This window comes from Neofelis nebulosa, chromosome 15 (assembly GCF_028018385.1).
Source record: "Neofelis nebulosa isolate mNeoNeb1 chromosome 15, mNeoNeb1.pri, whole genome shotgun sequence".
Taxonomy (NCBI): domain Eukaryota; kingdom Metazoa; phylum Chordata; class Mammalia; order Carnivora; family Felidae; genus Neofelis; species Neofelis nebulosa.
This window is the reverse complement of record NC_080796.1, coordinates 20,056,765-20,199,786: the sequence shown is the minus strand read 5'-3', so window position 1 is coordinate 20,199,786 and position 143,022 is coordinate 20,056,765. Positions and strand designations below refer to the sequence as shown.

At 41.5% G+C, this 143,022-nt stretch overlaps 5 protein-coding genes across 14 annotated transcripts; all 5 read right to left on the bottom strand.

Annotated features, from left to right (window-relative positions):
- Positions 1-3,183: 3,183 nt before the first annotated feature.
- LOC131495440 (dimethylaniline monooxygenase [N-oxide-forming] 4) lies at positions 3,184-26,301 on the bottom strand. 3 transcript variants are annotated; one of them, XM_058700364.1, is made up of 10 exons: positions 26,037-26,301; positions 24,110-24,249; positions 21,936-22,073; positions 18,785-18,973; positions 17,522-17,684; positions 13,072-13,214; positions 11,413-11,612; positions 9,719-10,071; positions 7,495-7,564; positions 3,184-5,591 (listed from the first exon to the last, which is right to left on the bottom strand). In XM_058700364.1, the coding sequence occupies exons 3-10, from the start codon at positions 22,065-22,067 to the stop codon at positions 5,192-5,194; spliced, it is 1,650 nt and encodes a 549-aa protein (XP_058556347.1). In that variant the 5' UTR covers positions 22,068-22,073; positions 24,110-24,249; positions 26,037-26,301; the 3' UTR covers positions 3,184-5,191. The 3 variants fall into 3 exon arrangements, 2 of the variants coding, with proteins under 2 accessions (XP_058556347.1, XP_058556348.1); XM_058700365.1 differs by having other exon boundaries at positions 24,110-24,245; XR_009253947.1 differs by lacking the exon at positions 3,184-5,591 and adding an exon at positions 8,075-8,251 and having other exon boundaries at positions 26,037-26,298.
- Positions 26,302-35,994: 9,693 nt separating this feature from the next.
- Positions 35,995-66,663, bottom strand: FMO1 (flavin containing dimethylaniline monoxygenase 1). Of its 3 annotated transcripts, XM_058700317.1 has the most exons (9): positions 66,549-66,651; positions 60,527-60,663; positions 51,528-51,716; positions 48,116-48,278; positions 43,080-43,222; positions 40,652-40,851; positions 39,450-39,805; positions 38,858-38,930; positions 35,995-36,359 (listed from the first exon to the last, which is right to left on the bottom strand). In XM_058700317.1, the coding sequence occupies exons 2-9, from the start codon at positions 60,656-60,658 to the stop codon at positions 36,017-36,019; spliced, it is 1,599 nt and encodes a 532-aa protein (XP_058556300.1). In that variant the 5' UTR covers positions 60,659-60,663; positions 66,549-66,651; the 3' UTR covers positions 35,995-36,016. The 3 variants fall into 3 exon arrangements, 2 of the variants coding, with proteins under 2 accessions (XP_058556300.1, XP_058556301.1); XM_058700318.1 differs by lacking the exon at positions 51,528-51,716 and having other exon boundaries at positions 66,549-66,655; XR_009253926.1 differs by lacking the exon at positions 39,450-39,805 and having other exon boundaries at positions 36,309-36,359; positions 66,549-66,663.
- A 6,182-nt stretch (positions 66,664-72,845) lies between these two features.
- On the bottom strand, positions 72,846-103,364 carry LOC131495338 (dimethylaniline monooxygenase [N-oxide-forming] 2). 5 transcript variants are annotated; one of them, XM_058700199.1, is made up of 9 exons: positions 103,252-103,364; positions 102,762-103,010; positions 88,599-88,787; positions 86,129-86,291; positions 83,731-83,873; positions 83,204-83,409; positions 78,891-79,246; positions 76,306-76,378; positions 72,846-75,291 (listed from the first exon to the last, which is right to left on the bottom strand). In XM_058700199.1, the coding sequence occupies exons 2-9, from the start codon at positions 102,891-102,893 to the stop codon at positions 74,943-74,945; spliced, it is 1,611 nt and encodes a 536-aa protein (XP_058556182.1). In that variant the 5' UTR covers positions 102,894-103,010; positions 103,252-103,364; the 3' UTR covers positions 72,846-74,942. The 5 variants fall into 5 exon arrangements, with proteins under 5 accessions (XP_058556182.1, XP_058556183.1, XP_058556181.1 ...); XM_058700200.1 differs by having other exon boundaries at positions 102,762-102,899; positions 103,252-103,359; XM_058700198.1 differs by lacking the exon at positions 103,252-103,364 and having other exon boundaries at positions 102,762-103,245.
- An 11,771-nt stretch (positions 103,365-115,135) lies between these two features.
- Positions 115,136-116,024, bottom strand: LOC131495661 (large ribosomal subunit protein eL8). The gene has a single exon (XM_058700695.1). The coding sequence runs from the start codon at positions 115,987-115,989 to the stop codon at positions 115,189-115,191; it is 801 nt and encodes a 266-aa protein (XP_058556678.1). The 5' UTR covers positions 115,990-116,024; the 3' UTR covers positions 115,136-115,188.
- An 8,081-nt stretch (positions 116,025-124,105) lies between these two features.
- LOC131495603 (putative dimethylaniline monooxygenase [N-oxide-forming] 6) lies at positions 124,106-142,154 on the bottom strand. Of its 2 annotated transcripts, XM_058700596.1 has the most exons (9): positions 142,033-142,154; positions 141,474-141,714; positions 136,347-136,535; positions 135,068-135,230; positions 133,770-133,912; positions 131,680-131,879; positions 128,850-129,205; positions 126,785-126,857; positions 124,106-125,152 (listed from the first exon to the last, which is right to left on the bottom strand). In XM_058700596.1, the coding sequence occupies exons 2-9, from the start codon at positions 141,603-141,605 to the stop codon at positions 124,810-124,812; spliced, it is 1,599 nt and encodes a 532-aa protein (XP_058556579.1). In that variant the 5' UTR covers positions 141,606-141,714; positions 142,033-142,154; the 3' UTR covers positions 124,106-124,809. The 2 variants fall into 2 exon arrangements, with proteins under 2 accessions (XP_058556579.1, XP_058556581.1); XM_058700598.1 differs by lacking the exons at positions 141,474-141,714; positions 142,033-142,154 and adding an exon at positions 137,175-137,272.
- Between the last annotated feature and the right edge of the window lie 868 nt (positions 142,155-143,022).

Here is a 143,022-nt window from a genome sequence, read left to right as displayed (position 1 = left end):
TTTCCGACTCCAGCTAGTATTCTTATTATCATGATTCTAAATTCTGGTTCAGACATCTTGCTTGTATCTATTGGTTAAGTCCCTGGCTGTCGTTTCTTTCTGCTCTTTTTTGGGGGGTGAATTCCTTCATTTTGTCATTTTGAAGGGAGGAAAGGAATTAATGAGGTAAAAAAATTAAAATTAAAAAATTAAATTAAAAAATATTAAAATTTAAAAAATTAAACACACACAGACACACACACACACAATAGAGTAAATGATGCTAGATCTTAGGTGTGTTTTGGTCTGGGTGTTGAAAGGGATTTGATAGATTAGAGAAAAAAGGGGAATAAAAAAACAAAAAGAAAAAAAGGAAATCTTTTGAAAATTTGAAAAAATGAATGCAGTGAAGTAGAATAAAATGAAATGATGGAAGCAAAATAGAATTTGAAAAAATTTACACAAAAGTAAAAAATATGGTAGAAAAAAATTCAAGAAAAATATTTTTAATAAAAATGAAAATAATAAAAAATTTTCTCTTTCTGTATTCAAGAAAAAGAAAAGAAACGAAAAAGAGAAAAGAAGAAAAAAAAAGAAAATTGAATAGATGGACTGGCGAACATACCGAAATACAACTGAAATTACTTCAATTTCCCCCAGAAGTCAAACTATGAAGCACTTTATAGTCCATAAAGTAAGCAGGCGGAGAAACTTGTGTTCCTGAAGAGCGAGGTTGGCCCAGGTGGCGGGGCTTAGTGTAACGGCTCCGTTCTCCACTAGATGGCGCTGCTTAGCTTACTGGGGTAGGTTGTGCCGCTTGTAGGTACGTATGCGCATGCGCAGGAGTGGTGAAAATGGTGTCGCCCAGATACCTGGTCTCTAGTATGGAACTCCCTTCTCCGGGATTAGTTTAGCAATCGTGCACCTGTCCTTTGTCTTCGGCTTCTGTCCACTCCCCGCTTTTACACCATCTGCAACCGAGCCCCAGGCAGCACCTCCCTCCTGAGTTGTATCTCAGATGCGGCTGTTTTTCCCGACCCCTTACTTCTGAGGGACTGCGGCTTTGACCCGTTCTGCTCCTCTGCGGGAGGGTCTCACCGAGCGGTGGCCGGGTGCCGGCTGCACCCAGGAACGTTTGCTGGTTGCTGCTGCCGATGCCCAGATACTGCAGCCGGGGGCCAGCCCGCCCCAGAGAAAGTTCGCGCGATCGTGTAGCAGCGGCGTTTCAGGGATTATGGAAAATCACCACACACATCTGGCACCGGGCTCCGCCCCCAGCGACCTCGTTCCAGCACCAGCGAATGTGGCCATTCTCCGGGGTCCGCCGGGGTCTTTGCCTGTGCAGGGGCCACGCCGCCTCTACCAGCTGTCCTCCCAGCGGGGGAACCGCCTCTCCCGTGTGGCCCGAAGCCCCCCGGACCCCACTCTGCTCCTGGGGATTCGCCCTTCCCACCCGAACGCCGCCAGGTATGGAGCTGCGGAGTTTCAGCCTCTGCTCCCCCTGTTTATACTCTTAAGGGAATTTAAACCCTCTCCTTTCTCCTTTCTCCCTTTTTAGTTCAGTCCCTGTGGGTGTTTCCACTTTTCCACTTTCTCTCCAGCTGCTTTTGGGGGGGGTGCTTTTCCCATATTCTCCCCCCTGTCTCCATCCTCTCTCCGCACACAAAAGTGGCTCCTTGCCCTATGTGGCTTCTCTCTCCCCCAGTTCACCTCTCCGCGCCGTGTACCTGCTGAGTTCTGTGGTTCAGGTGGTGCAGACTGTTGTGTTAACCTCAGATCAGTTTTCTAGGTGTGCAGGATGGTTTAGTGTTGATCTGGCTGTATTTCATCAAAAAATTTTCATTTAAATGTTTGTTTATTTTTGAGAGAGAGAGACGGAGCACAAATGGGGGAGGGGCAGAGAGAGAGAGAAACCCCAAATCTGAAGCAGGCTCCAGGCTCCGTGCCTGGATGGTCCGATGTGGGGCATGAACTCATGAACCATGAGATCATGACCTGAGCCGAAGTAGGATGCGTAACCAACTGCCCCTGCAGTGGCCTTTTCATGATACTTTTTTTTTTTTTTCGGGAACTAGGGTCATGGCATGTGATAAGTAGAATATTCAGAAGTCTATTCAAGGTTCAGGGAGGGAATGTCCAGCTTGGAATGTCATCCATAAGCAAATCAAGGTGGTAAGGGGTGAATTGGAGGAGTTATCTCTCAAGGCAACTCAATCTCAAGGCCTTAGGGTTGCATATGTTTGGATTCAAATCTCTGTTCTGTCTCTCCCTTGCTCTGTGAATCGGGGCAAATTACTTCTCGGAGTTTGCTTTCTCATCTAAAAATTAATACATGGAAAAATAAATCGCCACATTACATGTAATGATATAATAAAGACATCTCAGTTCTGCTTTCTCCTTCAAGAACTTGGGCATAGATAAATATGACATTGCTCTTGTTGGTCAGCTTTGAAGATTTGGAATTAGGTGTCCTTCTACTAGGTGATGTTGTTAGTAAAAATCCAGACATATCAACAAGTTATGTCAGGGGCTCCACTCCTAATGATTGAGAATGATTCCTCCTTTGCTGACCTTTCCCTCTGCATTCTGGGGGGGAGGCACCAGAGTGGGGTGTGTGTGGTGATGACGGCAGCCATGATGGTGGCAAGGGGCCTCAGTGATTTGGTGGGGGTCACGAAGACAAAAGAGTGATCTTAGCTGGAAAGTGCTACCAGGGGATTCGTGGAGAGCAAAGGCCATGCTTTCTGATTAGGCAAGAGGGAAAGGAGCCCGGCAACAGGTTTCAAATCCTTTAAGTCAGAGAATTGAAAATGTCCTCGGGCTCATCAGCTATTGATAGTTAATTTACTGGGTAGCTAACATCCTGTATTGTCTCACTGTTTGCTTTTAAGGTGGATGCCATTATTTCCTTTCTCCTCGTTTTCCAGATGAGGATACTGAGGCTTAGCCAGGCTAAATCACTTGGCCAAGCCCTCACAGCTCATGGCAGAACTGGGATTATAATCCAAGTCAGAGAGAGTGCTTTCAACCAGGACACATGGTTGCCAGTTATTGTATAGCCATATTGACTCTATTTGCCATATAGATTTCTTGCTGTTGGTGAACTGTTCTTGTTCGTTTGCATGGCTGAGGGAACCTGAGGATGTTTATCATGTTGGCAGGAGAAAGAATCTGGGTAGGAGAACACAGACAAGAAACGTCAGCTGGTGAGGCAACTGGTAAGCCATCAAATATTTATTTAGCAATATTTTGGATCAGGCAGTGTTTTAGCTGAACAAGACACAACTCCCCTCAGTAACTTCTCATTTGTTAGGAGCCAGACACAAAAAGAATGTTACAGTTGATCCTTAAACAACGCAGCACTGCCCAGTAAAACATCTGTATAACTTCTCATTCCCCCCAAAATCTAACTCTACTAGTACGCTAATCACCTACTGTTGACCGGAAGCCATCCTGATAACATAAAGTCAATCAACATATATTTTGTGTGTTATTTGTATGATAGACTGTATTCCTATAAAGTAATAGAGAAAAGAAAATGTTATGAAGAAAATCGTAAGGAAGAGAAAACATACTTATAGGACTGTACTGTATTTATTGAAAACAATTTGCATATAAGTAGACCCATGCAGTTCAAACCTGCATTGTTCAAGGGTCCACTGTACAGGACAGTAAGAAAAGGGCAACGACAAAGCAGTACCTGAAGGGCAGTCGTTACAAATTGGAGGTAACTCTGCTTTAAGGATCCAGGGAAGGCTTCACAGAGGGAGATAATCGATCTCTCTCTCGAAAGAGAGTTGGGGTGGATTCGAGTTCCCAGTGGAGGCAATGCCTTGTGCCAAAGAGAGGAGGTATGGCGCAGCTGACGGTTCTGTAGTGTTGGATGGTAGGTCCAGAGTGGAGTGGGGGAAGCTGTAGGACAGGACTCTGGCGACCTGGGCAAATGCGGTCAGATCACGAAGGGTCTCCTCTTCCAGGTTCAGTAATTTGGACGATTATCTCTAATCAGAGGAGAAATTTTGAAGGACAGTAAACAGTCTGCACTGGATCCTTTCTGTCTGCCCTTCCGTATGTGCTCTCCATTGTCTTTGCTCTGTCTGCACTTTAGGAGGCCGACTTCCGTGGGTGACATCAGTCGGTATGTTAGTTTCCTAGGATTGCCACCACAAAATACCACAAACCAGGTGGCTTGTCCATTCACCGTTCTGGAGGCTGGAAGTCTGGAACCCAGGTGTTAGCAGGATTGATTTCCTCGGGAGGTTCTGGGGGAGAGTCTGTTCATGCTTCTCTCCTAGCTTCCGGCGTTTGGGCCATCCTCAGCTTGTGGATGCATCACTCCGACCTCTGCTCGTCTTCACACAACATTTTCTCCCGTGTCTCTGTTGGTGTGTCTTATCGTCATTGATAAGGACACCAATCATATTGCATTTAGCTCACCCTACTTCAGTGTGATCTCATCTTAAATTGATTACATTCACAAAGATCCTATTTTCAAACAAGGTATAGGTACCAGGGGTTAGGACTTGCATATAACTTTTTGAGGGGCACGATTCAATCCACAATAGTTGGTAACCTTGCCCTTTGAGTTTTGGCTGGGTTAGGCCATTGGGGAGCATGGGCAGGGGGTCAGAGGGAGGGAAGAAAATAAACTTAGGGAACTTATTCCCAAGCTTTGCACTTTTGGGTCACCATGGACTGCCTTCATCTGTCAGCTGAAGGCCGTAACTCTTGAGGTGTAGCCCTCTCCACAAAAAAGTCTCTTTGTCTCATTTATAATTGTTTTCTCCCCTTGCCTCATTAGGCCTCAGAATGGTAAAAACATCTCATTGTTACTAGTCTGGGAGTATTTCATTATCCCTATGATTTCCTTACAGTCTGCCCAAACCCAAATCTCTATATTAAAATTTCCACCAAATTAACTAATTTGAGTGTCATCTTATGCCAATCAGCATTTTTATGGAAACAATGACAATATTTTTATTTTACATAATTGCTTAGGTAGCAGAGTAGAGTATGGATTGGAAAGGGAGGCAAGAAAGGAGGCACTGAGACTAGAGAGGAAGGCAGTAAGTATAATAATTCAGGTAAGAGATGACTGGACTTGAACTTGAAAGATAGTGGTTATGATGGAGAGGAGAGGAGGGATGCACAAATATTTGGAGATAGAATTAATATGGCTCGGGACAACCCTTGTAACCAATCAGATTCATCCTCACCAGATACTGGTAAGAGGAAATTCTTGCACCAACTTCAGAAAAAGTGAAGATTTACAGATCAGCAGAAGAGAGGCAAGTAGGATAGGTACCCCCCAAACTTTTAAATAATGTGACATGGAGCCAGGCTTGGTGGAATCAGGAACGATTCGAGTTTTTAAGGGTTTCAGTGTCCTGTCCCATTGGGTCAGGATGGCATTTCTGGCTCCATCCCATTTCCCAGGTCCCTTTAGGCGGTACTGGTAAGGAGTACACGGTCCAAAGAAAACTTCCCAAGCGAGTCTGGGATCCTTGAGGAACAGAAATGGGACACTGGGCTTGGTGCCTATGCATGCGGCAATGTCATCCATATAGGTGATGTACTCAAGTTTGTCTTTACTGATGTCTTTCATCACATCCCTGCAGGGGAAAAAGATGGATCATTTTTCAGTTTCAAGTTATAAGTCACCCTTCCTCCTGCCATTTTGTTTCTTTTTATCACAGTCAAGCCATGTTTGGGAATGTTTTTCTATGTTGCAAAGCAAAAAAAAAAAATAAGAATTTATCTACAGAAGGTATTTGGGAAGGTAATTTTGTTAAAGGAGATGGTAAAAGGAGGCAATTGGAAGAGCAGTTCTAGATAATGTTTTAGGTTCTTGAATTTGATATAAGGGTAGAATCTCATCCAGTCTCAATACAGCACTTATTGAACGAATGAACATGATCAGAAAGCATCACATATATGGCCACCTAAATTATTGTTATTGACATTAATTGTGAGTTGAGAGAGCCATACATGGGGCCCTGAACATGACACAGATGTGGGTATCATGTATATGAAAGCTTTATTCCTACCTATTTCTGTGGTTAGTAAACTTTCATGATGTCCTAATGACATTCATTCATTCATTCCTTCAGTAAATATCACATGAGGCATCATGCTAGCTGCCAGGAATCTAACAATGAATAAAACAAAGTCTGTGTTGTCAAGAAGCTTACCTTCTAGTGAGGAAACTAACAGGCTATAAAAACCCTCAGCCAAGCAGATATATAATAAATCAGGTGGTAATAGGTATTATGAAGAGATATAAAGGAGGGGGGGAATGCAATGAAGGGATTGAGTAGGCCGCCATATTTATACAGTGTTGTCAGAGAAGGCTTCTCTTAGGAGGCGGTATTTGACAGAGTGAGCCTGTAGGTATGGGGGGAGGGGAGGGGAGAACATTCCAGGCAGAGGTTAGAGTAAGTGCAAAGGTTCTGAGGAGGCTAGGTTTGGGGTGTTTGAGGACCAGGGAGGAGGCTGCCTCGGACTGGAGCAGTATGGGTGAGGTGGGAGGACAGTAGGCAGTGAGGGCACAGAGATAGCTGGTTGCTCTGGAGCACTGGGGAGCCCCAGGGAAGTTTCTGGGAGTGAAATGGGAAGCAATTAGAGGGTTTTGACCAGAAGGACAATGTGGTGCTCCTCACTTCTGCCACAGTGTCAAGACTTGACATTCTCTGTATAAGAGCAGAGAGGAGGCCGGGAGACCAGATAAGTGGTGACAGCCAGTGTCCTAGTGAGAGGTGACAGTGGCCTGGTCTGGGGTGGCTGTGGGGGTAGCTAGAAGGGTCTGGATTTCTACCTTTTGTTCGAAGGTAGGAGCTGACAGTATTTGCTGATGTGCGGTATGGAGAGAAAAAGAGGAGAAAAGGATCACTCAGGGGTTCTGGCTGATCACCCAGAGTGAGTAGCCAGTGACTGAGAAGGGGAAGAAAAGTCTCAGAGCAGCCCGGGTGCAGGATGAGTGGGCAGGTGTTAGAGGGCTAGAGTTCATTCTTAGCTGTATTAAATTTGAGATATCTAAGTGGTATCCAAGTGGAGATATCTAGAGGGACTTGGATTAGGAGTTGGAATTCGAGGGAGAGACTTAGCAGTCATGACTATGTGATGGAATTGAGAGCCACAGGCCTGGGTGAGGCCGCCTAGGTGTGGGTGTTTGTAGAAGTGAGAAAGGATCTGAGGATTAAGGTTGGGGTTCACCAATATTTAGGAGCGAGGAAGAGGTGACCAGGAATTGCAGAGAAAGAGCAGCCTAAGAGACACAAGAACAAAGACACAAGGGGGTTCTGGGGGCCAAGTGAGCTCAAGGTTGCCACCTGTTGGGGCCCTGGCTCTGTATTCTGCTGAGAGGAGCTGGTACCCCCACCTAACACATCTGAGACCACACATCTAGTTGGCGGAACAGTTGGGATTAAAAGCATATTCTTCTGGCTCCGATGCAGGTTTGTGGGTACGGAAATACATTGGTAGGTTTTCCCAAAGAAGCTGCATGTCATGTCATACCTTTCTATGAGCTGCTCCTTTTTCGTAGCCTCAGCCATCAATTTTGGAGACGGGGGTATCTTACAGAGTCCTGTGAGAAACATTGGAAAGAACATTAACGTCACATGTGCCTTTTCCTTTGCGTTCTCTTCTCCCTCGTTTCTGGCCCCCACTGCTCTATCCTTAGGACGTGTAATAGTCAAAGCTTAGACTGGAACTAGAGGTAATTTCTGGAAGCATAATGCCCCTCCAAACCCACTTAACCAGGGTTCGTGGCATTCTACTGCCAGAATTATGAGGACGGACGCCCCTGTCACCCAGCCCTCAGCCTGCGCTGACCCATCGGCCATCGGTACCTGCTCCAGCTCATTTACCTGCTTGCACATTACATATATTCATATATACTGTTTGTATTGTATTGTTTGTATACCTCTGTTTGTATGTGTGCGTTAAAGCTATTCGTGGGTTAAGTGTTAACTACTTAAAATGACCTTGTTTTTATAGCCCTGCTTTGACATGTCTTCACTCCTGTTGTACCGGAAGCCTCGCGCGTGGAAGCGCCTGGTGGTCCCTCAGCCTCACAGAGAGACTAGGCTCTGACCTCTTGAGTGGTTGTGGGCATGTGTTCCTTCTCGGTCTCTCTCCTAGACGGTCTCAGCTCTTGGACTCTGCTCGTCCGACCGGAGCCAAGTGCTGGCCCCAGGGTGGGGGGTTAGTATCTGCTTGAGATAGGTCTGACTTAGCCCCGTCGTGTGCTTGCCACTAGAGTCACTTTACCCTGTAAAAAGCGGGCAAGACTTTACCTAGTGGTTCTCAGATTGCATCTGGAGGCTCTCTGGAGAAGCATGCAATCCCTCCTGTGGCGTCATCTAATTGAGTTTTGTTTTGTCAGCTCTATCATTCTGGTGAGCATTTTTGAGCTCATTACAAAACATTAAAAAAACCTCAAAACACCACATACTTAAGAGTCTTCTGAGGTTTTAATATAACCAGATAATGTTGTGAAAGCACTTTAATTGGCCTTAAAGAAAGAAATATTTGTGATCATTTAATGAAAATGTGCAGAATCTGAGGTCTATTACATTTGTAGAGGGTGAATGAAGTCGACACAACTTAGTACTGTGTTATATACTGTTGATAAATTACTGGTGATTGTTTTTATTCATTAATGACACAATTCTGCTAAAGAACACCTGGTTGGCTCAATTGTGATTGCTGTTTATAGTTAAAAAATCAGGGGCACCTGGGTGGCTCAGTCAGTTAAGCATCCGACTTTGGCTCAGGTCATGATCTTGCACTTTGTGAGTTTGAGCCCCGCGTCGGGCTCTGTGCTGACAGCTCAGAGCCTGGAGCCTGCTTCGGATTCTGTGTCTCCTCCTCTCTCTGCCCCTCCCCTGCTCACGCTCTGTCTCTCCCCCTCTCAAAATAAAATAAAATAAACATTAAAAAAAATAAAAAAATCATGCAAATGCAATTCTTTAAAATGCTTACTAATCTAAAACCTGCCCTACTTTGGAGAGGTATGATAGTAACAGCAAGAGTAAGAATGCCAGTTATCAATTAGTAGAGTTCACTGTGTGCCAGGTACCATGATAAGTGGTCGGCAGACATTATCCATCTCACAAAACTGTTGTGAAAGAGGTTTTATTATCCCCATTTTACAGACGAAGGGGCTGAGATTCAGAGAGGTCCTCACAAAGATAGTGAGTTTTAGAGTCGGGATCAGACCCTGGTAACCCCGACTCCATCATCTGTGCTCTTACTGTGAAAACTGACAGCAGTTAGTGTCCAGTGTCTAAAATATTTTTTTATAGGCATTCCTCAAAGGTTACCATCTCCTCAGAACTCAACTTTATTCACAGTCTGCATTATTCCAGCAACTTCCTTTGGAAGGGATATAGAGTTCTACTTCTAGAAATAAATAGAAAGATTTAGAAGTAAATAAGCTAGAGTAGAACAGAATAAGGATCCCAAAGCTTCCAACAATTTCAGTTAATCTGAGAAACATGATTATATGTTGCTGTGCAAATTAATCCCATCCACACAACCAAAACCTTTTTTCCACCGTCACGTTAGTGACATAAGCACACCCATGACAATATTACTCATATATGAAATTAAATATTTCCTAAACTTGAAATATCTTATGGTACATTAGCTCACATCTGTTCCATTTTGGCTGAATCACAAGACACTAACTGGAAACTCAGTTGATCACGTAGGGCTTTAAATAGAGTCAAGGTACCTTTGAATACTCTTGTGGCCCAACGTGCCTGGAGCTCTGTGCCTGATAAGATGGATCCTTTAAGGCTGATGAGGCCAATGATAGCTAACGTTGCCCTCTCCAGGTTTGAAGGAAAGACCTGCTTATACAGGAATATCTTCTTTGTACAAAGGCTTTTGAGAGGCTCTTCAAGGAAGGGAAAAGAAAATGTGTATCCTGTTGTAAAGATCACAACGTCGAGGTTTTCCTCCACTGTTCCGTCTTCAAAGACAGCAGAGGTTTCCGTGAACTCCTTCACGCTGGTTTTCATAGTGACCGTCCCACAGAGGATACAGATTGGCAGTTCATCATTCACAATGAATTTTGGTTTTCTCCTTTGACACAGAAGAGAAAATTATTCATTGTAGTTGTATCTGTGAGACGCTTGAGCAAATTATGTATTTGGTCAGCTCAGGGGAATTATCTGCCAAGCCAAGGGAGTGAATTGACCAATGTCTAGTTCAAAGTTGTCTACCCAACTTACTTTTTCAATAACATCTTTTGTTTTTCTGCTTCCAGTAGAAGGCATGTGGAAAATGGCTAAACCTATTCTTTCCTGCCTGGGGTTTAAAATTCTCTGTCTCTTGAAATTCATTTCTGGAGCAATGCTTTTCTAGAAGAATTAGGACCGAGTATACAGCAATCCATTTAAGAATCAGGTCTCACATCACCCAGGCCTCAAAGGATTGACGTTAGACAAAGAGGAAATTAGCAAGAAACTTTTTGGATAAAAATAAAAAAATCTGAACCAAGTTATGCAGAAAAATATTTTTTATTACAAACATCATTCCATCTAATCATGGCAGGTATAATGTCTTTATAAAATTGACATATCAAATCATCCACTGCTGTTAATTTTCTTTGTAAGTTGAGAGCTGTCTTACGAAAAAAAAAAATATTTGGGTCAAGCATAAAATAGAAGTCACATTTAATGACCTTACATTCATTTCAAAAGTTTTCTTTTCCTTGCCATGTGCAGCTTCATACAGATGTATGTTATATTAAAATGTTTAATTTTAGGAACTCCTATTGGAAATTCATCCTCTAATCATTCAGACAGAGAATCATTAGCAAGAGCTGGCCATCTGTACTCAAGATGCTGCAAATATTCCATTTGTAGATGGTGCCCATTTCAAGACTCCTCAAAGCCAATTTTAACGTCCTGACTTTCAAGCTAACATCCTGACTTTTCAAGAAATGAAAAGTTTTTATCTTTCATTATATTCTAGCCTCATGAATTACTACTTTTGTTACCAGACAGAGAATATTCCTATTTGTGGTACCTGATGGACATTGTCTTAAGGAACTAAGCCCAGAGCAGAATAAATAAAGGCAGCATAATAATTACTGAAGATTTGAGTTCTGAATAAAGTAGAATTAAAAATTATTGATTGTTCTTTAAAAATATGTTTATTTAGAGAGAGAGAGAGAGAGAGAGAGCGAGCACGTGCATGCACCTGAGTGAGTGGGGGAGGGGCATAGAGAGAGAGGGAGAGACAGAATCCCAAGCAGGCTCCATGCTGTCAGTGGAGAGCCTGACTGGAGGCTTGATCTCATGACCTTGGGATCATGACCTAAGCCGAAATCAAGAGTTGGACACTTAACGGACTGAGCCACCCAGGTGCCCTCAAATTATCGGTTCAATAATTTTCCCATTAAATAAAAAATTTAAGTACCCCTTTGTAATACTTAATCCATAATTCTCATGGTTAAATCTTTTATTCATTTGCCTCTCTTGAATCCAGTTTAGTACACACGAGGGCAGAACTTGCGCCATAAAATTAAGGTATCTTCTTGTAATCACCATATTATAGGGGTAACCCCCATTTGAACAGCGGTGGATAACCCAGGCACCAGTTCTAGTACTGAGAAGTACCTAAAAAGTAAGGAAGGATACATATACGTACATCATTTTGTAGCATGTTTGCTTGATGTGCTTCAAATGTTCTTACAACATCTGTCCTTTTTAAAGAAGTTTTTATCTTAATCCCAGTTAATTAACATCCAGAGTTATATTAGTTTCAGGTGTACAATATAGTAACTCAACCCCTGCACACATCACCCGGTGCTCATCGCGCCAAGTGCACTTTTAGTCCCCATCACCTATTTCGCCCATCCCCCCACCTCCCTCCCTTCTGGTGCTCTCAGCTTGTTCTCTGTGGGTAAGAGTGCGTTTCTTGGTTTGCCTCTTTCTCCCTTTGCTCATTTGTTTCTTAAAGTCCACACGTGAGTGAAATCATAGGGTATTTGTCTTTCTCTGACTTATTTCACTTAGCGTTATACTCTCTGGCTCCATCCATGTTGTTGCAAATGGCAAGATTTCCTTCATAGCTTCTGTTTTTAACTGGTGAGTTTGTACATAGAACTACAAATGACTGTTTCTGTTGTTTTCGTTTTTATAAGTCACTTTTTCCTGATCTATATATGTTAAGTATTTTTATCATGTTCACTATAAAAATTATAGTGCTAGTAGATATGTGCACTGTTGACCTGGCGACCTTTTACATACAAATAATACAGAATGTAAAGTGGAGTTTTGGGAAAGCAATTTTAACTGAGTTCAATAAAAATCTTAAAAATCTCTTTCCCGGGGCGCCTGGGTGGCTCAGTCGGTTGAGCGTCCGACTTCAGCTCAGGTCACGATCTCACGGTCCGTGAGTTCGAGCCCCGCCTCGGGCTCTGGGCTGATGGCTCAGAGCCTGGAGCCTGCTTCCGGTTCTGTGTCTCCCTCTCTCTCTGCCCCTCCCCCATTCATGCTCTGTCTCTCTGTCTCAAAAATAAATAAACATTAAAAAAAAATTAAAAAAAAATCTCTTTCCCAAATCTAATAATGTCCTATAATATATGTTATAGGTGGAGCAGATTTCTAACTTGCAAATCTATGCTTGGACTTTCTAAAGTCATTCTGCACACTTTGTGGGCAAAGTGAAGGCTGTTTTTATCTGGAAACAAATTCTAAATGTGACTCCTAATAGAAAATTTGGACATGTTCAGAAAATAACTTCCATTTTCTATTTTTATATGGGGGTTTCGCCAGAATTATGAAGAGAGAGTGTAAAAACAGATCAGTGGTCTGGGTGGAGTAATTTATTCATTTGGTCTTGTTCCTGAAACAGTGCCTCTGAAAAAATGCCTCGTGGTCTGGCATCCACACAGTGTCCTTGACCCCTGTTGGAGATGTTTCAATGCTGTTATGTGTGGATTTTTTTTTTTTTTTCACTCACGTTGGGTCCACATGACTTAGCAATCGGCCAATGTGCTTTATAGTCTTGTATCCCTCTCTCCAGCCACCAGAAATGATGATGGGGTGGGGGTGTGGATTCACCCTTGTGTACCTGAGCTGCCGTTCGACTGAGTTCCACTGCCACGTCCCCTCCAGTGTTCCCAAGACCGATCACTAACACGCGTTTGCCTTGAAAGCCTTCTGGGCTCTTATACTCCTGACTGTGCAGGATCTGGCCTTTAAATTTATGAATACCTGAGGGGAGGGAGGGATCAGAAAATCAGAAGCATCTAAAGTTTTATAACTCCCTAGTATGCAGGCATAGGGTCTGTAGGAAAAGGAAAGTTCCAGAAGTATGTCAGCCTTTTGCTCCTGCTGCTAATTGCAGGACATAGAAGCCACGTATCATTTTCTTCTCCCATTGGATTCTCTGAGCCTGGATATAGCTTTAGTACAACCTGCAGGAGATTTAAAAATACGGGAAAATTTAAATTCCACATGAGTGCTCCTTTTTAAAGCAATTACTTGGGGAAATCAAGGTCACTGCAGACCATAAGAAACATCTCATGCACGACCCTGAACATCCTGAGCAAGAAGCAGAAAATGGTTTGTGTATAGAACATATTTACAAGTGAATTTTAATTCAATTATAATTTTCCACAAAAGAAATTTTGTGGCAAGTTCTCTTATACATAATGATTTTTGTGGCTTAGGCTTGCTACTTTATGCTTATTTTACTTTACTCTTTATTATAGGCTTAATGCTTTATTATACCGTATGCTTATTTATACTCTATTCTTGCATTATTTACATTTGTGTTACTGACTGTTTTTTCAAGTTCCGAACACCGTTGATACAAGTATCACTCTTATGGTATTTGTATACATGAGAAGGACTCATGTATCCAAAGATTTCTTCTCTTGATTTATTTTTGGTAATTATCTCCTTGGCACGTATGAAAGACATAAGCCATGGATTCATAAAAATGAAGAGTGGTCGCAACAGCGGAAGTAGAGGTATTTCCAGCGGTGGCTGCAGAAATGGACATTATGAGGTGGCAGAGGAAACAAGAGTGATGGGGACAGTGACCATCAGTGAGATGAAACTCTGATGAAGAATCTGGAAGGAAACCCTGCAGTTTAGAGAGTTTAAAAGCTTCTCATTCCAATACTTCAAGTACATTTGAAATTTTAATATAAAAAAATGAAACTGTCTCCTAGAATGTATCAATCTTCTTCTTCTTTTTTTTTTTTTTAAATTTTTTTAACGTTTATTTATTTTCGAGACAGAGAGAGACAGAGCATGAATGGGGGAGGGGCAGAGAGAGAGGGAGACACAGAATGGGAAGCAGGCTCCAGGCTCTGAGCCATCAGCCCAGAGCCGACGCGGGGCTCGAACTCATGGACCGTGAGATCGTGACCTGAGCTGAAGTCAGATGCTTAACCGACTGAGCCACCCAGGCGCCCCAACTCCGGTTCAATCTTCTATCACAGTGATTGACTGATTCATTTACTCAGTAACATTTATTTATTTATTTATTAAAAACAACTTTTTTTTTTTAATGTTTATTTTTGAGAGACAGAGACAGAGACAGAGCGTGAGTGGGGGAGGAACAGAGAGAGGGGAGACACAGAATCCAAAGCAGGCTCCAGATTCCGAGCCCTCAGCCCAGAGGCGGATGCAGGGCTCTCCAGCTCACGAACTGTGAGATCGTGACCTGAGCTGAAATCAAGAATTAACAGACTGAGCCACCCAGGAGCCCCATGATGCCAATTTTTGTTTCAGCAGGCTTCGTGCCCAGGGTGGAGTCCAACGCGGGGCTTGAACTCATGACCCTGAGATCAAGACCTGAGCTGAGATCAATAGATACTTAACCGACTGAGCCACCCAGGTGCCCCTGATGCCAACTGAAAGGAACTTTGCATGAGACAGGCATCTATCTGCCCAGGCAATGAGACCCTAAAGACAGTCTGTGTGGAGATGACTGGGGGAGGAGCTGGGGTTCAAGGAGCTGTGCGTGGTCAGCGAGAGGGTGCGGCCCATGCTAAGGGGCTGCACTGAGAGATCCCCCTTCATGGAATGTCCCTCTGAAGCAGAACCAAGAAAGCACCCTGCAAAGTGTCAGTCTTAGGCACGTCTGCGGCCAGAGAAAACTAGCGCCTGCTTGGTGCCAGTCAAGAAAGCCCTCCCTGCCCCCTGTGACTCTAATTCCGGAAGGGTCTAGGGTTAGAGACTGTAGCTGGTGGGTGACGGGTTTGGCAAGAGGAGGCACTGGGAGAGGAAGGGGGAAAGCCATGGGTGCCTCCTGTTCCCACTGAGCGTCCAGCCCAAAGCAGGCTCCAGCCGGGGGAGGGGAAGCCCCACCGTTACATGTGGTTGCAAGTTTTGACTATTCCAGGAGGCAAGATGTTTTCGTTAGGAAAATGAGAATTTTCTTGGGTGATTTTAAAGCGATGAGAGGGCTTGCCATGATCTGACAGAAAAGCGGTGGGAATGGCCTGAGATTGCGCGGCGGGGGAGAGGAAGGGCAAGCCCCACAGAGCAGGCCTGCTCTGAGAGACAAAGAGACACGGAGAGAGAGAGAGAGAGAGAGAGACAGAAACAGAGATAGAGCGTGAGCGGGGGAGGGGCAGAGAGAGAGGGAGACACAGAATCAGAAGCAGGCTCCAGGCTCTGAGCTGTCAGCACAGAGCCCGATGCGGGGCTCGAACCCACGAACCTGAGCTGGTCAGATGCTTACCTGGCTAAGCCATCCGGGTGCCCTGAACTCATTTAATTCTTAAACCACTCTCTAAATGGAATCACTGGGTTAAGTTTGCCCAGTGCTGGCACGTGGTCCGGGCTACCAGACTTTAGACCTTTGCTCCTAGGGGCACCCGGGTGGCTCAGTCAATTAAATGTCTGACTCTTGATCTCTGCTCAGGTTTTGATCTCAGGGTTATGAGTTAAAGCCCCATGTTGGGCTGGGCATGAAGAACTTTGTTCATAACTATTATGTTAAATGCCACTTATCACCAAGGGCCAATGTCCCGGGGGAACTGTAGCAGACCAGGACTCTTTGGAAACCTGAAAGCATGCCTACTCACCAAGATACCCCATGCTAGGAACACAGAGGACATTGGCATATTTGGCCTGGTGTCCTCCTGTGACAAATCCTTCTGAAGTCTGGTCTTAAACTAAGACCTCCTCAGGAGGAGTCTCTGACATCTGTATATGTGGATTTCTTCCTTCTTTATAATCTGGGTTTTATGGCAAAAGAGAAGGGCACACGGCTATTTCTACTGCAGTCAGCCACATCTCCTGCCCCAGAGATCATTAAAGTATGCAGAAATGTTTGCTCTTGTATTGATCCCAAACTCTCCTGTCATTCTCCTTTGTGTTTGCCCAGTCTCTTTCCTTCGGACCAGCTCTCCCAGATTACGTACATTATACTGCCGCAAGGATCCTCGCCTCTCAGCTCTTGGTTGATCTTTTGCAACAGCATCTTTTAGTCAGAGTCTAAGTACAACTGAGGGCGAGCCAACCCAAACCTGACAAGATACTGTATTCCAAAACATAGTATCACATCTTGTAAAACATCTCCCCATAGAAACATTGCTATAACAGGCGGTTCTGTATTTCTTTACTGCTGTGCCATTGTGGATTGAGCCCCCAGGCTAGCTGCAAGCTGGACCATCATTTACAATATTGCTTCTTTGCAATAGTATGCATTGAGGTCTCCCGCTGGGTCTTTAAGACATTTTTTTGAATACGATATTTTGTTAATTTGATTACGAGATTACGTTTATAAGGTTTACATTTCATTTTCTTCATTGGCCCAGGTTTGCAAGCTTTATTCTTCATAGTCTTCCTTGAAAGCTTTCTTTCTTTCTTTCTTTCTTTCTTTCTTTCTTTCTTTCTTTCTTTCTTTCTTTCTTTCTCAAATATATATATTTAAAGTTTATTTATTTATTTTTAAAGAGAGAGCATGGGAGGGGCAGAGAGAGGACAGGGGGGAGAGAAGCCCAAGCAGGCCTCACACTGTCAGTGCAGAGCCTGATGCGGGGGTTGAACTCACAAACCGTGAGATCATGACCTGAGCCAAAGTTGGACGCTTAACCAGCTGAGCCACCCAGGTGCCCCAACTGCTATGTTTCTTAAAAACAAATCTGTCAAGTTTCTTTATGCTCTCACTTTGTTTGTTTGTTTGTTTATTAATTAAGTTATTGATTTGCAGTTTACTCCTGACTCAAATGACCTGTAATTCAATGACAGAATTCAAAAGCTTGGCTTTTTTTTTTTTTTTATGACACATCTGATAGGGTTATGTGATCACTGAACTTGACTCAGATCAGGCACGATAAAGCTTAAATAATAACAACAGCATTTATATTAATAAGTAAGTAATAAGGCCTGACACCTCCATAGCTTCCTACCTTTCCAAGTTATTTTGTACACACTTTTTCTGAGGTTGAGCATCAAGTCACTTATAATCATCATGAATTATTTCCAATGGCAAATAAACAACTTTCTTCTAGAATAACCCAGCAGAGTAGGCACGATCTCGGGTAGAAGTGACTCACCAGGAAAGGACTCCAGAGGCAAGTGAGGATTCAGGAAATGTCCAGTGCAAACCATGACAGCATCAAAGACACCTCGGTCCCGCTTTCCCTCTGTCTCTGTGACAACATCCCACTGACCAGTTTCAGAGAAGTCTGGACGCTTCGTGACACTGCATACTGTGGTCTGAAAGTAAAAGACACGCACTCACTTAAAAAAAATGTTTTTTTTTAATGTTTATTTATTTTTGAGAGAGAGGCAGAGACAGAGAGAGACAGAGCACGAGTGGGGGAGAGACAGAGAGAGAGGGAGACACAGACTCCGAAGCAGGCTCCAGGCTCCGAGCCGTCAGCACAGAGCCCGACGCGGGGCTCGAACTCACACACGTGAGATCATGACCTGAGCCGAAGTCGGACGCCTAACTGGCTGAGCCACCCAGGCACCCCCAAACACTCACTTTCTATCAATCACCTTTGGACTTCATGTAATGACTGGTATGGTAACCATGTTTGTTACTTCCAGCGGGCTGAGTGAGTCTCAGGACAGGAGGTCTGTCAATATTGGTTTATCTCCCTCCTAAAGAAATGAAGCAACTTGGGGCACCTGGGTGGCTCAGTTGATTGGGTGTCTTACTCTTGGTTTCGGTTCCTGTCATGATCTCATGGTTTGTGAGATCAAGCCCGGTCTCGGGCTCTGTGCTGACAGTGTGGAGACTGTTCTCTCCTCATTTGTGCTCTCACGCGCGCTCTCTCTAAATAAATAAATGTTAAAAAAAAAAAAAAAAAGAAAAGAAGTAACTTATACAAAGTCTCAAAACTAGTCATAGAGAGCATGACCCAAAACATCTGAATGACTTCACTGGAAGGAAGAAACATTCAGTTTTTACTCCCGGTGAGAAGGAGGTGAGTTACAACACTGAATGACTTGGGAAAACACAGGAAGATGAATTTTGGCTCATTATAATTTCTGTGGTCCAGATTCCTAGTCACTTCTTCCCAGTGGGTTTCATGGGCAAAATTTATTTTTCCTTTCCTCTCAAAAAGAAAAACATTCTAAATTTCATCCGGAATAAGAATTTGGATTCAGGAGAGGAACCAGGATATTCAGTATTTTAATGCCTTATTTGAGTAAAACATGAGAAGCAGGAGAAGTGAGGAGTCTTTATTATCTGCCTTGTTCATATAGAGATAAAATCAGGAATGAATTTACTTAAATATCCCATTTCCATTAGATTGCCGAATGAGCAGCCCCCATTCATTAACCTTCCGTGACCCAAGGTGTCTTACCCTAAGCCGAATGTATTTCAGAAGGTCAAAGTGCTCAACAAATTCTTGGAGATAGTCCCAAAATTTTCCTTGGTTCATGTAGTTTGGATAATCTTCTTGGAAGGGGAAGTCGCTGTAACATGACATCTCTTTGCAGACGTTTGTCACTAATGACCTGTAGACCCTGGTCATCCCATCTTTAGAAGTTTCCTGTGGTGAGAGCACAGTTAGCTTGATGGGGTGGGGGAGTCAGGAGGAAGAGAAAAGAGATTGTTAGCAGTCAGTGTTCCACTCACCATTCCAAAGAATTCCATGGAAATGCAGCACTGGGTCTCTATGCTATAGTTATCAGAAATCGTTGTTGGGATTGGACTTATTAAACATAGTATCTTTATCAAACTACAAAGAAGTTAACAAAATTTAACAGGGTTCTCCAAGACTAACAATGCCATTAAGCGATTCCATGAACATGGGGCCTATGGTCTCCCTTGCTTATTTTTTTCCCCTTCTTTGCCATCCTCACTCCCTCAACTCATGCCCTAGACCCCTTTCTCTTGACTTTACTCAGAGAACTCCTCACTGATTTTTGTATTTATTGTCTATGTATATTTTCAATCACTCTCTCTTTATTGGCTCCTTCCCATCAGCACTTAAAATACTGAAGACTCTAATTTTTAAAAACAGAACAACACTCCCTTTCAACCTATATCTATTCCCTTTCCAGCCTTGTCTCTCTGTGTCCTATATCAACCTTCATGAAAAAAATCATCACATACTGGGCAGCCTCTGTTTTCTCATCGACTCTTCAACTCACTGTTGTCTTGTCGCAACCTCACACACTCAAAAAACGTACCAACAAAACAAAAACATGCATATTAAAAGCACAGATGGGGGCACCTGGGTGGCATAGTTGGTTGAGCATCTGACTCTTGGTTTCACCTCAGGTCATAATGCCAGGGTCACGGGATGGAGCCTCACATCGGCCTCCGTGCCGGGCATGGAGCCTGCTTAGGATTCTCTCTCTCTCCCTCTCTCCCTCTCTCTTCCCCTGCCCCTTCCCCAGCTTGCATGCTCTATCAATCTCTCTCTCTCTCTCTCTAAAAAATAAGGCCTCAATGAACTTCTGATGGCTGAAGCTAATCTCTATTTCTCTTTTAAGTATCTTTCTTAGCTGTCAATATCCATAAGACACCGTCTCTAAGGTAGCTGTTCCGGCTGCATAGCACCCTGCACTCCCAACACAGCCCTGATCACACTGCACTGTAACAATGTGTTTTACTGTTTTTGTTCCCTACTAGACTGTAAGGAGGGCAGGGTCCTTGTCTATTTTGTCCCCATCCTGGTAGAGGGACATTATAAGCACAGGTACTCAGGTACTTGGTGAATGGATGAACATTAACACTATCACTGCATTTTTGAAAAAGAAATAGTATATATATGACTGAAAGAAATTACATTGAAATTTATTATTATTATTATTATTTTAATTTGAGTATAGTTGACACACAGTGTTACATTAGTTTCAGTTGTACAACATACATAGAAATTTTAATAGTGCAGGTATATAATTCTCATGGGTATTGATATTATATTTAATTTGTACTTTTCTTTTTGTTTAACTCAGTATTATTTTCTAAAATTTATCTATATTACTTAATTTTTTTGAGAGAGAGAGAGAAAGAGAGAGCGTGTGTGTGCACGCATGCACACACAAATGGGGTGGGCCAGAGGGAGAAAGAATCTCAAGCAGGCTCCACACTCAGCACGGAGCCCAATGCGGGGCTCGATCTCACGACTGAGATCACGACCTGAGCGGAAATCAAGAGTCGGACGCTTAACTGACTGAGCCACCCGGGCTCCCCTATCTATCTTACTTTAGGGGAAGAAAACCAAACAAACTGTGGGGTCAAATAGCAGAAGGGACACAAACCAGGCCCAGTGTTTTCTGTCCACATTGACATTTGGCTCCATTTGGTTCCATCAGGCTCACGGTACAACAAAAGAAACTTTTCTCCCCTAGTACACTATAATCACAGGGCTGTGACCATTTCCGCTTACATACATTTGCTCATTCTGTTTTCTTCACCATCTGTCGATGAATGGCAAATGCCACCTCCTCCATGAAGGCTTCCCTCATTCATACCAGTTTGCAGTACTCTCCTCCATGCTGAGCTCCCACTGAATGTTGCTCTTCTCTTCCCCCCAAGGCCTCCTATCTTCTGACATTTTATACCTCACTGCTGGGACAGATCCCTAGGTCCCTGCCGAAGACCCTGTGATGCCCAGGACCAGCCAGAGGCAGGTGGTATTGAGCCACTTCCAGCCCCTACTTCTGTTGCTCAAGTCACCTAGCAGCTGGCCTAACCCTAAGCATAACCCCCCCAGGATGCACACCCCTGTCCCTGGAAGGACTGATCAGCATCTCGACCTTTTTTACTCTGATGCTGCTGTGAAAGCTACCCACCCCCAACTCTTCAAGGTCCGGATTCTTGCCTCACTCTTACCAGTTCTCTTCCCAAAGACCCGAACAATGCCTGGGGGCTGGGGCTTTGCTCCCTGAGGCCAACCTCCGTCCTTCTAAAAGTGTCATTGCTCCATATTCACCAATGCCATTCAGTTTAACCTATGTGACACTTTGTTCCTTTGCCTCAGAATGTCCCTGGTCCAGAAACCACTGTAACTTCCAACACTATGTTTGTGTAGCGGACTTAACTCTTCCTTCTTCCCTCCTCCAACTGTCCCTGCCCTGCCCTGCCCTGCTAAGTCTCCGGGTTCATCACCTGTCGGACTGCATCCTGCACAGTATTGGCACCTTACGTGCACAATCCCGTGTTGTTGTAGTGAGCTGCTTTCTTTTTTTGTTTTAACGTTCATTTATTTATTTTGAAAGAGAAAGAGAGAGAGAGAGAGAGAGAATCCCAAGAGGCTCTGTGCTAAATGTCAACAAGAGCCTGACACGGGGCTCGATCTCACAAACTGTGAGATCATGACCTGAGCCAAAATCAAGAGTCAGCCAGCTTAACTGATCGAGCCACCCAGGCTGCCCACCCCCACCCAGTGAGCTGCTTTCTTATGTGGTCCCCAAGATAGGCTGAAGTCACCATGCCTGAGCAGGGACAAAGCCAACAGCCGGATTATGATTGATAGAGGTGGGAGGGTACGAGCTACGCACAGTAAACTTCCATAGTCCCCCGATGTCATTACTTCTCTCAAAGCAGGTGGGCTCCAGATCCTCATCCAAGCAGCACTTGATGGAGGACAGGCCGCTCACACCCGCCCCAATCACTGCGACTCGCCTGGCCATGGCACCCTGTTGGAAGAAGGGTGGCCTGAGCGTCCTCCTGTGACAAAGCTGGAAGGAGCCTCCTGTTGTAGCATTCAACTTTCATGGTGGCATAAACACCCTCTTGTCATCTTTGAGCTGGGGCAGACTCACATTGTGGTTAAACATGAGGGCTTTGAAATGGGACTGTTCTGGTTTAACTCTTCGTGTCACTTACTAGCAGTGTGACCTCGGGCTAGCTTTTTTTTTTTTTTTTGTCTCCGGGCCTCGGTGTTCTCTTTAGTACAGTGGGGACGGAAATAATAATAATAGCTCTTAAATATTTGTATGGAATTAAATGATTGATATGTCGGAAGGATTGTAGAAGTCTGTTTCCTACATAGTAAGTGCTCACTTAAATTTAGTTCTTATTATTAACTAGTATAGTCAGGACCTTGATGCCCTTGGGACTTTAGATCCCCTCAGTATGAAAAGGACCCTCTGCTTCCACTTTATCTCTCTGGACCCGAGGAATTGCGGCTAGCGAAAAAGATTAGTTTTTATTCATAGCCTCTAGAGTCCTGAAGAACAGCTGGTCATGGGTCATCCCCTACCATGCAATGGTGATATTACATGAATTGACTGGGGGGTTCTTAACCTCGCACAGAGGCAAGACTGGCTGACCATAATGCAGAACAAAGTCCCCAAGGAGAGCTACATGGGGCATTCTGGATGAGGTCTTCTGGACATGGGGATGTCCGTGGCAGTCAGTAGAGACTGGAGGAGGTAAGTGTCATAGGGATTGAGAACCAGTTTTTCCTGGTACTACAATTTGGGCTTCTGTCAACACCAACGTAGCTTTTGCTTTGACAGATGGGCGAACCACTCAGTTGATTCCAGCAAATCAGACATGTCATGCTGAGGCCCTTAACACGTCAGGTGGATTCAGTAGCCAGTGCTGCCTTTCCCTCAGCGCCCCCCGGCCAGTCCCACACACACACAGAGTAGTCGAGACGTCAAAGTATTTGTTTTATAAAAATATATATATGTATAATTGATTTGGCTTTGCCTTTGAAGACATGGTATTTTTTTGAGGGGAGGTCTTGCTGTGTAACCCTTACGTGATTTTTGTAGCGTGATGCCGCTTATTCTAGTGCTATTTGCCTTGGGGAACCAAGAGAAAAAATATTTATTGAGACCTGAGTGCCAGTAAATGAGAAAACAAAGAGCATCATCGTGTGACATGATTTGTGGCCACACTGCTAGTAAGGGGCTGAGTCTGCAGCGACTCTAGATCTCTGACTCTGAAGTTGGATGTGCACATCTCCTTGGTCTGAGAGGCTAAGGTGTCCTGTGGTTCCCATTAGAAAGCCTCTTCCCTCACCTGTGCTCAGGTTTGCTGTCACATTTTTGTGATGGACTTGGGGGAATGTGTCGTATGCCTTTGCAGCTTGCCTTCTAGATCAAATCAGAGTCCCCGGGGCACAGAGTCAAAGTGTATTTATCTCCTTTACAGGGGGCAGAGGAAGACTTCTGAGCCCTTCAGACCCTCGAACTCACCTGGTCCTGGAGCAGATCCAGGGACTTGCAAGGAGATACAGAGGGATTTCTTAGGGCTGTTGCCAAATCTTACTTGCCAACCTGCCCTTTGTAGGGTTGAGACCTCCATGTCTGGCTTTCATTATTTACGACAAAACTGACACTTCTTCCCCTTAGACTCTTGGTTGACTTGGGAGTCTCTATTGAATTGAAAGAGCTAGGTAGGCTGCAATCAGAATGGACTTAGAGGCAGCAGAACTAGTTTGAACCCTGTGTCTGCAACTGATTGGCCATGTGACTCCAAACAACCTACTTGAACACCTTAAGATTTATTGCTTATAAAATAAAAAAAAGAGCTATGTAGAATTGTTTGAGTTTTAAACAAAGCGACATTACTCACACAAAAGTGCCCAGCACCAAATATTTATCAGTGTTCATTCCCTACCTCCCTAATTATCTCCCTCACTTCCTCTCTTTTCCCTAGAAAAGACAGCTCACACAGACAAAAGCAATCAGCGAGTTTGGAAATAAGGAGGCATACATACCTGTAGTTTCCTTTGGGGTGAGGAGTAGGATTTTCAGACAGCTTTCAAACAGAAGTAAATGGCCTCTGCCAATGAGAACACTGGAATTTCTAGACCACTAGGTAGAAGGCCGAAGTCGGTAGATCTCAACTGTGTTCTGTCTTTGCAATCAAAACACAAAAGAAATGGTTGCTGATTGAACTGGCAAAGTGCAAAACGTGCTCCAGTGAACAGGCGAGCAGCAAATGAATCCATTCTGTTGAATGGTTGGAAGCACCCGGGTACCTCGAAGTGCAGTTAGAGAGCCAGGGGTGGGGACCCAAAGATGATGAAGGCCCAGTGACTAAATAATGGTAATAAGAAAAGACCCCGTAACAGGAGACGCTGCCACATGGAGAGATGTGGACACACATGACATCATGTGGTGCGTTCCTGGAACGGTTGTGTGCTCCAGGTACCAACGTTTGCAGGCCCTGTTGGGTTGTTTGGCTACACAACACAGGAACACAGAGCAACAATGTCTCTGTTGGTTAGAGACACAGAGTGGGCTGTGTTTTTCCAGGGCAAAACACCTTGTCCTTTATAGAGCCACTTAAGAAACTGTACAGGCAGCAAAAACAAATTAGGAATTTACACCTCTTGGAATTACACAACACTTGCAGATTATGAATTTCTGAGTGGGGGCAGCCATTTAAAAAATATGCTTCAAATAAAAAAGTTGAAATAAAAAAAAGGGGGGGGGCGCCTGGGTGGCCCAGTTGGTTAGCGTCTGGCTCTTGATTTTGGCTCAGGTCATGACCCCAGGGTCGTGGGATCCAGCCTCGCATTGGGCTCTTTGCTGGGCAAGGAGCCTGGTTAAGATCCTCTCTCTCTCCCTCTGCCCCCTCTCCTCCCGCATGCACACCCACATACTCTGTCTCGTTTTATCGCTCTCAAAATAAATACATAAATATAAAAAGTATGCTTCGAGTCAATGAGGGGAGTTGGTGAGTGAACTAGAAATAGGAAGATCTGGGTTCTGGTTCTGCCTCTGGCTCTGACCGGCCGCAGGAACTTAAAATTCTTTATTTCCCCGTGAGATTGTTCCTACATTTGTAAAACAGAGGGTTCTAGTAGTTTTCCCTTTGTCCTCTTCCAGCCCAAGATAATTGTTTTTATGTCCGAATGCCAAGTAATTGGTACCAAAATAGGTGTGATTTGAAAGGGAGGAGAGATTCCGCAGGCATGAAGGGCAGGGGGAGTGGTGGGACATAAGGTGTGTGTATGCTCTCTCTGAACTATAAAGTGTGTTATGACTGTGAGGTCCTCTGTAGCTCAAAGGTTGCTTCTAATCGGAGTTCTTTGGTAAATGAGCCCTAATCTATTGAACTGGACTTTTGAACGACACGAAAACCCCATCCCAGACCTGCCAGACCAGAAAATGTAGGAATCATTTCTGAAATATGGAGAGACTTGGGTGATCTGCAAATCATGCGATCGATCATGATTCATTTGGGTTTGGAATTTGATCTGTTTATATTTCTTATTATCACTCACCAATGCTATAGTATTTCCTAACACCTGTGGAGTATTTTATGTTTCCCAATGCTTGGCACTCCTATGTCATCCGTAAAATGACATCAGAGGGGAGAACAGAATTATAGAAAGTCCTGGGATGCTGTTATTCTCACTGACAGCTTTCTTTCAGATGGTTGCTCCCGACAACGTAACTTTGTTTCCTTACAACAGCTCCTTTGCTTTCTGACTTTCTCCTTAATTCTGTTGCTTTCACCCTGATCAAGAGGCTCCTGAAGAAGACATTCATCCTTAAGGAAGGCACTCAGCAAGGGGAATATTCATCCTCTGCAAAAGAGGTTTCTGGAAACATTTCCCCATTTAAAAAAAAGAAAAGAAAAGAAAAGAAAAGAAAAGAAGACAATGACAATGAAGAATAGCCCAGCACACTTACCTTATTGGCACAGAGCAGATACTCTGACAACTTATTTCTCAAAGCAAATAGACAAGATAGTGCTTGCCTTAAAAAAAAAAAAAATTCGAATCTCAAACTCTTTGTTCTAAAAGAAAAACAACATCACAGGAATGCAGACTTTGATTAAGTTCTCTGTTTCCAGTCTTGCTGGGGACAGCAGAGAGTATCGTCCTCACTGAGGATGAAAAGTTGTGTGGGACAAGGGCTTGCTACTTCTGTGATATGAGGGGAGGGCTAAATGACGAGTTAGATTACTGGCTCTGGATTCGAAGAACATACACGACCTCTGCCCCCCTCCCTCCCAAACGTCACACTTCCGGCAAAGCCCGAAACTTAAAGCACGTGGTAAGCGGCTGCTTTTCTCACAGTAGCCTTTAGAGGGCGCCAGAGTCACCGCCAACATCACAGCCCTGCGTGAAACAGGCATTCTGCTTGCTAGATTCTTCTGTGTCATTTAGTCCCCGGAGCCATCCTAGGAGCCGTCCAAACGACAAAGTCATTTCGGTGACTGTCACCTCGCCAAGTTCTTTCATGTCTGCAGGTCTCTAACCCGAGAAATATGATTTTAAAATCCAGAACTTGTAAGGAATTTAAATATTGTCATCCTTTCAGAAAGGGTCAGCCGAGAAAGCTGGTAAAATGAGTTTGAGAAAGCACAAAATTAGTTTTAGATCTTAGCCTGGGGCACAATGAAAACAATAATTCCAGAAGCAGGAACAGAATACTAAATAGGCACCATCTTTTTGTTTTTCTTTTTTCTTTTTTTTCCTTCTCCATTGAGTGCTTGGAAGCTAGCATAAAAGGCCATCTTGAGTTCGCTGAACCCGTTTCTGGACCCCGAGCTCAAATGCAAATGCCCACAGGGGTCAAGAAGGTAACTCAGAGGAGGAAAGAGGGCCAGGTAAGACTGATCGGCAAGCACATTTCCTGTCTGTTAGGTTCAGGTAAATGGTGCTTTTTGAAAGCATGAGTCCGAAATTGCATTTTTAGGCTTTTTTCAATAGAAAACGAAAAATCCAGATTTTTACATGATATCTTCTGTTGGCCACAAGTTAATTTTTCCTTTTTAAAAATATTAAGCTTATAGAATAGTTGAAAGAACAATTTTGTTAATGAAGACCAATATATCCTTTCCCCCCGCCCAAACGTGTCCATGCGTGCACATGCGTGCGCGTGCACACACACACACACACACACACACACGAGTGTAGTCTTTAAACATCAGGATGCCATCAGGATATTTTAGCATATATCTCACGAGAATATGGGCATTTGCCCACACAATCACATTACCATTACCACATCTAAGAAAATCAATATAAGTTCAGTGATATTATCCAACACATCCAGTCTACTTTCAAATTTCTCCCGTTGTCTCCAAAACGTTCTTATCCAATGGCATGCTGAGGCTGGCTTGTACAGTGACAATATGTGCATCTCTTCCAACTTCAAGTTCAGTGATATCACAAGTTCAGTTCAGTGATATCACAGTAGCTTGACATTGGTGGTATTGGGAATATTTATACCATGGAAATTGGCAATTACTAGAAGTCTGAGATCCTCCCTACCCCTGGCTAGTTGTTAAAATTTAATGACACACCATTCTTCCTTTTTTTTTTTTTAACTTAACAGCATATGTATATATATATATACACACACACACACACACATATATATATACACACACACATATATATATACATATATATATACACACACATATATATATATACACACACACACGCACACACACAAATTCTACATATATTTGATGAAGGTAATTTGGCGAGTGTGGATGTATGCAATATGCTTATGAAGCCATCACTGCAATCAAGATAATAAACATGCACATCACTTTCATTAAGTTTCCTCACACCCTTTCATTTGTTTGTTTTTGGTAAGAATACTTGATGTAAGATCTACCCTTTTAACATTTTTTTATGTGCACTGTTCGTATTTTAACTGTAGGCACTGTGTTGAACAGCAGACTGTCAGAATTTATTTATCTTGCTGAACTGAAAGTTTATATATATTGAACAACTCCCCATTTTCTCCTGTCCCCAGTCTCTGACAACCACCATTCCACTCTTTGCTTTTTTGAGTTTAACTATTTTGAAGAAGAATCATATGATTTTTTGGTGACTGGCTTATTTCACCTACCATAATGTCCTCTCCAGGTTCATCCATGTTGTCACATATGGCAGGATTTTCTTTTCTTCTTTTCTCTTTTCTTTCTCTTTTTAACACTGAATATTCTGTTGTATGTGTATAGAACATTTTAGGTATTCATCTGTCAAGATCCTGATTTCAATTCTTTTGGATAAATATCCAGGAGTGGGATCGCTACTTTTCATTTTTTGAGGACCCTGCATACCACTTTCCATAGCAGGTGCCCCATTTTATTTTCCCACCGACAGTGTACAAGGGTATTAGTTTCTTCACATCCTCATCAAACCTGTTACTTTTATTGTTTTTGATAATAGCCATCCTATCAGGTATGAGGCGATATCTCATTGTGTTCTTGATTTGCATTTCCCTGAGGATTAGTGATGTTGAGCACCTCACCTTTTTATGTATCGGTTGGCCATTTGTATGTCTTTTTTAGAGACATTCAAATACATTGCCCATTTTTAAATAGGATTATTTGCTTTGTTTTGTTTTAATTGTAGAAGTCTCATATATTTTGGATATTAACCCCTTATGGGGAATATGGTTTACAAATCTTCTTCCCATTCTGTAGGTTGTCTTTTCATTCTGTTAATTGGTTTCTTTGCTGTGAAGAAGGTTTTTAGTTTGATGAAGTCCCACTTGTCTATTTTTGTTTTCATTTTCTGTGCCTTTGGTGTCATGTCCAAGTGATCACTGCCAAGACCATTGTCAAGAGGCTTTTCCTGGGGTGCCTGGATGACTCAATTGGTTAAGCATCTGACTCTTGATTTTGGCTCAGGTCATGATCTCAAGGTTTGTGAGTTCAAGCTCCACATGGGGGCTCTGAGCTGACAGCATGGACCTTGCTTGGGATTCTCTCTCTCTTTCCCTCTGCTCCTCCCCTGCTCATCCTCTCTCTCTCTCTTTCCCTCTCCCTCTCTCTCTTTCTCTCTCCCTCTCTCCCCTCCCCCCCCCCCCCCACCAAATCAATCAATCAATAAATCAATCAATAAAAAAGAGAGGTTTTTTCCCTATGTTATCTTTTAGGGGTTTTATATTTTCAGTCTTATGTTTAAGTCTTTTTTTTTTTTTTAATGTTTAAGTCTTTAATCCATTTTAAGTTGATTTTGTGTGTGCGGTGTAAGGTAAGGGTCTGATTTCATTCCTTTGTATGTGGATAGCCAATTTTCCCAGCACCATTGTGTGCTCTTGGCAGCCCTGTTGAAGATTAATTTCCGGGCTCACGATTCTGCTCTGTTGGTCTATATGTCTGTCTTTATGCCAGTACTCTCTTGTTTTAAGTGCTGTAGTTTTGTTTCTTAGTTCTAACAGAGTTTTTGTTTTCGCTTGTTGGAATCTTTAGTGTTTTCTATATGTAAGATCATGTCATTTGCAAACGTATTATTTTATTTCTTTCCAGTTTGGCTGCTTTTTATTTCTTTTTGGTGCCTAGCTGCTGTGGCTAGGACTGCCAGTACTATGTTGAATGTAAGTGGTAATAGTGAACATTCTTGCCTTGTTCCTGATCTTAAAGGCAATGTTCTCAGTTTTTCACCATTGAGTATGATGTCAGCTATGGGCTTGTCGTATGTGGCCTTTATTATATTAAGAGAAATTCCTTCTGTACCTAGTTTGTTGAGAGTTTTAATCACGAACGTGTGTTGAATTTTGTCAAATGCTCTCTGCATCTACAGAGATGACCATACGACTTTTATCCTTCATTTTGTTAATATGGTGTATCACTTTACCTCATTTCCATACGTTGAACTATATACCACTCTTTACAGTTATATTTTTTCCTGATTAAACAGCCAATCAAAGTTTACAAGTTGCATTTGCCTGTTAGGCCTCTTTAGTTTGTCCTATTCTGTAGCGGTCTTCCAGCCTCCAAAGGGCCCAATTGAAGATGGGCCAATATTATCTAGTTTGCTACCACAGAAACTATTTTTCTGAAATAGCATTTTAATTAGTCTCCTTACTTTCATTTGCTCCCCTATAATCTATTCTCCAGAAAGAAATCTATTCTTTTAAAATCATAAATTAGATCATGTCACTCTAATACACAGAAGCATTTGCTGAATGTGTGGTCAGGGAGGGTTTTCAAAAAACAGGAATATTATACCATATTTATATATTGTGAAGGATGGTCCAGGAGAGCGAGAGAAAGATCAGCAACTTGGGAGAGAAATTGGACAAATTATGGGAGAGGTCTTCTTGGGTAAGTACAAAAGGATGAAATCGAGAACACTAGCCGGAATTGCCCGTCAGAGCATAGGTAGTCACCCTTGGTGACAGGAAAGAGAGTTTATGGGCACAGTGGCAGGTGGATTAGGAAGTTGGTGGCAGGGAGATCTGATGACGTTCCCCTCGAATTGTTACTGTTTTCTCGTCTGACAGTGAACCGAGAAGGAAGTGGTAGAGATTGGGGGTGAGAGGAGATGATATAAAATAGTCATCCAGGAGATCAGATTGGGGAGTGAAGGAATTAGGGAAATCTAGCAGGATGTGGGGGCAGTCGTGTAGGGTTGAACTGAAGAGTGATCCATTAGGTACTACTGAGTGTTCTTCCTCCATCTAAGGTCAAGTGCTCAAGCAGAAGTTTGAAGTAGGTAGAGAGTTGGATTTTGACCAGAATTGCAGTTCTGCCATGCAAATATGAATGAATGAGAGGGGGCAATGAGTTGAGAGCACACACAAATGTGACACCATAGAATCACGAAGTCGAAGCTGGATGATGAAGGAAATGAGAAAATGAGGGGAGATGGAAAGTGAAAGATGGCAGGATGTTTGGATCGGAAGTCCCAGCAGTTTGAAGAGAATATTGTATTAGTAGGGGTTGGCTGGCAGACCATGACATGATTGGCAGAGAACGGGATGTTTGTAATTCAGACTGTGGACAGCTGCTCTTGCTGAGAGTGACAAAGCCAAGGCCTGCCCTGGCTAGTACAATAGCCACTTGCCATCTATAGCTGTTGAAGCTGAGACTTAAATGAACATTAAATAAAATTAAAAATGTAATTCCTTATTGGCACTAGCTGCCTTTCAAGTTTTTAACAGCCACGTGAGGCCAGCGGCTACCATATTGGAGAGTGAAGGTGAAACATTTCTGTGATGGTGGAAAGTTCTTCTCTTGGACAGCACTGGTCTAGAGTGTGAACATAGTAGTGGGTGGCTGAGATAGGTGGAGGGTGTGATCGTTAGAGGTAACCGGGTTAAGGAATAGAGAGAATGTGACCGGGAAGGATCGTACACTTGATTTTGAAATCACTGAGAAGTATGAGAAAAGTAAGGGTGAAGAAAGAGACACTGAGTCAGAGATCTGTTCACGCTTCCACGCAGCTCTGAGCCTGAGGATGCTGGCTCCTCCCCCAGCTCCAGGTGTGGGTCGTTTGGTCAAAGGAGAATCCTGTCCCCGATGCGATGCAGGCCATGAGGACTTGAGACACGAGGAGAGGAGAGTCTCCTGCTGGAGACTTCAGGATACATACCTATTAGTACTGTAAATGGGAAGCTGACCTAACAGGCTCCTACGCACAGTGGAACGAATAAGACAACATTTTATTTCTCTGTCATGTGACAATCAGACCACTCTAGGCTGGTAAGGCAGCTTTGTTGCCTGGGTCGTGCAGGGAACCTTGTTGCTTCTATGTTGTTACTTAGTCATCTCTGAGGAGTATGGTTGAAGCTGGTTTGCTTCGTGCTCCATTTCCATGGTACCCTCTTGCAGAAAGGAGTGAGGAAGTCCTCAGAGTAAGCAGTTCCCTTGCAAGTAAAGCAGGGATAAATGACACACATCGTTTCGTTTCCATTCACATTCCGTTTGCAAGCACTTGATCACATGGCCACACTAGCTGCGAGGAAGGCAAGGTGGGCATATGACCTGGAAGAGGAGGGAAGCAGACTCTGTGGATACGAGTTGCTGTCTGCCATTGTCTGCTTCTGGAAGAATTCTGGAAGCACTTCTCTCCTTTTCTACAGGCGGTAGTCTGGAATTGCAGCCACCATCCCCTTATCGTGCTGAGGATGATGCTGGCCTAGGGATAAGAGTAGATCAGGGAACCATGGAGAGATGGCATTGAAACTCCTGGATTCAGTCCACCCCGAAGCCCATCTCACTGCTGGACTCCGATTACATGAGCCACAGATTTTCCTTGTTGTGTCAGTTTCAGTTGAGTTTCTGTTTCTTACAGTTGGGATGTTCCACAAATTATGTAACCATTCTGCTACTCTCAGTGCAGTGTCTTTTTGCCGTTGTTGTGAAAATGAGATAACCGTCTTCACGTACGTATCTTTGAACGCACGACTGTTTCTACAGGATGGATTCTGAGATGTGCAATTGCTGTCCCAAGGGATATGCACATTTAAAACTTTGGTAAATACTGCCAAGGTGCCTCAAAATGCACTTAATGACATTCTCATTCCACAATCACCATCCTCCTCCTCTGATGTCTTGCAACATCTCCCTTTGCCTTCTTCTATGTCCTGACTTTATAAAGACCATTTACAGAAGAGCATGTGGGGACATGCGTTCTCTCCCCTGATGACATTTGCACTCATCTTCCTTCCACAGCCACATGTTGCCCCTGCTGTTTCTGGCCGGAGCTCTAATTCCAGCCACTCTCTTTATAAAGGCTGCTTGCACTTTCATGGAAACAGATGCCGCAAATAACAACATCGCATATTTAAATAGCATAAATTTTACTTTGTAGGGAAATTTGATCAACTGTCTTATCCTAATGAAACAAGTTGATCACCTCATGTTTTCCCTTTTAGCTTAAACTTGTCAGGTTTGCTTTCAAATGTCTAGTCGAGTTCTTTTTTGTAGAGAAAGAACTAAGTGCAGACTTTTTAAAAATCAAAATGTTCTGGAGTTAGGCTATTTACTTTATTAAAACATTTTTAAATGTTTATTTCTTTTTTTTTCTTTTTGAGAGAGGGAAAGAGCGAGCGAGTGAGCCAGCAGGGGAGGAACAGAGAGAGAGGGAGACACAGAATCTGAAGCAGGCTCCAGACTCTGAGCTATCAGTGCAGAGCCCGATGCGGGGCTCAAACCCACAGCAGTGAGAGCCACCCAGGTGCCCCTGAAGTTAGACTTAAATAATGTAAATTATTCTTAAATAATGTATCCTATCTTACTAAGGACAGGACAACCCTGAAGGGTGTTGTTTTTTTGTTGTCTACGGCTTCCGTGGGAATCTTCCTAAATTGGGAGAGTATTCAATGGAACATTTTTTCGTTATGTTTCTATTTTAAGGGTTTTGTACCCAATTCCAAAGTGTGTGGGAGGTTTTTTCCCTACATTGCAATGCAATTCTTGGACACCAGTTGGGTATCCTACAACTGAACTCAATTCTGGTCCTTCCTACCTGGAGACAGCATCTGATTGCACAGGTTAGGGGCTCAGTCCTACGAGGTGCCCCTCTACTTGAGTTGCCAGCCCAGGGTGTCACCCATGCTTCTGATGACCAGCTATAGATGGAGGTTCTGTGACCCCTCCTTCGGTTTGATTAATTTGCTACAGTGGCTCACAGGACTCAGAGAAACATTTTTCTTGCTAGATGATCAGGTTATTATAAGAGGATATAACTCAGGAAAAACTAGATGGGAAGAGATGCATAGGACAAGATATGTGGGAAGGAGGGGCGCCTGAGTGGCTCAGTCAGTTGAACATCCAACTCTTTAATTTTTTTAAGTTTTTAAAAACTTATTTTGAGAGAGAGAGGACATGGGGTAGGGGCAGAGAGAGAGGGAGAGAGACTTCTAAGGAGGCTCTGTGCTGACATAGTGAAGAGCCCAATGCGGGGCTCAAACTCACAAACCATGAGATCATGACCTGAGCTGAAATCAAGAGTCAGACCTTTAACCGACTGAGCCACCCAGGCGCCTCAAGCATCTGACTTTTTTTAAAAGACATTTTAATTTTATTTAATTAATTAATTTATTTTCAGAGAGAGCAGAGTGTGGATGGAAGAGGGACAGAGAGGGAGACACAATCCAAAGCAGACTCCAGGCTCTGAGCTATCAGCACAGATCCCGAGGCAGGGCTCAAACCCATGAGCTGTGAGATCATGACCTGAGCTGAAGTCAGATACTCAACCGACTGAGCCACCCAGGCTCCTCAAGCATCTGGCTCTTGATTTTGGCTTAGGTCATCATCTCATGGTTTGTGAGTTTGAGCCCTCATGGTTTGTGAGTTTCAGCCCGATGCAGAGCCTGCTTGGGGTTCTCTCTCTCTCTCTCTCTCTCTCTATCTCTATCTCTCTCTCTCTCTGTCTCTCTCTCTCCCCCTACCCCACTTGTGTGCTCTCTCTCTCTCTCTCTCTCTCTCTCTTTCACAATAGATAAATAAAGACATTGGGAAGGGGTGTAGAGCTTCACGTATTCTCTGAGGACATCACTTCCCCCCAACTTCTCTGTGTTCACCAATCTGGAAGCTCTCTGAACCCCATGGTTTTGGTGTTTTATGGAAATTTCATTTCATGGAGGCTGGCTCCTTGTACTGGTGGAGGGGGTATTTTTCTGTGGGGTAGATCTGATCTGTATGGTCACTGTGCCAGCTGGAGCACCCCATTTTGTTGTATAGGGCATTTTAGGGGAATAAGCACTTACAAGCAGGAACATCCCTTTACTTTTATTAAGAAATTATCTTTCAACATAGTGATTCGATGATTACATACGTTGCAAAATGCTCACCATAAACGTAGTTACAGTTATGTCTGTCAGCATACAAAGTTGTTATAATATTACTGACTACAGTCCCCATCCTGTACTTTTTACCCTCATGACCTACTTATTTTATAACTGGAGGTTTGTGCCTCTTAATCCCCTTCTCCTATTTTGTCCCTTCCTCCAACCCCGTGTCCCTGTGGCAACCACCTGTATTTATGAGTGAGTCTGTTTCTGGATTTTGTTGCTGTTTTGTTTGTTCTTTATTTTGTTTTTTAGATTCTATATATAAGTGAAATCGTATGGTATTTGTTTTTCTCTACCTTCTTTACATTCTTTTAGAAACATTCCAGTGAGTTTACTGAACCCCCAATTCTTTTATGGTCTTTATGAATAGACACCTCATCCCCTTATCTCTTTCCCCCTACCTTTACCCCAACTTGTAAAAAAGAGGTTAAAAGACCACTTGAAACAATCAGTTTTGTTGTTTTTTTCCCTTTCTTTTTATTTTTAATCATCTGATATCACAAGAGGATTATTTTAGTACAACCAAATCTTTTATGAAGTAGGGAGTTTTAGTTGAGGCCCGTGAAAATAGTTTATATGAGAAAGATATAGGAAGGCTCAGAGGGCTGTCTTTTTTTTTTTTTTTTTTTTAATTTTTTTTTCAACGTTTTTTATTTATTTTTGGGACAGAGAGAGACAGAGCATGAACGGGGGAGGGTCAGAGAGAGAGGGAGACACAGAATCGGAAACAGGCTCCAGGCTCCGAGCCATCAGCCCAGAGCCTGACGCGGGGCTCGAACTCACGGACCGCGAGATCGTGACCTGGCTGAAGTCGGACGCTTAACCGACTGCGCCACCCAGGCGCCCCCAGAGGGCTGTCTTTAATAGCTCTCTCTTGTAAAATGAACCTGGAACCTTCCAGCAGCCTTCAAAGGCACAGAAATCTTGGTTATCTGCCTCTAGCACTGGAAGTAGGTGGAGCCGCGAGACACCCAGGAAGACCGGCAGGAGGGGACAGGAAGTGGCTTTCACCACTTGCACATGGCTTATGACTGTGAATGCAATGTTGTGTCAATGGCAGAACAGAGCACTGTAAATCTACAGTGTGCATCTGACGAGCCATTTGGGTAATCTTTTATTTATAGGAAAATTAGGAAAATGGCCATAAGCAAAGCCAGAAGGCTTAAGAGTTTAAGTAAGCTTGCAAAGGGAGATGGGGATTCTTGTACACTTCGAGTTTTGGTGACTTTGAATGTTCGATCCCACTGGGTCAAGATGGCATTTCTGGCTCCTTCCCATTTCCCCGGGCCGGTCAAGCGGAACTGGTATGGTGTGGATGGGCCGAAGAAGATGGTCAAGCCCAGGCGTGGGTCCGTCAGGAGCATAGAGAATAGGTTGGGTTTTGCATTGATGTAGGTCAGGAGTTCATCTATGTATGTGATATAATCTGCTTGTAAAGCTTTGCAGTAACACAAGCCAAACCTTTATAAAAGGAAAATGGGGGATAAAGAGAAAGACACAAAGATAAAATAATGATAACCCAGAGCAAGTCAACGTGCCAAAAGTAAACAATGATGCTAGAAAATTTGAAATGTTCTCTTTTGGTTTTCTTTTTTATTTGAGAGAGAGACAGAGACAGAGACAGAGAGAGAGAGGAGCCGGGGAGAGGGGCAGAGGGGGGGAGAGAGAGAGAATCCCAAGCAGGCTCCATGCTCAGCACAGAGCCCGATGTGGGGCTCGATGCTATGAACCTGGGATCATGACCTGAGCCGAAATCACGAGTCAGATCTCAACTGATTGAGCCACCTAGGCACCCCTGAAATGGTTTTTGTATTATTCTCTCCAAGCCCATAGCTGTCTAATGGTCTCATTGCATTTTTTTTTTTAATACAAGATGAGCTCCTTGACAAGATACTCTATGCATATGGTGCTCCAAATGCTTAAAATGCATCTAGTATTTCTCTGCTTCTTTTGTCAAATATTTAGGAATTTCTAGAAAAAAATTTATTTACATAATTTCACTATTCCTAAATTTTTCTAAAACTCAGTTATTGCTAGATTTATATAATGTAAAGTCCACAAGAATCAATAAGGTGGAATTTCCTGTAATGCTGGTGTTGGTCCTAAAATCACCAGCTGACCTGTGTGACAAGAAGCTTTTCCACTGTGCAGCTCTAATTAATTATCTATGTTATAGCACAATTCCATAATGGAGATCAAATCACATTCCAGGTTGAGGGTGAAAAAGAGGCATCTAAAATGTTTTTTGTTATTTTGGGATTTAGCACTTTGACAAGGATAGCTCAACATGAAGTTTGGAAATATATTTAAATTAGACAAGTGATAAAAATAATAAAAAAATAAAAATTATTTTTTAATGTTTGTTTATTTTTGAGAGAGACAGAGGCAGACCATGACTGGGGGAGGAGCAGAAAGAGAGGAAGACACAGATTCCAAAGCAGGTTCTAGGCTCTGAGCCATCAGCACAGAGCCTAAAGCAGGGCTCAAACCCATAGACCATGAGTTGAAGTTGGACACTCAACCGACTGAGCCACCCATGTGCCCCAGTGATAAAAATGTTTAAATGCAGTGATTTATTTATTATTATTTTTTTAAAATTGTTTAATGTTTATTTATTTTTGAGACAGAGAGAGACAGAGCATGAACGGGGGAGGGTCAGAGAGAGAGGGAGACACAGAATCTGAAACAGGCTCCAGGCTCTGAGCCATCAGCACAGAGCCTGACGCGGGGCTTGAATTCACGAATCGCGAGATCATGACCCGAGCTGAAGTTGGACGCTTAACCGACTGAGCCACCCAGGCGCCCCTAAATGCAGTGATTTAAAAACTTTCTTTTGGTATCAGAAAGCATTTTTCAAGTGATAATTTATATTAAAGCCCAAAACAGACTAACAGTAAACAAAACCAGAGATGTTTTAGTTGGGTTAGGAGTGAGGATGAGAGTCGGTGGGGGGGGGTGGGCAACACTCCTTTCTTTTCTGCTGCTTCCCTTCTGTAATCCCTGGTCCTTGAGTGTGAGCCAGAGAGCAGAGAACAAGTGGAAACTTCTCTAGGGAACAGGGTCAACAAACTTATTCTGGCAAAAGGTCAGATGGTAAGTACTTTAGGCTTTGAGGGCCATGTTATGGTCTCTATCTCAACAACTCAAAAGCAGCTACATGTAAATATGTACATGAATGAGTGTGGTTAGGTTCTCATGAAATTTTATGTATGGCTACTGTGATTTAAATTTCATATGAGGCACCTAGGTGGCTCAGTTGGTTAAGCGTCTGACTTCGGCTCGGGTCATGATCTCATGGTTCGTGAGTTCAAGCCCCATGTGGGGCATTGTGCTGGTGGTTCAGAGCCTGGAGCCTGCTTTGGATTCTGTGTCTCCCTCTCTCTCTGCCCCTCCCCTGCTCATGCTCACTCTCTCTCAAAAAATAAGTAAACAAAAAAATTTTAAAACAATAAATTTCATAATTTCCACATATCACAAAATATTCTTTTATTCCAACTCTTAAAAAACATAAAAGTTCAAGTGGTTGGCAGATTTGACCTGCAGGACATAGTTTGCAGAATCCTGACTAGAGTAGAATCTAAATAAAACAATAGAGTTGAATACAGATTGGTTGAATGAATGAATAAACAGACCCTTCTAGCATCAGAGGGGATAAACACAACTCTTTGCCTGCTGATTATGAAAAAGGCGTGGAATAATGTATCTGGTAGATGGGAGTTAATTGTATTTGGTTTAGAATCCAGACTCCATGTGGCGCTAGATAATTATGGTCTGAAGTGACGATTTTGGGACCTTTAAACTTTTCAGTTCCCCTTCTCCCCACTCTCCTTAACAGGCTATGCTAGTTTTTTCCCCCCCTCTAAATCTCAGGCGCTGCCTCATGTCTCTCTGCTATTGTTTTACCAATTTGAGTCATGATTCAAATGACTCAAATGATTCAAATAACTAAGTTAACTCACCCACTGGGTTTGTTTTCTTTTCTTGCATTGACTTCCTCAATCATGACACTTTGCGGTGGTAACTTATTTATACCTGTGAAACAAACAAAAAAGGCAATTTAACTTCAGGCCTGCTTGCTTAGCGGGTGAAGATGCTTTATTACTGCTTATCTTTATTCCTGGTACCCAGCGACTCATCTGTTCTCCTCCCAAAAATATTAGCTGCCTACAGGGTTGATGGTAAGTTTTTGGTAATAATGCTACCAGCTGAAAAGTTATAAGCATCTGGTCATCCCACTAGTTATCTGATACAACATAACCTCAGAACTGAATTCTGTCACTTGACTGAAGTTTTATACTTTAATTGAACCGGTTAATTCACTGAAAACAACAGACAGACACAACTTGTATTTTTTTGACCCCTGATTTATCTTTTGTGCTGGTAATGGCTCAAATTCATTCTGATAGTGTAATTCCATGAAGAATAGAATGAATCCTGCTTTTAAAGATTCTGTTGTTTGAGATAGGAGCTGGGGACACTCTCAAAATTTCTAGTATCCAAAATAACATAGTAAACAGAAAACATATGCCCTGAAATTTCTCATGCACGTACCTTTTAGGACTCGAACAACCCATCGTGCTTGGGTCTCTCCAGTGGGTATGATGGAGCCCAAGGGTTTGATGAGGCCAATAACAGCCAGGGTTGGCTTTGGCAGATGTGCAGGGAAGATGTACTTGTACAGTGATGCCTGGCCATTTTCGACTTTCACTACGGACTCATCAAGGAAGGGGAAAGCAAAGGTGTATCCAGTGGCAAAGACAATGATATCAATGGGCTCTTCCTTTGGGGTGTTGTTAAATACGACAGAGTTTTCCTTCACCTCTTTTATGCTTGGCTTGATGAGCACTTTCCCAGTGATGATACGGCCTGGGAGTTCATCATTTAGCACAGGCTCTCTCAGCTGTGTCCTAAAGAGAAACATGGGCAGGGAAGAGATGTGCCGGTGACCAGTGTGGCTGGCCCTTCCACCTCCTTCCCTTCCCTTCCTCATTCTGGGACTCTCCCCTTGGCCAGGCAGGAGGTGCCAGTCTTGGGAGAAGTGGCACTCGGTAGGGAGCTGTGTGCCCTCAGTGGTGGCTTGGGTACACCTGATCCACGTTGGTCCAGAGTGGAACCTGGAGGAAGATCAGATGAGATCTCTGGGCTACGATGCCAACCCCGGGAATGGAGTATCCTTGTACTGACTCAATGAGAAAGTAAAACCGTCTGTTCTTCTTAATGGGATAAATTGTAGGCTGTAACTCAGATACAGACTGAGTTAAGTACAGACTGAGGTCAAGGTCGTCTTGACAAGGGCAAGAAGGCACTGCTGCTGGAGAGATGGGCAGGGACCACTACAACATTTGATTCTTCCCACACAGGGAAACAAGCCAAGCGTGTTGCTTCTACCAAAAGAGTCGTAGACAAGTCATTGTCTTTCGAGCGCTGCAGCTGAGGGCCACGTAACCTGCCTAGGTCATAGAGCTCACTTATCACTACATGAGCTTGGGCAAGTGGCTGAACTTTGCCAAGCCTCGGTTCGCCCACAGTAAAAAGAAGATTAAGTAAGACTTTAAAAAAGGGTTGTTGACAAGATGCAATACCTAGTTTCACTTACCAAGAACTCAAAATAGCTAGCTATTAGGAAATACACTGGGATGAAGTTTTCCTTCACGTTCGGTCGATATGATGTGCTGTTGCCTGGTTTGGCTGTGCCAGTGGAGGCACAGAGCCTCCTCCTTCCTCACAGCCCTCAGCAGATACCCTCCGTTTACCTGTCTTCCGGTACCAAGCCGTAATTTGCATGATGGAACCAGCTGTTCATCTTTCTCGCCAGCAGCCAGTTCACAATTGGAGTTGGGAGAGAATTTCTGAACATGTTCTGAAACCGAGTCGTGAACACCATGTCCCACGGGTACCCTGAGTCGAAGACTCGACTGATCACCCACGCCCCGCCGGTGGTGCTGAGGAACACCTGGAAGCAGTCAAAGAAGCCACTCAGTTTGACACAGTGAGCCCGGCTGGCTTCGCCAGAGAGTCAAGAGGTCTCATCATTGGAATAGCGCCCGAAAGTCTCCCTCCCTCACAATACATCCTCCACAAGATGGTTTTGGCTCCTCCGGCTCCCGTGGTAAAGTTATTCATTTGAGATAACGGTTTGGGCACTTAGATTATTAAAGTGCCTTCGAACATATAACTGAGCACTTATTATCTGCGAGACACAGTGCCAGACACCTCAGTGAGTGAGCTACTGTGGCAACCCAGGGCGAGCTCAAAGTCTCGCGTGAAAAAGCAGCGAGCGGGTGGGTACAGTTTTGCATGCTGGTAATTGTAGGTCATAAGAACAAGGTGTGGCAGCAGGTGAATCTTGTCTATAAAGAGTTTCAATAGAAACCACTGTTTGAACTGACAATACATTTCAGTAACACAGTTGGTTTTGGTGAATTCCTTAAAAAACACTTTTTTTTTTTTAACAGGTTAGCTGTTTGAGTTCACCAGCTGACTGAGTTGGAAATTTCCACATGACAAGAGAGATAGAAATAATATGAATGGAAATAGAATATGCTACCCACATGTCTCCCGTGGGGGTCGGAGTGGATGGGACTGTGTTAATTTTTATTTCAGGACCTCCTTTCTCTTCTCTCAGGATGTCTCCACCAAACTGCGAAGTCTCTCCAAATCAATCAACCAATCAATCAGTTTTTTGAAAGCTCCCGAAGGGAATATCAAAATCACATTCCCAATCCTTTTCCTTCATAGCTATTTTTGCTCTTGCAATTATTATTTCTAAAGATTTTATTTTTAAGTAATCTCTATGTACAACATGCATCGTGAGCCTACAACCCCAAGATCAAGAGTTGCATGCTCTACTGATTGAGCTGGCCAGGCACTCCTCACTCTTGCATTCATTCATTTATTTATTTATTTATAGAGCAAGAACGAGAGAGAGAGTGCACAACCCAAGCGTGAGCACAAGCGGTAGAGGGGCAGAGGAAGAGGGAGGGAAAAAGAGAGAATCCTAAGCAGGGTCTGCACTGTCAGTGTTAAGCCCGACATGGGGCTTGAACTCACAAACCATGAGATCGTGACCTGAGTTGAAATCAAGAGTCGGACACTTAACCGATTGAGCCATCCAGGTATCCATGACCTAATTATTTATACTTATTTAGTTGGCATCTGTGTCCGCCTCAACTCTATGCTCCATTATGGCAGAAATCTTGCTTTTTTTTTTTTTTTTTTTGAGAGAGAGGGCTCAAGTGAGTGAGGGGCAGAGAGAGAGGAAAAGAGAGAGGGAGAGAGGGAGGGAGAGAGAGAGAGAGAGAGAGAGAGAGAGAGAGAGAAGTGGGACTCACACTCACCCGATGCGGGACTCAAACTCAGGAACCTTGAGATCATGACCTGAGCCAAAGTCAGATGTTTAATTGACTGAGCCACCCAGGTGTTTTTATTGTATTTTCCCGTGATTCCCCCTGTGCCTGGCACAACGTTTGGCACATCAGAAACCAACAACTAATATGTATTTGTTTTTAACAAGTGCCAGCTGAGGAACGTTAATTACAATTATTACATAAACTTTACTAGGGAGAGATCACTGTGTTGGGGCAACATAGCTGGGGAGGTACAAGTGGATTGTAATAAAGGGGAAAAGAGCAGTGAAGGGAGGGGTGTGGTATGAGCAAAGGGGAAAAACACAGGAATTGGAAAAGGCTCAGAGTAGTGGGAGATAAAGTTGAAATGGCACATTTGAACCAGATTAAGGAGAACTCTATAAAGCAGGGCTAATCCATCTGCAATTTATTATTATCATTATTTTCGCTTTTGTTGCTTTTATTTTATTTTACTTTATTATTTTCGTGAAAAGAGTTTCCCCGTACATTTTGGCAGGATTGAGGAGCCAGAATAGCTTTTCTAGCTTCTGTTGTTTCACAAAGTGATTAAGCATGGCCTGTGCTTTCTCAGATCTGCCTCCTCTGCTAACAGCACAGAGACTCTCTCTCCCTCTCTCTCTCTGCCCCTCCCCTGCTCGCTCTCTCTCTCAAATAAATAAATAAACACACAAACGTTAAAAAAATAAAATTAAAAAATCTGTTTTTTTTGTATGTGTGTGTATTTTAGGCATTTTTATTTCTTTCATCTTTTGTCACTGTTTGGCTGAGGCATGCATCTTAAGCTACAGTTTTCCATTAGGTAACATCAGGGTACCTTTTCTGCCAGGTGGCTGGCCTCCACAGCAATGTCTGTGCCTGAATTCCCCATTCCAATCACAAGGACTCTCTTGTCCTTAAATATATTTGGGTATTTATACTGTCGGCTGTGAAAGTACTGGCCTTTAAAGGTATTTATACCTATAGAAAAAAAAGTCAAATGAAGAATTTTATAGGATCAGTAAACGAAACATATGTATTGCTCCATTAATAATATCCCTTTGATTGGGGCGCCTGGGTGGCTCAGTCGGTTGAGCATTTGACTTTGGCTCAGGTCACGATCTCACTGTTCGTGGGTTCAAGCCCCACGTTAGGCTCTGTGCTGACCGCTCAGAGCCTGGAGCCTCCTTCAGATTCTGTGTCTCCCTCTCTTTCTGCCCCTCCCCTACTCGTGCTCTGTCTCTGCCTCTCTCTCAAAAATAAATAAATGTAGGGGCGCCTGGGTGGCGCAGTCGGTTAAGCGTCCGACTTCAGCCAGGTCACGATCTTGCGGTCCGTGAGTTCGAGCCCCGCGTCGGGCTCTGGGCTGATGGCTCGGAGCCTGGAGCCTGTTTCCGATTCTGTGTCTCCCTCTCTCTCTGCCCCTCCCCCGTTCATGCTCTGTCTCTCTCTGTCCCAAAAATAAAATAAAATAAAAAAATAAATAAATAAATAAATAAATGTAAAAAAAAAAAAAAAATATCCTTTTGATGGATTATTTTGGTTGTTTTTAATAGCATGCTCAATTTTAAGAAAATCCAAAATGTGAATACATGACTTTGTAAGACACAGAAATGAGTGATTATTTATTTAATGGAGGTACTTATTCCATCTCACTAGATAGGCCTCTGGGTTTATTTGCTACTAAGTTGAAATATCATGGCATAAAGATTAATTAAGCCATTATTACCAATTTTATTTATTTATTTAATTTTTTTTTTTAATTTATTTTTAAGACAGAGAGAGACAGAGCATGAGCAGGGGAGGGGCAGAGAGAGGAGACACAGAATCCAAAGCAGGCTCCAGGCTCTAAGCCGTCAGCACAGAGCCTGACATGGGGCTTGAACTCCCGAATTGTGAGATCATGACCTGAGCTGAAGTCAGAGGCTTAACTCAACCAACCCAGGCGCCCCTATTTATTTTTTTAATTTAATTTTTAATTTTTTTAAATTTACATCCAAATTAGTTAGCATATAGTGCAACAGTGATTTCAGGAGTACATTCCTTAGTGCCCCTGACCCATTTAGCCCATCCCCCATCCCACAACCCCTCCAGTAACCCTCTGTTTGTTCTCCATATTTATGAGTCTCTTCTGTCTTGTCCCCCTCCCTGTTTTTGTATTATTTTTGTTTCCCTTCCCTTATGTTCATCTGTTTTGTCTCTGAAAGTCCTCATATGAGTGAAGTCATATGACTTTTGTCTTTCTCTGACTGACTAATTTCACTTAGCATAATCCCCTCCAGTTCCATCCACGTAGTTGCAAATGGCAAGATTTCATTCTTTTTGATTGATTGCCGAGGAATCCTCCATTGTGTGTGTGTGTGTGTGTGTGTGTGTGTGTGTGTGTGTGTATACCACATCCTCTTTATCCATTCATCCATCGATGGACATTTGGGCTCTTTCCATACTTTGGGTATTGTTGATAGTGCTGCTATAAACATGGGGGTGCATGTGTCCCTTCGAAACAGCACACCTGTATCCCGTGGATAAATGCCTAGCAGTGCCATTGCTGGGTCGTAGGGTAGTTCTATTTTTAGTTTTTTGAGGAACCTCCATACTGTTTTCCAGAGTGGCTGCACCAGCTTGCATTCCCAAGCCATCATTACCAATTTTAAAGTTGATGGAAATCAGCGATAGAATTAGTTTGTTCCATTTACTAATATTTGACTATCTAGAGCTTCTCCCAAGCAAGGAGCAAGAGCAGAGAAATTAAAGGGAACTATGAGTCAGCACCTCCACTCTTTTCAGCAAACTGTTTTTGGCATTTATGTGCTTGGACCTGGGCTGAGTTGATATTAGAGAAATAAGATAAACAAAATGTGGTTCCTATTCGAAAAGATCCATGTTGGCTGGGGAAGTTCACCGATAGCTCACCTTGGTGACCGACTATAATGCAGACTGAGTTTGCTGAGGCAGCAAGAGTTGGCTCTGGGAAAAAGGGATCATGTTCGCCACGCTGGGGTTAGCTCTACTGTTCTAATCAGAAAGGATATCTCAGGCAGTTGATGCCAAATGTCTCACTGAAACATTAAATGTGAATGGAGAGTTTTGGAAAATACTCTCAGGGTTGCATAATACAAAAAGTTAAGAGGTGCTGTACAAAGAACCTTTTTTTTTTTCCCAGGAAAAGTGATAAGACACCTAGATTCTCAGGGGATAAATATCGATGCTTGTGGCAAATAGCCTCATCAAGGTTTGGTTCACCCTTAGTTCACCTTGCAACATTAGAAATCTGACATGAATCTCAGTTAAAACCCACCACAATCCCGAGCACTTAGAATTTAATAATCGTGCAGCCAAGTTCAAATATTAATTCAGACAGGACTCATCACAGATCAGAGAATGGCTGACAAGGGAGAACTAGGCAAGTTTAAGGAGAATCATAGAATTATTATCCCTGGATGTTAAACTACCTTAGATTTTTCTCCAGATCAGGGTCTTTTGGATGAGAAATGAACAAAAATGAGACTGTATCTGAGTCACCTATCACACTAATATTCCCCCCCCCCCCCCCCCCTTATCACAGGAGGATAGAGCAGGCACTTTTCTTAGGTGAATGTGGTTGTGTTAGTAAACACACCAGAGTGTATATATCTGAATGATTGATTACAAGTAGTTATTTTGGGAGGTTGTACATTTATTCTGTGATACCTATTATTTTTACTAAGACTTTTTGGAACATCTTTGGAATTGACTCCAGACAATGTGCCTCCAAGGGTGCCTCAGTGACTCAGTCTGTTGAGCGTCTGACTCTTGATTTTGGCTCAGGTCATGATCTCATGGTTTGCGGGATCAAGTCCCACGTCAGGTTCTGCGCTGATGGCGTGGAGCCTGCTTGGGATTCTCTGTCTCTCGCTGCCCCTTCCCTGCTTGTGCTCTCACTCTCTCTCAAAACAAACAAACAAACAAACAAACAAACAAACAAACAAGAACAATGTACCTCCAGACACATGTTTTCAAATGTCTTCAGTAAATCTGAATTTTTCTAATAGTTAATGATGACCCCAGGAATTACGTACAGACTAAGTAAGTCTGTTGTGAGGCAGAGAGAGAGTTTGTGAGATTTCGAGGACTCTTTTTCAAATCTAAAGTCACAAAACCTTGGAACTCAAAAGCTCCTTAATGGTTACCTACCCAGGGATTTCAAATGGCCAATTGGTAGTAGCCGGTGAGATATTGAAAAGGTCTGCAAGTCCCATAGAGCTCTGTTTGCTTGATTTGTGGTGTATGCTGTTGGATAAGGTGGTCAATTTATGGGCAAAACCCCAGAGGCTTAGAAAGGTTAACCGGAAGGCCCAAGGTTGTATAGCTTGTTAGCTGTGTAGCCTAGAATCTGTACCTCCTGGGTCTCAAGCCCATCCTATTCAAATTGAGGACACTGGTTCAGCTGCTTTCTGGGTACACCTTATCCTAATCTGACCTGACTTGAATGCCGTCTGGAGGGCAGACCCAGCACCAATGGATGTACGTGAGTTGTTGTAAAATAAACATTTGTATCATTTGCAGGTCATGTGTAGACTGTGATTCCTCTGCTGGACTCCTATAAAACTCTTTTCATTCCTTCCAGACAGGCTACATGTTGTCATATCCACCCCTGTATTTTTAGCACTTTGTGTAATTTGGCGCTATTGGTGCCAAATAAATTCAGCGTATTCTCTTTGTCACGGAACTTTCTGGATTCTTAGGGTGATCTAGTACCAGGCACTCCCTCCTAGGAGTTTGGAGGGGCTTGCCTACTTAGGGATTTTCTCTGTGGACAAGAGCCGAGAAAGGATTGGGTTGTCTTGTGGGGTGGCTACTGATCCTCTCTCAGGGATGTTGGGGAATAGTTCCTTATATCGTGGACTTGGGGCTTTTTGATTCAAGATTCAATTCCACGGCAGTTTTCAGGATGTGCTTCGTCCTAACTTGGCTGGACTTGCATGAGCTCTTGGGGCATGGGAAGTGTGTGAGTTTATTGTAAGACGAGACTTGAGGTCGTTCCAAGTCATATTTAGATGATGAAGAGAAAAATTTCCTAAAGTTTTAACTTCTTGAAAACTTACTGTGGATAAAATAAACCAAATCATTGTGTTTTTTATTCCCTCTGCATTGTAATCCAATGGAAATTTGACATAGATTAACATGAATCATGTTTGCAAAAACCAGATAAGGAAACTGGGACTCAAAGATGACTTAACTTGCCTTCTAAGATTCTTTTCTCTGTTGACTACTGACCCAGTGCTATAAACGTCTGATCTAGGGGGGTGGGAGGGAGGGTAGGGTGGGTGATGGGTATTGAGGAGGGCACCTTTTGGGATGAGCACTGGGTGTTGTATGGAAACCAATTTGACAGTAAATTTCATATATTAAAAAAAAAATAAAAATAAATAAATAAAATAAATAAAAAAAAACCCCAAACATCTGATCTAGCTAAACCTCTATGGAACAAACGAACAAAAATCACACTACTTTTTTTAAAAATTTATTCACTGATCGACCTTTGTGGCCTCTAAACTCAGCTTTGGTTGCGTGCTACTGCTGAGGCTAACAACTTTGTAAGCATCCAGTGTCTTAAAAGACTTTCTGAGTGTTGCCCATCGCTTAAGGAGGGACATTGAACCCCAGTGAAGCATAAAACTGCTTGCAAGTAATTTGTTCCCCTCCTTGGCACTTATAAATTGTTTGGAACAAATGAAAGTCAAAAACTGGCCAGAAATGCTGGTTAGAAAAGATCCCCGTTACCTTACAACTTTAACTCTTTAATGGAAGAACCATAGAAATTCATTCCCGGACCAAGCCAGTATCGGGATGGCTCCCACGAGACGAATTAAGGTCAGGTTCAGAAAACCGTACCTGGGAAAGAGTCCAGTGGCAAATATGGGTCAGTAAGAAAACCAGTGCAGACCATGACGGCATCAAAGATGGCAGACCCTTGCTTTCCTTCATGCTGAGTGACCACCTCCCATTGGCCAGTGACAGTAAAATCTGGGCATTTTGTTACACTGCAGACTTTAGTCTGAAAAAAAGAGTCATAGTCACAATTAATTGTTGTCAAGCTGCTAGTAAGGGCTTGCTGGCCGACATACCAGTTGACATTTCAAATGTTCTAGAGCATAGGCTAAACATAATCAATAAGCATAAACTTAGAAATAGAATCAAGTTATCAGATTAACCATAATTTTCTGGATGGATGTATTCTTTTTAAAAAATATTTATTTTTGAGAGAGACAGAGATTGAGAGAGGGAGAGAGAGAGAGGGAGAGAATATGAGTGGGGGAGGGGCAGAGAGAAAGGGGCACAGAGGACCCAAAGCGGGCTCCACCCTGACAGCAGAGAGCTGGATGTGGGGCTTGAATTCACCAACCGTGAGATCACCGCCTGAGCTGAAGTTGGATGCTCAACTGACTGAACCACTCAGGCACCCCTGGATGGATGTATTCTAAGAGTTGTACAGGGTTACTTAAGAGAAGTGATGCGATCCAAAAATTTTGAGTGATTTGTTCAAATTTTCATAGTAAGTGATAGAACCAAGCATCGCGGTCTTCTGAAGTCTTTTTCATTTTTTTTTTTCTGTTACGTCTATCTCTCATAAAGCTGTGCTTTAATAAAAACATGGATGATATAAATTGGAAATATGAATTTGGTCCCAAGTATCTTACCTTATGAAAGGTCCTGTAGAATATGTTGTTGACGTTTTCCCAGATCTTGATAGCTATTGATAAGTACTAACTTGATGGCCTGAATGTTCTGGGAGTGGTCCACATGTCAGTCTATTTTTTGTTTCAATAGAGTATGTATATGTTTATGTATGCTAGGTTCTGATTCAGAAAATATATAAAATAAATTTACAAGACAAATTTATTAATTTACTTATTTATTTATAGTTTATTTATTTTGAGAGACTCAGAGAGAGACAGTGTGCGCAGGGGAGGAGCAGAAAGAGAGGGAGAGAGAATCCCAAGCAAGCTCCGTGCTGTCTGTGCAGAGCCCGATGTGGGGCTTGATTTCACAAACCATAAGGTCATGATCTGAGCCGAAATCAAGAGTCAGATGCTTAACCACCTTAGCCACCCAGCGGCCCCCCAAGTCAAGTTTAAAAGCATAAATGCTCCACTGGCCAAGAGACTTTGCTACTTTTCTTTCGTTTTAAGTTTTCAGAGAAGACAGGTGTCTCAAGTCTTACCTCATGGGTTCACAATTTGGTTTATAATATTTGAAGTGCTTATTGGATTTCAACATTTGTATTAGTAACTCTTCCTTTTTTTAAATATAAATTTTCAGTTAATTAAAAATTAATTTCAAAGTAGAATTTACTTTCAACTTAAAAATAAGAAATGTTTATAATTAAAAACTTGGAATGCACAGAGAGGAAAGAAATCTCTTATAAACAGCTGCTTGTGTGTACTCTCTTAAAACTTTGGTGAACATCTAGCTCTAAAGTTTTTCAAGGTGGGCCTGGGTGGCTCACCCAGTCAAGTCAGCATCCAACTTCGGCTCAGGTCATGATCTCGCAGTTCGTGAGTTCGAACCCTGCGTCAGGCTCTGGGCTGACAGCTCAGAGCCTGGGGCGTGCTTTGGATTCTGTGTCTCCCTGTCTCTCTGCCCCTCCTTTTCTTGTACTCTCTCTCTCTCTCTTAAAAATAAATAATAAAACATTAAAATTTTTTTTTCAATTATTTTAAAGCAGGCTGGGAGCAGCACCTAGTAAAGAAAATGCTTCAAATTCAGGACTCTGATGCATTAAAACTACTTCTGTGGATTATGCCCATTCACTATGATACTGTTTCAATTTTACTGTGTCCCTTGAAAGATATGGGAGTGGGGTAAAATACTCTTGAGAAGTTTTTTAAAAATTTTTATCCAGTTTTTTTTAGATATAATTGGCATATAACATTGTATAAGTTTAAGGTATACGACATAATGATCTGATATATGTATATACTGCAAAATAATTATAATAAACAATAAGTTTAGCTCACATCCATCACCTCACATAGTTATTATTTTTTGTCTTGTGATGACAACTCGTAAGATCTACTCTCTTAGCAACTTACAAATATACAACACAATAGAGTTAACTATATTCAGCATGCTGTGCATTATATTCCTGGAACGGATTTACCTTACAACTGGAAGTCTGTACCTTTAGAGAACCTTAACCCATTTCCCCAGTCCCTACTCTTCACCCCTGGTAACCACCAATCTGTTCTGTTTATATGAGTTGATTTTTTTTTTTTTTTTAGATTTCACATACAAGTGAGATCCTACAGTCTGTGTCTTTGTCTGACTTATTTCACTTAGTATAATACCCTATAGGTCCACCCATGATGTTGCAAATGGCAAGATTTCCTTCTTTTTTTATGGCTGAATAACATTCCAGTATGTGTGTATGTGTGTGCCACATTTTCCTTATGCGTTCTTTATGCATGTGCCCATCGATGGACACTTAGGTTGTTTCCATGTCTTGACTTATTGAAAATAATGCTGCAGTGAACATGATGGTGTAGATATCTCTTCAAGATAATGGTTTCATTTTTATCAGTGCTTTTAAGGTTGTGAATATGAATCTTATTTGCTACTAGTGTTGGTCATTCATGTTGTTTTCAATTCCCTAGGAATTCCTTACTATCCCCATCTGTAGTAGGGAGAGGGGAAGACAGGAGAAAGAAAACATGTGGATTTTTCATGTTTCTTGGAGAGGGGAAAAAAAGAAGATATATTTGTCCCCATCCTTCTACCTTCTTCCTGTCTCTGTTCTTGGAAATGGGAAGGGAGGTGGTAAGGCCTCTATAAAGAACAATATTCAAAGATCTTTCTATTCCCAAGGATATCTAGAAAAGATTTCCTTCAGATCGTGGGGTTCTCTTATGTGTGGGCCCCTGCGCATGCTTATTCCTATAGAGGGATAGTCCAGAGGAGAGTGCTTAGGTATGGGTAGAAGTCATCAGTGTCACTATGTGCATTTGTTTCGAGCTGAGAATGTGGCCTGATATTTTCAGGTCCCTTTGGGTACTTGGGTGAAATTATTGCAAAGTAAAATTTATTCATGTGAATCCTTACTGAAAGTATCCATTTCCACCTCCAGATTTACTTAAGGCGGCGGGGGTGGGTGGGTATGAGTACAAGGGGAAAAGGAATCCAGCCAGCTGTCAACAATCTTGCCAGTTCATGATCTCATCTGCAGAGCCAAGGGCTAGGCTATGGAGAGAAATAGGAAATTGGTAGGAAATACTTCCTGACTACTAACTCATGTTTTGTGTCTTACCTTGAACTGAATGTGTTTCAGAAGGTTGAACCGGTTTGCATACATTTTGAGATATTCCAGGAATTGAGAATTTGGCACATAGTTTGGATAATCTTCTGGGAAAGGAAAGTCTGAGTAACAAGACATCTCCTTGCAGCTGTTGGAAACCACAGACCTGTAGAGGCTGGCTCTTCCTTCTTCAACATGTTCCTGTACAAACGGTACACGCACATGAGTGTTTGCATTCGTGCATGTGTGTGCACACGCATGAAATGGATATTGATTTTTAGACATTTCAAATATTGACAAAGATTAAGGTTACCCTTTATCTTTTTATTTCCCTTTCTTTCTTTCTTTCTTTCTTTCTTTCTTTCTTTCTTTCTTTCTTTCTCTCTTTCTTTCTTTCTCTTTCTTTTTCTTTCTTTCTTTCTTTCTTTCTTTCTTTCTTTCTTTCTTTCTTTCTTTCTTTCTTTCTTTCTTTCTTTCTTTTCTTTTCTTTTCTTTTCTTTTCTTTTCTTTTTTCTTTAATTTAAAGCATGGAGCTTGAACTCATGACCCTGAGATCAGGACCTGAGCTGAGATCGAGAGTAGGATGCTTAGCCAACTGAGCCACCCAGGCACTCCAAGATTACCATTTCTTTTTTTGTTTGTTTTTAAGTTTATGTATTTATTTTGAGATGGGAAGAGGGGCAGAGAGAGAGGAGAGAGGGAGAGACAGAATCTCAAGCAGGTTCTGTACTGTCAACACAGAGCCTGAGGTGGGGCTGGAACTCATGAACCATGAGATCAGGACCTGAGCCGAAATTGAGGGTCGGTCGCTTAACCGACTGAGCCCTCCCAGGAGTCCGCCAAGGTAACCCTTCCTAATGGGATTTGTTACCCTGCACTTGAGATAGGGTGAACACTGAATACTTAATTTTATGATCAGAATTACTATTTCATTCACTACATGTTAACAAATAAACCCAGGACGAACTCCCTTGTCCAGATTGGTATAGCATCACTTCAAAATGTAGGAAAATATGGAAATAGACCAGAGCCAGGAAGTACTATCTGGATGATGGACAATTGATAGGTAGTTTGGTTTCCCAGGGTATTGTTGAAAGAATCACGGAGAAGAGGGTTCAGGTTATTGAAGGACTCTGCATCTAAAGTTAAGGAATTTGCATTTTATAGGAAGGTTATGGCAGTCTTCTGAGTTTTTATGTGGAAGTGATTCATATTAAATTTTGGAAAGATAATTCCAGTTCCAGAAAAGAAATAGGAAGTCTAGAAAAGAAGGAAGGAGGCCAGTGAAGAGCCTAAAACACAAATCCACTTGATTGCTAATGGCAGCCCGAGCAGAGGCAATGGCGGTTGCCACAGAGAGGCGAGATTTGTGAGGTAGCAGTAAGTCAGAATGCACGGCATAGGGAAGCTGTTTGGATTTAGGACTTGGGAGAAGAAACACGTCAAAGGTTTTCAGAATGGACAACTGTGCACTTAGTGAAACGCTACTTTCCCACTCCTAGTTTTGACATGAATAACTAGCACATGTCAGTGTCTCAGACAACTACAACCAGGTTGTGTAATAAGCACTTTTGGTATATTTAGTCTTCAATATACATTGCCTCTGTGTTTTGAATGTATTATGGAGGACTGTTCTGATTTTAATGGGAATGTGGTCCTTAGTATTTTAATATTATTTACCATTTTGGATATCTACAGTTCTTTTTTTTTTTTTTGTCCTCTGTGAAGCAAAAATTATTTTGTGGGAACAAGTGGAAAGACGAATGTAAGCCTCACCTATGGAGAAGGACTCACTTCGTTCCCTCAAAGGGAAAGGTATAGTGAGCACAGAGAATAAACTTATAAACATGTCTTTGTGGCTTGAATTAATGTTACTGATCTCATCAACTAAGGAGCAAGCTGTATCTTGTTTGTCTGGGGCCTCACCTCTGCCAGTCTCATTTATACAGCGTAAATCTAGAAACCTGGAATCTAAAGACTTCTGAGAAAGATGACTATTTAAATCCTGATCTTTAATTCTGCAGGCAGATCTAAAGCACTGTTACTCAAAGACGTATCGCTCGGCGAGCAATATGGAACTGGATTCTTTGTTAATCCTCTATGACAAGTACAGGAATTGAGAGTAAGCATCTGGAAACTTTACTAGCAATACTTCACCATTGCTCAATATCCAAGCACGTGGACTTCTATGTGTTGAATGGGACTTAGATCAGTCTCAGTGTTGTCTTAACTCGTGTGATGAGTGGCCTGGGGTTCGAACTGTGTGCTAGTCATGGATCACTGATGTTTTAAGGTTAGTTTGAAAACTGTTAGCCAGAAGTGCATAAAATTTGTCATTATTTTCTTTCATTGAAAGATAACTGGGGGCACCTGGGTGGCTCAGTTGGTTAAGTGCCCGACTCTTGATTTTGGCTCAGGTCATGATCTCATGGCTTGTGAGAGCCTGCTTGGGATTCTCTGTCTCTTCCTCTTCTCCCCCTCTCTCTTCCTCTCTCAAAATAAATAAATAAATATTAAAAAAAAAAAAAAGAATCACCTGGGGAATCTTACTTGCATGTAGATGCTGATTCAGTAGGTCTGGGTGAACTTGAGATTCTGTATTTCTCACAAATTCCCCTGCAGATGCTGTTGGGCACAGACCATACTTTGAGTAACAACACTTTGGAGCAGTCCTACCAAAGTGGAATTTGGTGGAGGCCACTTATACTCTTTAAAATTTTCTGGGAGTCATATTTAAAAAGGTAGAAAGAGCCAGGTGAAATTAATTTTAACAGTACATTTTATTTAACTCAACATATGTCAAATTCTATACTTTCAACACATAATCACTATAAATATTACTAATGAAGTAGATTACATTCTTTTACTCATAGCAAGTCTTTCAAATATCAGTGTATATTTTATATTTTATTTATTTGTTTAAAAATTTATTTTTCTCTTCTTAAAGAATTCGTTTAAAAGATTTGTTTTATTTTTAGAGAGAGAGAGAGCATGAGCAGGGGAGAGAGGCCATGGGAGGGAGAGGGAGAGAGAGAGAGAGAGAGACAGAGAGAGAGAGAGAGAGAGAGAACCACAAGCAGGCTCCAAGCTCAGTGTGGAGCTCTCTATGCAGGACTCATTCCCACGACCCTGGGATCATGACCTGAGCTAAAATCAAGAGTCAGATGCTCAACTCACCTGAGCCGCCCAGGTGCCCCTTAGTGTATATTTTATACTTCTCAATTCAAATGCCAAATTTTTATTGGAAAAAGGGGATTCACATACCCAAACTGTTAGCAAATATGCTTAAAAACACTCCAGTAACTGAACTGAGTATTGGTTTTAAAATTAAAATTAATTACAATTAAGTGAAATAAAAAATTCAAGTTTTTAGTGAACCACTTCCAATATGAACCAATTTCATAGTTACATACAGGCAGTGGCTACTTTATTGAATAGTAGAGCTTTAAAGTTGAAGCCAGCTATTAGAACAAAATTTAGTGTTGGTTTTATTTAATTAAAAGTGATGCTTCCTCTGGGTTACAGGAAAAAAAAGAGAATAGCAACAGCTATAAAGAGATGTAATGTGGAGCAGTGAGAGCAAACAGCAGGGGAAGAAGCTATAGTATAATAAGAGAAACATCAGTTATGAATGTTTTGGGGTCAATTAGGCCAAAGCTCCCTCACTTTTCTCTAGCATCTGAAAACATCACATAGTGAATCATACTTGGTTAATACTGGCAATTTCTAGTTAACAATAATAAAAGGGTAAGTTAGGAATATATACTGTTTTAATAGGGGAAGAGATGTGCATAATACATGTTGTAAAGATTTCCATAAAAATGGCTCAAAAATTTTTTCCGTAGGTTGGAATGGCACATTTAAACAGCAGAGAGTAATGGGGCTCAGTGGAGTCGCATAAGCCAGGAACCATGTATTAATGGGACCTTAGAACAGATGAACAAAGAAATATAAATAGAAAAAAATGCTGTTTTGTAAAACTCTGGGAGATAATTGTAAAGGCAGGGAGAAGAGAGTCTTCCCGGAAAACCTGAGGCCTATCTTGAAACAATGTATCACAGATGTTAGCCAAGGAGGCTCTATAGTTTAGAGGGAAACAGCCCTTAGGGCGGAATCCAAGACCAACTCTTTGGTCTTTTCTTTCTTCCCACTGATTGTTCCTCCTAGAAAGATACAGAGAGTACTTCTGTATGCGGCTCCTGCCACCTGCCCTCCTGTGTTTGCCCCAGTGATTCCCAGGTCCTGTTGGGACCTCCAGCTGTAGACACTCTTGGCATTGTCCCTGTGTGGGTCTGCCAATTGCCCTGGTGCTCCAAGTCACGTGCCTCACGAATTGGTGGGGCCATGTAGGGGAAAGATTTTTGTTTTGAAGGGAAAAGTGGGAGGGGAGGAAGGATGGACGGGGACAGAGAGCAAAGGCTAAGAGCATGCACTGAGCGGTTCTGGCTTCCCGGTCTACTTTGGTCCTGCAATGTAATGACTGGAAAGGTCACAGTCATCTGCTAAGACACTTGGGTGGGACTCCCTGAACCGTCCAGAATTTACATGCTCTCATTCTTGAGCCAGACTCTGGAAATGCATGAAGTACAGTTCTCGACAGCACAGACCCAGACCCAGACTGCATAGGTTCATCTTCAAGCTCTACAGTTTTATCTGGGTAATCTTGGGAATTTTCTTTTTTAAAGTTTATTTATTTTTGAGAAAGAGAGAGAGAAAGACAGAAAGAGAGAGAAAGCACGCACAGAAGCAGGGGAGGGGCAGAGAGAGATGGAGAAAGAGAATCCTAAGCAGGCTCCCCACTGTCAGTGCAGAACGGGGAGGAGTGGGGGGGGGGGGCTCAAACTGAAACTCCCAAACCTTGAGATCATGACCTATGCTGAAATCGAGTCAGTTTCCTCAGCTATAAATAGGAATTATAATAATAGCGTATATCCCCTAGGATAAACTGAAACGATAGCTGTAATGTGTTTAGGATAGTGTCTGCTAAGCTCTCAATAAATGTTAACTGTTACTCATATTATTCCTTCATGATTATTATGGAGATTTACTTTCTGAAGCTTTGTGTCCTTCAGAGAGGATAATAGGTGATGGGAAGAAAGCTTTGACAGTTCAGATGTCTCTCCTGTCTCATATTAAAAATAAATGTAAAATGATAATAAAAGTCACTCCCAAATAGAGACATTCTCTCTGTACAGGACATTCATACGTCTTGCTTTCCAAGAACAATTACTGCCTTCTTTTCCTCTCCTTTGAGCAGCCAGAATCCGTTTTTCTTTGTCTCCTCCTCTCCCTAGCGAGAGTTGGAGTCTCACTGGAGGCCAGAGCATCATTCTGGGAGGGTTAGTAGGCCCTGGAATATGTTTCAGGGATGTGAAGGATGAAGCCGAATGTGTTTCTACCAGTATAGTATAATTTCCTCTAGATAATGTCAGTGTGGTTCTATAGGAAGGCTATCCCTTAAGATCCCTTCCTATACTAAAATTCTCTGAGTAAAATTCATTTTGAGTGATGGGACAATTCCTCACATTTTATTTCAATGTTACTTTATAATTGAAGTAATCAACCTATGGTGTTACTGCCCTAAGCCTCCCTTCCGTCTTAGGAGCCTAAGAGAATTGGTTGTAAGATAAACTTTCCATAAATCTCGCTTGCCCCCACTTGAGTTAGTGGACAGAAGTGGGCTCTTTACCAACGTATCCCAATTATTACCAATTTATTTCTCATTAAAGATCACCACCTCTCTCCCACCCCAAGGAATGATGCCATTTCTTTTCCATTGCAACCTTTGTTTCCTCTTTGCTTGAGGCTATGGTAGCTGGAAGAGGCCAGAGTCATGGGTGTCTGAGTGTCAAATTAAGCACAGTGGTTTCTAATCTCTATAATCTTTGGGGGTGTCTCCCTATTTGGAAATGGAGGCAGTCTCCATATGTGTTTTCTTGGGTTTCTGCAGATGGCTTGTCCATTTTTGCCCGGTGATCCCCGATGCCCAGAAGGGGTACTAAGGATCCCCTATGGGCTTTCTGGTAAGCACAGCCCTTGGTTGAGCACTTTATTTGTTTCATTTTAAAATTTTATTATTTATTTATTTATTTATTTATTTATTTATTTATTTATTCATTCATATTTTAGAGAGACAGAGCAGGGGAGAGGGGCAGAGGAAGAGAGACAAAGAATCCCAAGCAGGCTCCATGCTAAGCGTGGAGCCTGACATGGGGCTCAGTCCCACGACCCTGGGATCCTGACCTGAGCGGAAATCAAGAGTCCAGCACCCTGGAGCAGACACTTTAATCTGCAAGTTTTGAGTTGGCCACTTGCTTTGAGTGCAGAGACAGAGACACCCTGTAACCAAGCCTGTGTGCAGATGTGCACGTGCACTGAGGTAGGAGGAGAGTGGGATGCCTCTAGAAAGACTCAGAAGGCTCATAGCATGTTGGAGCTGAAAGGTTCCTTTAAGGGCACCTTAGTTTAGGGATTTTCTCTCAGGCTTTCGAGAAATCTCAAGGTGGTACAGTTATCTCAAGAGGCCACTGTGTCAAGAGAGGGCTGCTGAATGAAGGTGGGGTGGTTTTCCTGGCTCCCAGTCCCTGAGCTTTTATCTATATTTCAAATTGGTTCTGTGTTCTCATTGAAGACAGAAAGCAGTGGGGCTGGAAGGACTTGTTACTTGGGCTACTTCTGCTGTATTATCCTCTTTGCCATCCTTTCGGTGCCCTATCATGTGCTTCGAGATAGGTTTCCCTGACCTCTATTTTTCTTACTTCCCTCCTCCCTTCCCCACTCCCACTCCTTTATCCTCCACAGAGGCCGTATTTTCCTGATGGAATCGAGGCCTCTCCACCTTTCCGAGGCAAACCCTTCTGCTGGACCTACAACGACACTCCTTCCCTTGTCTGTAGGATCTTGTTCTAGTTTGGGCTCAAGTAATCAATAGTTCCCCCCCCCCCCCCCCCCACCTCCCCTGTCCAGGTAGCTTCTCTTTGCCTGTAAACATGTCTGGGTCTTCCCATCATGCCAACATAAGCAAATCGATACACTAATAAAAAGTACCTCCTTTATTGCGTTCCTCATTATCGATTGCTTTCTAAATAATACCTTGCCAGAAAATTCAGCCACCCTCATCCCCTCCCATTATTTCTTATGCATGCCACGTACACCAATGAGCTATTTTTATTTTCCAAGCCTGCTCAGTACCTTTTCTTTACTGGTTTCCTCCCTGTAATCTCCCACTCAGTCTCGTCTGCCTGTTGCAATCTTTCCATCGCACACCGTCTCCCCCATGAAGACTTCCCTGACTTTCCTCCAGTGGATACAATCCTGACCTCATTTAAATACCCACAGCACTGTGTCTAATTTGTAGGATCCTACTCTCTTCTCATTACCCTGGCAGCAGCCTGGGGGTTTGATGTATTATTCTTATTTCTGTGTCCCCCACGGTGCTCATGCATAGGTGTTTGACCTGCCCAAGTCACACGACCAGTTGGGCACAGCTGGATCTGGAACTCATTTCTTTTGATTCTTAGATCAGTGATTTTTACATGTGAATAATTAAGTGTCTGTGACCTATATAAAGTGCATTTTTTTTTTTTTTTTTTTGTCCAGCATCCTCAGGTCTCTGGGCTTTTTTTTTTTTTCTTTCTGGACTCACCTTTGCTTTGACTGAAATTCTGCTATCTATCCTTTTAACTGGGAACTTTCATCTTGCAAGCCAACTCCCAGCTGTGATAGATTAATCCTATTTATCTGGAGTATGTGTTAAGAAGGATTCTGAGGCTTATCAGGGGAAGTGTATCATGCTTGACTAGCAAGGTCTTCAGTGGGCACAGGAGGGGAGAGGTACAGCAGGGGTGTTAGGTTTCTGTTGTCCTAATGGGAAGTATGCACTTTGAAACATGGGAACAGATGTGCTCTTTCACTTAGTGCCTTCGGAGGAGGTTTCTATGTATCGACGGTCACATTTCAACACCTGCAGTTCTTTATGTGGGCCAAGCGGACCTATGCTAGGAGAACTGCAACTAACCGGCAGCCTTGGCCTCTGGGGCGCTTTGCTCATAGAGTTAGGAAATCCTTTATTTCAGTTCCAAATTCCATTCTTCTAGGGTAGAGGAGTGCCGCATCTTTCTCTTAGCCCCTTATGGTCTCTGAGGCCCGGATGTCTGACACCTTGCTCCTTTTCACTATTCCCGACAGCTTTCTCATCAGCATGTTTAAAGCTCTAGAGAAGGAGGGCCAGGAGGAGGCTTGGGAACTCTAATGCAAATGCTTCCCTGCCCAGCCACAGGACTCAAAGGGTTTCAGTGGCCCCAGCAATGCCCCTGCGATCCTCTTTGGCCCAGGCCAGTCAAGGGTGGGCTGTAGAGTCCCCTCTTCTCCTTCCTCACCCCGTTCTCCTCTCCAGTCTGGATGGTAGCCCTGCTGAGACTTGAGGATATTACTTTCTTTGCCTCAGGGAAAAAAGGCTCCTAACTCACATTCTTTACTTCTGGTTGTTCTTGGCATAGATTGGCATTGCTTGGACAGCAGCACCTTGAGTGTAGAACTCATCATCCAGCGAGCCCTGTGCCGTTTCACGTCAGGGGCAGCAGGACTGGGGAAAAAAGAAGGTGAGCAGTTCTGCCCAGCAGGTGGAGGCCAGCATCCCTGCGCTGCTGGGTTCATATGCTTGCCCCAAACTCTACAGCCTCTGGCCTCACTTCACACCCCCCCGGCTCCTGCTCCCCTTGTTCCGGGCTTTCCTGGCTGTCCCAGCCACTCCATTCTCTCCCACCCTTTGTGGGCATCTTCCTTCCTCTTGGCTTTAGATAAAGTTTGTAGGGTTGCTTCCACACTCCCCACCCAAGCTCAGGCTGTGTCCTGCTTCTTTCTTTTAACAATTTCATTAACCCTCCTGGCCCCTGTTCAGCAGATGCTTCTAACTCATCCCCCCGCCCCAGAGCAGCCTTGGGAGAAATGCTTTCACACCCTCGAGCCTTATCCATTAGACACATCGCACAGCTGCTGAGACCCCTACTTACGGTGAACCTCCACAGCCCCCCGAGGTCGTCACTCCTCTCAAAGCATGTGGGCTCCAGGCCTTCCTCCAGGCAGCACTTGATGGAGGCCAGGCCACTGACCCCGGCTCCCACAATCGCAACTCGCTTGGCCATGTTCCCTGGTGCAGGGGAAAGCAAAACTGAGCCTTTTATTCACAAGTGAAAGCCCCACCCCAGCTTGGCTGCTCTAGCCAACCAGGAAAAAGAACCGGGGAGGTTAAGAAATTTGCTCCATTTGATCCCTCTGTGGCTGGCCTCTGGTGTTGTGAGTGCAAAAAGAGCAATGTTCAGGTCCCCGGTTTAACCCTGTGCTCGTAAGTCCCTGCGCCTACACTCGGAGCTCGTGCCTGATGTTAGCACATTTGTTGCCAAGACTGTGGCTTCTGGCATAGTGGCTGAAATTAGACCCTCTCGTGGAGAGTTTTGCATTCAGGATGGGGCTGCTGCCTCCGGCCTCCCTTCATGGGTCCCAGAATGGCATAGAGTAGTAGAACAGAAAGAATCACCTGGTCAAACATGTCTTGTTTTTTAAGTTTATGTATTTATTTTGAGAGAGAGAGAGAGAGAGAGAGAGCGAGCATGCAAGCGTGAGCACACAAGCAGGGAAGGGAGAGAGAGAGAGAATCCCAAGTGTCAGTGCAGAGCCTGATGTGGGGCTCGATCTCACAATTTGTGAGATCATGACCTGAGCTGAAATCGATAGTTGGAAGCTTAACTGACTGGCCACCCAGGTGCCCCTAACATGTTTTTTAAATAAACATGAAACTGGAGGTCAGATTAGCGTCGTGGCATGAGACAAGGCCACATGGCAGTGGTGGAGCGGAGTTGGGACTGGAAGCCAAGACCTGTGGCCGCTGCAGGTGCCACGGCAGCCCTGGGAGAGTCCCAGCCCCTGGCATACCGCAGGGTCCCAGCTCGGTTGCCCATCCTTCTCCTATCTGTGGCCAGTGGATGGCTGCCAGTGGAAGGGTGAGGGTGCGAGGCTTTGTGTGGACATTCATCCCTCCTCTCCCCTTCAGATACTGATGCAGCTCAGGGAACATGGCCCTGTCCCCACTGGCACAAACAGAGGGTCATCTGTCCCCAGGCCATGCAAGAATGCTGAGAGGCGATATAGTGTATTGGTTAAGCAACCAGGCTCTAGACCAGATTGCCTGGGTTAAAGCTCAGTTCTGCCAGTCACTGCCGTGTGATCTTGGGCAAGTTATTTAACCCCTCTGTGCATCATAAAAATTGAGGAAATAGTGGTAGTTTCCTTGTAGTGTTTGGTGAGAATCAAGGGAGTCAACACGTCAGATGATTTAGAACTGTTCCTGGCATGTAACAAATGCTTAATAAATATAAGCTATTATAATTATAAAACCATCTCCCAAAATTGGTGTCCTCCTCTGCCTTTCCCATTAGTAAGTTTCTGCTCTTTTAATTCCTATACGTTTTGGCCAGTTCATCCACATTTAACAGTGAATCATGTGATTTAGAATTGTTCCCTAATACATTTTTGTGACAATTGTATCTCCTCACGTTAGTGAGTTTTGAAAGCGCATGGGTCCCAGAGTCAATGTAAGAAGTGCCCCCGAAGGCATTGTTTTCCTGAACGTTTGCTATTTTCTCATTGCACAGATGAGCTTTTTCCACAAAACTGGATATACATCTTTTGTTTTTGAGAGAAATAGCTCAACTATAGAGACTTCATCTGCTTTGCTCTCTGCTGGGGCCTCTGCAGCCAGGGAAGTCCTTGGAACAGAATACAACGGGTGCTCAATAAATAGTTCTAGAATGAAATGGAAAGGCCCATTTATTTTCAGGTTTTAATGAAAAGTTTCTTCCCCGAAGCTACTAGCTCTGATTTACTGGGAGAGAGCTGGTAGGTCCCCTTTAGGGGAAGTCACGCTCTAGATCCTAATGGATACCATAGAAACACAACCTCATACAATTTCCCCTGCCTTGCGTCCTAGAGAAATAAAATGACCCTACATTTAGAGAGACAGCTGATGTAATGAAATGAATATGGGTGTTGGGACCAGACACATCTATTTCAAATCCCTGCTCTATCAGCTTGGCGCATAGGAAAATATCCCCTCTGGGCCTCACTTTCCTCATTTGTAAAATGGGACATCGTGCTCTTCATTTTTGTGGGACATAGTAGACATTCAATGAAGAATATCCACTTTTTTAAAAATAGATTTTATTTTATTTTATTTTATTTTTTTCTTTTTCAAGTTTTTATTTAAATTCATTAGTTAACATACAGTGTATTATTAGTTTCAGGTGGTGAATTTAGTGATCCATCACTTACAACACCCAGTGCTCATCACAAGTGCCCTCCTTAATCCTGATCACCTATTTAACCCATCCCTCACCAACCTCCTCTCTGATTAAACCCATCCCCCACCCACCAGATTTTATTTTTTTATTTGAGAGAGGGAGAGTGCATGTGCACACAAGCAGGGCGGGGGGGGGGGAGGGTGGATGGGGCAGAGGGAGAGAGAGAGAATCTGAGGCAGGCTCCATGCTTGGCACGGAGCCTGATATGGGGGACTTGATCCCATGAAATGTGAGATCATGACCTGAGCCAAAATCAAGAGTCGGATGCTCAACCAACTGAGCCACTCAGGGAGCCCCAAGAGTATTATGGGAAAAATGACTCTCAGAATGAAGAGAGGAATTGCATATATCACTATGATATCTGCAGCTGTGTGCAGAAGCATGCTGGCTCTGTAAAGACAGCAGGTCTGATTATAACGGGATACTCATGCCCAGAGCAGGGGACCAGGAAACAAAGCAGTTTCCTTTTGGAAGGAGAGAGGGCAGAGCCATTTGCAGTAGCTGGATTGAGAAGGAAGGTGGGGGAAATCTCCCTAGCATGGCTCCACTGAGACTAGAGGTCAGCAGGTGGAGATCGAACTTCTCCGGAGAGAGGCTAGTCAGTGTATATTCTGCCATGTTTCCAGGGTGGTGTCCCATGGAGGAAAAATGGGCTTCTGGTATGGCAAGAACCAGTGTGTATGTTTCCTTGACTAGGATGTTGTAGCTTCAGGTACATGTTGCTGAATGAAAGCACCAAACTGGTTCTATAAGAAGAAAAGGCACCCGTCACGTTGTATGTCAATTATATTTCAATAATAAATTTTGGAAGGAGAAGAAAGAGGAGAAGGAGGAGGGGAAAGAAGGAGAAGGAGGAGAAATGCATCCACTCCAGCTGTTAGCCTGGTCAGAGGGAGGGCCAGCCAGGGACCTGGCTCCCTGTGAGGTAACTGTGGAGACCTTGGGCAAGGAAATCAACTGCCTTGGGCTCACTTTGCAAAAAAGGATAACCATATCAACTGTTACTCCAAGGGCCTGACCCAGTACTGTAAACATTTGCCCCTAAGCATTTGAAGGATCGTTGCAAACAGGATTAGATTTATGGGAAATGGTGGAACTGAAGACATTACATGAAGGCAAATTTTAGTTCCATATAAGCACTTTACAGCATTTCAGGCTCTGATATTTGTGCAGGGTCTGTAAGATTATTTTTTGAAATATTGTAAGTAGGAGAGCAGTAGGTAATGTAGAGGGTGGAATCAAATGCCCTTTAGGATTCTGTTAACTCAGATTCCACGATTCATTCATGGATTAGTCTAGCTGTCAAACACTCAATGAGGGGCTTCTCTGATCCGAAGCCCTGGGCGAGGTATTGGGAGTACGAAAGATGAATAAGGTGTGATGCCTTCTTTAGAGTAGCTATCCCTCTGGCGGGGAAGTCAGGATGATAAATAGATCATTGCAGTATTCTGTGTCACGCGCTAAGACAGAGTCGTGTCTTATGTATGCCTTGCAATAAGAGCATGAAGGAAGAGGCTCATACTGTGACTTTGGGGTGATAGGAAAGCAATACTGAAGAATACTAGTTGCTTCAGGTTTTGAAGTTTGAAAAGAACGCCAGTGGGCAGAAGAGGGAAGGAAATGAGCTCTAGAGACAGGGAGCAGCAAAAGTAGCCGCCAGCGACGGTCGATGGACGCCTCTACGACTGCCCAGCTCCCCAGTGAGCTTGAAACTTACAGGAAATAGCATGTTCCCCACAAGAGGAGACTATCACGGTGTTGATTCACTGGATCAGGTCTGTTAATCTTCTCTCTGCTCAAGGTTATATGTTTGCCTCAAGTGGGGCATTTCCTTTGACTCGTTTCTTATTTTCCCTTTCTCTCTCTCTCTCTCTTTTTTAAAAGTTTATTTATTTATTTTGAGAGAGAGAGAATGAGTGTGGGAGGGGCAGAGAGAGAGAGGGAGAGAGAGAATCTCAAGCAGGCTCCACACCATCAGTACAGAACGTGACATGGGGCTTGAACTCACAAACCCTGAGATCATGACCTGAGCCGAAGTCGGACGCTTAACTGACTGAGCCACCCAGGTGCCCCCCTTTGTCTTATTTTCTGTAGTGAGTGGCACACTTGGTCTGTACTAGTAGTTGCATAAACACTTGGCAATGAGTTGACTTCCTGGTGGGTAAAATGAATGAATTCACCACAGTATATCCTTTTTTTAAAAAAAAAATTAACTGAGCGAATATTTACTGGGAGCTAATATCAGAACAGGAGGCTGGACCTGCCATTCCCCAAATGGTGTGCAGAGGTGCTGTGAATGATTTTATTTTATTTTATTTTTTTTATTTTATTTTTTTTAAATTTTTTTAAAGTTTATTTATTTTTGAGACAGAGAGAGACAGAGCATGAACGGGGGAGGGGCAGAGAGAGAGGGAGACACAGAATCGGAAACAGGCTCCAGGCTCTGAGCCATCAGCCCAGAGCCTGACGCGGGGCTCGAACTCACGGACTGCAAGATCGTGACCTGAGCCGAAGTCGGACACTTAACCGACTGAGCCACCCAGGCGCCCCGTGAATGATTTTAAAATATCCAGGAAAACACAAGTATGTTGAATTCTGAGCAAAGCTGATGGGTAGTTGATAGTTTTAATATCAGTTAGGGCTGTGTTATGTTAGATGATGTCATATTTTTGCAAAGCTGGGTTTTCGGCAGTTGCAATGTTAAAAAAGCAAGTACTACCCAGAAAGTGCTTGGATACCAGCACTGAGGGCACAATGATACAATATCCTTTTCTTAATGTTTATTTTATTTTTGAGAGAGAGAGAGAGAGAACGTGCGTGCAAGTGCGCATGAGCAGGGGAGGGGAAGAAAGAGCCAGGGACAGAGGATCCGAAGCTGGCTCTGTGCTGACAGCAGACAGCCCCATGTAGGGCTCAAACAGCGCGATGTGGGGCTCAAACTCACAAAGCATGAGATCATGACGTAAGCTGAAGTCCAACCCTTAACCGACTGAGCCATCCATGTGCCCCATGATATAATGTCCTTAAGTGGGCTATGCATTTCAAGACTAAGAAGAGACAGTAGATTTAGCTGGATGGATGGCAGTTGGGGGAGGGGTGAAGGTGCCTACTTGGCCCCTGGGAACAAATGAGCACAAGCTGGTAAGAAACTGAGGTCAGAGCAGGGCCGTGCTTTGTGATTCGTGTCTTCCGGCAGCTGTTCCTCGCCTGCTCAAGCCCATTCCTAACCACATAAGAAAATTCTGCTAGGATTTAAATTTATCTTGTCAGTTACAAGGCCACAGAGTTTCCCTAGGCTGGAGGAGAAATGAAGAAGTAATGAAGGACTGAGACTCAGTTTCACCGTCTGTAAATCAGAAGACATTAAACTGGGTATCTATGAAAGATTTCCAAAACCTTTGAGAGTTATAGTGAATTCATCTGGGAGTGGGGTTAACAAGAGATATCTGACCATAGAAACTCAAGAAAATTTGTTACAATGCATAGAATGGAGCACTTTTAACAACGGGAAAAGGACAACTCAGATGCCAAAGGGGGGTTACTTATCTTTCCCAACTTGTGCCAAATGGGAGGTAATTCTGTCCTGAAGCACAATAACAAAACAGAAAAAATCTGGGTCCCACCTCCCTAATTCAAAGAAATCAGAGATTATATCTGGTTACTTACTTTATGTAGTTACTTTAGTGTACCTGGAATTCCCATGGTCCCCACCATAGTTTGGACTCTGGAGCCAGTAGGAATTGAAATGGATGAGCACAAGCCAATGTTGTCCTAGCAGGCCCTGGCTCCGGATGAACTGGGTCTAAGAGATAAGGGATGTTATGCAGAATTTGGGACCTAAGGTTAGTCTTTGCTTACATTTTAACTTGATTAATGGTACAATCATGCTAAGAGAAAAACATTGCCTGGTGGGTGATATGCCCTTTAGACTCACACTTGACCCTGCAGAATAGAAATTAACTTAGTGAGTCACAGCGGCATCTTAACTGTTCATCAACTTCGCTCTTCAAAGGGAGAAAATAAGACAATCATGTCAATAGCTGCTATACCAAAGGTTTTGATCCATTTAACATTGTTTTTATTTATTTATTTTTTTTAATGTTTATTTATTTTCGAGAGAGAGGGAGCAAGTAGGAGAGGGGCAGAGAGAGAGAGAGAGAGAGAGAGAGAGAGAGAACCCCAAGCAGGCTCTGTGCTGTCAGCACAGAGCCCAATGAGGGAATGTTGAACCCACAAACCATGTGATCATGACCTGAGCCGAAACCAAGAGCCAGACGCTTAGCTGACAGCCACTTGGGTGCTCTTCACATTATTATTTTTAAACATCACCCACATTGTTAAATTCATTTTTAAAAGACTTTTTAAGTACAGATGATTGCCCAGACATTTGGGAAATGTAACAAACATCTGGGTAGATCATGACTTTTGGAGTCACAAGTCCTGGGTTTGAGTACTCTCTTCACCAGTTATTACAAGAATAATCTTGGGAAAATTATATAACTTTTTAAAGCTTCAGCTTATTCAATTAAAATAAACATAATAATACCTAACTCAGATGGTTGTGGTGGGGATTAGATGGGATAATCCACGCAGAGATTTTTTTACATAGTAAACACTGAGTGGCTGCAATGAAGGTGATAACGATGTCATTGGCAGGACAGATAAGGTGTCTTGATTATTGACTTGTGGTATTGAAATGACTCCCACAGGCACAGAGAGTAAACGTCAGGACAGATTGGTAAGATTGAAGCAGGGGGAAGGTTCTGGAAGAATAAATCTTTTTCTTGATTTTCATTATGGTATAACCACACCCTTCAGCTCTGTATCAAGACGGCCTTGTGTATCACCCAGTCTGTTGCTGGCTCATTAGGCTTACCCTTTACCTTGCTTCTGGTGAAAGACTTGGCATGGAGACAGCACTGTTAGCTGTGTGGAGTTCAGCTGCCTTCCTGCAGCTATGAGGACAATATTTGAATCATTTCAAAGCTTAGTTTTTACCCAGAAAGGGAGCCCTCAAAAGTAGTATTAGTTCAAGCATGTTTTTAAAAACCAGAGTATCTTTGACGTCAAGTTAGGGACACCTTGAGAACTAGGGCCACAATTAGTGTCCCAAACCCCAGTACTTAGGCATTTACCTCCCCCCCACCCCCGCAAAGTTTAGTTAAATTCGAGTTAACTAACATATAGTGTAATGTTGGTTTCAGGAGTAGAATTTAGTGATTCATCCCTCATATGTAACACCCATCATAACAAGTGCCCTCCTTAATACCCATCACCCATTTAGCCCATCCCCCTCCCACCCCTCTCCATCAATCCTCGGTTTGTTCTCTATTTTTAAGAGTCTCTTATGGTTTGCTTCCCTCTCTCCCCGCCCCTTCTCATATGTTCGTCTGTTTTGTTTCCCAAATTTCACATTTGAGTGAAATCATATTTGTCTAGCTCCATCCGCATCATTCACAATGGCAAGATTTCATTCTTTTTAAAAAAAAAATGTTTATTCACTTTTGAGGGAGGAGGGGGAGAAGGGGCAGATAGAGGGGGACAGAGGATCCAAAGCGAGCTCTGTGCCGACAGCAGAAAGAGCAAGGCAGGGCTTGAACTCATGAACTATGAGATCATGACCTGAGTTGAAGTCAGATGCTTCACCAACTGAGCCATCCAGGTGCCCGAAGATTTCACTCTGTTTGATGGCTGAGTAATATTTCATTGGATATATACACCACATCTTCTTTATCCGCTCATCAGTTGATGGACACTTGGCGTAGGCACTTACCTTGATATGTTCATGCATCTTTGGCACACGCCTGGTAGGTCACTAGGCCTTACCAGGCATGCTGCTGACGTAAGTAGAAACAAAGAACTTAAAACGTTGCTTGAGCCTAAACATGATCATTGATCAGATCATCTCATTTTTCTTAATTAGCAAGAGACTTGTAGTAATTAAAAATGAGAAGAGTGGCTTTCAGTGACACCTTTACTTTCTGCTATTTTTAGGGCTTATTGTAAATTAGCTGTGCTTGAGGCCATGGAATGGAGAAAGCTATCCAGGCCCTTTTTGAGCCCCAGGAAGCCAGACTGGTAGACAATCATGCTTTTTCGGAAATATTTTGGACTTTCTGCCTTCTGGGTGCATGGTAGGATAGAACTTCTTGGTCTCTTGGTCTCTTGGCTGGGAACACGTGACTAGTTCTGGTCGGTGAAATGTGGGCCAAAGTAACATATGTCCTTTCTGGGCTCAGAGCTGTTAATTGCCAGTGTAAGACCAGAGAGCACTTTCTTTTTCTTCGCGGTGGCTATAGCTACTTTCAGACTTTCAACCAGGCTGTTCCATTAGCCTGGATGCCTGAGTGACTCTGATGAGCAGAGCCTAGCCTCCAGTGGATACATAACGTGAAAGAGGAAGGATCTTTGTCTTATTTCAAGGTTTTGAGCTTTGGGGATTGGTTGTTAGTGCACCATACCTGGCTTCTATTGATGGATGCACTAGAATGATGTTTCTGGCTCCTTCACTGTATTTCTAAATTATCTTCTGAAGTCTCCCCACCCTCCCTCCCCCACCCTGCTCTGATGCAGAGCGGAGTTGAAAGAGAGTGTAGAATTTACTTAGCTTTAGTAAATTAGACCCACCCAGTGCAATTTTTTTCTTTCTCCCTAAAAATTAAAGACAGCCACAAGTCCCTACCCCTCAGCTCTCCCACTCCCCCAGAAGAAAGCATCAAGAGGCTCCACAGGTGCCTTTCTTGATGGTGATTGATTGATTGGTTGATTGATACTCCTAAGAGTGGGTAACTCCCTAAGTCCCTTTCACATTGAGGTTGTTCTTTTTCTTTTTGTGAGAACACACCTGCAGACTAGTAGTACTGAAAGGGCAGGTGGAGAGGGTACCATGCCTACTGAAGGTCAAATATTTTACTTGGAATGGGTCCTTTCTCTGCCAACAGTGGTGAATCAGTGACTAGTCTTGTTGCTTTTGGGTTTTTTTTTTTTCCTCTACTCAGAGTCCCCCTTAAAATTTGTGACTGGTTTAGTGGTCACAAACTCCTTTAGTTTTTTCTTTTTCTTTCTTTCTTTTCTTTCTTTATTTATTTATTTTTTTGGTCTGGGAAACTCTTTCTCTCTCTCTCTATTCTGAATGACAGCTTTGCTGGATAAAGAATTACTGGCTACACATTTTTCCCATTCACCACATTGAATATTCCTGCCATTCCTTTCTTGCCTGCCAAGTTTCTGTGGACAGATCTGCAGTGAACCTGATCTGTCTTCCCTTGTAGGTTAAGGACTATTTTCCCTTGCTGCTTTCAGGATTCTTTCCTTGTCTGTGTATTTCATGAATGTGATTAGGGTATGCCTTGGTGATGGTTGGGTTTTGTTGACTTTCATGGGAGTTCTCTCTGCTTCTTGGATTTTGATGTCTGTGTCCTTTCCCAGATTAGGAAAGTTTTAGTGATAATTTGTTTGAATAAACCTTCTGCCCCCTTTTCTCTCTCTCCATCTTCTGGGACTCCTATGATACAAACGTTATTCCATTTAACAAGTTGCCGAGTTCCCTAAGTCTGCCTTCATGGTCCATTACCTTTATTTTCTTCTTCATTTCAGCTTCAGTATTTTCCATAATTTTATCTTCTATGTCACTGATTCACTCCTCTGTTTTATCCCTCGTCATTTTTATGGCCTCCTTATGGGTTTGCATTTTCAGTTATAGCATTTTTAATTTCAGCCTGACTAGATTTTAGTTCTTTTATCTCTGAAGAGAGGGATTCTCTAGTGTCTTCTATGCTTTTCTCAAGCCCAGTGAATCCTTATAATCATTATTTTAAGTTATAGTTCAGACATCTTATATCTGTATAGGTTAAATCTCTGGACATGAGATCTATTTCCTGTTCTTTCTTTCGGGGTGAATTTTCCATCTCATCATTTTGTCTAGGAAAAAAATAAGGGAAGAAAACAAAAACAAAACAAAACAAACAAACACAAAAAAACAAAGAAAAAAACAAGGAAAAAAAATTTAAAAAACCCAAAAACTAGATCCTGGCTGTGTTTTGGTCTGCTTTTTAAAACAATCCATATTGCCCCCCTCCCCCCCCCCAACCACCCAAAAGCAAGGTGGAGTCCCAGGAGTGACAGTATGGACTGAGGATCCCCTGGGTCACAAGAAGAATGGGTGGCTCCAACATGCCGCACTGTTTATTATAGATAAATAAAATGAAATGAAATGAAAACAAACAAAAAATTTAAAAATATATATATAAATAAAAATTAAAATAATAATAAATAAGGAATAGAAAAGAATAAGAAAATAAGTGAAAAAAATAAAATAAAGAATATAAGTAAAAAGGAAGTGAGATCCTATTTCCCCTAGAGCGGAAGCTTGCAGCACTCTATGATCAGTAGACTTGGTGTGAGCGAGTTGTTTGTGTTGGTCTTCTGGGGGAGGGGAATGCTGGGCTCATTCTCCTGCTGTCGTGTTCAGTGGAAATACACCTTCAGGGCACAGGGTGGGTGAGGCTTGGTGTAGGTAGCTTAGGCCTCCACTAGGTGGTGCTGATTTGCTCCTCGAAGACTTCCAGCGCTGATGGGTGGGATGAATATGGCGGCGCCACCATCTTTAGCTCCGGAGCTGAAAGTTTGTGCCCCCCACTCTTTGGGGGAACCCTCACAGAAGAGCAATCAGTCACCCCTCTTGCGTCCCTGGTTTCTGTCAGGACCCTGCATTCACCCTGCCTGTGTCCGAGCTTCTTTAATCGCAGGCGTGTGACTGAGTTTCAAAACTCCAAATTTTAGGAACTTTTGCGGCCTGGACCGGTGCTGTTCCTCTGGGGGAGGGTCTTGCCATACTCGTGCAACAGCACGAGTGTTTGCCAGCCCGTGCTAGGAGAGCGATCACATGATCATGCAGTGGTTCAGAGTTTATAGCGAAGTGGAGCAGAAAGCTGGCACCCTGGCTCACTGCCCTCAGCCAGAGACCCTGCTCCTGTGCCTGGGAACAGCGCAGCATGTTGGAGCCGCCCATTCTTCTTGCGACCCAGGGGATCCTCAGTCCATACTGTCACTCCTGGGACTCCGCCTTGCTTTGCCACCCGAGTACCTTTAAGTCAGGCACGTCCCATGGGAGCGGACTTCTAAAGACTCAGATTTTGTGCCCTGCTGCTTATAATACTTTGTGGTAGTCTCCATGAGCAGGGCTCCCTCCCCGCTGGTGTACCCACAGTTGTATCTCCCCTGAGTCAACACTCAGCACTTCCTGCCTTCTGAAAGGTGGTGGCTTTTCTACTTGTAGACCACCAGTTTTTGTTCTCTCAGACATCTGATTGATTTCTTGGGTGTTCAGCATGCTTTGATAACTATCTAGCTATGTTAGAGGGATGAACCAAGCTTAGGGTCCCTCTATTTCTCTGCCATCTTACTTCCTCCTCCAAGAATCTGCACTTCTGGAAGCTCCCTGAGATAGTCTGTGGGTTGTAGTTTGGAACAAACTATCCTAGGTGGTTTGTCTGGGATAGTTTCCTGTTTCAGGGTATATAGAGGCAGAAGAATAAACTTGGATGAGTCTTCCTTAGTGAATCTCAGACTCTGGAAATGAACTATTTATGTTTTTAAAAAGATTTCAGAATATTTGGAAAGATTTCAAGAGATCATCCTCTTTCTAGAATTTTCAAGGTTATGCATTTAATAATAATTTTGTCCTAATGGAGCTATTTTCCCCACTGATTCAGTATCAACCTGACACTTGTTTCTCAATTTGTTCCACTGTAAAAGTAGGGTAATAACCATAGTTACTTCCCTGGTAGTGGTAATGATGAATGAAGCAAGTTATGAAAAATAATTGGGACGACAAAGAAATTGGCAAACTTTCTCCCTAAAGGGCCAGATAGTCAAAAAATTTTAGGCTTTGTGAGTCCTACTGTTTCTATCACAGCTGCTCAACTCCGCCATTGTAGCTTGCAAGCGGCCACAGACCGTCAATGTATGTTGTGACTGTGTTCCAATAAAACTTTATTTATAGAAATAGGTAGTACACTGGATTTAACCTACAGGAAGTAGTTCACCTTCTCTTGCTATACAAGATTGATAAATTCTATTATTATTATTAATGATATAAAGGCTTGCAAATAATCTTTAATAATTAGCAAAATAATCAGTTTTTAATCAAGAAGTACACATACCATCTGGAATTTTTTCAAAGGAAACTGCTTATAGGAGCAATGAAAACAAATGTTGCATTTAAATGGTGGTGTTATTTCAATGGACTCTAAAGAAATAAAGCTTCCACTGATAGTGATTGTCATTACATTGCTCTAGGCACTTCAGAAACAAATCCAGGCCCAAGTAAAGAACAGTGTCCACGAAGGCTTTGGAAAAGTAAGAGGAGACATTTGTCTAAATCTCTAATCTCTGACCTTTTCCCTCTTCAGAAGGCCTTGGTCTGGGTTTAGGGCATAGTTTATCTCCCAAAGCACACTTCATGGAAAGAATGGCTGTAGTGGACAGATAAACTGGATGTTTATTATGTTGCTCAAAGCTTACTGACATTGAATTGCTTGTGTCTTTTTTTAGATTTCAGTTCCAAGAAAATGTGTCTCCTAAAAAACTGGTATGCTTCCTTTCATCAGATGACGGAGATTACATATTGTTTTGCCTTTGCCTTGATTATAAAGTTAGAGCTATATACAAGGCTCAATCATTATAATGCTTTTCATCTACTTGGAACATATACTTCTTCCTTGGTGCTTATTTTTTCAAAATGTCAGTGGCTATTTGAAATGTTCTTGTATAGGTGTCTCACACTGTTAATCCCTTCAAATGCTTTTTAGATCTAGCTGGACTATAAACCAAATATTATGAATCAATTAATTGGGGGTGCCTGGATAGTTTGGTTGGTTGAATATCTGACTCTTGATTTCAGCTCAGGTCGTGATCTCACAGTCGTGCGATCAAGCCCCACATTGGACTCCACGCCAAGTGTGGAGCTTGCTTAGGATTCTCTCTCCCCTTGTTCCTCTACTCCTCTTCCCCACTCATGTACTCTCTCTCTCTCTCACTCAAAAAAAAAATTAATTGATCATATTTGCAAGAAGAGTGCTATTATCTGTGTTAAGTTCCTCCCAAAGCAACATATATATGATTATAAAGAAAATAAACTGTTAATAAGTACTTGATCAATAATAAGGGCTTTTGTCAATAAGTAGATTCTGCAGAAAGGTTATGATCTGCAGTTCTAGAGTCAAGCAAAACTGGGTTCAAATCCCAGCTCCACGACAAGACCAGCTGTATGGTCTTGGGCATGTTACCCAAATGCTCTGAGTCTCAGTTCCATCATCTGACAAGTGGGTATGATAGCCACACCCATCTAACAAAATTATCGCAAGAATTAAATGAAGTCAATACTATACTGTGCACTTAGCACAATGTCTGGTCAATGGTAAGTACTAAATATGTATATAGCTATTATGGCATGTTTATTTTTATTTTTACAGTGGTTTTATGTCAAAGTATCAGAAATGTGGCTATTGGCTCAGCTTTCAACATGAGGTGCTAGAAGTCTGTCACATCATTGCCATCGTTTTTTGAGTCTATCCTCTCATTGTTATCTCCAGGATTTTTGAGCAATGCCCCACTAAGCAAATGGAGCATGACGTAACACCCAAGGACTTTGTTACCAAATACAGTCTGGGTAAGGGGACCATTAAGAGCATCACGCAGGGGATTAGATATTTACTCACTGTTGAAATTTTCCAATGTTTTAAGCCATGGGGCCTGCTTTTCATTCTGTGCATTTCTATTTATTTCCACACAACTCTGTTATGTAAGGGCTGGCAGCACTATGTACATGGCCATGTTATTTGTCCTTTTGGAGAATCTGGCGAACTTGAGGAAAGGTTGGAATGGCCGAGAAATTTCATGACGCCATTTTGGTGTTTTACACGGACCTAATTCTGCTAATTCTCTACAACCACCTCTCTGTTCCTATCAGCTCTGAAACATAGAATCTAGATTTAATATTTTTTCTTTTAGCCTTTTTTGTTTTTAAAGAGGAGTTGACTGACACCCAAGTCAAAAGCCTTACTCTGACAGATTAGAACTGAAGCTGGAAAAAAAAGGCCACAGAAATAGCAAGAAGCCCCAGGATTTTCAACAGGAAGGAAACTAGGAAATTAGATGAGGTCGTTAGTGCCCGTGTCTTCAAAGGCTTCAGTATCCTCTTTTTCTGAGTGACAATGGCACTTCTGGCTCCCTTCCACTGCCCAGGCCCAGTGAGGCGGTACTGGTAGGAGTTGCAGGGTCCGAAATAGAGCTTCACGGCCAGTTTGGGATCTTTTAGCAGGAGAGACAGGAGGTCTGGCTTCGCACCTATCTCTGAAGCGAGCTCGTCCAAGTAGTCGATGTAATCGGTCTGCAGTGTCTGACTCTGACTCTTTCCAAACCTTAATGAAGAACGTAGAGAGGGCAGATTCACAAAATGTTATAAGTCACATAAGAACAGTAGGTGTTCGAGGGCTGTTGAAAGAAAGAAGGGCTGAGTGAATGAATAAATGAGTTTTGAATAAATCGCCAGTGGAAGGTGTGAGCTTATTTCATTAGAAGGCCCAGATCTCAGATTGAGAGTAGGCCGTGAAAGAAATAGTCATGAATTCATGGCAGTTCTGGGAATGTGACAAGGTTTAAAACCAGGATTATTACTTGGTATTTAGTGAGTAGCTTCAATTCTCCAGGCAAGTGCAAATTAATCAAGATTGCTGCAAAGGTTCAGGAGCGAATGCAGATGAAATCCGAGCTCAGTGTCTTGCACAGAAAAGATACTTAATATTTGCCTGCTAAATTATGAAAGTACTTGGCACTGTGGCTGGAACGTAATAGATGCTTAGTAAATGTTAGATTAATTAGAATTTAACCATGAGAAAACCCCTATATATGAGACCCCCAAGTCAACTGTCCAAGGGTACTTGATCACTACTGAACCCCATTCTACTGTATCACAAAGTATGCTTCTTTGAACTTTCGCTTCACATCAACTCCTTTTATAATTTAGTTTGATAGGACATCCCCCAGCTATCCTTCCAGAGACACTCAGGCCATTGTCACCATCACTGCCCCATCCAATTTCCTCTCTAACCACAGAGAGTGGGCAGCCTGAGAAGATATGGAATTGAACACAGGCATCACACAAAGCCGGATAAAATTAAGTCCAGGAAAAATGTCCTGATTTGGTAACACTTGTAGCTTTACGTAGTTGGTTCTTAAACTAATATGTATAAGAATCACCTAGGGAGAACATAAAAATACAGGTTTCCAGTCTCATCTGGAGGTTCTGATTCAGTTGGTCTGGGTTGTGACCCAGGAAGTGTTTAAGAAACAGCTAGGTGGTTCTTGTGGGTAGTCAGATCACTATACTTTGAGAAACACTGCTCTGTGTAAAGAATTAGAAAAAAAATTCTTACAGATCTATTCTTTTTTCATTCCTCTTGATAGTGTCCGCCATCATAGTCTTCTCTGAGGGCAAGGTACACAAGCCTAGAAATAAAAGGCTGGTTTGAGTAGTGGATTTGGTTCAGTATCCTTGCTTTATCTAGTACTTGATTCCCACCATTAAACTCTGACCCCTGTTACGCCAGTCAGGGCTGCTGTGTTGTTGAACTTTGGGGTGTGCTGCTCTTCTTGAGTTCTAGGTGATGTTGCCCATAAGGGGAGCATGGGCTACTGTGTGAACTCTGAGGTGGAGGGAGTAAGAGAAATGGCTGGAGAAGGAAGGTGAGCCTGAAGAGCTGGAAGCCACACCAGGTGGCTTGAGCTGTATCCTGAAGGTGATAGGAAGCCATGGGAGGATTTTCTGCAGGTGGTGACAAGATCAGATTTGCCTTTTGGAAAGATCCTTCTAGCTGCTGAATTTTGGAAAATGGGCTCCAGGGAAGTGAGTTTAGTGGCAGCGAGACCAGTTAAGAGGCTGTTGAAGTAAGCCTGGTGGAGGTAAGGTCGAGCAGTGGGGACAGAGAAAGTAGATTGATGTAGGAGTTATCACTACGTGCTTGTGATTACATCTCTGTCCACGTGTGTTCTCGGGCATGTTGAAATGCTCAGTCTCCCCTGGATATGGCTGGTCATCAGACATACCAGAGTCAACGAGTCCATAACCAAGCGCGTCATTAAAGCCCTCCTGGTCAGACTTACGTCTTCTTCCACACGTCCTCTCTCTTCCCTTCTTCTTCTTCTTCTGTCCTCTCTATTCATAGCCCTGCTGTCCCCCCAGTTCCCATACTGGAGATCTGAAAGTCATCTGTGATTTCTGTATCTCTCTCTGATTTTCTACATTCAACTGATCATTATGTCCTGCGGATTTTATCCCTAATTATTTCCCACATTTCTATCACCTTCACTACTTTCTCTCTGCCTGGCTCAGCTGCATCGTGTTTCAGTAGAGACTTGCAGACCAGCCTTCTCACTGGTCTCCAAGACCTCATTCTTTTCTCCTTTCAAATCTATGTTCCACACTAATGCTGAACTAATCTATTGAAAATGTAAATCTGATAATGTCTCTTCTTTGCTTATAACCTCTCATTGGGTCCTCTGGCTGCAAAGCTTTCTAAAATGGAGATTCTAGGTCCTCAAGCCAGACTTAATCAGGGTCCCTAAGGGTCCACCAGATGATTTTTATGTGTAGCCAGATTTGGAAAGCGCTTACCTAAGTTTTGTATTGTAACCTTCTTAGCATGCCTTACAAAGGCTCCTGTGTCCTGGCCCCTTCTCCAGAAAGAATAATCTCTCACCCCTCTCTGCCTCATGGGTCAGGTTCTGGGAACAACAGACAGCTTGTAATTCTCCACATCCATCATGCCTCTGTGCTTTGGCTCAAGTGATTCCCTTTTCTGCACCTGAGAAACCTGGTCATCTAGGAAGTTTTCCTTGACCACATGCCCTCCTTTACCCCACTCTGCTGCTGCTAAGCATCCTTTCTCTTCTTCCTATACCCTCCATGCATTCTTCTACCAAAGCATTTTTCTTAGTATGTGGAAATGATCTGTTTACATTTCTCTCTAGTGTTGCCTGGGTGGGTCAATTGAGCATCTGACTCTTGATTTCGGCTCAGTCATGATCCCAGGATCATGGGATCAATGGGCTTCATGCCAAGCACTGAGCCTGCTTAAGATTCTCTCTCCCACTGCCCCTCTCCCCCACTTGTGTGTGCTCTCTCTCTCTCAAATTAAAAAAAAAAAAATTCTCTCTATTCCACCAGGTTCCAGCACAAGGCTAGGTATTCAATGAGTTTTGGTTGAGCTGAATTTGAACCCTGGGGTCAGGGAGGAATGCAAAAGGCTGTACAGATACTTAGAAAACTTTCAATAGCTGTATGACTTTGTAAGGACCTATGAGGTTGAGTTTCTTAACATATTAAGGGCTGGGGCACCTGGGTGGCTCAGTCGGTTGAGCTTCTGACTTCGGTTCAGGTCATGATCTCACGGTTTGTGGTTCGAGCCCCACGTCAGGCTCTGTGCTGACAGCTCAGAGCCTGGAGCCTGCTTTAGATTCTGTGTCTCCCTCTCTCTCTGCCCCTCCCCTGCTCACACTCTGTCTCACTCTCTCTCTCAAAAATAAATAAACATTAAAAAAATTAAAAAAAAACATACTAAGGGTTAATTTGGAGTTAATGCAGAAAGGCCCTGTGTCTCTGGATTTGCATGTATTCAGAGGAATTTGTAAACATCATCTAGGTAAAACTGGGAGTCATAGATCTTTTTTTTCTCAACTGTTCTCTCATGATTCCAGGAAAGGATAGTATGTACTTAGCTTTATGACAATTGAAATTCTATGAACTTTCTAATATTTTAAAAGGATGATTGCAGATATTTAGTATTATTTTATCTCTGTATTTGCTACTTTGAAAATTCTCCACTAACTTTAGGATGTTAATCTCACGAGAGCAGCCCAAGTTTGGCCACATTCTTACTGGCAACCTCTGTGTCTAAACTTACTATTGAGCAAGCTCCATCAGGTGTAAAACCCTTAGCCCCTCATTTGGCCCCTCACGTACCTTTGAAAACTCTGGTTGCCCAACGAGCTTGAAGTTCAACAGTTGGGAAAATGGAGCCTAGGGGCTGGATGAAACCAATGCATGCCAGAGTTGACTTCTCCAGGTGAGGAGGGAACATGTACTTATACAGTGAGACCGTATTATCCTTTACTTTAACAACTGACTCTTCCAGGAAGGGAAAAGAGAAAGTATATCCCGTTGCAAAGACAATGACATCAATATCCTCCTCCACTGTTCCATCTTCAAAGATGGCGGAAGTTTCTGTGAGCTCTATCACTCTTGATTTCACCTTGATGGCTCCATAGAGTATACGACTTGGAAGATCATCATTTACTACAGGTTCTTTCATGAGATGTCTGAAACACCCAGAAGAAAATACTTAGAAGGAACATTTAATAAGGAGTCCTGGAACTCTCTTGATATTTTATGGGGTTGGGCTCTTTGAATGAGGTTTCTCAAATATCCACAAAACTTTCTTTCTTTCTTTTTTTTTTTTAAAGAGAGAGAGAGAGGAGGGGGAGGGGCAGAGGGAGAGGAAGTGAAAGAATCTGAAGCAGGCGCCACACCCGGCACAGAACCCTATGTGGGTTTGGATCTCACAACTGTGAGATCACCATCTGAGCCAAAATCAAGAGTGAGACGCTCAACTGACTGGGCCACCCAGGTGCCCCTATCCATAAATCTTTCTAACTTAACTAGTTGGTCTACCCCGGACCTTACTATCTTGATGACTTTATTCTTATATCACAAATCTCTCCCTCAACAAAGAAGGGAAGGCATGTAAGTGATGTGGGTAAAAGACATTTCAAAAGAGGAGGCATTCCCAAGGACTTAACCAAAATACCAGGGTCAGTCCCTGAATATTCCAGTCATGATTATCCCATTGATATTTTCACTATTGTTTTATGTTATCTGCCTTTAATTATCATACTGTTCCATTTAATCTCTATCTGATCATAAAGTAAGAAAGGAGAATTTAGGTAAATCCCCATTCGTTTTGAAACTTTATTAAGGGATTAGTATTGCAATTAATGTATAAAATGAAGTTTGGGAATATTTGTTCATCCCAAATATCCACAGAGTCTCTGTATGTGATAGCATGGGTGATAAAGTCTGGTTGTATTTCCGGAATTCCTTTTTGTAGATTTGAGAAACATTTTTTTAATATAAGAAAATACATGCTACATGTATTAGATATCAGAGCTGAGCAGTCATATGGTGTTTGTTAAAAGATTACGAAGCTCTTGTGTTTTGTGTATATGTATATATTTTTACGTAAGCTTCACACCCAGCATGGAGCCTAATGCAGGGCTCGAACTCACAACCCTGAGATTAAAATCAGAGCTGAGATCAAGAGCTGGATGTGGGGCACCTGGGTGACTCAGTCGGTTGTGAGTTCGAGCCCCATGGCAGGCTCTCTGCTGTTAGCACAGAACCTGCTTCATATCCTCTGTCCCCCTCCCTATTTGCCCCTCCCCTTCTTGTACTCTCTCTCTGTCTCTCTGAAATAAATAAACTTAAAAAAAAAAAAAAAGAATTGGATGCTTAACCAACAGAGCCACCCAGGTACCCTCTGTTTTTGTATTTTTTTTAAAGGAAGGAGCCCGCTATCACTAAAGAAAAACAAACATTCATAATGTTTGCTTGTGTTTATAAGATCAGCGATATATAACTTCGAGCTCAATAGAGATTTATTTTTTGGCAAAGAGATAGTGAATATGTTCTCAAAAGCCACTCATAGGAAGAACCCTTATGGTGTACAGAGTTAGCAAAGCATTAGTTCACATGGAGAATTTGGGACACATGTCCCACTACACCTTTCTGAAAGGAAGGTCACAATCTCTTAGAGAAGCCTTTTCCAAGGCAACTGATGGGATGGGAGAAGATATTTGCAAATGACATATCGGATAAAGGGTTAGTATCCAAAATCTACAAAGAACTTATCAAACTTAACAGCCAAGAAACCAAATAAATAATCCAGTGAAGAAATGGGCAGAAGGCACAGATACTTTTCCAAAGAAGACATCCAAATGGCTAACAAACACATGAGAAGATGTTCAACATCACTCATCATCAGAGAAATACAAATCAAAACCATGATGAGATACCACCTCACACCTGTCAGAATGGCTAAAATTAACAACTCAGGAAACGACAGATGTTGCCAAGGATGTGGAGAAAGAGGAACCCTTTTGCACTGCTGGTGGGAATGCAAACTGGTGCAGCCACTCTGGAAAACAGTTTGGAGGTTCCTCAAAAGATTAAAAATAGAACTACCCTATGATCCAACGATTGAACTGCTAGGTATTTATCCAAAGGATACAAAAACGTTGATTCAAAGGGGCACATGCACCACAATGTTTATAGCAGTGCTATCAACAATAGCCAAATTATGGAAGGAGCCCAAATGTCCATTGACTTATGAATGGATAAGGAAGATGTGGTATATATACAGAATGGAATATTACTCAACAGTCAGAAAGAATGAAATCTTGCCATTTGCAACAATGTGGATGGAACTAGAATGTATTATGCTAAGTGAAATAAGTCAGCCAGAGAAGGAAAAATATCATATGATTTCACTTATATGCGGAATTTAAGAAAGAAAATAGATGAACATAGGGGAAGGGAAAGAAAAGATAAAAACAGAGAGGGAGGCAAACCATGAGAGACTCTTAGATACAGAGACCAAAGGGAGGATTGCTGTAGGAGCGGTGGGTGGGTGGGAGGATGGGCTCAATGGGAGATGGGCATTAAGGAGGGCACTTGTTGGGATGAGCACTGGGTGTTACATGTAAGAGGTGAATCACTAAAGTTTACTCCTGAAAACAAAAAAAGAAAAAAAAAAGGTAATTAAGGTAAAATGAGATCATAAGGGTGGGGCCCTGATCCAATAGGATTAGAGACCTCTTAAGAAGAACCAGCTCTCTTTCTCTCCCCCTCACTTGAGCACACAGTGAGGAGGCAGCTGTCTGCCAGACAGGAAGAATGCTCTCACCAGAAACCGAATCTGCTGGCACCTTGATCTTAGACTTCCCAGCCTCCAGTACTATGAGAAATAAATGTCTGTGGTTCAGACCAAACCAACCAATCAAACAAAAGCCAACAAACAACAACAACAACAACAAAAGCAGCCTTTTCCAATGTTGGACAGCTCTGGGTATTAGGAAGTTCTTCCCATGATCCTAGTTCTGCTTTCTGAAGCAGCTCTTAATATTTCCTTTTCTTTTTTTAATTTATTATCCAAGTATAATTAACATACAGTGTTATATTAGTTTCAGATGTGTAATATAGCGATTCAACAATTGTACACATTTCTCAGTGCTCATCAAGATAAGTGTACTCTTAATCTCTTTGGTCTATTACATCCATCCCACCACTCACCTCCCCTCTGGCAACCACCAGTTTGTTCTCTGTATTCAAGAGTCTATTTTTGTTGTTGTTGTTGTTTTTATTTCTTAAATTCCACACCTGGGTGAAATCGTATGGTATTTTTCTTTCTCTGACTAACTTATTTCATTTAGCATTATAGTCTCTAGGTCCATCCATGCTGTTGCAAACGCCAAGATTTCATTCTTTTTTATGGCCGAGTAATCCAATTAAAAATTGGCAGAAGACCCGAAAAGATGTTTTTCCAAAAAAAGACATAGATGGCCAACAGCTGCATGAAAAGATGCTCAACATCACTAATCATAAGACAAATTAGAACCTCAGTGAGGTATCATTTTATACCTGTCAGAATGACTAAAATAAAAAACACAAGAAATACTAAGTGTTGGCGAGAATGTGGAGAAAAAGGAACCCTAGTACAGTGTTGGTGGGAATGCAAATTGGTGCAGCCATGGTGGAAAACAGTATGGAATTTCCTCAAAAAATTAAAAATAAAATTACCATGTGATCCAGTAATTCCACTACTGGGTATTTACCCAAAGAAAATGAAAACACTAATTTGAAAAAAAAATATATGCACCCAATGTTCATTGCAGTATTATTCACAATAGCCAAAATATGGAAGCAACCTAATTGTCCATTGACAGATGAATGGATACAAAAGATGTGGTGTACGTACACAACGGAATATTACTCAACCATAAAAAAGTTCATAATATTTTCTATTTCATCTCTTTAAGTATTTACTTTTTAAAAGGTATGCAGCACAAATTTGGAATTCAAATCCTGGCATGTCTATAATACCCATACTGTTAGGTTGTAGTTTGAAATGCCATGTTAGCAATTTGGCTCTTTACCAAGAGGCACCTCTAACACCCTTGCTTTATCAATGAGTATAACATGAAAAAGCAAAATGCCTTTACTTGTTTTGAGGCTGAAGGCCATAATTTGCATGGTCGAACCACCGATTCATCTGCTGTTCCATCATCCATTTTCGAATTATTTTGAATCGTGACAGGACATTTCGGAACATGGAAATAAACCGGGTGTGCAACACCATGTCCCAGGGATAGCCATCTTCGGAGATACGGCTCATGACCCAGGAACCATGTCTGGTGCTGATAAAAACCTGGTAAGCAAAACGGAATGCTGTTGAAATCAGGGCATTGTCCCTTGTGGGAGGAATCTACTGTGTAGGTGATATATCACATATATGGCTCAGAGAAGAAGACTTACTCTGGGTTACATGGCTGATTAATGGCAGGGCTGGGAGGTAAACCTTGGCTTCCTGACTACCAGGTTTTGTTTTTTTTTTTATGATACCGCACTGTAGGAACCAACTAACCAACTAATCAGTGAGTAATGGAGCTTTTTGGTTATGTGGCTGGGGTTTTCCAATATGTCCCTCCTCCCTTCCCCCACGGTACAAGATAAGCAGAGAGCATCCCACCTGAGCAGCCTTCTTACTCAGCTCAACGGCAATATCTGAGGCCGAGTTTCCTAGTCCAATCACCAGGATGCGTTTCCCCTCAAATCCCTCTGGATGCTTGTACTGGCGGCTATGGAAATACTGGCCTTTGAACTTCTCAATACCTTCAGGGGAAGAAGAGAGAAATCCATGAACCACATACATTTCAGTAAAAGTGCATTTTCAGCTTTTCTTTTCTGGGGTCAGTTATTTATTTTACCTCTTCCCCTCTTAGGGGGGTTGCAATGTCAAGACCGATTGGCAGACTCAAAGAATTAAGTATAGAAGAAATGCTAGCATATGGCACAGGACCAAAAGAGCTGATTTCAGAGGCTGCAGCTTATATATTTATTAGAGAATAAACAAATGGCTTCAATGAATACAGCAGAGTCAGATGCTGTCTTCTCACTACCCATTATCCTATTTTTTTTTAAGTTTATTTTTTTATTTTTGAGAGGGAGAGAGGGAGAAAGAGATAGCAGGGTAGGGGCAGAGAGAGGGTGACAGAGAATCCCAAGCAGGCTTCGCACTGTCAGTGCAGTCTGATGCAGGGCTCAAATCCATGAACAGTGAGATCATTACCTGAGTCAGAGTCAGACGCTCAATCGACTGAGCTATCCCTATCCTATTTTGGATTGTATAGTGATACTTTAATATCACTTAACACATGTATTCTTTTAAATGTTATTTGACATATTATGAAGTGCTATTATTGTAGTTGTGTAATAATTAGAATAATATTTATCATTCTTATTTTGCAAAAGCAAACAAAAACGAAAATAAACTAAAAACAGGCACCTAGAAATTGAAGGATGCTTCCTACACTGCGGTAAGTCAGTAGCTCACTGGACAAACCTTTTTGAAGACAAGCCTCTCTCTGTCTTTCCCAGGAAAATATGACTTTATTAAAGTATCTGTCTTTGATCATGGGTTGCTTGAAAGAACCTTTAGATCATTAGTTTTCAAAGTGTGGTCCTTTGGCTAGCGTCATTAGCTGGAACCTGGAAACTTGTTGGAAATGCAAATTCTCAGCCTCATGACACCTTATCTACTGAGTTGGAAATACCAGAGGAGGAGCCTAGAAAGTTGTGGTTTTAAAAGCCCACCAGGTGATTCTGTTTGCTTTGGGGTAGAAGATCTTATGCCTGGCTGTATATTAAAATCACTTGAGCAACCCTTAATTGATCTAGGCCTACCTTATATCATTTGAACTTTTGGGGGTCATTAGGATGTTAGAAACTCCACAGGTGGTTTGAGTGTGAGGTCTGGACTGTGAACCACTGTATTAGACATTCCCCTGAGGGCCTTGAGAAGGAAGTATGCTCTCTGAGAGAAGGGCCTGTGAGGTACCAGGAGAGATGGATGTGGGGTTCCATTGGCTACATCCCTCTCCTTCACTCTCTCTGTGTCCATCAGTGTCCTGTAGGAGCACTTATTGCCAGGAAATCTCAATATCCCTGTCTGTAGGCATGGCTCTGAGGAAAAGTCTCCAAGGATATAACAGAGTCACAGGGTTTGGTAGGCTAGATAAAGGCCAAGGTAGGCACATGGATATAAGGGCCTTGCCAATGGAGAACCAATTTGGGTGAAAGTTCTCTGAAATCCCAGGGAAGATTTAGTGACTTTGGAGGAAGTTGGCCAAAGTCCCTGTGTCATGAAGACCCAAAGAAGTCAATGGGAACGAAGATGGCATGTGGAGCTTTTCATCTTTCTGGCTCTATCCAGATCTTAATATTATGTCCCGTTGCAGTAGCTAATTTTGCCTGTCAATCCAATCCGCATATAAAATACCTGGACGCTGTAGGGCAGCCAAATTCGTCACCTCGAAATGAGCCTCCTTGGCATGTGAATTATTTTAAGCTAGTAATTTTTAAGGAACAGAAGGCTCCTTAAAACAGAAAAACCTTTGACTTCCCCCAACTGCCTAAAAGAATTTAGACAGAGGAGCTGCTCCTGGGAGGGAGCTGTCACTGTCGATAACTACAGTATAATATGAACTAGGGGAGGTAGACAGGGAGGAACTTAGCAAAGTCTGTTTGTTAAACTTCCTCTCTGTGTCCGATTGTTTCTGGATGGGCCATCAAACAGAAGGCTTTTTCGCCTTCCTGTGAACTGACTTCCTTCCCTTTGAAGTCCTTAACCCGTGCCCCCTGCTCTTCAGCTCAGAATGGCACACAAGCCTCAATTGCCTGACTGCCTGCCTGTGGGCCTCATATTCTTACGGAGTCTCTATATGCATAATTAAATTAAACTTTTTCCTCTTAGTCTGTCTTGTCAATTTAACTCGGAGACTAGCCAAAAGAATGTGGAAGCATCGAGGAAAATTTTTCCTCCCCAGCAAGACCTACTCCAAAAAGCTGGGAATCCCCGCAGGCCTCACCTGGAAAGGAGTCCAGTGGGATGTGAGGGAGGATGTGATGGCCGCTGCAAACCATAACCGCGTCAAAGACAGCGCTTTGCTTCTTGCCGTTGCTCTCAGTAACAACCTCCCATTGGCCAGAGGATGAGAAATCTGGGTGTTTTCTCACACTGAGGACGGTTGTCTTGAACGAACACAGAGAAGGCATCATTGAGCATTCCTCTGGCATAACAGTGGCTTCATTCAGTAGTACCCTGGGAGTGGGGATGGGTAGACTCCATCTCAGTTCCATTTGAATCCATTTCAACTCACTGAAGACAGAGACGGCGAAGTGTCCCCTTCTCATTCTTATTTGGCAGGGAGCTACCAAGGATATGGTACTTTGTGCAAGAGGCCTCACTCAGCAGTGAGAACCTGTCTGTTAAGGACTGAATAAGGACTTGAGAGAGACAGACAAGTTCTGGGCAAGATACAAAACACATGTTTATTATTCAAGTGATCGCACAGTCAGTATTGATTAAGAAACTTTTATGTGTCCACCTCTGTGCAGAATCTGTGCTAGAGAAGACATCTCGTGTGAAGCACTTTGCATGGTGCCTGGCACATTGTCAGCATCCCATGAATGGTAGCTGTTCATATTAATTATTTTTAAAACAGAGTACATCATGTTAGCAATATAGTTCATGATCTCATTTGGATGAAATAATTTATGTTCATTAATTTTTTAATAGGAAATCCTTTTTTTAAGTTTATTTTTGAGAGAGAGAGAGAGAGAGAGAATCCCTAGCAGGTTCTGCACTGTCGGCACAGAGCCTGATGTGGGGCTTGAACTTACAGGCCATGAGATCATGACCTGAGCTGAAATCAAGAGTCAGATGCTTAACCCGACTGAGCCACTCAGTCACCCTCATTAATTTTTTTTTTTTTTTTAATGTAGCTCACTGGAGGTCTATGAATTTGTAAATGCACATAAAGGTTATACATCTTTGGTGTTTAAGAAACAATGTCAAGTGGAAACAAAGTTTTTCTTACTTCTAGAGTCCTGGCATGCTTCTCTTGCTTACAAGTATTTGAGTCCCATACACCTGCTTTTCAAATTTTCAGATATTTAAAAAAACGCTGGGTTGGCAATTTTTGAAGCTGTGCCAATTAAGAAAATATATAGACTATTAGTATAAAGTTTGCGAACATATTATAAAATGTCTGGGCATTGTTGGCTATGAGAAAAGATTTCAGATTTGCAGTTTAGGGTAGTATATTAGCTAAAGCACTGTGGGTTATTGCTACTAAAAATGTGCTTTGGGAACTAACACCTTCAGTGCAACTCAGGAGGCTATTAGAAATGCAACAGAGCTTTTATAGATCGAGTGGAGCCCTAATATCTTATGACTTGTACCAAGAGACTAATAATGGAAATGAGTGTTCTTAACCCCTCTCTAATCTCCAGGAATCCAACAGCAGTAATGCAATAAACAAAAGAAACAGCTCCCTTGCAACTTTAACGTGACCTTTCGGAGAACACGTAACACAAATGATATCATAAGAGGACAATATATCTGTTAAATAAATTGATAGTCAAATGGGCAAAGACCTATTAAAGCTTCTGGTACAAAAGAAATCTGTTATTCATAGGATGGTTCTGCCAGGCATTGGGGAAAACTACATCAGATACATTTTCATGGTAGTTACAAATATAGATTTCCACCACAATCAGCTACTATAAATTAATAGAATGCAAACCTGGAACAAAAATGAAATTACTGAGAAAATGAGATTTTTTTTTCTTGTGTTACAAGAAAATAAGCTCACTCACAGTTATTTATCCAGAGGTATAATTTAATTTTATTTCCTAAGCACAGTTACTAGTTTTCAGAGTGTAGGTTATTGATAAAAATCCAGCATGTATAGTGAGAATATTGTTCTTGTTGATTATTTGTTTTTGAGGGAGCACAGGAAAGGTGGTTCTAATTGTATCTAAAAATGATCCAACAAGCCTTATGTTGCCAGAGAATGTGCCATGTCTCCCCACCCCCCCAAAAAAAGACCAAAAATAGTTTCTACAGGCTTATGAAATGAATGGAGAGCTGTGAGTTTATTTCATATGTATTTCTCAGCAATTCCATTTCTACAGAGAAGATCCAAAAATGAAATAGCAGTTTGATTTTCTTCTATTCTTTCAAGGGAAATGAGGCTAGGAGTCTGCAGGGGTTATAGATATTAGCTTAAGTGCAGTTTCATGGTCAATATCATCATTATTCAAATCCTTAGTTTTAACAGGTGATTTTCCTCTTCTGCTGATGTGCATATAATCTATAATATCGGGGTTAGTGACACTACCTTTTGGGCTTTCTATCTTGCTCTTATCTTTCAGCAAAGAATTGGATTGAAATGTTTTGTTTTCTTCACTTTTTCTTAATTACCAGAGTAACTTCTCTATTTAAATGTGAGCTGAACCCATGTGGAGAAAACCATTCCCCCCAAAATACAATACCTGGAACTGAATATATTTTAGAAGATCAAACTCTCTGGCAAAAATCCTGAAATATTCCAGGAGCTTAGAATTGTGCAGGAAGTTTGGAAAGTCTTCAGGCATTGGAAAGTCACTGAAACAGGACATTTCTTTGCTGGTGTTGCTGATGACAGATTGATAGATACTCGCTCGGCCATCTTCAACATTTTCCTAAAGAAGCAAATAAAAAAAAAGTGATAATCATGTTGCGTTTAAAACGGTCTCTTGGTGTTTTACTCTTTTTCCGAGTCTAACCCTTGGGTTATGTGATCGTCTTTCACTGCTGTAGAGGGACTACAGTTACTGGGTGCTGAGGTGCTGGGTGCTGAGATGATGATGTTCCATCATCCCGTGTGAGAGGGCCTCGTTGGGGTCCTCCAGTGTTGTTCACTGGAGGGGCTATTGCCACTGGTGGATAGGAAGTGGGGACAACCCTCGTTTTGGCACATTGCAGGATATGGGGCACCTCTCTACCTGCTTAATGCCAGCCATTGTGACAATTAGCCCCATTCCGGAACTCCCTCTGGAGAGCCTATCTCCACCTTCCACCTCTTTAGGACCCAACAAACTCTGGGATACTGGTGAGGAAGTATTCTGGAGAATTGTAACTAAAATGAATACTTCTGGGAGCAGGTAGTTTTCACATCTTAGTTTGAATGCCCCAACTTCATTTTACACTTTATGGAAGCCAACCTTCCTCAAGTGCTAAAAGTGAACAGCATTAGCATCCATCACATCTTCGGCTTGAATCTAAATCTTAGCCACTATACTTTGGTAAAACCGCAGACAGCCCATGCTATGGTTGAGTTTATAGTTTCCTCTAAGCGCTGTGCATACTGATAATGTTCTTTATGTTAAATTATGTAAGAGCGAAGTGTGGTGATTCAATGTCCCTGAAATCGGCATGTTATCAAAGAGGCTTGCTCAAGAAAATTTAAAAGGTGCCACCCAGGAACTCCTCAATTAATGCTTCTGCAGACTAAGGCATAATTCAGGCAAACAGTAGTTGTTATTATGATGCAACGTTAGGGTGCAATGTAATGAAATGGAAAAGTTGCAGGAACTCGTGAATTAATTGGAATAGGTTACTCAGTGATACAGAAACAGCACTCTGTCGTTTCCACAGAATAGTAAATAAAGGAAAGTAAATATTGAACTCTAATCCTGCCACCATAATAACTCAGTTGTGCATGTTTCTCTCTCATCATTATTCATGAAGAATTGTTACTTTCCTGCCAAACCTTTAGATCCAGCCTCCTTAAATCTTTGGCAGCACTGAAAGAGGCAGCCTGGACTAGCTGAAGGAATCTGGTTGTTGGAGTTAGACACGGCTTTGAATCCGTCTCTCTTTAGACTGTGTGGCCCGGACCAGTCAGTGCAGTGAGGTTCAGTCTTCTCATCTATAAAATGGGCAGCTACTGGATGCTCAACAGTGTTGTTAATGTCTGTGTTATTAAGGAAGCTACGAGCTTCAGCAAAGCTGTTTGTTAAAACTCCCCATTCACCGCAGTACATGAAAGGCACTGAGGGTAGCTTTTCTAGCAGCAAGATAACCGACACAGGCACACTCACCATCACACCTGAGTTTTCTGCACAAGAGGTTGGATTTGATTTCAAAGACTTAAAGAAGAAGAAACTGTGGGACCTTTCCTCTTTTATCAGCAAAGCTCTTTATATGCATTGGGCCTCACTGTGTCCTAATTTCAGGATTATCAGTACGAATATGAGTTACCAAAGCTAAAACAATGTTTGTGTTCAGATCATGTCATTTAAGAGTGGTATATAGAATGCTTGCTAACTAAGTCTACATTTCTGAGGATCCATCTCCCTCATGCATTCCTTCTATCTCTCCTCATCCATCCATCCATCCATCCATCCATCCATCCATCCATCCACAATTCATGCCTACTATAGGTCAGGAGCCAAATGCCTTTTTGAATGTGAACAATGTATTTACCTTTCCTAGTCTGGAATCAGGGCTCAGATTGTACCGTTATTTCAGTTTCAAATGGCTTGATAAAAGCTAGTCAGCTTAGGGTCAGCCAGCTTTCTAGGTGATTACAGTTTGGTGTGATGTTCACTGTATGTAAGTGCTTGAATGTCAAGGGAGTTTGCGTTAGAATATGAAGTGGTTTCTGCCTCATACACAAGGATACAACGACCCTGAACTCTGGATCAATAAATCATTTTAATTTTCAAACACTAGCTTCAAATTGTATACGACTAGGGTCAAACTGATATTTCTGGATGTTTCAGCGTGGTCAAGTACAATGTCCTTGGTAAGACTAAATGTCTGACTTTCTTATCCAGCCAAATTCTCAAACTTGGAAATGTAGTTGACCCTTGAACAACATAGGTTTGAACTGCATGGCTCCATTTATACATAGGTATTTTATAGTACAGTACTTATGATTTTCTTAATAATATTTTCTTTTCTTTAGCTTGCTTTAGTGTAAGGATATAGTATATAATACATACAACATACAAGATATGTGTTAATCGACTGTTTATGCTATCACTAAGGCTTCTGGTCAATAGTAGGCTATTAGTAGTTATGTTCTAGGGCAGCAAAAAATTTGTTTTAAAGTTTATTTATTTATTTTAAGGGAGACTGTGTATACTGGAGGGGCAGAGAGAGGAGAGAAGGAGAATCCCAAGTAGGCTCTGCACTGTCAGTGCAAGGAGCCTGATGTGGGGCTTGAACTCAGGAACCCGTGAGATCATAAGCTGAGCCAAAGTCAAGAGTGGGATGCTTAACTGACTGAGCCACCTAGGTGCCTCAAAGGAGGAGCCAAAATTTATACACCGATTTTTGACTGTGAGGGAGTCAGTGCCCCAACCCCCATGATGTTCAAGGGTCAACTGTGTTTCATGAAGCAAAGAGATACCAATTATTTTTTCCTCAAGATCAGATAATTTTGTAAGTGGCACAGAGGAAATGTGAGAGCTCTGAAGTCAAACTGGATTGATGGTCTGACTCTACCACCTTTAATGGCTTTTTAGCCATGGGCAAGTTACGTAAGTCAGTTTCCTCATTTTCTCCTGTAAAATGGGGTTCATTAATAATTCCAACACCGATCAATTGTTATCAAGCTGAGATTAGGTAAAGTGCTTAGCACAATGCCTGTCTCTAAGTGCCCAACACATGTCTGCCTCGATTGTTACTATTATAGGTCACGAGGATTAATCTTACTAAACTAGTCATAGTTTGACTAGTTTGACTCTTGAAAAAGCTAAACTAAGATTGTTATAATGTAGCCAACATGCTGGTTTTTTCACGTGCCAATACAGTGGCTTTCAAATGTGGTTGGCTCCTCCGTCAGGTCAATTTTAAGGGGCTCTGGAGTCATGAGAAGGACTGCTTGTGATGTCTGAACCCCTACAGAAGTTTCAGAGCCAGGGCAAGACTCTCCTCTGGGAATTCTACTGGTGTCAGCAATTGTCAGCAATCGATGATGACATCACAAGTTTTTCCCTGAAGATCAAGTAATAATCTTTATTATGGTTGATTGGAATACAGCTGTTAAAAAAAAAGCTTTGTTTCTATGTTGGCTTCCTTCTGTGTTGGCTGAGGCAGATGTCTATGTGTTTAGACGAATCTGGGTAAAACCCTTTGCTGATGGTTGAGAAGGGAGAATGATTCTTATTAATAAACAAATAACATATCAAGTATGTCTCCTGTCCACAGGCCCTGAGCTTTGAGTTAGGGACTAAATGCAAACAGGACACAGAGTTTCTGTCTCCAGGGAGCTTGTTATTACATTGAATAAAAAGGCATTTGGTGGCACAAAAACAGACAATCAGATCAATGGAACAGAATAGAGAACCCAGAAATGGACCCACAAACGTATGGCCAACTAATAATCTTGGACAAAGCAGGAAAGAATATCCAGTGGAATAAAGACAGTCTCTTCAGCAAGTGGTGCTGGGAAAACTGGACAGCAACATGCAGAAAAATGAACCTGGACCACTTTCTTACACCAGACACAAAAATAAACTCAAAATGGATGAAAGACCTAAACATAAGACAGGAAGCCATCAAAATCCTGGAGGAGAAAGTGGCAAAAACCTCTTTGACCTCTGCCGCAGCAACTTCTTACTCAACACATCTCCGGAGGCAAGGGAAACAAAAGCAAAAATGAACTATGGGGACCTCATCAAAATAAAAAGCTTCTGCACAGTGAAGGAAACAATCAGCAAAACTAAAAGGCAACTGACGGAATGGGAGAAGATATTTGCAAACGACATATCAGATAAAGGGTTAGTATTCAAGATCAGTAAAGAACTTTATGAAACTCAACACCCAAAAAACAAATAATCCAGTGAAGAAATGGGCAAAAGACATGAATAGACACTTCTCCAAAGAAGACATCCAGATGGCCAACTGACACATGAAAAGATGCTCAACTTCACTCATCATCAGGGAAATAGAAATTAAAACCACAATGAGATACCACCTCACACCTGTCAGAGTGGGTAACATTAACAACTCAGGCAATAACAGATGTTGGCGAGGATGCAGAGAAAGAGGATCTCTTTGGCACTGCTGGTGGGAATGCAAACTGGTACAGCCACTATGGAAAACAGTATGGAGGTTTCTCAAAAAATTAAAAATAGAATTACCCTATGACCCAGCAATTGAACTATTAGGTATTTATCCAAAGGACACAGGTGTGCTGTTTCGAAGGGGCACATGCACCGCAATGTTTATAGCAGTGCTATTGACAATAGCCAAAGTATGGTAAGAGCCCAAGTGTCCATCAACAGATGAATGGATAAAGAAGATGTGGCATATATATACAATGGAGTAGTAGTCGGCAATCAAAAAGAATGAAATCTTGCCATTTGCAACTACATGGATGGAACTAGAGGGTATTATGCTAATTGAATTAGAGAAAGACAAATATCATATGACTTCACTCATATGAAGACTTTAATATATACAAAACAGATGCACATAGGGGAAGGGAAGCAAAAATAATACAAAAACAGGGAGGGGGACAAAACATGAGAGACTCTTAAATATAGGGAGCAGAAGGTTGCTGGATAGGTTGTGAGGGGACGATGGGCTAAATGGGTAGGGACATTAAGAAATCTACTCCTCAAATCATTGTTGTACTATATGCCAACTAACTTGGACATAAATTTAAAAAAATTATATATATATATATACATACATATATATACATATATATACATATATACATACATATATATACATGTATATACATACATATATATACATACATATGTATATACATATATATACATACATATGTATATACATATACATATATATATATAAACATTTACATATATATATATATATATATATATATATATATATATATATATAAAGGCATTTGGGCTCTGAGGATGGAAGAATGGAGACAGAATAAGATGAGAAGCTTTCCTCTCAGCCAAGACAAAGACAGGGAGACACAGCTTTCAAAACATATAAATGTAACTCCTATTTATTTAAAATAGAAATAGTACCTAAAAATGATATTTAAGCACAAATACTGATAGTCTGAATTTCCTAGCAGATAGAATTTGCTACGATTTGCCTGTTTAAGAGAAATGGTCATATGATAAAGTATTTTCCTAATGTAGAATTTTCTGAATGTCAGAAGACTATATAGCAAAATAAAATTAGTTCAGAGAGCCCTGATTTAGAATTTACGATCTTTTGATCATAGATTAGACTGAAGTTTATCTTCCACTGTGTAAGAATAAAAAGGTTGCAAAAACTAAGTTTAAGGAAGATTATAATGGTAATATTTAACCTACTAAAGGGAGCAAACTTATACAGTGAAAATAGATTCAACTTATTATAAATGTGAGTTACAAACACTTATAAATTAGTCATTTTCATTGTGATACATTAGCATATTGACCTCGACCAGTAAATATTTGTTCTCTTGGCTAGTTGCTCTAAGCAGTTGGAAATAATAAAATTGTATTTCTTAAAAAATTTCTACCACTCTCCAAATTTTCACTCTTTCCGATGGAACTTATAGCTCTCTGTTCCATTGCTTGAAATAAGTACAACTGAAACTATTTTTACGTTCTTGTCCTACAGTTATGGGAAAAATTGTGGTTCCCAAATGCCATTCATGGGTTATTGCATGATAAGACTTCAGGAGAGCTTTGAAAAACATAAACTCTGAGCAGGTCTGGTTTGGGTCCATTCATGTGTATTTAAAACATGCTTCCCCAGCTGGGGTGCCTGGGTGGCTCAGTCCCTTAAGTGTTGGACTCTTGGTTTCTGCTAGGGTCATGACCTCATGGTTTGTGAGTTGGAGCCCCAAATCGGGCTCTGTGCTGACAGCAAGGAGCCTTCTTGGGATTCTCTCCCCCTCTCTCTTCTCCCCTGCTCATGCTCTCTCTCCCCCTCTGTCTCAAAATAAATACACTTATATAAAAAAAGTGCTCCCCAGCTGATTCTTATGCACATGAATGTTGGCAGCCACCGTCTTTATTAGACCGTTACTGCATTCTGCTATCCCTCTAGTAGGTTGGTACCTCCCTAGATCTCTGGCTTTGCTCACTGATAGTGACCCCCATTTAAACTCCCTGACTCCAATATTGCCTACTTTCTTTACTGCCTTCACGGTAAAAAGTATACTTGTTGGAATGGGACACACGTTCTTCATGATGAGACCCTGACTATTCTCTCCAGCTTCATCAATTTCTATTCACCCACCTGCCTCCTTTGTTCTAGCTGCATCACGTGACTTTATCTTCTCTAAGTGTGTCAGGTTTCTCAAGCTCCTTTGCACATGCCATTTACTCTGCCTAGAGCACTGCCTAGAACACAGGCCTGATCTCTGCTTATTGTCAAGACAAATGAAAGCATCTCGTCGTGTAGGAAGCTTGCCCTATTCTCTACCGCATGAGGTTCTGTGCTTTCCATAACACTTAGAGTAATGGCCCTTATAAAATTGCACTCTGATATGGATTTGCTTTAGTATTTCCTCTTCTGAACTATGAGCCCTTAGCCTGCAGGGACTGTGCATTTGTGCCTGTTTAGTACTGTGAAAATTAGTAACAGTAAACGTCACTAAAATGGAGTTGGGAAGTTTTGGCCCTATCACTCATAGTCAATTGCAGACCCGACAGGAAGAGATGGATTTGACCTTGCACATGGACACTACTTTATTCTTCCATTTGGAGGAAGAGACACTTTCCTCACCTCCCCCCACCCCCCCGCAACAGCTCAGCCAATGAGAAGCCACCATACCTCAAACCCCAAGTTTATTCCAATGGGCTTTTAGTTTATAACAGCCTTCCCAACTTACCGTTTCTCCTTTAAAAAGCATTCCTTTACTTTGTTCCCTGGATTGCGCACAATTTTGCCACAGCTTGTTTGTCCCAGACTGCGATTCTCTTCTATTCCTCAATAAATCTGTCTTTTGCTGGTAAAATGACTGTCAGTTTTTAAGGTTAACGGTACCTAGTATATGCTGGGGACATGCATGGTGCAAGATGAGCTAATATGTTTGGTGAAAGAATGAAAGAATATGTAATGTTAACTAGAAGCATTTTACCATCACTGCAAATAGGGCTTAATGATAGTAAAATGGACAGTCAGTGGTATAGTGGGAATGAGTACTTGGTTTTGCTAGTCGTATGCTGTAAACTTTTTTCCTTTCTTCACACGTAAACATTACTTTAAAAATATTGTGGCAAGTTAACCAATATATATCTTGAACTACTTGTGAACAGACTTAATTGAGACCCATCCATAGTATTTTATATTTCACTGCCTGGAGAGTTACAAATATCTAACATGTTAAATTTGGTTATTAATAAATTTGCATTAATTGGGCAGCAAGGTACAAAAACCTAAGTTATATTGAATTACCCTGCGATAGATTCTTGGGATAAGCTTACCTAAGAGAATGCCTGGAAGTAAAACAAAGGGAAGGCGGTTATCTCTTCTGGAGAGGAAATGGCTGTTCGTTCTAAACCAGCAAAGAGGAGCAGAATTTGCCACCCTCGACTATGTCTGTTTGGCATGGGGAGTATTTTAAACTGGTTATTTTTTAAGAAACAGCAGACATAGGTGAGGCTTTGAAAACTGAGTAGAAGTTACCTTTCTGTGAGAGATATTTACTTGCATAAGGGAAATCTCTTGCTTTTATAAGGGTGTCTCTCTCGCTGTACCAAGATGAAGGGGATGAGTCAGTCTCTAGAAACTCTTATCAAAGAAGAAGGCAATGGCTTAAATCTACACAACAACCTCCCTCTGACTACTTTTCCTGGGTTACCTCTTGGAACTGACTTCCTACCCTCAACATCTTCTCATGTCTTTAACTAAAGGTGGTCTTTAAGGTGATGGCCATTTCGGGGAGTTACTCAGTTTTCCTGAGTCTCTCCCAGGTATACAAGATATATACATGTTATTAAATATTTGTTTCTTTTCCCCCCGTTACTCTGTCATATAGCAATTAAATTATTAGACCTGTTACCCTGTCATAGATCAATTAAATTATTAGACCAGCCAAAGAACCTAGAAGGGAAGAAGGGAAAACTTTTCTGCCCCTACATTAGTCTTGTATAATGTTAAACTTCAAGTGCACAGAATGTGCTGTTAAAAAGAATAAGCCAATCGACACAAAAGAGAGTTTGTGGTGCACAGGAAAGATAGGAGTGCAGTATAGAGATAGATGGTGCCACCTGGGAAGTTCCATTTGGTGATGTCCCAAGTGTCTGTTTCATATTTTTATCTTCCTAGTTTTAACATTTAAGTCAAAAACATTGACGGAGACAAATACAGGTGATCAAATTTGAGTATGCCCCAAGTAGAGAACCGAAAGAGCTGAGTAAGGATAGACAGAATTGAAATTTCAAATGAATATTTCTTGACCAAAGATAAAACCAACTAAATGCAGTTGGACATGCCCAAATGTGAACTCCTGTAAGTAGAATTAACAATTCAGTTTCAGTGGAACCTGGGTGGCTCAGTTGGTTGTGTGTCTGACTTCGGCTTAGGTCATGACCTGCGGTTCGTGAGTTCAAGCCCCACGTTGGGCTCTGTGCTGACGGCTCAGAGCCTGGAGTCCGCTTTGGATTCTGTGTCTTCTTCTCTCTCTGCCCCTTTCCACTCATGCTCTTTCTCTCTCTCTCTCTCAAAAATAAGTAAACGTAAAAAAAAAGACAATTCAGTTTCATAAGGGTAGAATAATAGTGACCTGGATCATCAGTGCTTCAAATAGAAAAGATCCAGAACTTTGATTGATCCTAAGCTCAGTATAAATGACTGGAGTTATTTGAGACAAAGCATGATGGAGAGCCTATATGTATTTAATCTCAATATTGTGGCTAGTTCTAAGATCTAACACCTACTATTTATTTAGTCACTATGGGAAAGCCACTTACCCTTGGTTTTCTTATATTTAAGTTGAAATTAATAACAAATAATGTAGGAGAGTATTGTGAGTATAAAATGAGATAATCCCTATCAAAATAATTATATGAGTGATAGCTTTAATTTTGCAAATGCAGAAAAAGCTAATGCAGCATTAAATTGTTTTAGCAAAGGTAGACTGTCTGTCCAGGCTTACTGAAACATAAGTCATGCTGGGCAATTGTTAGACCAATTGATTATAAATTCTTCAAGGGGATTTATCCCCATTGTCTAAAGCAGTGCCAAGCACCTCTTTGGTTCTGAAAAAATATATATGTTGGAAAAACAAATTGGTTTAGAATATTGGATCTTGTGTGAGTCACATTTTAAGAGGGAAACTGGTATTTCAGATTGAATCTAGAGGAAGGATGGAGAGACATTTAGAGAGTATTATATGAAGATTAAAACAATTGAGTATTTGTAGCTGGGAAAAGATCTATTTATAACCAAATGTAAAACAAACAAACAAACAAAAATGCGATATATGTTGGTAACTTTCCTGTGAACACTGGTATTAGGAACAATGAAGGAGGTAGAGAAGGTTAGTGGCTAAAGGCAGATCATGCTTTCCTCTCTTGACACCTCAGTAAGATTATTAAGTGTGCAGGCTCAGAAATCTTACAGACCTTCATTTTTGTGCCTTTCCCACTACCTATGTTCCCCTGGAGAAATTGTTCATTCCAAAACTCAGCTTCTTCTTGGTATGTCCATGAGGATAATCATAATACCTACTGAAGGATCTCAGGACAGACCCTCTTCCCCCCAAAACGTGCCACTTGGGCATGTGGATTATTTTGAACTGAAGGCACTTGAGACCTTATGGGCTCAAGAGAAACTTTTGTCCTCCCTTTACTGTACACAAGAATCTAAACTGAGGGTCTTTCCCAGAATAAGGGTTATTAACAGAGATAAATTTTATGTGAGTGACCCATCTGAATGACAGAGCAAGCATCCATTCTTATTGCCGTGTGAAGGACATTCCTTTCCTTTAAAGTCCCAGAACCTACCCGCTTCTCCTTATTTTAGAACGACGTACATACCTCATTTTCCCTGTCTTTGGAATTTCTATGTCTATGTGGATTCCTCAGGAACATCTATTAACTTTGATTTTCTCCTGTTAGTCTGTCTTATGTCAATTTGATGCTTAGTCCAGTTAGAAGGACTTTTGAGGGGGCAGGAATTCTTGCTCCCTGACACTGCTTTTTAGGAGTATTATGAAGAAAAAAAATAAGATGATGCATGGAAAGTACTTTTCCATTGCTGGAAAAGTGCTAAAAATAGGTTCATGATGCACCCCGCCCATGTTGCAAAGCTGCCACTAAGGGGTGCTGGAGAACCTTCTGGAAAAATCCAGCACCTTCCGAGCAGGGCATGGGGCAATGATTCTTAAATTTTGTTTTAACTTGTCAGCACTAAATATGTTAAGTGATCTTAGAAGGACTATGTGTAAATATAGAAATTAATGAATAAACTATTTTCAAAATTGATTCTTGATGGTAGAGTAGCAAAGAGGTGAAGCTTCCTCCAGAGTGGGTGCGGTAGCTCCCAGCATCCTTTTTGGTGCCTCCTCCCTTTGGCAATCAGTCTGTTGGTAATCAAGACCCTCACGTGGCCTCACTGGCCACTTGGGATATTTTGCATACTGTATATTTAACACTGCAGGGAGATTACTTGTCTTCTTTGGGTTGAGAAAATTGTTTGTTTCTCTATTGGACATAGTTTTGAGAGTTTTGAAATGTGATGTTGTTAAAGGTTTCAGGAAATTATATACTTCACCATTTTATATCTAATGAGGTTTAATTAATTCAAATTTTAATCTAATTTTTCTTTTCTAACCCATAGGAAGGTATCTCTAATTCTGAAATGCTAAACACTGGCAACTGGGATTAGGACAGCAGGAAAAGTATTTGGGGGCAGGAAGAAACCTTCTTGGAATTCATCAAGTCATATTTTTGACAGACCACGTAAAAATAACTCTTACGGCTTCTATCACCAAATTGATGATAATCAAATAAGGGACATTGGCTTTTTTATTTTTTTTTAACGTTTATTTTTTGTTTATTTTGAGAGAGAGAGAGAGAGAGTGCAAGCAGGGGAAGGGCAGAAAGAGTGGGAGACAGAATCCAAAGCAGACTCTGCACCATCGACACAGAACAAGATGCAGGGCTTGAGCTCACGAATCCATGAGATCATGACCTGAGCCAAAGTCAGGAGTCGATCACTTAACCGACTGAGCTGCCCAGGCACCCCTGGACATTTGGCTTTTAGATATTAAGTCCCAGATCAGGTAATAAGACACTGACAAATTTATATTTAATAATAAATTTGTTATAACTTCACATTTATTCTTTAGATTAAAAATCTCCCGGGTGGGGGGGGGGGGCACCCAAATGGAACCTAGAGTGAACCTAGAGTGAACAAAAATAATATATCTTTGGTTAAGACAGGAATCACCACCTTATTATATCACCCTCTCAGGAAAAGCTATAATGTTTCTTTTTTTTTTCTTTAATCATTTTAGAGTTGGGGGGGGAAAGCAGCAGAAGGATGGAGAGACAGAATATTAAGCAGGCTCCACGTTCAGCATGGATCTCAACACGGGCCTCAACACGGGGCTCGATCCCATTACCCTTGATCATGACCCTGGGATCATGACCTGAGCAAAATCAAGAGTCCGGCACTCAACCAACTGAGCCAGCTGGGTGCCCCAGGAAAAGCTGTTTCTAATGACCAGTTGTTAATAAGAAATGAATGTGATTCAAACTGTTTTTCCAGTTTCCTCTCTGCAAGTTACCTGTCCTATATAAGGATCAATATCTCCATCATTAGCTCTGATTATGTTTGCATAGTTGAATGAATAGATTTTTATTTGGTATTTGTGCAATTTTCTTGCTAAATTTGTCTCATCGTAAGATTCATTGGAGACTCCTGTTAAAAACAGATTCCCCTCCTCAGAAGATTTTGGTTTAATAAGTCTGGGTTGGTGTTAAGTATCTTTAAAAAACCCTCTAGGTATGTCTTATAGTCATACACATTTGAGAAGCCCCAGGTTAAAAAATCCACTTTGGCATAAAATTCAGTTCGAACTCGCAAAGCACAAGAGCTAGATGTCTGTGCCTTCCCCCTAACTGGTCAGCTTGTAGGCAGAGCCCTTTTGATGGTCTCTGCTAATATCAGAGTCTGCTTTTATTTTTTAAAAAATGTTTTAACATTTATTTATTATTGAGAGACAGGGAGAGATGGAGCATGAGCATGGGAGGGGGCAGACAGAGGAGGAGACACAGAATCGGAAGCAGGATCCAGGCTCTGAGCTGTCAGCACAGAGCCCAACGTGGGGCTCGAACTCACAAACCGTGAGATCATGACCTGAGCTGAAGTCGGACACTAAACCGGCTGAGACACCCAGGTGCCCCTATTTTTATTTGAGAGAGAGAGAGAGAGCAAGCCAGAAAGAGGGGCAGAGAGAGAGAGAGAGAGAGAGAGAGAGAGAGAGAGAGAGAATTTTAAGCAATTTTAAGTTGCTGAGCATGGAGCCACATGTGGGGCTTGATCCCATGACCCTGGGATCATGACCTGAGCCAAAATCAAGAGTTGGTCGCTCAACTGACTGAGCCACCCAACTGCACCTTGGAGTCTGCTTTGAGTGTATTCAAGCCTTTTGCTTCTGTTTAGAGTGTTCGCAACTGTTCACTCCCTCACTTAGATGCACCTGATACACAATCCTAAAGTTGTTGCTCAGGAGTTCTGAGCTAGCACTTCTGTTTAAACTTTCTGAGAAAAAAATGCAAGTTAGGGCATGGTTATAAGTAGGGGGCTAGCCTGTTTAGAAGTCATAGAGACCTGGGTTTGAATGCCAATTCCAGCTATGTGACCACGACCAAGTTACTTAATCTCCCTCAGTTTCTGTTTGATTGTCTGTAAAATATGTAGCTATTGGAGCTGACATTTATTGTGCTCTAATTTCTTTACATAAATTATCTCCCTTAATCTTCAAAACAACACTGTGGAGCGATTACACTTTTAGATTATTATCCCCATTATACAGCTGAGAAGGCTAAGACACAGGGATGCCAAGAGCTTGCTCAAGATCTCACACTGAGGAGGTGGCAAGCTAGTATTTAAAATCAAAACACTGTGGGAAGGGATAATTATGAATCTCTGCAGTTGTCTATGTATCTGTTTAAATTTTATATAAATTCTGATGAGTGGAGAGCATTATCAATATTTAGGTTTGGCTAATAGAATGAACTCAATGAATGTGTTTAACAATACCTTTAAAGCGTTTCCCAGAAGTTACCCTAGAGTGTCATCAGTAATGCTAAGCAAACAGACATGATTTGTCAGAGAAAAGGAAAGTCAGCACACTCTGAAAAAGCACTTGCTCAGTGTTTGGAATAGACATGGCCTCTTGAAAAGAATTCCTGTCACTTCTATTTTGTAAAATGTCCTCCAACATTAGTATGTTGCTTTGAGAATCACTAGAACGTGGGCTGCGAGACAGTTGCAGGATCCATAAGAAAAGGTCCTTTATGTGCCTGGGTTGGCCATCTGGGTTAGGAGAGTCATGACCTGGGAGAGATGACAGCCTATTTCTATAGCTCCTGTGTAGCTGCATGAAATAGGTCTGATCAAAGTCGCTTAGGAGATCCCTCAACAAGGCCCCTCTGCAGCTGTGAGTTACTCTGCGAAAGCAGTAGAGTCTGCTCAAGAGAAAAAAAAAAGATGTCACTTACTTTGAACCTCCACAGCCCTCCAATGTCTTCAGTCCGCTCAAAGCAAGTGGGTTCCAGTCCCTCATCCACACAGCACTTCAGTGAGACCAGGCCGCTGACTCCAGCTCCAATCACTGCCACCTTCTTTGCCATGGTCTCCTGTCGAGGAATTGATCAATCAATGCTGCTTCACTGGTAAGAGAGTCCTTGCAGTGTGGTCAGTAATCAGCTTTCAATAACGCGGTAGCACTGGCAATATACTAAGCAGCACTAATTGAATAAAATTCCTCATTAGTCAAATCCCAGACTCCTCGTCCCCTTCCTGGTAAGAAACCAAGTTGTTTTCCCAGACTTGGCTACAGAGTTTGTCTAGTATTTAAAAGCAACCCATTTAACAATGCCAAACAATTTAATAATATAGCATTAGGTATAGGAGCCAAGTTTCATGACATAATTTAGCGTGCTGAACTTTTCCTTTTCAGCTACTATCCCCAGCTGTGATTACCCTTACCTTCGTTTTGCCTTTTGGTGCTGTCTCCTTGACACAATGGTTTTTTTTATGTTGGTTGTGGGCTGGGAAGCAGTCAGAAGTGTTCTAGTTGGAGGAGGCTGTGAGGAGTGGGAGGAGCTTCTCACTCCTTCAGCATTTTGCAACCTGAAACTCTCAGGACTTTGTTAGGAGTTCTGAAATTAAGCAAGAGGCTTATATTTCGAGGTCCAGGGTAATGATCTTCACCGTAACACCATTATATACTTACGCATATCATACACATAGTATAAAATTCCTTTTTAGAATGGATGTGACCAATGGTCATTAGCAAAGTAGCAAACCTGGATAAATTAAAAGCAGTTAAAATTATCCCTAAGCCCTCTGTATAGAGATAATTATAACCAACGTGGACATTTTGGTGTATCTTTCCAGATATTTGTATGTATACACATAGACGCACATTCCACAAAAGTGGAATGGCACTCTAAGTATAATTTCCAATTTGATTTTTTACTTTTCAGTATGGCAATACCTTTATACGTATAGCAGCATTTTAAAAATATTTATTTATTTATTTATTTATTTATTTATTTATTTATTTACATTCAAGGTAGTTAGCAAATAGTGCAACATTGATTTCAGGAGTAGATTCTAGTGATTCATCCCTTATGTATAACACCCAGTGCTCATCCCAGCAAGTGTCTTCCTTAATGCCCCTTACCCATTTAGCCCTTCCCCCCTCCCACAACCCCTCCAGCAACCTTCTGTTTATTCTCTATATTTACGAGTCTCTTATGTTTTGTCCCCCTCCCTGATTTTATATTATTTTTGCTTCCCTTCCCTTAGAGATCTTCTTAAAAGTGAAGATATGGATTTAATAGCTATGGGATAGGCCTGAAATTATTTTTAACAAGCTTCCAGGTAAGGCCAATGTTGCAAGTCCTTGGATTACATTTGAGTTGCAAGTATCTACTATGTTTTGCCAAGTTGCCTTTCAAGAAGCAGATACACTTGAATAGTATTTCACCTTTATAAAATGTTTTAATGTGTAAACAACTTTCACACAGATTAATTCATTTTGATTAGTTTAGAACCATAGGCATTAGCATCCATCCTTGTTTTATGGACATGGGAACAGGCTTAGCTTGGCTACTGGGAAGTTTAAGAATAACCAGGATGATAATGAGCATAAAACCTTGTCACATACAGAGCCACTGAAGAAACTTTTGATATTTAACCTAGAGGGTATATGTACATGATAATTGACTGCAAAAGGCTGTTATATGGAAATGTTTATATAAGTCTATTTTGGATGGACATAAAAGTCTATCTAGGACCAAGTATGTGAATGTTACAGAAAAGGTGAATTTGCCCCAGAATAAGGAAGACCTTCTGGCTAACAATGGTGTATAAATATGGACCATACTGTTTTCTAAAATAGCGAATTCCCTATCATGGCAAGTATTCAAACAGAAGTTAGGTAGCCGCTTGTTAGAAGACAATAGGAGGATTCATGAAGGCAGGGCATTAGAGTGAAGTAAGGTTGTCACTAACTGTAATATTCACGGGTCTGAGATCTGAGATTTTATCTTTATCAATTAGAATTTTATTATAGGTACAAAGTTGTTGAGAAGACTTTATTTTTTTTTAATTCAAAAAATGTTTTATTTATTTTTGAGAGAGAGAGAGAGAGAGAGAGAGAGAGAGAGAGAGAGAGAATGCTAGCAGAAGAAGGGCAGAGAGGGGGACAGAGGATCCAAAGCGGACTGTGTGCTGAGAGCAAACAGCCTGATGCAGGGCTTGGACTCACAAACCGTGAGATCATGACCTGAGCTGAAGTTGGAGGCCTAACCGGCTAAACCACCCAGGTGCCCTGAGAAGACTTTAGATTGGATTTGCAAGTATGACTGAGGCTGTTGGCACTATATCACCCATCCACATGGTTTGGGCCTTGCAGTCACTCCCCTCGGACATTGCTAGAAGAGTTCAAGCTCCCTTCATTATGGTCACTCCCATGCAAACAAGGTGTATATCATCTGTGGTATCTCTTCCTCCTTCAATTTTAACTTTCTGTTTTATGTTTCAACTGAAAATTTCTTCTTAAAACCATGCTTCTTAGGCAACACAATAAGCCACCTAGACCTAACAGACATATACGGAACACTCTACCCAACAAAAACAGCATATGTATTCTTTACAAGTGCACATGGGACATTTTCCAGAACAGAGTATGTGTTAGGCACCCATTAAGTCTCAATAGATTTAAGAAGGTAGATACGATACAAAGTATCTTCTCTAACCACAACAGAATGAATTTAGAAATCGATAACAAACAAAAGTGGAAAACTCACAAAATTGTTGAAATCAACACAGTTTAAACAATGGCTCAAAGAAGAAATAGCAAGGGAAACTGAATATACTTACAGACAAATGAAAATAAAAACATAATGTAACAAAACTTATGGGACAGAGCAGAAGTAGTGCTAAGGGGAAATTTATAGCTATAGATACTAACGTTACCAAACAAGAAAGATTTCAAATCAATAACCTAACTTTACAAATTAAGGAAGTAGAAAAAAGAAGAACAAACTAAACCCAAAGTTAGTGGAAGGAAGGAAATAATAAAGATTAAGCAGAGATAAATGAACTATAAATGAAAAATGAGAATGTAAAACAACCGAGAAAAACCAATGAACACAAAATTTGGTTCTTTGAAAAGATCAACAAAATTAACAGCTAGATAGACTCATAAAGAAAAAGAAAGACACAGAGAGAAAACTCAAATTACTAAAATCAAAAATGAAACTGGGGACATTACTATCTATTTCACAGAAACAGAAAATTGTAAGGTACTACTATGAACAATTGTATGCAAAAAAATGAGGTAACCTAGATGAAATGGACACATTCCTAGAAACAAAAAAGCTACCAAGACTATATCACAAAGAATAGACAACCCAAATCTAATTCAAGGAGATTAAATAAAAAACTGAAAATGTCTCAACAAAGAAAAGCCTGGAACTTGATGGCTTCATTGGTGAATTCTACCAAACACTTAAAGAACTAATCCAATCCTTCTCAAACTTTCCCAAAAAATTGAAGAGGAGGGAGCACTTCATAATTCATTCTATGAGGCCAGAATTACCCTGATACCAAAGTCAAAGACACTACAAAAAAGAGGAAACTATAGATAAATATTCTTTATGAACATTGATGCAAAGATCCTAAATAAAAAACTAGCAAACAGAATTTAGCAGCATATTAAAAGGATTATACTCCATGATTAAGTGGGATTTATTCCTGAAATGCAGGGATGGTTCAACATATGAAAATTGATCAGTGTAATAAACCACATCAAAAAAAGTGAAGGAAAAAACCTTCACATGATCATTTCAGTTGATGCAGAAAGATTATTTGACAAAATTCAACACTGGTTTATGATAAAAACACTCAATGAGATAGGAATAAAATGGAAACTACCCCCACATAAGAAAAGCCATATATGAAAAACCTACAACAAACATAATACTCAACTGTGAAAGACTGAAAGCTTTTCCTCTAAGATCAGGAACAAGGAAAGGATGCCTGTTTTCACCACTACTATTTAATCTAGTACTGGAAGTCCTAGTGAGGGCAATTAGTCAAGAAAAAGAAATAAAAGGCATCTGATAGGAAAAAAGTAAAGTTATTTCTCTTTGCAAATGATATGATCTTACATATAAAAAATCCTAAAGACTCCATAGAGAAGCTGTTAGAACTAATAAATGAATTCAGCAAGTAGCAGGATACAAAGTCAACACACAAGAATAGATTGTATTTCTATATACAGTGAGCCATCTGAAAAGGAAATTACAAAAATAATTTACTTTATAATAGCATCAAAAAGAATAAAATAATGAATTAACCAAGGAGATGAAAAACTTGTACAATGAAAACTATAACACATTGCTGAAAGAAATTAAAGAAGACACAAATAAGTGGAAACACATCCAATGTTCATGGATTGGGAAGATTTATATTGGTAAATTCCAATATTATCCTAAACAATCTGAAGATTCACTTCAATTACTATAAAAATTCCAATAATGTGTTTTTTTCAGAAATAGAAAAATTCATCCTAAAATTTATATGGAATCTCAAGGGATCCTGAATAGCCGAAACAATCTTGAAAAAGAACAAAACTGGAGGACTTACATGTCCTGATTTAAAAACTACTACAAGTCTACAATAATCAAAGCAGCATGGTATTGGCATAAAGACAGACATACAGACCAATGGAATAGAAGAGAGAGTCCAGAAATAAACCATTGAATATATGATCACATGAATTTTGACAAGGATGTGAAGTCCATTCAATGGGGGAAAGGAAAGTCTTTTCAACAAATGGTGTTGGGAAAACTGGATATCCATATGCAAAAGAATCAAGTTAGATCCTTATTTAACACCATATATAAAAATTAACTCAAAATGGATCAAGGAATTATACATAAGATATAAAACAATGAAACTCTTAGATGGAAACATAGGACAAAATCTTCACAACATTGGTGTTGGCAATGATTTCTTGGATATGACACCAAAGGCACAGGCAATGAAAGAAAACAGACAAATTGGACTTCATAAAAATTAAAAATTTTTGCATGTCAGGAGATACTGTCTACAGAGTAAAAAGGCAACCCACAGAATGAGAGAAAATATTTGCGAATCTTGTATCTGGTAAAGGATTAATATCCAGAATATATACAGACTCCTAAAACTCAACAACAAAACACACAAAACCTAATTAAAAAATGGGAAGGACTTCATCAGACACTCCCCCAAAGAAAATCTATGGATGGCCGATAAGCACATAAAAAAAAAGCCCATCATCAGTAATTATTAGGGAAATGCAAGTCAAAACTATGATGAGATACCCTCTCACAACCAGTAGGATGGCTACTATCAAAAAACCCCAGAAAACAGCCAGTGTTGGTGAGGATGTGGAGAAATTGGAACTCTTGTGAACTGTTGGTGGAAATGTAAAATGGTGTAGTCATTGTGGAAAACAGTATGGAGCCTCCTCAAAAAATTTAAAATAGAATTACCATACAACCTAGTAACTCTACTTCTAGGTATATAACCCAAAGATTTGAAAGTAGGGTCTCGAAGAGATATTTGTTCACCCATGTTCACAGCAGCATTGTTTACAATAGCTAAAACATGGAAGCAACTCATGTGTCCATTGGATGATGAATGGATAAACAAAATGTGATATATATATATGTGTGTATATATATATGTATATACATATATATGGATATAAAGTGTGTATATATATAGTGATATGAGGTATATATATAATGCATATATCAAATGGAATATATATTATATTAAACTGGAATATAATATATGTAATATATATAATGGAATATTAAAATGGAATATAATATATATATATAATGGAATATTATCTAGTCTTAATAGGAAAGAAATTCTGCAATATGCTACAATATGAAAGAACCTTGAGGACATTATGCTAGGTGAAATAAACCAGTCACAAAAAGACATATATGAGTCCACCTATATGAAGTATTTAGAGCAGTCAAATCATCAAGACAGAAGATAAGTGGGGGTTGCTGGGGGCTGGAGGGGAGAGAGAATGAAGAGTTACAGAATTTCAGATTTACAAAGTGAAAAGTGCTGTGGATGGTGGTGATGGCCACACGATGTGAATGTACTTGATAGCACTGAACTGTACGCTTAAAAATAGCTAAGATGGTAAATTTTATGTTATGTTTATTTTAACTCATGAAGCAAAAACAAAGACAAAAGCTAAACCATGTCTCACTCCTTGAGGACAGCAATTACTGAGCCAGGAGGACAAGTTCTCTCATTAAGTGACTCCAGACTTAGGCAAATGACAAGCAAAACTAGTTTTATTGTCCCTTGACTATGACTCAGTTTTTTCTGTCTGAGTGAACACATCTGTGTCTCCTGTGTGATGTATATAGTCCCATCACTTCTGTGTGTTCTGTATTTTCTGAGGCAGGTCCAATAAGGAAATGTTCCATGGATCAGATTTTTGTTGTTGTTGTTGTTGTTGTTGTTTTTAAGTTTATTTATTTTTGAGGAAGAGAAAGTGATAGTGTATACGCATATGGGGAAGGGGCAGAGAGAGAGGGAGACACAGATTCCGAAGCAGGTTCCAGGCTCTGAGCTGTCAGCACAGAGCCCAACATGGGACTCGAACTCACGAACTGTGAGATCATGACCTGGGCCAAAGTCAGATGCTCAACTGACTGAGCTACCCAGGCGCTCCTGGGATCAGATTTTTTAAAAATAGTTTCATATGATATATAATTTAGCCATTTAAAATATGCAAATTAATAGTTTTTAGTATATTCACAGAGTTGTGTAACCATTACCTCGAGCAAATTTAGAACATTTTTATCAGTCCCCAAAGAACTGTACCCATTAGCAATCACTCAAACACCCTTGGTCACAGGCAACCACTAATTTGTTTTTACTTTCCCTTGCTATAGATTTTCCAACTCTGAACATTCCATAAAAATGGAATCATGTATGTTTTGTGTGTGTGTGTGTGTGTGTGTGTGTGTGTGTGTGTGTGTGTGACTGGCTTCTTTCACTTTAGCATAACATTTTCAAGGTTCATCCATTTTTAGCATGTATCAGTGCTTCTTTTTATTGATGAATAATATTTCATTGTATAGTTACCGCAGCTTATTTATCCATTCATCTGTTGATGGACATTTAGGTTGCTTTTACTTTTTAGCTATCATGAATATTGCTGCTATATGCATTCATGTGCAAGACTTTGCTTATCTCTGGGCCAGATTTTGATGAAGTTTCTGGAAGGTGGAATTAGGATGGGATCATCTTGATAAGCCAGAGTAGAAGCCATGGCCTAGAACACACAGGAAAAGGATGGAGCAGGGATGGGAGGTATCCTTAACAATGAAGGCTATGAAACCACTCTCCTACCTATTATTTATTAATAACCAAGCCTTGTTAAGCAATGCTTCATTGTTACAACAATCTTATGAGTGAATAAATCCTGTTACCTGCATTTTATGAGAGAGAAAGCAGATACACAGAATTAACTAAAATGCTGGAAATCATGCAACAAGGAGGCCTTTGAATCCAGGCCATCTAAGTCCTCGTTCGATCACTGAACCAAACTACAAGCCCTAAACTCTGCTGTGGTCAGTGTGGGGAGTGGAGTAGATTGTGGGACATTGATCAAGGAAATTAATTCAATGAAAGCCTATGTAACAGCTGAGCTGGTTCTTCTTCATGTTTCTACCGGTCACCTTCCAGCATTGAGCCTGGGACCAGCGGTATTTGCTTCAGGGTTAATTCTAATTGATGAAGCAAAAATCAAAAGCCTGTTTATTCTCACAGTCCATTGTATCCCAGCACTCTTCCTAGACTTCATTCCCACATAACTTTTTGCCATTTCCTCAAACAGCCTTTTGCAGAGTCCCATAGGTATTTCTTCTGAAAAACATACTCTGACATTTTAATTGGAATGCTCTATTTCATTTGATCTATAAGTCTTCCATTTTACCATTTGTATTCTATTTGCCTCACCTATTCTGTTTTTCTTTTTGTCCTCTTGTGCTTACTCTCCAATTAATGAAATGTATTTATCCTTCTTCCCCCATTAACTCATTTGTTGAGTTGTCTTTTGCTATTCTGTTAGGAGTTTCTTAGGGTTCACAGTATACATCCTGGGCTTCATAAAGTTCAAAATATATTTGAATTCTTACCACATCCGAGACAATGAAAGGTCTACATAGTACTTAAATTTATTCACTACCCTCATACCTTTTGTAGTACTACTGTCATATATATTTAATTCTTCATATATGCAATACCTCATTAGACATTTTGGTTGTGGCTTCCTGCCATCAATATTCATTTAAACTTACACACATATTTACCTATTCATTCCTTAGTATTTCCATGCTTCAATCTGGGATCATTTTTATTTGCCCAAAGAACTTTGATTTTCCGTTAGTGTGGGTCTGCTGGTAACTATCTCAGATTCTTTCTCTATTTTTTAATGAATTATTTTACTTTCATTTTTTAAAATTTTATTTAAAATTTTTTTTAAATTTATATCCAAATTAGCATATAGTGCAACAGTGATTTTAGGAGTAGATTCCTTAGTGCCCCTCACCCATTTAGCCCATCCCCCCTCCCACAACCCCTCCAGTAACCCTCTGTTTGTTCTCCATATTTAAGAGTTTCTTACATTTTGTCCCCCTCCCTGTTTTTATATTTATATGCTTTTATATTTTTGTAATATGGAATGTAATATGCAATATATGTTTATGTATTTTTGTTTCCCTTCCCTTATGTTCATCTGTTTTGTCTCTTAAAGTCCTCATATGAGTGAAGTCATATGATTTTTGTCTTTCTCTGACTGACTAATTTCACTTAGCATTATACCCTCCAGTTCCATCCACGTAGTTGCAAATGGCAAGATTTCGTTCTTTTTGATTGCAGAGTAATACTCCATTGTATGTACATACCACATCTTCTTTATCCATTCATCCATCGATGGACATTTGGGCTCTTTCCATACTTTGGCTATTGTTGATAGTGCTGCTATAAACATGGGGGTGCATGTGTCCCTTCAAAACAGCACACCTGTATTCCATGGATAAATACCTAACAGTGCAATTTCTGGGTCGTCGGGTAGTTCTATTTTTAGTTTTTCGAGGAACCTATGTACTGTTTTTCAGAGTGGCTGCACCAGCTTGCATTCCCATATTTTACTTTCGTTTTTGAAGGACATTTTCATAAGGTATAGAATTCTGGATTGGCAGTATCAGCATCCTCCCAGCACTTAGAAAAAATTATTTTATTGCTTTCTGAATTCCATCATTTTGATTGGGAAGTCTCCTTTTGATTTGCCTGTTGATGATCTTAAAATATTTTATTTGTATTTGGTTTTCATCAGTTTTATTTCCAGGTCCATAGAGTATCTCTCTGGGTGCTCTGGAAGGCAGTTAGGCTGGGTTTGGCTCACTAAAATCTTTTGATTAGTCTCAAAGACTCTGGATATTTTCAGTCTCCCTTCCTCTTGGAACTTTAATTTTTACCTCCTTAGCTCTTTGGGGTTTTCAAAAATCCAGCCTCTCATTTCTTTTTATTTTTTTAAAGTTTATTTGTGTATTTATTTTGAGAGAGAGAGAAAGTGGGGGAGGGGCATAGAGAGGGAGAGAGAATCCTAAGCAGGCTCTGCACTGTCATTGTGGAGACTGATACAGAGTTTGAACTCGTGAACCATGAGATCATCACCTGAGTCAAAACCCAGAGTTGGACGCTCAACCTACTGAGCCACCCGGGTGCCCCCAGCATCTTGGTTTCTACTTTCTAAATGGTACATGCCTCAAACACACAGTGAAGCTGACTGTCTGGCTCACCCTCAGTGAGCTCTCCTTTTTTCCAGGTCTTGGTTTTTGCTGTCTTGGTAGCTCCCCAATACTTTTTAAACAAATATTAAAAAAAAAGTTTTATACTGTATTTCTAGTTGTTAGTGGGAAGACTGGCATAGAATAAGCTAATCAGTCATAGCTGGAAGACTTCAGTGAATTTCAGCTATTTCTGATAGTTTCCTAGATTTCATATAGGTCCAGAAAAAAAAAATCATTTAGTTTCTTCTGCTCTGTACATCTTGCCAACATTCTATTGCTGAAGGCCTTGTGAGAGAATGCCTTCTTGGCATAGCTCTTCCTCTTTGCCCAACTTTGTATGTGCCCTCACTCTGAGACCACTTTGCCCTAAATCCTAAATTGTACTGCAAAGATGGAGATGTAATTTTTTAATGCTGATAAATACATTACAAAATATTTAAGACATATAAAAAGTATAATATGAGTACACTCGTGTACTTACCTCCCAGTTGAAGCCTTCTTTGTGCCCTGCTTGATTTTATCCCTTTCCATGCCTGTCAAAGGTACCCAGGCTCTTGAATTTATTATCTTTTTTGGTGTGTTTCTTTATACTTTTGCTATAGATGCATAACTCAAACATTATACTATCAGAAAAATGTATCATGCCACGTAAATGCTTGAGCAACTTGTGTTTCTGCTCAACACTATCTTTGTGAGATCTATGTTTTCTAAATCTAAAAACCTTTATTTAATTCCTTGATATAAATATATTGCAATTCATTTAATTCTTCTCCACTGATGAATATTTATATTTTTTTTCAATTTTTTTCTATGACAAACAATCTCGGAGTCCTTCACCACACTGACTCTTTGCTTAGCTTCTACCAGAGGCTAATCTCAGAGTCCAGAACTGGCCACCTCCAAAACCCGGAGAGAAAATCACCACTGCCCAACTCATTTGCTTCCTGAGAATTATCCCTTTCTCAGTACAACTGACAATAAGAACTTAATACTATTCTTGGAAAATTCATGCCCATAAAGAAGGGTATCTTCTATCTTCACGATTTGAACAAACCATAATACTAGAAGGACCATATAGTAAATAACAGTAGACTGTTAGAATGGCGGTAGAGCTATCCCAAAGCTGGAGTTTTGGAGTTCGACACCATGTGGGCAACCCTGACAGTTGGGGCATATTGTGCCACTGAGACCAGTATCTTTCTATTTTACTCTTTCCTCCCAGGGAAGGACTGCCTGAATGTTCCTTTTTGCTGTATTCTCATTTCTACATTTGTATACTGGAGACCGAATCATAAATAAACAGAAGGTCACATAATCGCCCAACAACTGGTTGTAAGCCTAGGTTGGTCTAGCTCCAGATTTATGAAAAAAATCAAAACAAAGCAAAGCAAACCCCAATGCCAAACATTTCACTAGTTCCAAAGGGTCATAGCTTTGCTAAAACACCCAATTTTTATTTCTAAACAAAACATTTAATCCTACAAATACAGTTGAATATAGGTGAAATGATTTGTGTACAAAATTATTCATTGAAGAAGCACGGAAGAACATTGAAAACAATCAAAATGCCCATAGAAGACTGATTCAAGAAATCACATTGAATAGTATGCAGTTTTTAAAAGGTTCTCTGTATACATAGTGCCAAGGTATATTATTAAGCACAAAAACAAGGTATAGAACAGTGTATATATTTTGCTGTACTTTGTCTAAAACAAGGGCAAATAAGAAAGTACATTTTAATTTTCCCATACTCTCATAAATAAACTATGCAAAATTATTCAGGACATTAATAAAAGTGACTACCTGAGGGGACCAGGGAGAGGGTGGGAACTAAAAAGAAGGGAATCGGGACCTGGGCAAATAGAAGTCATGGGTGAAAATAAGATTTTTCACTTTTTATTTTAAAGTTTTTGAACCATGAAAATATATAATTATTATAACAAAATAAGCACACACAAGCACAACACTTGTTATTAGTCCATGATCAAAACAACATCTTCATTTGGGTGACTTCCTCCAGGCTTGCCTTAGTAAGGTGTGAACACTTGTCTTGCAGGGTCATTGCTGAAACAATAGGGTGATGAAGTAAAAGCCAAAGGGAACAGAGAGGGAGTGTTTGTCTCAAAAGGCAAATGATAGTCCCCATTCAGGAAGACAGAAGATCTATCAAAATAGATAGTTTTTTCAGTTTCAAAATAGTCCGAGTTGTAGTCTTGGCAGAACACTTGTTACAAATAAATGGTAATGATTGATCACCTCGTTTGGAATGCCCAGCGTCCATTTCCATCTATCAAACTCCTACCCGTCTTTGGGGTCTTCGCTGATCATCCCAGCCAGAGGCTGGAACTTACTGTTGCTACCGTTGAAGTGTAACCTGCACAACCTGATATACAGTACCTGTTATGCTGCTCCTTTACAACTAATCACCAACCCCAGCTGTTTCTTTTTTTTTTTTTTTTTTTTTTTTTTTTGGCCCGGGCTGAGAAAGAGCCTTTTATTTACTTTTATATACAGAAAAGTCACCTGTGCCCACTCAGCCCAGTTTGGTGGCCAATTCTTTAGCCTTTGCCTTTTCCAGCTTGGCGATGCGAGCCACCGACTTGGGACCCAGGACGTTGCCTCCCCAGTGGCGGCGGATCTCATCGTATCTGTCGTTGTAATTGGTTCTGACGGCTTCCACCAGCTTAGCCAGAGCTCCTTTGTCTTCCGAGTTAACCTGTGTGAAGGCGACAGTGGTGCAGGTCTTCCTGTGGACCAGTCGCCCCAGCCTGGCCTTCCCCTTGATGATGCAGTAGGGAACCCCCATCTTCCGACACAGGGCAGGCAGGAAGACAACCAGCTCGATAGGATCCACATCGTGTGCGATCACCACCAGCTGAGCCTTCTTGTTTTCCACCAAGGTGGTGACGGTGTTAACCCCAGCTCGAAGGACAGGGGGCCTCTTTGTGGGGACATCCCCTTTGCCAGCAGCCTTCTTCTCAGCCCGGGCCAGCAATCTCTGCTTCTTCTCTTGCTTGGTCTCCGGCCTGTATTTGTGGGCCAGCTTGAGCAGCTGAGTGGCTGTTTGGCGGTCCAAGGCCTGGGTGAACTGGTTAATCGCAGGAGGCACTTTGAGACGTTTATAGAGAATAGCCCTTTGCCGCTGCAGTCGGATGTAGCGGGGCCACTTGACAAAGCGCGTGAGGTCCCTTTTGGGCTGGATGTCCTGTCCGATGCCAAAGTTCTTGGGCCTTTTCTCAAACAGGGGGTTGACCACCTTCTTGGCCTCCTGCTTCTTCACAACAGCAGGGGCCGGGGCCACCTTCTTCCCCTTGGCCTTCTTCCCTTTCGGCATCTTGGAAGGCTGGAGAGGAGAGCAACCCCAGCTGTTTCTATCAATTTAGTTTGTCTCAAGGTTGTCCTCTTATCTCCGTTATTCCTGCTACTATCATAAGTTGGATTGTCATCACTTCAAACTGAAAGTCTCGATTGTCTCCCTACTCTCCGTCTTAGCCCATCCCACCAACCACCTTAGCCACCTCCCACCCCTACAGATTCATTCTTCACACTACAGGTGTACTTGAGAAAACTCCAGGCTAAATATGGTGGATTGAAACATATATTTTTTTCTCTCTGCTACCTTTTGAAACCTCACACAAATGAGAATAAAAAATAAAAAAGTCATAAACTTAAAGGATATAGAAAATCAGAGAGGAGATTAAAGTAGAGAAGAAATATCAGCACATTTTCTGAAGACAGGAAGTGAGCTGATGAGTCATCAGAAATGAGAGTTAACACTGAGCTTGCAAGGGGGATGCTAACATGTAAAGGTGAATTTACACCAGATGAAGTCAGGGGGTGGTGGTTTAGGGACTGGAGACATCAGGAACTGCAAAGGTATCAGTAAAAAGACACAACATGAGTGGCTGAAAGTTTGTTTATGGAACAGATATTTCTTACTTCCATGTTGCACAACCACCAGACTGACCTTCCTTCATCTTGGATGGATAACTGGAGGTTTGATCTTTGTAGAAATTGAATTGATGAAGTTCCAGACCTGGAAATTTGAAAAGACCCCAAACCAGGCATTGCACCATGAAATTTCAAAACTGCAGGGATTAAAAAGAAAGCTCCATCACCTTCTAGAAAAAGAAATACAAGTCACGTTTAAAGGACAAAGAATGGAAATGACAATGGGCTTTTATAATACAATAGTAGAAGGCAATGAGGCAATGACTTCAAAAGTCTAAGATAATTTGATTTTAGGCTTGTGATTTTATATCTAGCTGAACTACTTACTAATCAAGTGTGAGGATGACACATGAGAGATATGAAATACACTGTTTAATGGCTATCCAAGAGCTTCCAAGTTCATTTTTCCCATTCTGCCTTGGCTGGGAAAGATGATTATTTCAGATGCCCTTGCACTTAGGAGTCACCATGCATTTTCAATTCTGGCCAAGGAGACATAAATAGAACTTTTCCAGTGGATCTCTGGGAAAGGATTTTGTTGTCCTTCCTTCCTTCCTTCCTTCCTTCCTTCCTTCCTTCCTTCCTTCCTTCCTTCCTTCCTTCCTTCCTTCCCTCCTTCCTTCCTTTTTCCTCTCCTTCCCTCCTTCCTCTCTGTTCCTTCCTTCCTTCCTCCCTTCCTTCCTTTTTCCCTTCCTTCCCTCCCTCCCTCCCTCAATCCCTCCCTCACACCTATCTAGCTATCTACCTATCTATCCATCTATCTAGACATAGCATAACCTTCATCTTCTTTATTTTTATGATATTGAGATGTCTTATTAGATTCCTCATTTAATGGTGTCCTCTTCTGAAGGAATAGAAAAGTTCAGGTATTTAACAGTTTGCTTGTTTGTTTAATTATGGTAGAGGGGTTAGGAGTCCTCCAAATTCTGTGGTTCTTTTCTGTCTTACAGGACTCTCCATTTTACCTTTTCTTTTTTTCTTCTTTTTATTTTACAACGGACTTTCCAAAGTGCCTATCTTCTTTTCTTTTCTCCCCTAGAGCTATGCATTTCAAGGACTGTCTCATTGACTGCAGTCAGTATGTTTATGCCACGCACCCCCCCCCTTCATATTGTGCCAATCCTTTTAAATGGTGTCTAGTTCTTCAAACTCCTAGATTTGAAATTCCTTCACAGTAGTCTGTGCTCTGACCTGCCTTGATGCCTTTTTTTTTTTTAAAAATATTTTCTAGTGTATGTAGCCCCTTTCGCTAGCTTCCCTTTCTTTTCTTCCATGAGGTTTTTCTTGGCCAACCTCTACCCGATCTTGCAATAGAATGAGGTGGGTGGCCAAGTGAGAGATGATACACTGTAATTTGGTGAGTTTTCTCTTTAATTCCAGTTATTTTGCAGCTTTGGCACTCTGTCTTCAAGTTATACTGAGGAGCATGTTTCAAATCATTTGATGAGGAGATCCAGCAGGATGGGTCACTGTACAGCCATCACTGTCCTCAAGTAGTCTAGAGTTTTTGCTGATATATGTACTTGTGTATATGTATTCATTTAGATAATAAATTCTTGGGAGACAGGATCTAGTTATTTTTTTCCTTCCTAGCACAATGTACTAGTTGCTAAATGGTTCTCTTATTCAAAGTCAATGAAATGGTCTCTTAACTATTAGGATGCCTTAAGGGTTGTTGATATATTCCTACTAGTTTTGAATTTAAGGCAAAGAGGCTGACTAGTAGTTGCCTTTCATTAGTCTTAGTGAAAACTAATGAAAAGTTAGAATAATGATTAATTTTCAAATAAATGCAGTATGATTACTTCCATAGGTGGCAAGAACCTTGGAGCAGGGATACTTCTTTGCAAAGAGATCATTATTTATAATTGCCATAATTCTTATTTTTGAGGATTTTGTGTTGCAATAGCACATGATTAGTCTGTTTTCTTAATTAGGGTAAGTGTTCTTCACTGAAAGAGTGTTCACTTTATTCATTTGCTTTTCAAACTTAAAAACGAAAGTCATCATTGGCACAAATCAATGTTAGCTCACACTCTGTGACATTGTGCATTCTACATGGAGATTGAGTGAGATTTATGGAGGACTATTACCTTTATAAAACCTCTCAGAAAAGCAGGTGCTGAATTCCTTTTTGGTGCTCATTCTTTTAGCTGTCCTCACTATCAGGAAGTTCTTTAGTATGTTGAACTGAATCCTTCACGTTAACAACAATACCTCCAATAAGAAAACAAACATACTTGAATTTTTGCTGGTTATCTTTTCTGCAGACACATCCATAACTCTTAATCCTACTATATTTGTGTCATTTAAAGTTATATAGTTTAACTCTAAAAGTCAAAGATAATTTTTGGCCTGTTCTTAAATATTCTGAGATTATAGCTGGGATTATAGCTTGTACTTTATTCCATGAGAATATTTCATGGGTAGAATACTTAAGAATATTTCATGGGTAGAAATTAAGGTGGGGCATAAAGCTGGTCCACTGGTATAACTTCTGAATGAGGAGCTATTTTTAAAAAAATGATTTTAAAAAAATGATATGTCTATTTACTTAGTAAATATTTATTGAGTACAGAGTGTGGACCATGTATTGCACATACTTGTACCATTGGACAAATTGTTGCACAAAGTCTTTCAAGAATGTACTTAAACAAACAAGAAATTGTTTATAATAGCACATTGTCATGGGAATGTGATTGCTTCCAAATATTAAAGCATTTTGTACTTTATAATAGTTAAAGCTGTCTGTTATAATTTTGTTGATAGTATTAAAATTCATGAAACTCCGCTTTTATAGATAAAATAAAGGGACACTTCAGCCATAACTTTTTTGGAATTATCACAACTTCAGAACTGTTGAAAATAAGGCCTAGATTTTCACAATGCTTTTTAACTCATCTTTGTATTTCTACTCTTGCCCACTTAGAATAAATTCTCCACCCTGATGCCAGATTATTTTCTCATATTATTAATTTAATTTATACCACTTCCCTGGTTAAAAGCCCCCACTGGTCTGGCATTAAATTTTTTGAGTCTTCTAATATTTGTTAAAAATATTTTAGATCTGGGTCACCTGGGTGGCTTAGTCAGTTGAGCATTCGACTCTTGATTTTGGCTCAGGTCATGATCTCAGGGTCGTGGGATTGAGCCCCGCATTGGGCTCTGTGCTGAGCACAGAGCCTGCTTGAGATTCTGTCTGTCTGTCTGTCTCTCCCTCTGTCCCTTTCTCCCACTTGCATGCACTCTGTCTTAAAAAAAATATTTTAGATCCATTGCATTTTGTCGAGTGTAACATGTTTATAGAACAAAGGAATATTATATACATGTAAATGAAACAGTGAATCTGACCAACAATAAGCCCTGTCACAACCAGATATTTATTTTTTTAATGTTTATATATTTATTTTGAGAGAGAGAGAGCAGGGGAGGGGCAGAAGGAGAGGGAGAGAATCCCAAGCAGGCTCCACACTGTCAGCACAGAGCCCAATACCAGGAGTAGGCGTGGGGGTGGGGAGCTCAAACTCAGGAACCATGAGATCATTAACCTGAGCTGAAATCAAAAGTCAGATGCTTAACTGCCTGAACCACCCAGGCACCCCCTGTCACAACCAGATATTTAAAAGGAATGCAAACACCTCCGTAAGTTATGAGCTTTAAGATAAACAGAGACCCAGAATTATATCTAGAAAAGAAATGTGGAGAAAACCCCTAAATTTTAGAACAAAATCCAAGCTTAACCATGGTCTTCTTGGCAGTAAGCTTTAGAAAGAAGGAAAAGCGACTACAATTTTCCTCTTTGTTGTGCCATTTCTCTTAGTTGAAAAATGCTTCTTTGGGGGCTCTTTTCACCTTTTGAGACTGCCTTTGATTTCCCCAGACAGGACACAGTTATGAGACGTGTGGAAATGTGCAAAGGTAGTTGCTATGGAGTGATTCACAAACATAGACATTAAGGATCTGGTTATGCTTCTTTTTATACAAGGTAAGGAAGGGTAGTCAGTCTAAGCAGAAGACAGTTGAATGAGTTTGGACCACTGTAGTTCAATGTAAGAGGTAAACTTTAAATTGCACAAGGATTTCAGTTATCATTAACTTGTGGCTTTAAAAAACGCTCCCCTTAGTATTTATTGTGCCATCAACTATTTTCTTTTTACTAAAAGCCACATTAGGACATTGCATTCAGTTACGTCTTTGTTGATTTGCAAGGTATCATATTACCAGGTTGTGGTCTTATCTCTTTAAAGAAATTGGTAGACACATCCCAGCATGTCATGTACATAGAGCTGCTCTTGGTCTCTGTAGCAGCATGCTGGTAACTCGATCTCTTCGTTCCAGATCTTCTCCTCAAAGCTCAGATACTTGCTAGATCTTCAGAAGGAGAATCTCTCTTCCACCAGAGGGTCCTGTTTTCTTCTCCAGACTCTCCCTTGCCTTTCCCCTCCAACTCCCCCTGAAGTCATGAAGGATTTCTGCTGCTTCTTCAAATGTGCCCTGCTTGTTCATAGCTCCAGAACTTTGCAGACAGGGCTCTCTCAGTAGGGATGATTCCCTTTATTCCCTTCTGTGACCCTTTTTTTGTTCACTTCCTTTACTGATTTTCTTCTGAGGACTGTATGTTTTCCTGGATCATTTCTTCTGACCCATTGATCTGTGTGTTCATTCATACTCATAGCACATTCACAATATTGTATCTTTATACTATGTTTAGACACCTGACAAAGCATTTCCCCCCCTACTTTTGTCTTCCTCGAAATTTTCTAGACTCCTTTTTCTCACGAATTCTTACAGATAGATTTTGAAACTGTCATGTTAATGAGCAATTTTTGGGTTTACTAACTCCTTGACACTCCTTTTCCTGTATTCCAGCATATTATTGTCTCCCGGTTTTCCCTTCCACGGTTACCAGTTATTTCTTTTTTTGGTCTCCTTTTACTTTTCCGGCTGGGGTTCTCTCATTTTCTTTTCATTCTCCTACATCTCCTTCCTAGCTGATTTAATCCATATCTATGGCTCTGTTGACCTTAAAAGTAAAACAGTTTACTAGAGGAATGGGTTTATTCAGAGATAGCAGAGGATCTACAGTTTGGAACATGCCAGGTATAGCAAAAGCCATAAGGCAAGTCTGCAGAAAGAAGCAGGAGAACATTCTCTTTTAGAGTGAGGGCGGGGGTGGGGGGTGTTGGGAGGAGTTGTTGTAAACAAGAAATCCATTGGAGCAAACTGAGAGTTCCAAGGGTAGTGGCTTTTCATTGGCTGAGTTGTGCGAGTATCTCATTGGCTGGGTTGTTACTGGGGGAGGAGGAAAACGTTTCTTCCTCCTCCCCTAGTAGCAAAGTAGACTTTTTCTTTTTTTTTTTTTTTCTTTTTAAATGTTTTTATTTATTTATTTATTTATTTATTTATTTATTTATTTTTTTGGGGACAGAGAGAGACATAGCATGAACGGGGGAGGGGCAGAGAGAGAGGGAGACACAGAATCGGAAACAGGCTCCAGGCTCCGAGCCATCGGCCCAGAGCCTGACGCGGGGCTCGAACTCACGGACCGCGAGATCGTGACCTGGCTGAAGTCGGACGCTTAACCGACTGCGCCACCCAGGCGCCCCTTTATTTATTTTTTTGAAGGGGAGAGAGAGAGAGAGAGAGAGAGAGAGAGAGAGAGAGAGAGAGAGGCAGAGCATGAGCGGGGGAGGAGCAGAGAGAGAGGGAGACCTAGAACCCAAAGCAGGCTCCAGGCTCTGAGCTGTCAGCACAGGGTCCGACGCGGGGCTCGAACTCACGGATTGTAAGATCATGACCTGAGCCCAATGAAGTCGGTCGCTTAACCAACTGAGCCACCCAGGCACCCTGCAAAGTAGACTTTTTCCTGTTGGGTCTGTGAAGGACTAGGTCTGTGAAGGGCTGCAATGAGTGGTAGGATGTGAGAGCTCCCTGTTCCAGCCTCCATGACTCCATTTTATTTTATTTTATTTTTTTAATGTTTATTTATTTTTGAGAGAGAGGATGCAAGTGGGGGAGGGGCTGAGAGAGAAGGGGACAGAGGATCTGAAGCAGCTTGTACGTTGACGGCAGAGAGCCCCACGTGTGGCTCAAGGGCAGGAACTGTGAGATCATGATCTGACCTGAAATCAGGACCTGGACACTTAACAGACTGAGCCACCCACTCACCCCATAGTTTGTCTTTTCATTCTCTTAATGCTGTCTTTTAAAAAATAGAAATTCTTGGGGCGCCTGGGTGGCGCAGTCGGTTAAGCGTCCGACTTCGGCCAGGTCACGATCTCGCGGTCCGTGAGTTCGAGCCCCGCGTCAGGCTCTGGGCCGATGGCTCGGAGCCTGGAGCCTGTTTCCGATTCTGTGTCTCCCTCTCTCTCTGCCCCTCCCCCGTTCATGCTCTGTCTCTCTCTGTCCCAAAAATAAATAAAAAACGTTGAAAAAAAAAATTAAAAAAAAAAAATAGAAATTCTTAATTTTGATAAAGCCTAATTTATACATTTTTTTGGATTTTACATTTGATATTGTCTAAGACTTCTTTGCCTAACTGAAAGATCTTCTCTTATGTTTTCTTCCAGAAGTTTCATAAGATTTAGGTTTTTAAAATTTAATTTAATTTTTAATTTTTACTTTTGGGGGCGGGGAGGGACAGAGGGAGAGGGAAAGAGAGTCTTAAGCAGGCTTTGAACTGAGTGTGGAGGCTCCATCCACACCCCTACATGGGGTTCGATCTCACAACCGTGAGATCATGACCTGAGCCAAAATCAAGAGTCAGATGCTTAACCAACTGAGCCACTCAGGTGCCCGAATAGTTTTAGGTTTTACATTTAGTTCTAGGATCCATTTTGAGTTAATTTTTGTATAGGATGCAAAGTATTGATTGAATTTTTTTCATATATATATATATCCAATTGTTCTAGTACCATCTGTTGAAAAGACCATTGTATCTTTATTGAATTCCCTTAGATAAAATGAACTAATTACTTAGAAGACACATACTACCAAAGATCTCTCAAGAAGAAACACATGACCTGAGTAGCCCTATATCTATTAAAGAACTTGAATTTGTAGTTTAAAAACTTTTACACAAAGAACTTTTGGTCAAGATGGCTTCACTGGTGAATTTTACCAAATATTTAAGAAAGCAATAATGCAAATGATAGACAAACTCTTCCAGAAAATTTAAGAGGAAGAATACTCTCCTATTCATTCTATGGGACTGTCATTACATTGATACAAACCAAGACAAAATATTACAAAAAAAAAACCAAACAGATAAATATCCATCATGCAAAAATCCTAATTAGGAATAGAAGGAAGCTTCCTCAACTTAATAAAGGGTATTTATGAAATATCTATAGCTAACATCATACTTAGTGGTAAAAGACTCAATGCTTTATTCCTAAGATCAGGAACAAGGCAAGGATGTCTCATCTCACCACTTCTATTCAATATTATACTGGAGTTTCAGTGCAATAAGTCAAGAAAAAGATAAAAGACATCCAAGATGAAATTGGAGAAGTAAAGCTATCTTTATTTTTAGACAATGTGATTATTTACGTAGGAAGCATTATGGAATCTACAAAAAAGTTACAGATGATTCAACAAAAGAACAAATGATCGCATTTCTATATGTTAGCAATAAACAACAGGAAATTAAAAAATGTTAAACTACCATTTATCATAACATCCAAAAATATGGAATACTTAGGATAAATCTGACCTAAGATGGGTAAGATCTATACACAAAAAACTACAAAACACTGCTGAGTGCAATTAAAGGTCTAAGTAAATGGAAAGATATACCATGTCATGGGTTGAAAGATTCAACATTGTTGTGATGTCATCTCTGCCTATGATGAAACACCCTTAAGAAATTTATTAAACTTTGTTCATCCTGCAAACCTGTGCTCACTCTCCTTCATCCCCCTTCTTCCTCATCTCAAGCATCTCCAAATTTGCCCATTCAGCATGTGAAAAGCCTTTTTAGAGTATAGATTCTCATCAGAAAAGGAAAGCCCGAGTATTTTCCATTTTTTTTTTTTAGCCTTTGAGTCAAATGGGCCAGAATTAATTTTTACATCTGCAGGAAAGCAAAGAGCAGCTCTGAGATTTTATGTATGCATATGTGTATATACCTATAATTAAGCTACATACATATCTGAATAATTAAACTTCTAGGCTAAACTCTGAGATGTAAAGGACTTTCTCATTAATAAAATGTAAGCCAAACGGCTAGCAAAAGCACTGAGAATGAAAGAATTCTGAGCAAATTATAAAAGTGTTGGGGTCTCTGAGCTTTCCCTACAGCTCTCATCCTGGTTGGCTTTACTGTCCTGTCCCATTGGGTCAGGATGGCATTTCTGGCTCCATCCCACTTCCCTGGTCCCATCAGTCGAAACTGGTATGGGCTGCAGGGACCAAAGTACACCTCCAAGGCCAGCTGGGGGTCAGTCAGGAAGAGCCATGGTATGTTAGGCTTGGCTCCTATGAAGGAGCCCAGCTCGTCCATGTACGTGATGTAATCTGTCTGCAAAGTCTGGCTCTGGCCAAACCTGAGGAAAGAAAAGAACATATGGGAATGAGGGGCACAGTAAATAAAGCACGAATTTCTTATTTTCTAGCTCAGAAAATAGCATTTTAGTCAGCAGCTCCAGGATTATCCCATTCCTCCCTTTTTCCACAACAATGAGTTTATCATTTGTTCTGTGGCTATAAATGTGTTGATTCATTTTTTTTCCTCCTTCCTAACCTCTATCTAAATTTGATGTCATTTGGTCTTCTGTGGCCTGGAGTGAAAGGACCCCAGGATGCCAAGGTGACGGATCAACTTAGTTTATTCTTTAACACATGATTATTCTTTACATGACCTTGCTTGGGATCTGCCCCAGTGTTAGATTTTTGGGGCATGGCCTCATTTACTTTTAGGAACCCTGAAGAGCAGGCTACCATTTAAGAAATGCGGTTGGCTTTGGGGCTTCTCCTTTCCCTGCTTCTTATTCCTATTGGCCTGTAATATAAAGGCTGGTAAGGAGAGTGAGCTGCGTGAATGGTGAATAGGAGTGTCCACTTCGCAGAGCTGCCCTGTGAACTGGATGAGATGCAGGAGAGATTTTGTTGAGTCTGAAGCTTCCACCTCTACTCTCCTCTAGGTCCTTTGCCAGCAACTGTGTGGCAGAACTCAGTGAATGATGTGTTAGAGCTTGAAAGAAGAAAGAATCTTCTTACACAGACACCTCTTCATCCGAATAGGATTCATTATCTAATTATTCTTCCAACAGATTTTAATATAAAATTGGAAAAGAATTGATTTATATGGAAGTAGCTAACATAAAAAATACATTTAAATACGTGATGTCTAGCCACTTGAATGACTTTCTACAAATCCCCTTTATGGTGTACTTGAGAACACATGTTTGGATGAATCAGAAAGGAATGTTCTTTTATTTTTTATTTTCTTTTTATTTTTTGAGAGAGAGAGAGCACAAATGGGGGAGGGACAGAGAGAGAGAGAGAGAGACAGACAGAATTCAAAGCAGGGTCCAGGCTCCGATGTGTCAGTGCAGAGTCCAATGTGGGGCTCGAACCCATGAACTGTGAGATCATGACCTAAGCCAAAGTCAGACGTCCAACCGACTGAACCACCCAGGTGCCCCGAAATGAATATCTTTTTAGAAGAAAATACTAGGGCAGGTGAACTCAGTTTGGTTCATCTGGTTTTCTGATTACAGTGCTGCCACTGCTCAGTTCCCAGCTAGTTAACTTGCTGGCAGACATGTGGCTGATGGGAAAGGACTTCTTGGAGACATTTGAGCTGGATAATATTTTGTTTAGGAGGCCTGTCCTCTGCATTGTGGGATGCTTTGCGGCATCCTTAGTTTCTACACATTAGATGCCAATAGCATGCCCTCCCCACTTGTGACAACCAAAAATGTCTCTGGACTTTGCCAAACGTTCCCTGAGGATTAAAATCACTCCCATGGAGAAAGTACTCTAGAGTGTAGTTTGTACTATCCTACAGGTGACGTGTAATGACTATTATTTTCCTATCTCATACTGCTTGATCATAGCAAGTGTTCCAAAAATGTGAATTTTGACTAGTAAAAATATTGTAAAATATATCAACATTTTCCTACATATAAAGGAAAATCTTATGGTTTGTTTCATTAGCAAGTACAATCTCTTACCACTTGAGTTTTTTCCCCATTTTCTCATCAATGTCATCCATCATTTCATTTGTAGTTGGCAAGGTGCATGAGTCTAGAAGAGAAATGGGGAAAGAAGTATTAAAAAAGATTTAAAAAAATCAGAAATATATAATGACACATGATGATTTTTTCATAGTGTTTTTAAAAATTTCTTTATTTTATTTTTTTAATGTTTTTATTTATTTTTGAGAGAGAGAGAGAGAGAGAGAGTGAGTGGGGGTGGCCAGCAGAGAGAGGGAGACACAGAATCCGAAGCAGGCTTCAGTCTCTGACTGTCAGCATAGAGCCCGATGTAGGGCTCGAACTCACAAGCAGTGAGATCATGACCTGAGCTGAAGTCAGACACCCAACTGACTGAGCCATCCAGGCACCCCTGATTTTTTTGTAGTATTTATGAACTGTATCCCTAAAAGATTTTATATCAAGAGGAGCTGCCTTTGGTATCTTTAGTAGAATAACAATTTATAGAAATAAAGACTTGAGAAGTCAATGAACCCCCCTCTATAAATAGCAGGGCTGGCCTGCAGTGAGACAGTGGCAACAAAGAAGTTTGTAGCTTCAGATCACCTAATGTCACATTTCTGTGACATCCTGGAGGACCTAATCCCCAACATGCCTTAGATACACTTTATGTATACTAATATCATAACAGCTTCTTCATACTTCTTATTTGCATCCTCTTATTAAGAATTCTCTCCAGAAGTAATCTTCACTCTAAGGTACATGCCTATTAACATGGAACAGTGGAAGGACGCATGGGTTTTCCAGCATTAGCCTGCGGCCAGGAAGCATCAGAAAATTTTAGAGCTTTGCAATACGTTATCAGTGGAGGGGTCATCTGATTGCTGACTGTAGCTCTTTTGCCTTTGTCACCATGGCAGAAAGCTATTATGACATTCACAGTGCATGAATACTTCCCAGTCATTGTTAGCACCTTACCTCTCCTGGTACGGTTGTGGTCAGATGTTTGCTAGAATTTTTGTCTGCTTTGATGTTGTGTCCCAAGTGCCAAGATGGAGCCTGGCACATAGTAGTTGCTCAATAAATATTTGCTGAATGAATAAATACCACCTTTTGTTTCATATACATTTCTTGGGCTTATGAACTGTAGCCATTTTTTTTTTTTTTTTTTTTTTTTTGTAAAACCCCAGGTACTTGGCACTGTTGTTCCTTTAAGAGGAAAACACAATGCAAGTATTTTACAGAGGAACAACCTTGTAAAGGATTTCATAACAGGGATTATTTCAATAATGATCCTTTGTGTACATTTGAAATAGAAGCTTACTTACCCACAACATTTTTAGAAAACATCCATTCTAGGATTGTAATGTTTTCTTCATTACCTGTAAATTTATTACCTAAGTTTTTACGGACAGTATGTTAGGTAAGGTATACACCTATGTTGGCCAAGGTTTTCGGACCCTTGAATAAAAAGACACTTTAATAATGATCAATGTGACTGAAGTAAATTAAATCTATATATTTGAGACATTGCCTTTCTCCATGTAATCCTCATGTTCTTGATTTGCTTACATAAGCATACTTGTAGACCCTAGAGTCTGGATTGGAGGGGGAGGAGAAGTAGGTGCATAGAGTAGGAGTGGCCTGCCATTGTTATTCTGACACAGTTTGATGCCAATCGGGTGCCCGCAACATCCACCAGGGCCCTTCTGACCTTCACAATGTATCTTGACATTGCAGTTATCCACTGCTGTCTTTCTCTTGCTTAAAGCCTTGCAAACTCCTTCCAATAGTCCCTCCAATCTCCCTATGAGCTCTTTAACACAGCTTTTAAGGCCGTCCGTGTTCTAGTCCATCTCTGTTTCTTGCCACTCCCTGCCTCTGATTTATATTCCTGTACAGAAAACATCCTAAAACTTCCCCTATTTTAGCATCCCCCTGGCTCTATTTTAGGCTATCTAAGGTCACGGAGTGTGTCTTGTTCCCTTTAGATCCTTAGCACCTAGGACAGTACGTGGCATATAGAAGGTGCTCAGTAAACGTTCACTGACTAAATGGATAAAAGACAGAATGGTCGACCTACTTGCAAACACTTTAGCAGCCCAGCGAGCCTGGAGGTCAGCTGTGGGGATGGCAGCCCCAAGGGACTGGACAAGGCCAATCACAGCCAAGGTTGGCTTCTCCATTAGTGGGGGGAAGATGCCTTTAAACAAGGTGACCTCATTGTTTCTGCTTTTGATGATGGAGTCATCAAGGAAGGGGTAGGCATAATCATAGCCTGTTGCAAAGATGATGGAGTCGATGGCCTCAAACACAGTCCCATCCTCAAACACAGCCGAGGTCTCTGTGAACTCCTTCACATTGGGCTTGATGGACACGGTGCCACACAGGATGCGGGATGGGAGCTCATCGTTGAACACAGGCTCTTTTCGCAGGGAACTGTTCAGAAACAAGAGACAGACTTTTGCTGTAATGCACCAATTCCAAGAAATATCTGCAACAGTCCATAGCACTGGAACCAGATTTGAAGAGCTAAACATTAGCGTGAGGACCTCTGAACTCTTCTCTTGTGGCAACTTTTTTTTTTTACTATTGCCTGCAACAATCCTTAAGAATTCTGTCTGAGCTGCCTCTTTGGGTCCTTTGAAACTTGAAGATTCCCTTATGGGTACTTATACTATTTGGAGATTGGCCAAATAGATGACAATCAAACTAATTCCTAGACATAATCAGTGGTTAAGAATGCAGACTCTGGGAGACACCTGGGTGGCTCAGTCAGGTAAGTGTCTGACTTCGGCTCAGGTCATGATCTCACGGTTCATGAGTTTGAGCCCTGTGTCGGGCTGCGTGCTGACAGCTTGCTTGGAGCCTGGAGCCTGCTTTGGATTCTGTGTCTCCCTCTCTCTCTTTGTTCTTCCTCCGCTTGCACTCACTCTCTCTCTCTTTCAAAAATGAATAAAGATAAAAAAAATAATAATAGAAAGTTTTATAATCAATCTCCATCTCTCACTAGTGACTACTCTGTATTTGTTTCCTTATGTGTAAAATGGGGATAGCAATAGAATCTACCTCCTATGGTTAGAACTAAACGAACAATTACCCATAAAGCACTTAAAACAGTGCCTCTGCCTCATGCAAGCGTCATTATTATACGTGAACTATTATTATAAGTAAGGTCTTTGATTAGAGCAAATCAAACTGGCTGTGGCGAGCTGTTACACTGTCATGTGTGGCTTCCTTTCCACAGCTGTGGTCCTAAAAGAAAGTGTAACAACTTTAACACTGCACTTTGGTTGCCAAAATTCTGAGAGTGATGTGCTTTGCGACGACATTCTTCATTTTGACTCACCTTTCCTTTCGGGGCGTTTTGGAATGTCCTCCAAGTATCTCAAACACTCAGAAAGTTTATAAATCTTTGAATGTGCCTGTATACTTCCATATCTTTCTCTGCCTCTATCATTCTGGAACATTGTCTCTTACCTTACCAGGTGACAAAAAGTAGGTCTCAGTAAAACCTGGTTTTATTCCCCCCACTCGAGGGAGGAGTGAGAAGGTGTTATCAAAACCTTAGGGTACTTGGAACCCTTTCTGAGAGGGAGCTTCATGCTTAGAATGAAGGGATTTCCAAATGTATGTTTCGTTGTCTAAAGGGCAGAGTCAGACTATGATTTGCAGTTAGTCTTACAAGACCAAAAGTCTTCATCAGCTCAGGCTTTGGAGTGTCTTTTACATTAAACATAAGTTTAAATGCATGAAATCAACGTTTTTTGTTGGTTGGTTGGTTGGTTGGTTTTATCTTTAAGGATACAGTAGTCTGCCAGACTAGGTAGGATAAATGCTGTGGAGTGAGGGTCTGACTCTTAAACCTGGCATTTCCTATTTCAATTTACAGTTTCCTCTTACTTTGCCTTACCTGATTCTCTAACACAATGAAACCTTTCTTTGAAACGTTTTTAAGGATTTTATTTTCAAGTAATCTCTATACCCAACACGGGGCTCCCACTCACAGCCCCGAGATCAAGAGTAGCATGCTCGCTGACTGCACCAGCCAGGCACCCCCCCCCCCCCACAATGAAACATTTTTGCTAGCATGGGCCAAGATGAAATTTCTTAGTGAGTCCTTTCTTGTCTTAGCCACTCGAATATTTTTCTATGGACGTACTGATTCTTCTACTTAGAGTGCCTTTCTAATTAGCAGGTGTCAGGCTCTGTGTCTACAGAAAAATAAATAAACCAAAGCTTGTTAATTTTACCGGCTACATCAGTTTTGTGAATCTCCACTGCTTTCCATGTTCCATGCCTCCTGACTGTCCTGTTAACATTCCAATCTTTCCACGGTGGAAGAGGTGTGTACTTTCATTCTGAGGTTTTCTACTTTCTGAGACATGTCGATTAATACCACTTGGTTAATTGCTCCTTACAAGCGTATTAGAATATCCGAGACTAGTAAGAACCAATATCTGTAAAGCTTTATAGTGTACAAAATGCCTTATATGTTTTTATCTTGCTGCATACCACAATAGTCTTGAGGACTAGGTATTAAAATTGCAATCCCCATTCACTTACAAGCATGGATGAGGTATTTCTCAAAAGAACAATTCATGAGACGGTTCTGCCCTCAAAATTCTATGCTTTAGCTTGGAGCTACCATAAGTGAATCTGTCATGTCAGGGGGATCTAGTGCCCCGCTCCTTGGCCTTTTGTATTCTCCCATATTTCTTCCCCGCCAGAGACATTTCAATACGATTTTCAACCCATACGTGCTCTCTGGGTATACTGTGCCACTCATGCAGTCCTCGGTTTCATCTCAACAACCTCAGTGAGACAGCTAAAGTAAGATCTAGAGAGAAAGAGTTCAACTGAAGCGAGTGCCCCGCTTTTTTAAGTGATAAAATATGCGTTACTTGTAGTACCCATTTAAAGGCATCAGGCCGAAGTTCTCATGCTTAAACCACGTGTTCATCTTCTTCACGTATAACCAGTCAGAGACAAATGAAGGCAGGGCATTCCGGAGAAAGGATGCAAAGCGGGTAACATACACCATGTCCCAAGGGTAGCCATTGTCCCAAACCCGGCTCATGACCCAGGAGCCACTTCTGGTACTGATAACGACCTGGTGGGGAAGGCAACATAGACTTCAGTGTCACACTGTAGGAAACAAGCAGATATGACACAATGGACGTGTTTTATGGACATCTCTGTGCATTGCCCTCCGTATCCAGGCGGAAGCATTTTTATTTTATTTTTTTAATATTTTTGGGGGCACCTGGGTGGCTCAATCGGTCAAGTGTCCAACTTTGGCTCAGGTCATGATCTCGCGGTTCGTGAGTTCGAGCCCCGCCTTGGGTTCTGTGCTGACAGCTCAGAGCCTGGAGCCTGCTTCGGATTTTGTGTCTCCCTCTCTCTCTGCCCCTCTCCCACTTGTGCTTTCTCTCTTTCTCAAAAATAAATAAACATTTATTTATTTATTTTTATAAATAAACATTTTAAAAAAGAAATATTTTTAAAGTATATATATGTGTGTGTGTGTGTGTGTGTGATATATGTATATTCACACACATACACAAAGAGAGAGACAGAGAGAGAGAAGGCACATAGGGTAGGGACAGAGAGAGAGGGAGGGAGAATCCCAAGCAGTCTCCTCACTGTCAGCACAGAGCCCAGCCCCATGAACCTTGAGGTCATGATCTGAGCTGAAACCAAGAGTCACCTGCTTAACCGACTGAGACTCCTAGCCACCCCGGAAGAAGCAATTTCAGAGAGTTGGGTCAGGATGAATCGCCTATGACTGAGACTAGGTAGAGATGGAACTACTCTGTCTCTCCGCCCAAGAGGGTGAGTGCATAGTTGTTGAAATAATGAGAACCTGACAGCCGGGAACAAGAGAGCTGTGTATTCAGTTGTGACAGGTTTAATCTTCACAGACTCAGAGACATGATGGTAGGCCTGGTGGGGACCAGCCAATCCAGGGCCTCAGTGGGGGTGGGTGGTTGAGGGTAGTTGCTGGGTTGGGTGGGAGAAACATAGCTAAATCTCTACCTGAAATTAGCCTGAGGAGAGGTCAAGAAGTTAATTCTGTTCTTTGTCTGAAGTTTTCTCTTCCAGTCCTTCTGTGCCCACTTCATGACCTCGTCTGGACACTCAGACCATGGCAGCTGCCTCAGCCCTGAGAGCTACTTGTCTCTTATGCCACTTTTGTGATAACCCGAGGGAGTTTGACACCAAAAATGTCATTAGGTTTTATTCCGTTTAAGAATTTGTTTACTGAGGACCTATTTCCTTAAAAATAGGTTAAGCTTTTTAAGGTCTGTTGGTCATGGATGATTCAGCATAGAGTCCTCTGGGAAGCCTCCCTTGACTTCATCCAGGCTAAGTTAGGTTCTCTTTTCATGGTGCGGCCACACCTAATGTCACGGAAGGCTTATTACCTCTGTTCGTGAAGGTCTGTGTACCTGTCCTCCCACCTCCACCCACTGACAGCTCCTGGAAGTCAGAAATAGTCTGACTTACTTCCGTGTTTATTGCTAGTCTGACATAGTTCTGGCATATAACATGTGCCCAGCATTTGTTGAGCACTGGCTATTAAACGGATAGAAGACGGTGGGAACAAAATCTTCTATATCTCAGACCTCCAGAATGATAAGCAAAACACCTTTTGCATGGTAAGAACTATGATAAGAACTACTGCTAAATAAATAAAGGCAGATCCTGACTAGCAACCAGTTTGCTGGGAGGTGAGCAGAACATAAAATTAAAACAAAACAATGCACTCATGTATGTCTATACACGTACACTTACCTCTGGTTCCGGTAGAACGCGCTTCCTTGCTAGCATGGGCCACGTTACCTTGCTTCACAGGGACCATGTCTCTAGCCCTCCTCGATTCAATGGGCATATGCCACAGGTGGATCCCTTGTAGTATGACATGTGAGCACGAGCCTCAGAGCCCAAGCTGTTGATTCAATAGCACACCCGTACCCTAAGTTTGTTTCCCGAAGTGTACCTGTGTAGCCAGACGGCTGAGCTCAACAGCAATGTCAGATCCTGAGTTCCCCAGGCCGATGACAAGGATCCTCTTCCCTTTGAAGGTGTCCGGGTCTTTATAGTCCCTGCTGTGGAGATAGTGGCCTTGAAACTGGTGTAGGCCTAAGTGGAACATGAGGAGGGATTTGAGCTGATTTTTCAGAAGACATGGTGAAGACTCACTTTTTCAATTTTTTTTTAACTCCTGTTATCAGTCTTAATTTTGAAAAACAGTTTCCTAGTTGAAACGCATTTATCCTTTTTGACACTAAACCCCCAAATAAGTACTTACAGTGCCTTAAAAACCTATGATATGGGAACTTCTATTTTGATAATAATAACTAATATTTATTGAGTGCTTACTGTGGGCTAGGAACTATATGCTTAAACAAACACTTAATCTTGATAACATCTCTGTATGGCAGATATCATTATCTTTTAAAAGATAAGGAAGTCGAGACAAAGAAGTTAAATGACTTGTCCAAGATCATATGCTAAGGAACTAGTGGAATAAGAGGTTGAGCCCAAGTGTTCTAAGCCTAAATATACTGCCTCTTAACCTTCATGCTTTCCATCTTCTATTCTCCCTGAATCTCTACTTATTCATGTATTTATTTATAAATATTTTCTAGATTTTATTTTAAAGTAATCTCTACACCCAATGTGGGGCTTGAACCCACAACCCCAAGATCAAGAGTCACACATTCCACTGACTGGGCCAGCCAGGTGCCTCTGGGTGCCTCTTTTAATTATCTCGGCCTGTGAACATCATGGCTTGAGATCAGAACTCTAATATTTTAGAGTAGACCTGTGTTCCTATTGTAATGGAGGAGGAAGGAAGGAGAGAGTGAGGTTACCTGTGTATTATATTTATTTGATGTTTGGTGCTTTTGCATACTAATGGAGTGTGCCACTACACACACACACACACACGCGCGCGCGCGCGCACACGCACACACACACACACACACACACACACATACTCACTGAAATTTCTAAAGTGAATTTGCAAAGTGTGGATATAGATGACATTTAAAAACCCTTCCTCCATAAGGACCTGTATCGTCAACTGATCTCTGACTTGCAGCTTCTTGATTCTTTTAGCGTAAGGGTTCAGGAGAACAATGATTTCTGTATTTATCATCAGACTTAAAAATTTGGTTTTGAAATCTTTGGAACCTTAAGAATAATCATTATGGACAGTCTATGGAAAGATCTAGCTCAACCCTTGGTGCTTGTGTATAAATCCCCAGACTATTATACGTTTTCCAAACTTACCAGGAAAAGAATCAGTTGGTAGATTGGGGTATACGTGATGTCCCGAACAAATCATTATAGCGTCAAAAATAGTAGATTCCTGTTTCCCATCCTTTTCTGAAACAACTTCCCATTGTCCAGTGACTAAGAAGCTGGGACATTTCTTTATGCTAGAAACCAGGGTCTTAAAGAAAACCAGAAAGAAATTCCTTCTATTTACAATTCTGTGGGTTTTAATTTTCTTGCAGTGTTTCTGCAGAGGAAGTAATTGTTATGAGCTTGCCTGATCGTTGAGAAATATAGGGAGGACATTAAAACAAGGAGTCACAGTGAATCTTCACATCTTCCAAGGAAAATCACTCACTGGGGCCTATTTACTTTTGTGACATCTAGTTAATAGATTTGGGGTAAATTACACTGAATTTTGTGAAAGAGGCCATGTCATTTGCTTCCTGCCATCCTCTACTGAAATTCATGGCCTCTTTCTCTCTGACCTCATTTTCTGTCAATTCCATAAATGTGGGAATGTCTCAGGGTTCAATCCTTATTTCTCCGTGGTGACATACACTCTCCCTTGGAAATATTAGCCACTTCCATGGTATGACTATTTATGTAAATAAGTGTGAAATCATATTAAATTAAATATAATAAATAAAATAATCATAGATAAGTGAAATTATATTAAATGTAATCACAATTCATGATATGGTTGATTATTTTTCTCACTACATATATGTGCTTTGGATTTCACAGTCATGAACCGAGGTTAAGACCTGTGAGCAAATATGAAGTATTATTGTTATTTGCAGAAAGCACATCTCTGCCTTAACTGCTGTGTCTCCTCATCTAAGAAACTAAGTGGGTGAAGGATGAGGGCAATGGCTGTATTATTCATTCATATTTTACTCTCCTTATAATGGCAGAACTTCTGAAGAATGGCATGTTTTCTTGAACCACAACTCATCGGCCTTGAACCCACAGAAATCTAAATATGGACTAGACAGTCTGGGATTGTTTCTAACACGTGACAGTGTATGGGGTGGAACATATGCTATGATAGTTTAGGCTTCTCCAGTATTTGCGATGATATTCTAAAAGTTCTCGGACACTAGTGGAGGACATTTTTAGGGGTGAGAAAGCACAATGCACGAATACTTTATAATCCGAACCAACATTTGATTGGTGAGCTGTCCAAACATGGAGCTCTGATTTCTGTAACGGAAGTCTGTATCCTTGCTTCCCACCCCCCTCCAACCGATAAGCATACTGGGATCAACAGCACAAGGTGTAAGACCCTTACCTCAAACTGTATATATCTTAAAAGATTCTTCTTTTGAGCAAATGTCTTTATGTATTCCTGGAGTTTGCTGTGGTGCATGTAGTTGGGGTAATCATCAGGATAAGGGAAGTCTGGAAAGCACATCATCTCTTTGGAAGAGTTGGTGAATACCGACTGGTAAATGCTGGCTCTGCCCTCTTCGGCATGGTCCTAGGAAGAGGAAGAAAGCTTAACAAGGAGGCCAAGGATGATGTTTCCCTCAGTGAAAACTCAAGTTTTGGTCGACTGAAACCGTTTTCATGTGTATAAAAAAGACATGAAAACAATTCACACTTCTCTGTGAGATGCAGCAAAGAAAGCCGTTAGCACAGCACCTGGCGCAGAGCTGGGACCCTACACCTTAGTTCTCTTCCTCGAATTACCCCCACGTTACATCTGTGTCTGTAGTCCCGTAGTGTTTTCTTCCTTTTTCCAGTCACAGCGCCGGTTCTGATCTCACGGTCATGTTAAAAGAACACAATTAAATGGTCCAAAGGAGGGTGCAGTTTTTAGTCTATTTGATCGGCTGTTTGATTCGAACACTTCACTTGAAGTGGAGGGTTTATTCATTTGGCATAATCAGACCCCCTTAGATTCCTGCGTGCCACCTCGTTCACCTCCTCCCCGCCCCCCAGGATTTCTGATTCAGTGTGTCTGGCGGGGAGCCTGAGAATCGGCATCTCCGACAGTTGCAGGCGATGCTGATGCCGCTGGTCCGGGAACCGCACTTTGAGAACCGCTGCTCTCTTGTGGATGAACTCCGTGCTGGCGGACCTCCCTAACCACCAGTTAGTGGGACTTGCTCCTCACCGAAGAGACGCAGGAAACCAGGAGCCTCAGAACTTGTATCACATCTTGCCACTTCATCATGGAGCCGCTATGTGATTGAAAACTGGCTTCTTTTTGAGAAGCAGTTGAAGGCTAAATGGAAAACAAACATTTCCTCTCTGCTGTAAGGGCAGGATAAAAATTCACACAGTGTGCTGCCTTGAAAATACATTAAAAAGCTGGCAGCCTCCGCTTCCCCCAAACCCAAAGGAACCTTCATGAAATGTGGGAACGGGATGGAATGACATGTTCCTGCCGGATTCAGGACATCTGTCATCCTCCAGCCCCAAACTGACTTCTGGAAGATACAGACCAAAAGTGCTGGAATGGTTGAGAGGCTTGTGTCTGGGGCTGGGGTGGGGGTGGGGGTGGGGACAGGGGCTGCCTGAGGCCCCTGTTTGGCTTTAGGTTGGGATGAAAACTTCCTCTATTCACGGTTGCTGTGTTTTTCATAAATAGCCAGGCTCAGAGATGTTAACGTTCTTAAGCCTCACTTTGAAATTTCTGCGACGATCAGAAAAAGGGTGACAGCTTGTGCCTGGTGGATTTTCAGGTTTGAGTCTTTCCCGTTCACCCACAGCCCGACCTTTGGTTGGTTGTTGTGAGAAGGAGAAGTGAGCAGAAGGAGTGAGGGGAGGGAAGGCGGGCTTCAGGCAGGGGTCTGGTTAAAAAAATGTAAGACTCCGCTCTGGGAAACAGAGTGGATAAGACCTTGGATTATTTCCATCATTAATGAATTTCTGCTCTTTCGCCTCCTGACCCCAGCCGATCCGATCATAACAGAGTGAAGAGTATGTACCGGACAGCTCCTTGGAATTTCCCCTGACAGGCTGTTCTACAAACAAAGGAAAACGCTTGTGTTATATAACAACAGACAATTGCTCCAGAGAGCTCGTATTTCCAGTTTCTGCTTGTGGTGTAGTTTAAGTGGCTGGTGAGCAAGTTAAGCTCATACTCTGCCTCTGGCTGAGAGGGCTTGCCCTAGACCCAGAGATCCAAGCAGCTGCGGTCACGTTGTCACAGCCTGTTTTGGGTTATAGCTGCATCTGTGTCTTGTCTTTCCCGCTAGAACATAACCAACAGGGGGGCGAGGTCAGAGGCTAACTCGAGAATGTTGTGCACGCGTGTCAAGCAGTCTGGCTTGATCTTCTTTCAGACTCTGCCTGTCAATCCCACTTCTGCTTGTCTAAAGATACCCTCAAGGTCCAGCTCCAAAGTTGCCCCCTTCGTCATGCCTTTCCTTGCCTCTCTCTCACCAACCTGAAGTCATCCCTTACCTCTACCAAGCTCTGATTGACTTTACTGCCCTAATCGCATATTCGCACATGTTACGGTCATTCTGAGACTTGTTTTCTCTGATTTTAAAAAGCTGGCTGCCTGCTGTACCTCTTATCTGCAGCTGTACCTAACATTGTACCCTATCCATGGTGTACTCTGAATGTATTTGTTGAATAAATGAGTGGATGAGTGGAACAAAAGTCCAGGGAGTTCTGGTTCCATTGTTTTCCCCTTTTGCAAGCAAAATAATACCCACCTATTGTACACGGCTTGTTGAACAACTTGTTAATTAATCTTTTGAGGACACAAGGCCTTAATATTGGAGGATATGAAACTAAAACATGCTCGCATTCAGCCTGCTAGTGTTTAAGTCTCATTTGGTTTCCGTTTTGCAGAAAAAGCACGTGGTGAAAAGTTCAGAATTATCAGGTGTCTTTCTTCCAAAATACCTTCTGCTTAACAGGACTTGCAAGATAAAAGCTTATGTAACCCATTTTTCAAAAATCCCTTTCTAAACATGCATCGAACCCAGCAGGTTTTCTTGGAAAAGAAGAGAAGGGTTCACCTTTTGGCTATAAGGCGAATGGTGCAGATATAATGTCTTCATGCCAAGTATGTATCATCTATATCCAATCACAATGGCCGAGAAATTCAGGACAGAAAGATAGAAGTTTCCCCGACCTGTCTTCCACAATTAGAGTATTTTTATGTATTTACATCCCCACGGGGTCTTTGGGTATAATTCTTATAACCAGTGACCTATGGAAGAAAGATACCCATCTTGTGGATAACCTGGAGACTGATTTTGCATTTTACTCATCTGTCATATATTGCTTCCTTAAATAAATGTTGTGATCTGGCTGCACTGGTTAACTTACAAATTCCCGGATATACCATGTTCACTGCCTCCCCATGCCTTTCATGCTGGTTCCTTCTACCGAGAAACCTCTCCCACCGGGTACTGGCACACTGTTGGTGACCGCATGTCCATGGGGTGCCATTCACAGACTACAGTGGAAATGGCACTCTGGAGTTACGTCACATAGTGGTCCTCTACGTTCCTTGTCTGAGAACACCCTTCAAGTCTCAGCCAAGTACTCTCCCTGCAGGAAGTGTCCCTTGACCTGAGAACATTTCAGTAGCCACGCCCCACCCCATCTCCTAAATCTCAAAGCACTTGTTCATTAAGTTGACCATCACCAAGGGCTGTCTCATTGTTGTAAAGTATTATAATCTCTTATTTGAAATTCATAGGGCCAGATATATTTTGGAATCTGTAGATTTTTGGATTTTTCTCCATAACACTTCTAGTGAGAAGTGGGGCAGCACCCTATCACCAGACACAAGAAAATTTCTGCAGTGAAACACAAAGTGGGACAAATAAAGATTATAACTAGCCCAATGTCAATTCAGCTCATGTTTTCTGATCTTATGACTTCAGGAAAGGTTTTGCCATCAAATGAATTTTTGCCGATCGTTCTATCAAAGGATTGTGGACCTGTGTTATGGCTTGTTTCACCAAATGGATTGGAAACCATTTATGTAAAGTAATTATGTCATGCATTTGTCATCCCAGTACCTAGCACAAAACTCTGCCAAAATAGATATTCAAGCAGCATTTAATTGTTGCTAATGAGATCATGGAGAACCATTTCATGATTTAGGCTAAGCTGGTCACATCTCCCTGAGCAAATGTAAATAAAGATAATTGAATCCTTAAAAAAATAACTTTTGGGGTGCCTGGGTGGCTCAGTCTGTTAAGCACCTGACTCGATTTTCGCTCAGGTCATGATTTCACAGTTCTTGTGATCGAGCCCCGTATTGGGCTCTGCCCTGATGGTGTGGAGGCTGCTTGGGATTCTCTGTCCCCCTCTCTCTCTGCACCCACCTTCTCAAAAATAAATAAATAAACATCTTTTTAAAAAAATAATTCTTGATCATTTCCTAATGGAGATGATCTTATATCTCATATAATACTTTCAGGATTGTAGGACCTCACAAATTAAAAAAAAAAAAAAAAGACTCTTGAGATGAATACAAAGATGCCTTAAGTTAGCACTGGTATATTCTACTAGAGCAACTTGTTGTTGTAGGTTGGGCAAGCACTGAGACCAAGACAGAATTTGGCTATAAGGTGAATGGTATGGATATAACATCTTCATGCCAAATATATATCGTCTATATCCAATCACAATGGCTGAGACATTCAGGACAGAAAGGATAGAAGTTTCCCCAATGTGATTTTCAAAATTTAAACATGTTTTGTATAGTGAATATTTACTAATTATATCATTTGTCCAACCATGAGCCTGTATGGCAAAGACAAATCAGTTTTTTCTTTGGTTTTGGAGTTGGTTGGAGTATTCAATAACCACACACACAACACACACAGTCATTGTTTATCATAACTTACAGTGTCTTTCTGGTAGACATGCGGTAATTATAGAATCACATCCCATTGCAGTTGGAAGGCATTTTAAAGGAAACTTAATTTCCAGCCTCAACATCTGACAAATGAGCATTTGAGGTCCAGAAAGAAAAAAGCGACTTGCCGAAAATTAATCTTTCCGGAAAACCTAAGAGTTGAAACTAACTGAGAACTTCTGATCTTGGTCTACCTTTCTCCTTTTCTTTTTCTTTTCTTTTTTAATCCCCTTTATGTTCCTAGGATTTCTCAGCAATAGGGAACAGGGATAGATTCCATTCATTTACATGGGGGAGGCAGTGGTGCATTTTTGTTTTTGTTTTTGTTAGAAATTACCGACATTAGCACCTTTTACAGCCTGGAGATCTGGACTCTGTTACACAGGTAACATTGTTTTATGAGCTGGTATGAAGTAGTTTTGAGTGATTGGACATTAGCATGATGGGAGAGAGAAGATTTTACTTTCCAGATCTGGAGCTTTTGTGACCTTCCTCCCAAGTCTGAATAGAACCGATCAGATTTGGTTTGCAGAACCACCCATCTCCCTTCTGTTGATATTCCAGTGCTTTCCCACTCACCAAGAATTTCCACAGGCCTCCAATATCATTGCTCCTCTCAAAGCAGGTGGGTTCCAGCCCCTCTTCCAGGCAGCACCGGATGGAGGCCAAGCCACTGACACCAGCTCCGATGATGGCCACTCTCTTCCCCATGATCACCAGGAGGAGGGTCTGGAGATAGCTTCTTCAGAAGAGTGTCCCTGAATACTTAGGATTTTTCGGTAGGAAGAACCAGCCAAGGTTTATGGGTCAGGATCCTCACCTTACGACAAGAAGACATAATGCACATTAACAATTTATACTCACTAATTTTTTACCACTCTTGCTATTGTATGATACCAAATCTGGTTTCTTCTCCAGCTTATTTGAGATGCCCCAAATAGCAGAATCAGGGAATGCTGGAGCAGGAAGGACCTTAAAGTTCATCAGTCTAATGCTCTCAAGTACAAATGCAGCAATAGTCACTCCTAGAAGATTAGAAATTGTTTCTTTGACATCTTGCAGCTAACAAGCAAAGGAGCTGGAGTCAGAACTCAAGCCTTCTGCATGAAATCCACTGTTCCAAATCACCCCTACTCACTTTGAATGCTTGGCTCTACGGGGTTTAGTCTTAATGCACTCCCTTCCTTTCCTCAGCGAGCCCGCAGTGCTTTAAATGTAGAAAAAAATGGCTTTTAACATTGTCTTTTCATGTAAAAATTGAGGAAGGGGGAGGAGTTATTAGTCTTAAAGTAGAAATTCCTTTTTTTTTTTTTTAATTTTTCATGACGTAGAACCCTGCTAAAGAGGAGGACTGAGTGTGGTGGAGATAGCAGAAGGGGGGAGAGGGGGTAGAGGAAGAAAGGGATTGCGGAAGGGCAAGAATGAGGTCCCTGGCCCAGGTTCCAAAAAATAAAATAGTAACTGATACTGTCATGGAGGCTGTAAAGTGAAGCCTCTGGAAGATTAACAGAACAATGGTTCTTTTATTTATTTTTGCTTTGGAACTTCAGAATGTATAAACAAATACTATGCACCTGGACTATTTGTTATGCCAATGGTGAAAAAAAAACCCTCATTTTTTTTTTTTTAAACTTAGGAGGGTATGATTTGAGGAGCTGAGCTAACCCTTGGAGATGATGGGTTTGTAAAAACTAGTGAACTCAAGGACAGAATTGTGAAGTCACTTGAGTCTTGTCTCTGGCTCTTTCCCACTTCCTCCCGCCTTTCCTGCTTCTATACACTTCCTTCTTCCCCTTCTTCCTTCCCACCCTTCCTTCCTTTTGTCTGAGTGCCTACCTTATGTCTTGGGGATTCAAAGGTGAAAAGATCCAGTGCTTTCCATCCAGAAGTGTATAGTCTAATGGAGAGAGAGATGATCCATCAATGTTACCGTGGAAATTTGATTCGGTGAGTGCTGGCCCTCAGGTGGGAACATCTGAGTCTGTCTGAGAGAAGAGTAAAAGAGGATTCAAGAGGAAGGGAGCCAAAAACTGAGTGTTGAAGGAAGAATAGATGCCTGCCAGGTAGTCAATGAGCAAGGAACACATGATGGGCATGGAGGAAAAAATGGGCAAATGCACAGAAAAGA

Bases quoted from the DNA above. Each gene is read 5' to 3' on its own strand.
- FMO1 (XM_058700317.1), bottom strand. From the start codon at position 60,658: ATGGCCAAGCGAGTTGCGATTGTGGGAGCCGGGGTCAGTGGCCTGGCC. The intron at 38,931-39,449 runs GTACGTGCATGA...TTTGTTTCACAG, and splicing joins GGTTGTTCGAGTCCTAAAAG to GTATAAATAAGTTACCACCG. The intron at 36,360-38,857 runs GTGAGTTAACTT...CCTTTTATAAAG, and splicing joins AAAGAAAACAAACCCAGTGG to GTTTGGCTTGTGTTACTGCA.
- LOC131495603 (XM_058700596.1), bottom strand. From the start codon at position 141,605: ATGGGGAAGAGAGTGGCCATCATCGGAGCTGGTGTCAGTGGCTTGGCC. The intron at 133,913-135,067 runs GTAAGTTTGGAA...TGTTCCACTTAG, and splicing joins ACCAACTGATTCTTTTCCTG to GCCTACACCAGTTTCAAGGC. The intron at 125,153-126,784 runs GTAAGAGATTGT...TTCTTTCCTCAG, and splicing joins ATGGGGAAAAAACTCAAGTG to GTTTGGCCAGAGCCAGACTT.
- LOC131495440 (XM_058700364.1), bottom strand. From the start codon at position 22,067: ATGGCCAGGCGAGTCGCAGTGATTGGGGCGGGTGTGAGCGGCCTGTCC. The intron at 17,685-18,784 runs GTAAGACACCTT...TTTTACTTTCAG, and splicing joins TGAAATACATTCGGCTTAGG to ACCACAGTATGCAGTGTCAC. The intron at 13,215-17,521 runs GTGAGTCACTTC...CCCTCCCCTCAG, and splicing joins GCCTCTGGAGTCCTTTCCTG to GTATTCATAAATTTAAAGGC.
- LOC131495338 (XM_058700199.1), bottom strand. From the start codon at position 102,893: ATGGCAAAGAAGGTGGCAGTGATTGGAGCTGGAGTCAGCGGCCTGGTC. The intron at 83,410-83,730 runs GTGGGATGCTCT...TTTGCTTACCAG, and splicing joins TGAGTAAGAAGGCTGCTCAG to GTTTTTATCAGCACCAGACA. The intron at 79,247-83,203 runs GTAAAGGCATTT...TGGGTGTTTCAG, and splicing joins GGCCTTCAGCCTCAAAACAA to ACATCTCATGAAAGAACCTG.
- LOC131495661 (XM_058700695.1), bottom strand. From the start codon at position 115,989: ATGCCGAAAGGGAAGAAGGCCAAGGGGAAGAAGGTGGCCCCGGCCCCT.